The sequence below is a fragment of the Stegastes partitus genome, unplaced genomic scaffold (assembly GCF_000690725.1).
Source record: "Stegastes partitus isolate 25-593 unplaced genomic scaffold, Stegastes_partitus-1.0.2 Scaffold351, whole genome shotgun sequence".
Taxonomy (NCBI): domain Eukaryota; kingdom Metazoa; phylum Chordata; class Actinopteri; family Pomacentridae; genus Stegastes; species Stegastes partitus.
In genome coordinates this window covers 249,901-392,087 of record NW_007578082.1, presented here as the reverse complement: position 1 = coordinate 392,087, position 142,187 = coordinate 249,901, and the positions used below count along the sequence as shown (strand labels likewise).

The 142,187-nt window shown below is 42.1% G+C and overlaps 2 protein-coding genes across 3 annotated transcripts; one reads left to right on the top strand and one right to left on the bottom strand.

The window, feature by feature from the left end:
• Positions 1-15,923: 15,923 nt before the first annotated feature.
• Positions 15,924-17,414, top strand: insm1b (insulinoma-associated 1b). The gene has a single exon (XM_008284195.1). It carries the CDS (start codon positions 15,924-15,926, stop codon positions 17,412-17,414), a length of 1,491 nt encoding a protein of 496 aa, XP_008282417.1.
• A 3,083-nt stretch (positions 17,415-20,497) lies between these two features.
• Positions 20,498-122,527, bottom strand: ralgapa2 (Ral GTPase activating protein catalytic subunit alpha 2). Of its 2 annotated transcripts, XM_008284193.1 has the most exons (41): positions 122,313-122,527; positions 102,550-102,660; positions 102,080-102,129; positions 93,524-93,581; positions 91,993-92,036; positions 91,666-91,846; positions 91,380-91,495; positions 90,374-90,512; positions 88,049-88,257; positions 87,114-87,359; positions 86,669-86,851; positions 86,107-86,241; positions 85,788-85,936; positions 85,545-85,656; positions 84,935-85,172; positions 84,020-84,199; positions 81,248-81,394; positions 80,687-80,809; positions 77,623-77,708; positions 77,435-77,525; positions 77,121-77,294; positions 76,169-76,354; positions 75,203-75,396; positions 74,801-74,899; positions 73,011-73,166; positions 69,051-69,179; positions 67,518-67,646; positions 66,324-66,382; positions 66,040-66,148; positions 62,676-62,786; positions 62,370-62,438; positions 61,956-62,093; positions 59,442-59,619; positions 56,790-57,624; positions 56,068-56,139; positions 55,147-55,270; positions 54,878-55,033; positions 52,034-52,192; positions 49,110-49,237; positions 29,855-29,976; positions 20,498-23,276 (listed from the first exon to the last, which is right to left on the bottom strand). In XM_008284193.1, the coding sequence occupies exons 1-41, from the start codon at positions 122,416-122,418 to the stop codon at positions 23,125-23,127; spliced, it is 6,183 nt and encodes a 2,060-aa protein (XP_008282415.1). In that variant the 5' UTR covers positions 122,419-122,527; the 3' UTR covers positions 20,498-23,124. The 2 variants fall into 2 exon arrangements, with proteins under 2 accessions (XP_008282415.1, XP_008282416.1); XM_008284194.1 differs by lacking the exon at positions 81,248-81,394.
• Positions 122,528-142,187: the final 19,660 nt, after the last annotated feature.

Genomic DNA, 142,187 nt, shown 5'->3' with positions numbered 1-142,187 from the left:
AAAAATTAGCCAATATTAGTGCCAATGCCCACAATAGAGCACTTCTTTATATCTCTAATTGCTTCCAAATGACAGCAGTCTAGTGCATATTTTTCTTACAGTTGATTAGATTGATATAATCTATGTAGATTTCACCTCTTCCCAGCTTCGAGGCGGGCCCCAGCCCTACACCGTCTCCACCTGGCTCCAGATAGAAGGTCTCCTCGTCTCTGACACGGGGGTCTACTCCTGCATCTCCCACAACACTCTGGGAAAAACGTCTGCTTCAGCACAGCTCACGGTATCAAGACGAGGTGAATATCAACACCGAGGCCAAAGGGTGAATTTTGCTTTTTTGGGCTCAGTTGAATGAAAAACCAGTCATTTCAAAAGACACCACACGTATTTGTGCTCGAGTATTTTTCTCCCTCTGCTCTGCAGGGGTGAAGGTGACGAGAGGCCATTTGGAGGAGAAAGAGGAACACTTTGATCGTTTAGAGGAAGGCAGTGGAGATGCACAGCTGGCGTCTGGAGATTACCTGCCGTTCAGTTAAATCTGTTTATAGAAGCAGTCGACGAGGAGGCCTCAGGAAAAAAAACTAACACATTGGATTAGTTAATAGTATTCGAATGAAAAGGCATGATGATTTTCAGCTTAGTTTCTGACATGAATAAGCAATTTAGCATTACCTTTGCTTATATTTTTTACTGTCAGAGCATAAGAATAAATCACTTCTAAATAACAAAGTAGAGTTGATGTTGTTTGTTTAAATTTACATGATTAGAATTAACCGACACACTTAAATTTAAATCTGTAAAAAAAAAAAAAAAGTGTCAGAAAAAAAATGTGGCATCAGTTTTCATCACAAGTGAAAAGTAAATTTGTGACATGTCAGAGAGAAGTCACCCCTACACTCTATCATTTCCTCCTGCTTTCACCACTCCACCCACAAAAACACAGAGCGCAGTGCATTTGTTCACTGAGGGGGAAAAAAAAAAAAGAAAAAGAGAGAGTGATGGATGGGGCGAGAGAGGGTGTGACCATCCGCGAGGTCTCCGTCTGATTCTCTTCATCTCTCTCCACCTGAGTGCCAGTTAATCCTCCCCTCATCCCCCGACTCCCAGCTGGATTCGCCGGCTCCTTCTGAATGGCAAGCTGCATTAACGCCGAGGAACTTTCCCCCGCTGTCTGTTAGTAAAAGCTGATTGGAGATTACAGGCCGGCTGCAGAAAGGGAAAAAAAAAAACACACTGGCCTCCATCTCATCTCAAATCACTTTCCACCTCTTTATCTCTCCTTCTTCTCTTCATTTCTTTATCTTCTTAATCCCAGCTCTCCTCCTTTTCAATGTCATCAACTTTTGCTTGCTACTACATTTTTGCTTCTATTCATTGCCTTTTTTTTTCTTTTTGACAGCTGAATGACAAGAAAGATGAGTAAGAGCGAGAGAAAGGAAAAAAAAAAAAAAAAGCTTCCCCTCCTGAGTGGAGCCAGAATGATGTCATGGGGGCATTTGTCCTCCTGGTGTGGAGGCTTCCCTTCCTCTGCTAATTACCTTGTACAAACTCGAATCTGATATGGCGGATATGAGGCCCAAATACAATTATTGTGGGCTAACAAAGAGATATTGAGATTCAGGGAATGAGGGAGAGACCGCAAGCGAGATAGAAGGAAAAGGCACGTGCACGGCCAGGCACGCACACACACACACACACACACAGCAGCCACGTGCACACTTGCATACCCACCCACACACACAAACACAACCACTTGTCCTTCCCCTCCATTCCCTCAGATAGGCTAATGTTATTACTGGGGTAATTATCCTCATTAGTGCCAGCAGCTGTAGAGAACCCATTGCTTGCTGTTCAAACTCCACCCCGAACCTTTCTGTCTTCACATCCCTCTTTGTATTCCCCAGATCTCATTTAGAAGACTTTGTCTCCATCCTTTGCATGCTAGTTATAAAAATAGAGCCCATCAAATATCTAATAAACCAGAGTTGCCCCCTTCCTCCCTAACCTGTTAGAGCCCATTTGGCGTAGATGAGGGTGTGTGTGATGTGCACTGTTCTGCAGCAGATGGATGCTGCAGAGGGCCGAACAGGGAGCAAAGTCAGGAAAACAGCGACAATAAGGAGATAATTCATAATCTGATATCATAAAGCAAATATACAAAGTTAGTATTGTGATGAAAATTTCAACAATTTAGGTTTTCCTGTCTGATATTTGTCAGATTTTCTAACTTTAACAACAGAACACAAGATGGCACTGTTTAGTCAAACAACCTCTTCATTGAGTTTGTAGTTTGACATGTTCTAACATGGCTCTCATCTGTCTCATGTTTTCCTGGTTTTACATCCTTCCAAACAAGGCATTCTTCCAAAAAAAAAAAAAAAAAAGAAGCTATAATCGTCTGTCCTTCATGGATACAGTGACATGATCCCATTGGGTTGGCTGTAAAAAATACTAAATTGTAGTGTTGCATAACTAAAGATTTTGCCTGTTAATCAACTTGAGCTTTATGTGAACGCTCCCTGAAAATGATTCCCTGCTTGCTTTTTAACTTTGCACCCTGTCTGCATCTTTACACGGAAATTATGAGATCAACAGCTGAAACAGGCAGCTTTATGCACAGCATCCCCCCCCCCTCCCTCGCTCTGTGAGATTGCCTTTTGTTTTATTGCCAGGGGCTGGTGCGGACAGTAGGTAACCTGTATACAGCTAAGCCCCGCATCAGGCGCTAAATGTCATGCATAGCCTGTTTTTATTGGCTGATATGGCCTGTTGTGCCCTTCTCCTTTCCCTGGAAGCCATTGTTAAAGAGCTGGTTGTTAATGCTGCTGACCAGATGGGCTCCTTCCCCCCGCAGGTCTGACTGAGGGTGTTTACCATGCACTGGGCTGTGGATAACAGGTGAGACTACTGCTGGCTTGTCAACCAATCAGAGCGCAGCAGATGTCTGGCCTCTGCCTGTAAACCTTTATTTGGCATTTGGGGCCTTATGGGAGTGGGTTTAATAATGACACTGAATCAAAGTGAATTCTGGTTTATATGTTTTTTCTGTTTTTACACAATGCTATTATGTGAAATGTTCATGCAGGCTATCAGTCGTCACACACATCCCCTCCACCCCCACGGCCGAGTACACGAGTCCCGTGTACTCAATGTTTTCGCAGCGAGTAACTTGGATCAAATCAAGCCTTAAATATCTTCCTGATACTTCAGATGACAATCCACCCAGCCAATTAATTTTCATTTCATGAAGTTCAGACATCATTTCCAGAAATGTTCCCTCATCCCCTGTGTGACAAAATGTTTCCAGCATTAGCTGGGCAAACAGTGAACATTCCTTTCCCCGTCCAATTCAGGCCATCTTGAATTACTGCAATTTGGTATCATGGCAACAGCAAAGGTAAGGCCGGGCCAGGGATTGTTGAGGAACAGTCTTTTAAAGCTTTGAATCAATCTGCCTTAATGGATGACCTGTGTCTAGTATGCATGTATGGATTAGTTTGGCTGGAGCACCTGTCCCTGTTCTGTCAACAGCAGATCAGGTTACTGACTACACATTCACCTGGCTGACACAACTTCCTGTGATTGGCAAAGCACGGGCCTTTGTTCGCTGCGGCAGCGTGTGGAATAATGAAAGTTGCTATACACATTTGAGGCAGCAAACAGGCGATTTTAAAATACTTTTAGATACAATGCAAATTATCTGTGCAAAAAAACCCTTTTAGATCACAAAGAAGGTCCTGGGTTTGAACCTGCTGGCTGGTCGGGGCCTTTGTGTGAGCTCCATCCCCCCCACCCACGACCTTCTAAAAGGATAAGCGAGTATAGCTAATGGATGGCTGGATAGATCACATAAAGTAAACAGCAGATAACCCCCATTATATAAAAATGCAGCACAACACAGTGTATTTCCTAACAAGGCTGGCCTCAGGTTGATTATGGGGTTAAGCTGCCAGAGCGGCCCAGTGAAGCGAGGCTGTGGCTGGGCTTAACATCCTCCCAAGGACAGCTTGCATCTAACACCAGGCCGGAACTGCGAGACGAAGCTCAGTCAAGAATGGGATGAGCACTCTCTCTGAACTTTGCTCCGGAGTATTGAGATTTAAAAACAAAATCGAAACAGCCACTTCTCTCTGATTTCCAGTCAGATATTGTGCATTATGCATATCTGTCTGGGGTCTGCTGGTATTTGGAAGAGAACTGGGAAATTAGAGCGTCTGACATGTTGTCAAGCATATCCTCTTCACACTAGACAAATTTTAGTCTCCTAATCAGGACGGATATGTCCTCTGAGCTTCTGAGAGCAGAATACTGGGAATATCTTCACTCAGAATTAAAAACCTGAAGAAGCTGATCATTCTGAAGTATCTAGTCAGCTCCGTTAAGTGATGTTCAAACAGACATCGTGTGGCTTGTACACCCTGGAGGTAAACCTTTAATGCAAAGCTAGAATTGGAATGCTAATAACTTTCATCTTCCAGTCAGGAATCCAGAAACAGAAATACCCTCTTATTTCACCCAGCTGGCATAAAGCCCCCTCATATGTGGCCTTATACTTTGCGGTGCGGCCTCCCTGCTGCTCTACATTCACTGTCACCTCCGCTGATGACGGATCCCCCTGATGATGAAACAATTAGCTAGCAACCGTTACGCCAACCACAAAGCCGGACGGGTGATAGATGGGCTAAGTGATAGACTCAGGCGGTCGGTCGGAGGGCTTTGTCCTGGATCTCTGACACTTTCTATCTTGTGATCCACGCAACCCCCACGTTGCCTCCATCCAGCCCCCAGATCCACCCCGGTTACCCCCACCAGCTGCCTCTGACCCCTCATCATAGCGCTGCCTCTGCTTGCCATGTGCTGGGAGTCAAAGGGTTCCCACCTATCGCTCATCAGAATGGAACCCCACCATCTCCTGCCCCGTGCACTAAATCACAATCAATCGCTTGGCAGACAGAGATGGATTGGGACATCCACGACCCTGTACCTTTCAGGGAGGCCCCCGCCCTCCAAAGGGCCGCTGTCACTAACAAATAATAGAGGTGATTCGAGGAGGAGTGCGCAGGTCAAGTCTGCCGCCCCTGGAAGGAAGTTATCACAAAGCGACGGAGGGAAATTCTTTTCTCTTTAGGAACAACCGTCACAATGTCTAACAGCACGTCTGACAGACGGCAGAGAAATGTCTGCTTTGATGCTAAAAAATGACTCGATTTAAAATATAGCTACGAGTAATTCAGGGCACATTTGGAGTGATAAACAGTGGAACCAAGGGGGTCTTATGGTTTGTGCCACTTCTTAAAACTTTGCAAGGGTCCATCCTTCAAATCAAACGAGCTTCAGACAGGTGCAAAATTAGATTTGTGCAGAAAACAGAACCTTTTGTGCTTTTTGTCTACAGAGCTGTGCCTCGGCGGAGAGCGCTCGTTTTCATTTATCTGTTACAGTTTAACTATCACTATTTTTTTTGTTAGTATGAGCATTTCAGTGTAAGATATGAGCAGGGATCAAATTTTTCCCCCAGGTGTCAGTTAAACATCTGTCAGTTAGCCTGTTAGATAAACTTATGACGCTAACCACGAGCTAAAAATGCTCTCTGAAGCGTCACCAAGCAGCGATTAAAGTGTCGTCAGGTAGAAATTACTCAACAAGTACGCCTTCTTCTAATTTATATAAAAGATTATTTATCTCAAAAGAGCAGCCTAACTTTATTACTGCCTAACAATGCTTAAAACATGCACTAATTAAGTTATAATTAATAATTTTAACCTTCCAAAGAGCAAAATAAGCTGTTAAAAGTCACACTGTGCTGTTTGGGGGCGCCATACCAAGATACAGGATCTGGAAATGTTCAGCATAGAATCGCTTGTTGTAAAGCTGGCAGAGAAAAATCCTCTCTCCGCTATTTGAGCTGCGATACATACACACTGGCCTTTTTCACATTTGATTAATTCATTTATGTACTGCCATTAAGCTGCCCGTCTGCCTTCCCTTTCTCCTCTCTCAAAATAATAGTCTTGACATTCTGCCGCACATCATCATGTGCATTTGAAGAGTTGCGGTCTAGTGCTTCCTGATTTACTTCACAACAGACTGAGTGATTGCATCATTCACATGGGCATTGACAACAAATATCATTCAGACATGTAAAAGTCTCCACAATGCCATAACACGATGATTGGGGGTGAAAGATCTTATTCTGTATTCACTGCCAAGGGCTCAAGGAGGATCATTCACATGTAGATGTGTCCTTCTGGAAGTGCCTCAGCTATACAATTTCCATTTAGATAAGGTGTACACACAAATAAAGAAAGGACATTGGGTTCTTCATTTGATTAACTAATCATAGTCTTTGTAATTCCACTCGGAGACCTTGAAGGGCAGTGCCGGGCTGTGCACCCTGATTAGCCAATGCATGATTGCTGCTGCAACGGCACAAATCAGTTCAAGTAACTCGGCTCCATACACTACACAGTGGCGGTGATTAAAAAGGCGATTAAGACATAGAGAGTTTCTGTCTGTTTAATCCCTTTTCCCATTGTCTAAATAGATAGCCACAGCGTAGTCCCTGATCAACAATAACCGAACACCACAAGAACTGGAGTGGGAGGTGATTAGGGTCTTTAAAGCTCCCTGGAGTGCACATGCAGGTTGTTTGTGATTAGCTTGAACTTAAAGGTACATTCTGTTCTTATTGCCTCTATCTGAACCAGGGAATTCATTATCTGATTCTTAAGCTGAGAGAAAAAAGACACACACACACCCACAGCCCCAAGACAAATGTGATATCTCTAAATGACAATGGAATAATCCTCATTTGTGGCACAAGCGAGGAAGCTCCTGATGTTGACAAACCAAACAAAACACTCCTCAACCTCACGACTCAAGCCTCGGAGTGCTTTAACCCTCTTCCCACTTCTCTGCTAGCCCTCTTCACGCAGCGCAGTGGTGTCTGTGTATCATCTGAAGGCTGTATAGAAACTCTACAGCCCCTCTCCATGACTGATCTCTTTTGATAGAGCTCATTATGCAAACTGCTCCCAACTCCCGCCGCATAATTAGTGCTTAATTAATTTGAGTGAAATCTTTCATCTGTCTGTGTCCGGCCAGCTCCTTCCTTCCATTTACAACATGATATTAATTTCAGAGGGGGGAATGGTAGCCCAGCTGATGAAAAGGCTGATATAATTAATCAAGTACTGTATCTTTTTCCTTCATTTTTTGCAGGAATAATAATAAGTGTGATGAGCAGAGTCTGATTAACCCTATTATGCTCCCTAATTAGGGTGATCATTTAATAATCAAGGAAGCAGCACAATTATAAGAGAATGCAAATTATGCCATCTAATGAAGAGTGTGCCAATTCTGGGAATTCTTTGTTTGGAAAATGTGGCATTCCCAAATCAAATGTCAAGAAAAGGTCCTTCTCTTGACGCACATATGTTAAGGATGTACTTACACGGCTGAGCCCCGCGTGTTTCCGATGCTTCACATGTCTCAGACTCTTGCAAACCTCTGTGAAGGACAGGCACAACAACAGGAGAAGAAAATGAATAACGTATACTATGAAATAGCTCGTATTGCTGTATATGTGACGAACTAAAAGGTGAAGGCTGGAATCTAGACCTTAAAGCTTTGCCGTTTTGTGAGGCAAGCTTGCTAACTGTTGTGTAAATGTGTAAAAACTGGAAGCAGAGGAAACAGCTCTTTGTAACAAAATACAAAAATGACAACAAGTTTGGGTTTTACGAGGGTTTACTTGTCGTCCTTGACCAGGTAGAGTAACTCCCACGTGTCCCGCTGCTCCAGTAAAATTACAAAGTGAAGTTTTTACACCGCTACTGTTGATTTCCCTTGTTTCCAGTATTTGTGCTAAGCTAAGACAAAAGAGCAGCAACATGAAACATGAAAGTGGTTTATAGGCTGTAACGCTTGAACAGGAAACTATTCTTTCAGTTTTCAAAACAAAACAAAGGATTTGTAATGCTGTAAAAATTAAAGTCCCTCTCCAGGAATTGATCAAGAAGTCACGTCTGTGTATCAGAGTAACACATTTAATTCAATTCAATTCAGTTTTATTTTTTATAGCACATATTTACAACAACAAGTCATCTCATAGCGCTTAACAAAGGCAGAGACAGAAACACCCAACAATCCAAAACATTTGGATTCCCTATAAGCTTCAGCAGTCCGCAACAGTGGGAAGGAACCGAAAACCCCCACAGGGGAAAAAAAACCTCAGACAGAACCAGGCTCAGGGAGGGACGGCCATCTGCCTCGACCGGTTGGGTGGATGTAGGATGAATTATAAAAATAAAATATAATTTAGACCTTTTGAAAAATAACCCCTTCCTGTCTCAAAATGACTGAGATGTAACTTGCTTCTTCTAGAATGTGAGGATCTATGAAGTCTCCTCCTCTTTTTCCACTCATCCCAACTCGCTGCAGCTGAGCACACCAGCTCACCTACAACTCGAACACTGTAAAACTGCTACAAAATACACGACGGGCAAATCCAGTTGTGTGGAATTCGACGCACTAACCAATTTTGAGAAGGACTAATGACACAGAAAGTCTCACCCTGCAAGCTGACAGGATTTGTTCGTTATGTTTATTACAAATGAAACCCCAAAAGTCTGAATCCGTGTTTTTAAGACTGTCGTCAGATCACTGCAGCTTCAGGGTGGAAATGCTCAGCCATGGTGTTGACTGTTTATTTTGCTCCTTATAGTTCTTCCTGCATATAAAAAGCATCATATGGGCATGTTAACAGTGTAGGCCAGTTAACAATGACCAGCATCACGTCAAAATAAACCTATTCCAAAAGGTACTTTATTACTGGTCTGAGAGCAGAAGCGAAACAGTTCTTTAGTTTGGCTTTCATCACTCCAGGCCGCTGTGTTTTACAGAGCCGGCAGCTGCAACTGTAAACTCAAGGGCAGAAGTTCAGTACCATGGACAACAACCAGTCTTGTCTGCAGCCATCACACCAGGTGCACAAACACATTTAGGGTAATTGTTTAAAACGTAACTTGGTGAATAATTCAGGAAAAAGACAGTTATGTATTTAACAGAGACTTTCACATGGCTCTAATGCATCTTCAGATGAATGGATAATAGTCAATAGATAAAGGATATGGCCCATTAGGTCTGCCACAGTCCATCTTTCATGCTCCCAGATGATACAGCTGCTGTCTACACTTTCATCAAGATAATGGCGACCTCATATATGGAGTCTATGAGCAATGGCCTTGATTTCATTTCTCTTACATGGAGTCATTATCAATATAATTACAATCTTTAGGGAGGCGGTGAGCAACATAGGACGGACCGTTTTCACATGTGCGTGAGGAAATGCGTTGACTGTTGAGCCAAATGCCTGTCAGTAAGATCCTTTATCTGCTGGCTGCTCTTGCTACAGTGTGCGCAGCCTCCCGCACTTCTTTGTATCTATGAGCTGTGTGTGTGTGTGTGTGTGTGTGGGTCTACATGAATGTACCTCAATTTGCTCCTCTTTACCCCCATAGTGCAGCTGTGCCTCAGAGAACTCTTGTGAAGTAATTGAATGAGCTGGGGCAGGGGGGAAACCTGTGGCAGTGAATGTGGTGCCCGCTGGACTTATTATCTGTAATACGGCAGCCGCTCTGCCTGCGCTTTCTCATCCACTCATGAATACAGAAATGAATGTGATGGACGTCAGAGGTGAACGCAGAGGGGAGAAACGGGCCAGAGCCTGCTTTAATCAGCTCCCAGATAGAACAATCACTTTATCCACCTCCACAGCTCAGAGGTGAATTAGTGTTTAACATTCCAGGGCATGCTTTCTGACAGGGGACTCCACCCCAACAACCAATGGACTGCAGAGATTATTGAGAGACACTCTGATGTTTTTGATGAGTAAATTAGAGCTAAACAGGCCCCTGGGACTTCAGCAACTGATATGCAGGAAGATCTATTTTTAATAAGAGGCTCTTTAGAAGAAAAGAAAATCTTGTGTTGTCCCTTTGAAGCCTTTGTTCATACGTCTGGGCACACACGACATCAGATACAGCCACTAAATGCATCTATGGTTTCCCCTTTCATACTTTATTTGCCTTGGATTTGATCGTATTCCCACTCTAGTAATGCAATGCATTATGGAATATATCTCACCAACAGACCATTTAACTAGCCAGCTCCACAGAACCTTTTCAGAAATGTCATTAAAGCCACCCCCAAAAAAATATCTGTCCTCGTCCTCATCGAGTCATCAGCATCATTGTCAAAAGTACAGATGGCATTGGGGACAGTTCCAGTCAAGTCCACCAGGTCCATTAGTCTTATGCTCAGAGCTATACCACTTTACAGGGCTTTTCACAGTAACCTGGTCTCATGGGCATCCTTCTAAAGTACACTTTAAAGTCTAGACAGTGACCTCTGTGCTGCTCTCATGGCCAAACAGGCAATTTCCCCATTGATCTTCCGGGTGCTACAGTCTGACTTCTTTTCCAGAAGCTCTTTACAGGTGCAGTTTGACTGCCGCTTCACAGTAACATATTGAATTCCCAGAGATTGCCTTTAGACTGTGGTGAAAAGTAAGTAAATTTATTCAAGTTTGTAGGTAAGTGCAATTCTAAGGTACTTGTGCTTCACTTGAGTAGTTTAATTGAATGCTACCGTCTTTGACTTGACCATATTTCAAAGGGAAATATAGTATATATATATATTTTTACTCCACTTGATTTATGTGACAGCTGTAGTTACGTTGCAGGACTTTAAAAACCAACCAGGATGTAATGATTTATATGAACAGTATCAGCCTCTGCATCTGTCAACCACGACATTGTAATGCTGCTTGCATCTTAATACATGAATAATAATAATGATCCAATGGTATAAACACATAAAAACAGAAAACTGAAATAGCCCATTTAGGTGTGTAATGAATACAATAAGTACAATTAGCTGATAATACTCACATACTTCCACTTGATCAGGTTTTGAATGTAAGATTTTGGGGTATTTTAAATTGTTGTATTGCTTCTTTTACTTAAGTAACAGACCTGAATACTTCTTCTAAAACTGTTTACAGGTGGTTTTCCAGGGAATAAAGGATGTGTGACCCAAACCGTGGCTCCAGGTTAACTGTGGCACGACAAGGGTCTTGCCCCAGAAAACATTAGACTAAGCATCTCAAGTATCATCTGAACCAAATCGGTTTGCATTCACCATAAATATAAACTGGTTTCAGGCCGCTGCTTTAGCTCACCTGGTTGAGCTGACGACCCATGTACAGGGGCTACAGTCTCCGATGCAGCGGCCATGGGTTCAAATCCCACTCATGGCCTTTTGCTGCAACCGCTACCACCATTCTCCTCCCCGACTTTCCTGTCTCTCTTTCAACTGTCCTATCTAATAAAGACAAGAAGGCCAAAAAAATAACTGGCTCACTTATAGCACAGGGATGTACAGGTAGTTTCAAAAGCGATTATTCCTTTCTTTCCATAAATATCTTATCCCGTATAAGAAAGAGTTGCATTTACTGTTTTCTTATCCAAACTGCAAAATAAAGCACCAAAAAAGCTTCATAAAACCTCCACTGAAACTGGATCCTAGTAAGCATGATTTTTATTTTATTTATTTATTTATTTATTTGCCTTAACTGGAAACAATCCATATCCTAAAAGTGTGTTTCAACAAGTAGCAACAGCACTTTATTTTGTGGGAAAAGATAAATGCTCTCAGTTCCCAGCAGAGCAATTAATTGTTGTATATTACAAAGCAGAAACCCCCATAAAATAGCACACCGTATGCACACATTCATTTAGCATCAGAACAAACTGATAGATCACTAAACAACATATCAATTGAAAATATTCAAACAGTAAATGACTGAATAGGACAGAAGACATTTTGGTCACGATGGTGCAGTTTTCAGTTGTTTTCCTTTTGTAGAAACAGTTGAAATGTGTTTTGGAACAAGCCCATTTAGAACTATATTTAAAAACCAATCACTTCATTAAACTCCAGCTCTTTTGTTCTACTGTGTCTTTGTTCTCTTGTTGGTTCCTGCCTGCTCTCAGTTTTGGGGACAAAGGCTGAAGCCGGGGCTGTGCTGTTCTACAGCCAGTCTGATTAAATCTGGAGCCCTCGCTGGCTCTCTCCATGGTGCTGAAAGAGCCCTCTATCAGATTACAACCAGCCAGAATAGGACCTCAGCTAATCCATTACAATAATTGATTGACAGTGCATTGAAGGTGGTCCTGTCGTGAGCACCAATTACAGTCATGTCCTATTGCACTTTCAAATTGGCTGAGGTTGGCACGGCACAAGGAGGCAATCACTCATCTGGGAAGTACAGGAGGTTTCTGTACGACTACGGTGAGAATAACTGTAATCTAATCTTTGTGAAATAACCAAACTGCTCCACAGCTCCCCTGGTAACCACTGTTTAACAGAAACAACACGGTGATGGCTGCAAAGAGATCAGAGCAGAACGCTTTGGTTACTGGAGGTAAACTTCCCCCGCGTCCTCAGGATTAAACCTTCATCCTGTAGGTGGTGCAATGAAGTAACAACTGAGCTCTGACACGCTCAGAGATGGATTTTACTCTAAAAATAATGTTTGGCCTCAACGAAAACAATCAACACAACAGTTCCTGTTTATTGTGTTATAAAATATTCTAATGAAATTACTTTGAATGAACAAACTACATTGAAAGAGAGGAAATAGAGTTTCCTCTGCAATCACAGGTATCTGTCTTTACTAGTGTGAACTGTCTGTGATTGTTACGGCATGTTAAGATACAAGAAAGGACTTAACATGAGCTCAAGGTGAACAAAAAATATTTAAAAATTACGGTGAGTTTGATTTAGTTTTGAATCAACTAATGCAGAAATTTTAGTTTAAATTACACAGAGTATTAAGCTGATGCAATTACCACCAATATGATGTCAACACAACCCGTTAAAAGAATGTTTGCAACTTTAAAAGTTGATATAATAAGTCAATTCGATTTATTTATCTTGTAACAAACTAGGGGACGGAAATACATTAAAAAAAGAGAGTTTTGTGTGAGTAACTTAAATGAATTCCTTCAACTGTTAACACATAATTTAATTATAAATGCTCCTGGTTTAAATTAGATGGACTTCAATCATTTGATTCCTCTCAAACAAACAGTGTGCGTTGCTGCAACTTAATGTTAATGAAAGTCAACTTGAAGTTTCCAGTTTTTCCACATTGAAATGTGATTTTGTCTTTAGACTTGACGTTCTTGTCTTGTCTTTACTCCTACTTCAACAAAACAGTAGTTGAGTAGCAGCAGAAACTGTTGAGATCAGACACACAAAGCTAAAGAAGCAGTAAACGTCAATTGTTTTACACCTTTGCTTAAATTACAACACCAGTTTAAAGGTACGAGGTGTAATTTGAAGTTGCTAGAATTCACCAAAGTAAACCACCATGGTCACAGCACTTTACCTCAGCTTCATCTCTTTTACAGTGCAGGAGCCTTAAATAGCCTTTCCGAGTGTAATCTTCAGCTCAGACTTGTGGTTCTACAGTTTAGTCATAAACTACAACAGCTCAGGCTTCAGTTTTAAGTGCACTGCTTGTAGAAAGCTGCACACATTTAGCTCTATTGTAAAGAAATGTGGTTTCACATCACTGAAAAAACATGTGAAAGCTCTTCTTATTGATGTATTTTCCACTTTTACATGGAACAACATTGGCACCAGAACCTAAACGCACGAGGGAAATGAGAGCAGCGTTTCCATCCTATAGCCTGAGCAGGGCTGGAGGAGGATGTGGAGCAGCCTGCATTAAAGCTGCTGCAGCTGTATGCTAATTAGGCGCCTATGCTTCCCGTCCGCGCGGGGCAGCACGCGCCACTGAGCAAACACGCGCATGCGTCAGTGTGGCCAAGGCCCACGCGCCCCACAGAAATGATCTCGGGGGAAAGAGGAACTCGTTAAAATGCCATCAAAGCTTGTCGTCCCAACAAACCACGACTAATAGCTGCGCAGCCTCAAAGAACAACAAGGAGCCGAGCAGAGGAGCCAAACTCGGCGCAGCCACAACTAGTGAGTTTGGAGTTTAGAGGAAATGTACAAATCACACCTGGAGACCCCAAAAACCAAAAAACCAGGTGACTCCAAAGTTCACAGAAAATGTCATTATTATGAACTTGATTTTTTTTAAACTTTCCATTTAGTTTAAACTTTATCTTAAGAATAACTTTTTTGTTTGTTTGTTTATTTGATTAGACGTTTTTAAAGTTGAACCAAATTTTTCCATTTAACCTTCACCAACATAACGGTGTGTTTGGAGGCAGGTGAGAAGGCACCGGGACACAGAGGCCCATTGAAAGGAAGGCACAGGCCTGCGGCTCAGCTCCGATTGTGTAATTATTTGACTTGGTCATACTGCAGCTTTATGCAAATGAGGGGAACAATGTACGACGATGGAGATTAATTCCTCCCTGGTCTGCCGACTGAAAGGGGAAAGAATGCACTCTCTGCCAAGTGGCGCACCGCCGCATACATTTTGTCATTATAAGGAGATGGAAAAAAAAAAAAAAAAAAAGCAGACAAATATACAATATGTGAGATATGCGCAGAAAACATAGCTGGTAAAGAAAATGGGTCACAGCTGCTGAAAAAGTTGTGTTTGGAACAAAGGAGGCTTGGACTGTTTCACTGAAAGTGATGTTTTAAGAAATTAAAATCTTGTTTAATTAACAAGTTTATTACAACGCAACAGGATAAGTTTCTAATCTAAGAATCCTAAAAAACTGCGCATATTTGTCCAAACACTTCCAGGCTGCAACATTTGAGCTCTGAATATTTGTGCAGCATTTTCCAACACAAGCCTCGGCTGCGGCCTTCTTTGTCTGGAGTCCTGATTCCGCCCAGCACGCGTCTAGCTGTGGGCCAGATTGGCCGTGAGTCCCGTTTCACAGTTAAGAGGTCAATTTGCCTTTCAAACGAAAAAAAAAAAAAAAGACAGGATATCCAAGCACGGGCAGACGTGGCTATTGTGCACAAAGACCAGAGGGCCTTCTTATTACTTATGTATGCAGCGAGATGTCTGATTTATATGTCGAGTTAAACTACCGAGACAGACACGTGCCCTAAAATAAAGAAACACTCCCTCTGTAGTGTTTATTTAAGACATAATAAAATAAAGTTCTATAAAAAAAGCTGTTTGTTTTAGGCCTGCGTAAAGTGCGTAAAGGTCGTGCGTAAAAGTGGCTGGAACGTGGAGAGAAAAAATAAACAACTGTGAAGCGTTTGGAGGTTAAAAACAACCAATCTGGGGAGAATGTGCACTGCAGACGTGGTTACAGCAAATGCGCCTCTTTGACCAACATCACAGCAGAAATGGAAGGAAGCAGAACTCCGGGTTTGGATTTAACCAAACTCGTCTTAATTCTAAACTGTGATGATTGTGACAGTGACGGACATTTCCTTTTGGCAGCTCCGTGGCCCCCAGAGGAGAGCCACAAAGCAGTGGCACGTGTGCATTTGTGTAGGGGCCCATCAGACCGTAAAAAGAGGAGGGTCCCGGCGTGTGCCTCTGCCGGGGAGGGGCTGAGCGCACACATTAATGTAATAAACCGCCAGTACATCTGCTAAGCTATCTGCACATCCTCCAACGAAATCCACCAAACCCAGGCTCTGAGCCCTCCCACAATAAAATCCACTGGGATCTTGGTTTCATCCTATTGGTCGGGGATGCTGCAACAGGGGGGGCGAGAACAATAGCATCATTCCGGCATAAAAAGAGTGGAGCTATGCCTTGGAGACGAAAACATTTCAGCAACAGAAGGATCGATATACTGGGGAGATAAAGTCCCATAAGCTTCTAGTGTTGCCATATTTTTAACCAACCTGGATACTCCAGACTTCAACCACCTCCCCGAAGTGCCTTTCCGCTGTTACTCGCCAAGATGCCCAAAGGATTCCTGGTAAAAAGAAACAAGAAATCTGCACATGTTTCCTACAGGACTCGGTCAGACGATGATGACCTCCAGGAGCCACCCACCCCAGCTGCCTTGCCGAGTCAGACGGACCCCTCCCCGCCGATGTCCGTGGCGTCCAGTCCGGACCGCGCCTCAGCATCGCCAGATTTCACCGCAGCTGACGCGCCGGTGCCAAGACTGGAGAAGCCGGCACAGTTCGGTAACCCAGAAGCGGTGTGCCAAGCCCTCTACAGCCCCACCCGGCCCATCAGCAAGGAGCACGACAGGGGATATTTCGAGCGAAGTTTCAATCTGGGCTCGCCTATTTCTGCCGAGTCATTCCCAACACCCGCCTCCCTCTCCGGCCTGGACCATCTCCTGTACGCTCCGGTCGACCTGAAAATCGGCACCAGCAACAGCAGCCGCAGCGGCACCACCAGCAGCCTCCCGGGACCAAGCAACCGGGTCGGCACCAAAAGACCGGCAGCTGATGGAGCAGAGCGTAAATCGAAACCCGCCTCCAAGAAACCCAAAGCCATTAGAAAACTCAACTTTGAAGACGAGGTGACGACTTCTCCGGTGCTCGGTCTCAAAATCAAAGAGGGGCCGGTGGAGATGAAGCCGAGGACGCAGTCCTCCGGAGGAAACAAGCCTTTGGGGGAGTTTGTGTGTCAGCTGTGCAAGGAGGCGTACGCGGATCCCTTCTCCCTGGCTCAGCACAAGTGCTCCCGCATAGTCAGGGTCGAGTACCGGTGTCCTGAGTGCGACAAGATGTTCAGCTGCCCGGCAAACCTCGCCTCTCACCGCCGCTGGCACAAACCGCGGACCACCGGCGCACCGGCGATGCCACCCGCACAGGGCATCAAACCCGAAATGGCCAAAATGCCACCGCTGGGTGTCAAGTCAGTCTCCGACGAAGCCAAAGACATGAGTGACAGAGACACCCCGAGCCCAGGTCTGTCCGAGTCGGGCTCTGAAGACGGCTCATACGACTGCCAGTTCTGCGGGAAGAGGTTTAAGCGACAGGCATACCTAAGAAAACACATCATGGGACACCAGGCCCTGCAAAAGAAAGTGCTGGAGGAGCACGGGTTTCAAACCGGCGACCGCGCGGCAGAGCAGCCTCCGGTGTCAACCTCCTCCTCCTCCTCCTCCTCCTCCTCTTCCTCCTCCTCAGCATCATCATCATCATCCTCATCATCATCCTCCTCATCCTCAGAGGAAGCGTCAAACCAAAGCCCCCTCAACCTGAGCCCGGTGGACTGCCTGCTGTGCCCGGTGTGCGGGGAGAGTTTCACCAGCAGGGCCGGCCAGGAGAGACACCTGCGCCTCATGCACTCCTCCCAGATCTACCCGTGCAAATACTGCCCCGCCACTCTGTACAGCTCGCCGGGGCTCACCAGGCACATAAACAAGTGCCACCCCTCGGAGAACAGGCAGGTGATCCTGCTCCAAATGCCGGTGCGCCCCGCCTGCTGAAGACAACACAGAACTTGTGCCTTTGATGGGTTGAAATTTAGAAAAGGAAAAAAAAAGAAAAAAGAAGTGGCTTTGGGGTTAAAAGAAAAAACAACAACAACAAAAACAAAAAAAAACAAAACAAAGAGTTTGTGATGCTCACTGCCATAACTTTAGGCCAATGAAGGGCAGGGCGGTTTGATGTTTCAGTGGTGTCTTTTCCATGCCAATCAGTGATTGTTGAATGCTTCTCTCTATATTTGAACTACATATAGGCCTATTTTGAGATTTTCTTTCTCAAATTAGTTTATCAAGTAAAAGAAAAAGAATACAAAGCGTTAGTTTGACTGTTAAAGGGTATTTTTCTAGGACAGCACATGCTCAACGATAGCTTCTAGACCTAAGAAATGTCTTAAAATTCTCAGAAATCCTTTTTTTTCTCCTCTCCCCTCCCCATCAAAGCCTTTTTTTCAATTCACCGACCGTGATTGCTGTATCACTGTAGCTTTACGCTAGTTTGTGAACGACAGAACTTCATTGTCTTGATGGGGATTTTAAAAAAGAAGGAAAGGAAAAAAGAGTGACTGAAGAATTCCCTGTTTAGTAGAACCACAAATGCCTTTAGTATACAGATAGTCTGAAATAGCCTACATACACATCCAAATCCCGCTGTATAACTGCCTTAATTAAAAAAAGAAGAAAAAAGTCAACATAGATTGTTTTAATTTTGAATGCTGGCACATATTTTATTATTATTATTATTATTATTATCATCATCATTATTATTATTATTGAAGATTGTTGCAATATTTTTCATCATATGTTTATTTATTTATTTATTGGAATTATTTTAATGTAACTTATTGTTGTGTTTGTCGTGATTTTCTCTCCTGTGAATCGGTCTGGCAGTTTACATGTCGTATAGCCAAAATGTTTTTTTTGTTTTTTTTTTCCTCTTTATTTTGTTGTTTGTTTTTATTTTTTTTGGGTCAAATTTATGAGTTGTGATTTATGTGTCGTGGGTCGGGTTTTAATCTTCAATCTCCACAGCTCTTGTAAAAAGGAAAAAAAAACGAAAAAAAAACAACAAAACGTAAAGCTCTTACCTTAGATGCAATCTTTTTTAAGGACAAGTTATTTTTCTTAAATGTTGGCTTTTATAGCGCTTTGATTGTATGTGTATATCGTTGTTGTCTATCGAAATAAAAAAAAAATATTTTCAAAAGGACACGTGGTCTGAGAGAGTTTTTAAGTTTTCCACAGAAACTGCGGCATCAATGAAGTTCATTTCTTAACGAAAGAAAAAGCTTCTTATTTCTTTAGGGACTCTTGTATTAGTGATATTTATGAGTATAATGGCCTTATTGATTATCATTAAAAGAACAGAATACGCGTGTCCGTGCGTAATTTCATTATTGCAAATGCGTTACTGTAAAGTTTCCTCTTTGAAGAAGTCTGGCTGATGAATTATTTCTTCAATGAACTAAAGAAACTGTATGAAATACTTTGATGTGTTGCAGAAAGGCCTCTAATTTGACAGCTTATTTTCAATAAATAATTATCCATTACGCACAAGAAAACCTCAAACTATTTAAAAAAAAAAGAAGAATCTTTACAAATATAATCCCTGCACATCACTTTATTTATTGGAAAACTATTAGCAATATATGGATTTAGGATTTTGCTCTGACTCAAATAAAGATTTTGTTTGCATCTATTCTCAGATTGAGCCAAAACAGAAGAAAAAGCGCAGTTTGAATCTGAGCTTTTTTTCTCTTTTTTTTTTCTTCGTCAATTAATTAAAATCTGCTTCTCCCAGTGAAGCCTCCTGAGGTCACCGAGCAACTTAGAAATACTTTAATTTCACACCTTAAAAGTTTTACCAACGCCAACATTCAGCTCCAAACATGATGCCAGTCTGATGAAGTCGTCCTCACCAGCACCAGGAAACCTCCTAACCCCCACCTGGCCAAACCTTTGCCTCCGATGCCCCGTTTATCAGACTCATCCTCCATAAATCATTGCCGCAGTGGCTCAATAGACGCCTTTTCGCTGCCATAGAGAAGCACTTAGGGCCTAATCATAAATTCCCTCCTTAATACCATGTCAGGACATGACAGGGGGACAAAGAGGTGGTGGATCAGAGCTCACCTCTGCAGCTGTAAAACATCTGTCTGCTTTGGAAAACTCACACAGCTCGATTTTAGTTGGTTTTCAGGTGATTTAGGACGCATCGGGGCACAGCTGGCTTCATATCTGACCTGCAGGAGCCATAAAGCATTAAGTTAGTTGTAATTCAGCGTCAGCACAGAGCTGACCTCCATCACTGGGGGAGAAACTTAACTGGAAGTCTTAATAAACCTCATGCTACAAAAAAATAATAAAATAAAATAAATAAATCTCACCTTTACACTAACTTTGGTCTCTTTTCTTGCTTCTTCTGCTTATTAATACTGCGCAGCTCTGCAAAGAGAACAACTTTTTTTTATTTTTTTTAATGAGTGTCACTCCCCCTTGAGGCAAACAGTGACAATATCAAGACAGAGAGATACTTGAAGAGTGAAAATTGACTACAGCCAGCAGTGTAACACATGAAATAATACAATTTGGCAGTAATCACAATGTCAGCCTGTTCTGTGGTAACTTATCTCAGAGTCAACGACTGAGGCAAACACTGCAGAGCCACAGTGAAAATGAGGCAACATTAGGTTTTCTTTCTTACACACACACAGTTTTAAGACTCCAATTACGGTCAAGTGCCTTTGTGGCGTCTTTATGTGGCCGAGGAGAGCCGGGGCACCCGTAGGTGCTACAACCATTGCACCTGTACCTCCTGGTGAGGCTCCATTATGCCGGCCTCCTGTAAGCAGGGCTGAGCAGCAGGGGAGACAGATGGGAGGAGGGTCAGGTTACCCCTACTGCTGCTGCTGCTGCTGTTAGCGTGGCCGGGCCGGGGTCAGACAGCCCATGGTAACAGCACACACACACACACACACAGACACAGACACACACACACACACACACACACACACACACTGATAAAACTCACTGCTTCAAATCTCTCACACATCAGATAGCTGAGAGAGAAAACAACGAACCAGGTGTAGAATTTCAAATTGATTTAATGAAATGTTTCAATTTTCACATTTCTAATAAAGATAGCAGGACTTCGGTCATTAAAAACAGTTTTGATATGTTGACAAGTAATGATGAAATTTTCAAGCTTTTTTTTTTTTTCCTCTTTCTCTTATACAAAGATTATATTACAGGCATTAATATATTTAGAGTCGGAGGGCAACGGCGCCCTCAAATTTGACACAATGTACAAGGATTTCTAAAACCAGAAGAAAGAAATAACAGACTAAGACTAGCTCGTTTTCTTCACGCGTATAAGACATACAAGTCTTGGTCCGAACTAACGCCTCCTAAGCCACCAAAAAAAAGGGAGCACAAACCCCTTGGACAGACATTTTCTATAACCTACAATCTTTAAGATCGACATCCTGGGTGGTTCCTTCAAGTGGCTTTGGGGGGGGGGGAAATAAAAACCATAGATGTGATCCAGGCCTATAAATCTATACATTCTTCAAAAAAACAAACAAAAAAAAAAGCACAGAAACAGATCTGTCAATCCTCCTGCTGTTTGGACTCCCCATATTCTGCTCGGGGAATGAACAAACAAAAAAGGAGGTGAGATGTGAGAAAGAATGACAGAGGAGCATGGGGGAAAGTAAGGCATAGTAGTGCAACAGATGGGGATAGTGTTGCAGCTTGGGTGGAGCCCTCAGAGGGTGTGAGTCTATAGTGTGTGTGTGGAGGGGTGGGTGGTGGTAGGGAGGGAGGGAGGACGACACCTGGCTACCATGACAACCCGAGCGGGCAGGTTGCAGGAGTGAGGGCCTGGCTGTTGCTAGGAGGGCTGTAGAGAGTTCAGCTCTGGCATGCCACCTAAAACCCAGCCTCCCCTCCTGCAGCCTCAGGAGGCGGCAACGGTGGGAGAGGGGGATCATGGGAAAAGAGGAGGAGGAGTTGGTGCCACTCGATTCCATTCACAGATAAAGACGGGGCACCGCCAATAAGTGAAGACTAAACAGAGAACCCCGTAATTCCAAATCCATCTGTTGTTGTTTTTTTTGTGGGAAGCACGAGACACTGACCTTTAGAGGCGCAAAGGGGAGGAAGAAACGCTTTGTTTAAGACGGCTAACGAGGAGATGAGATGCAGGGCAGCCGCGGTTTGTCTCGCACGGCGGAGGTAAATGTGATTATGGGGTGCGGAGGTGATGCGGGACATCATCTAAGAGGACAGACAGGCACTAGGAGAAGCTCCCCCACAAACTCACACACATGCACACAAACACACACGCAAACACACACACACCAGTGCATGGAGTTAAGATTCACCTGAGGCTCTGGCGGCATTTTTCCTCTAAACAGCACATGAACACATAAGTACAACACAACAGCAAAAAATAATAATTCATCAAATAGTCCTCTCTATATACATCTAGCAAACAGACATCAACAAATAAAATTTAAAGCGATTTACATCTGAGAACCAAGAGACACATTCAATGCTAACTGATGAGAGCGAGTGCAAAAAAACAAACAAAAAAAAAAACAATGGTCGGTTGGGAACGTTGGAATGTCGATGTCTTCGCTTCGCAGGACAGGGAAACTGATAGCAGAGGAAAGAGACAGGAGGAACTTATTCAATTACCGGACATGAGCCTATGTTAACGACATCAGAAAACAATTACAAACGCAGTCTTTTCTCATTCCAGCAGAGTTGCATAAATCAAATCATGACACAATCCATTGGAATTCATTTAAAAAGGAAAATGAGAGCGGTGAAGAAAAAAAAAAAGGAAACAAATTTAGTTTCAGCTTAAGTTAGAAAGACGTCATTGATTGTCCACTCTGGGTTCAAAACAATTAAAAAGCCTCCGACTGCTACATGGACTCTGGAGTCTGTGCAGCGAGTATGGATCCTCGAGGACAGGCATTCCCTATGTATCAAGAGTTTTCTCTCCTTTCCACTGTGGGAAAATCAGTCCAAACTGGTGCTACTGTCCAGGATCTTCAGCATCATTCTGTCGCTAACTCAAGTGCTATCTTTGACACAGAAAGGCCGTGGTCGACGCAAAAAGAAGAGGTACAAAAGGCAGACACATTTATAAACGGGAACCAATCTCTTGTGCAGTTTGAGCATGATGTCTTTTACAGCTGCGTCATTCAGTGCTTAGTTATAATGCAGGTGGAGATAGATGAGATGCAGAAACAGGGTAAAGCAGCCTCCCATACCCTTACTATAGTAAGAACTCCAAGTGTTTTTTCTAGCGCGTCCACAGTGCACTAGAAAAAGGAGAATAAAAATGACATTTACATCACAGGTTGCTTTTAAGACTTCTCGGTCCAGTCTTCCTATGCTGCTCGTTCTTACGCTGAAACCACCAGGATGAACATAAATAGCTTAGTCTCAAGTCCATCTCGATTAAACACCACAAGAAACTGAAATGTATCGAACAAAAATCAACGATTGCCACATAAATTAAAAATTGCAATATGCTCCAGTTACATGTTTTTTTATGACGAGAAATAAAACACAGAAGGAAAACAAAAACACGCCAACAAAAAAAAAACAACTCTTGCAGTCACGGCTGAGTGTGTGAGGTTCTTCGAGAAGAGATTAAAGGCTGCACTCTGGGAAAAGGGGGACGGGTTTGAAGAGCTCAGTTGGAGGATTTGCTTATAGCGCTGGCTGATCGGCGGAGTTTTCCGGAAACTCTGTTCTTTGTGGCACGGGGCATCGTGGGAGACACCTGGTCGGCCGAGTCCGTCGTCGTGTTCCCGGCTTCGGTGCTCGTGCTGCCGGTGAAGGACCCTGATAGAGAGAAAGAGAGATGGAGGCAGAGAGAGACGGGAAAGAAAAAAACATGATGGAGAGAAACGGAGATGGTTAGACGTGGCAGCCAAGGGGCTCATTGGGCTTTGTTTGATTGTTGTATATCCCGGCATGCTTTGTCATGCATGTGGCTGCTCCCAAAACCAAGATTATCCAGTTCATAGGATTTTCACCAACATTCACAAAAGTTACAATGCAAACTGTAAAAAAACAACCAAAAACCAAGTGTTAGGATTTGAATTAATTCTACTCCTGAATCCATTAGAATCAAGACGGTGCATACATGCCTTGTTCACATGCTGTAGAGGAGCAAAGCTTGTTAAAAGAGAAGCCACCTTCATTCCCAATTCCAGATGCTTATATGATATAAAAAGAAAAAAAAACGAGAGGCAACCTTTGTGGCTAAAAAAAAAAAAAAAAAAAAAGTATTCAGTTCACAGTGTGACAGCAGAATGCTTTGAATGAAAATAAAATTACACATTATGCTCTTGTTGTGAACATGTGGAGCCTTCCCATTGTCAAACATTGTCCTTTTCCACAAAAACTTCACATCAATGATTACGGGATGGCAAACAGCAATAAGCTGGGAGGTGGGCATGAAACGCTGGCGAGGACAATCAAGTATTGTGAACGTCGACTTCCTCGCTGTGCCCCCTGACCAAACCCCAGCTACGGGGCCCTCCTCCCCTCCCTCCTTCCTCCTCCCCCCTCGGCCCCCATGCCTCGAGTTTAAACAACTTTTCTGCTTTGTTGAGATGGCATCTGGTTGCCTATTTTCTTTCCTATCCTTTTATTTCCTGCCATTTTTTCGGAGGCATCTCAAGTTGCAGCGGCTAAAAGGAATGGCAGATGGCTGGAGTAACAGACACTCAGCAGCACAGTGGACACCGGCAGCATCCAGGGCCGCGGCTCACTGGGAGAGGAGGCTGGGCTGCGGATGAAACGCTGGGTGTGTGTATTGTGAGCGGGCTGGAGGGGAGGTGAGGGGGGTCTGAACGTGGATTCTCGAATCTGCATATGAATATGAAAAAAAAAAAAAAAAAAAGAAAAAGGGACGGGCTGGGCTAAAAATGTGGGCGGCCTTATGGATGGAACAAATTCTGCATTCCCGTATTCTTCTACTCATTCCTACAGTAAACACTTTGTGTTACAAATTAAACATCCACTCTAATGTTAGCCCAGAGGGAGGCAACCACCTATTAAAGGTAATATACACAAAAAAAAAAACAGTGCGGTAAAGTTCACCTCCCACACAACCTACTTCCCTTTTCGTTTAGCAGCCATTAAAGCACGCTGCTCCACGCAGTCATCGCTCCCACTGAGGCACTTAATGACTGCGGTTGCATCTGTTTCGAAATAATGTTCTTCACTGTATGGTCTTATGTAAGAATTAATTTTCCTAGTAAGTTACTAAGTGAAAAAATAACCCAGATCCAGAAGAGGCTAATGTGTCATTATTATCATCATTACAAGCCGGCAACTTCCGCTCCTCGCTCGGCCGAGACTGCCTTACGGTGAAGGTTCATTTCAGATGGAAAAAGAAGAACGGAGAGACGGAGGGAGAAAGAAAACAAAGAGAGTCTTTAAATGGCCCTGCTATCCCATTGGTCCCCACTGCAGCAGTTCAAACAAGGCTTTAGATGACAAAGACGTCTTCCAGTGCGGCAGGTGTTAGTCTCAGAGTCTGCCCCAGGCAAACAGGCACACTCCAACAGGAGGAAATGAGGAGAAGGGAGGGGTAGGAGGGATTGAAGGGGAGAAAAAAAAAAAAAAAAAGGAAAGAAAGAAAGGAGAAAAGTGTTTGCTGGGGGAAGAGATAAAGGCGCGCCACATGCAGAAGCGAGGGCCAGAAGTGTAGCCGTATTGTTCATGCTGCTACTTAGTCAGGTGCTAATTGTCCCCACCATGCATCACTCTCAATTACCAGCCTGGCCTAAACAGTAGGACACCCCCCCAAATAAACAGCCTGGTTTCTCTGTCCCTTTCCCTTTGTCACAGCGCTCAGTAAATAAAGCTTGGTTAGTACTCAATGAAAAAAGGAGGGATTGTAAGGAGGAGGAGGGGGGGGACGACACAGCCAGGATGAGTGATCGAGCGAAGGGTAGGTAGGCTGCTGGACCCAAAAAAACAAGCTTCCGGTCTGACTCGGGGCTTACCTTCGCCACATACAGTATTTGGACCTTTAAGATATTTTTAATCTAAAAGGGAAAAACAGAGTAGAGCATCATGTGAGAGAGCAGTGGACACACACCATACGACAGCAGAACACAACACAACGCTGCTGAGGAACCTGGCGTCTCGCGGGTGGAGGCGGACGCTCAGACAGCGCGTGCGGCGTCGCGGTTAGTCGTCACTGGAGAGGTTTGAAAAAGTCAGAGAAGGTTAACTGATTTGGGTGATGAGTTAATCAACAAGTGTTGTTTCTCTGAGGACGCCTTCGACGACCACAATGTCTGATGGTGCCTGACAAATTTCGCCATTCACAGATTTCAAAAGCGAGAGCATTTTTTTTTTTGAAATCCGAAGCACGGATGGCGGGCAGTTCACATGGAAACAACGGGCTGAGAAACATTTACCACCAATGTTAGGAGCAGAGAGGGTTAGGGTGAGAGAGTAAAAGATGCTGGGGCACCTTGGGGGGTCACGTTGAGCTTTTATGTAGTTTTATCCAGAGAGGAGAATTGTTTTTCTTTTCATGTGCAGTTGCTTATTTTAAAAAGTACAGCAAATGATCACAAAATGACAAAAAAAAAAAAAAAGGTGTTACACAGCACTGAGGATGGAAGTCTTGGGTCCGTACGACAGATGGACTAGCTCATGCAGGAAGCCTTGATGCTGGACGGAGGTTGCAGGGTTGAAAGTGAGGCTACATTCACGGAGGACGAGGGCTACGGAGGGGTTAGCCGAGAGGGTAAAGAGATGGATGATTCACAAGAGAGGGCTTGAAAGCCTCACAGCACACTGGTAAAACACTGCAGGAGCGCTTTATTTAGCAATTAGCATGCAGGACCTCTACTTAAATTCAAGACCTGCTCTGCATTTCTGCATTTACAAAAGGGCTAAATCAAGCGCAACCTCTAGTTATTTCATGATAGCAGGGGCTCACAGGAAGCTAGATGAATGGATGGATGTTAGCGGGATGTGGTTGGGGGGGGGTGGGGGGCGTCATGCCTAGTGTGGAGGAAGCAGGCAGAGTCTTACAGTCCAGTTTGGCCCAGGGGTACTCCATGTCCCAAACCATCCCCGGCCAACGCCTGCACGCTGTCATGGAGCATGGATGACATGTTAGTGGCAGCAATGGGAGCCAGAGCAGGATGGACGGATAGGCAGATGGATGGACAAACTCGCTTATAAACACACACACACTCACACACACACACAGACACTCCTGCACAAACAAAAGACACGGGAGAGCTGTAGCACATCGGAGAAGGGTGAGAATGAGCAGCAGTGTCAGCCAGCCATCACAGCCACATCGAAGCTATATGTCTGATGAGATAGGAGAGGATCAGCCACGATGGAAGACAGCAACACAAGAGATGCTTCATATACAGCGTATGAGGTCTGAAGCATCACACATACCATGCTAATGGTTTTTGAAAAGAAGTGAAGTAGCTCTACTGTTTGGCAAAGAGAATTGAGAAAAATACACAGCAGTAACTGCAGGAACTGAGAGTATTGCCAGAGTTAAAATATCAAATAGTCTGGAACAATTTTGATGATGGAACAATAACTTCTAAAGAAAAATGCAGAACTATCACTGGTTCCAGCTTCTCACATGAAAACACTTGTTGGTTTTCTTTGACAGTAACAATAAAAAACAAGAACAAAAAAAAACAAGCTGAACCAATCAACTTGGAATTTTAAAAATGTGTATTTTAAATTAAAAAAAAAAAAGTTTTACTTTTTGCAGATCTCATATTTTGTCTATCTTGTTGAAGCCCCAGTAGTCACAGAGGACTCCTAAACTTTTTTCATTTAGGAAAGAAAAAACAATATGACTGATTTGCATACACACTGAATGAATCAAATATAAAGATTATAACATTTTTCCTCTAACGTGTACCAAACAAGCATGTTTCCTTTGCATCTTGTGCACATGCTCTGTAGGCCAGGCCATCTCTGTAGCACCACAATACTTTTATTTTGGTATTTTTGTGATGCATTATAATCAAACAACTGCAGCTTGTGCAATGTGGACAGCGTTTGATGAACTGTTCCGTCCCTAATATATAGCACATTTTGTGTGTATCTGCCCTTGCACAGCTATGTTGCTGCATTTTAAAGTGAAATTATCAACTCATACAATAAACAAATATTCTAGATCATGTAGCATCAGCTTTTAATTACACTGACAAAATCTATCCTTGTTTGGATGCTTTAGGTGTCCAACAGAACTGACACACATTTCCATGGGTTTGAACAATGCTTTTAAAAGTTTTAAAATTCCTCTCTAGTCATAGATTTAACCCCCAAAAAACTCATCAGTGTATCACAATTATGTATTTAATTTTATTTCCATAACTATAATTTCTTCCTATCATAAAATGGTTTAGATGTATTTTGACACCATTGCTTCCTCTAGAGTTTGGAGATTTTTTAAGTCCTTCCATCTATCTTCAATCACCCTTTCTCGGTCACGATCCATAACTCAAGCACAACTGGACCGTGGCTCTGCTCAAACACTGCAAAACTACTCTAAACTACACAATGGCAAGTTGTGATGGTGAAGTACTTTGGCAATATGGTTTCGAACCAAAAACCGATTCTGGGGGAGAAAAACGACACAGGAAGCCCCACCCTGCAAGTGGACAGGATTGATTCTCAGGTTTGTTACGTATAAAAAATGCTCGAGTCAGATTCTATTTTTTTGAGACTGTTGTGGTTTTAAGGCGGAAAAGTTCAGCCACGACATCGACTGCTTTATTAGTTCATGTTGTTTCTTCAAGCATCTAAAAATATGGGATGTTAACAAGGTAAAAAAATAGATTTTCTCTGAAGAAGGCTTTAAAAACATGGATTGACCAGTGCGTCAAAATCCGCTTTCTGTTGAAGATAATTTGTAAAATTACTCAACAGCACTATTCCAACGCTGTGCAGAACAGCGTTAGAGCATCCTACACGAGGCACATGTGTTCTGGACAACACATGAATGGACAGACACACACATAGCCTCACCGTATTCTATGAATCTGTTAACATACAGAGATTCTGGAGAAATACAAATTGTCCTTTTACAATGAATGAGCGACCGTATAGACTTCATTATGTGACAGCCTCTTGCATTAGCCGCCGCACGCATCCCATGCTGTTCTATTTTCAGTCCTGGCTAACCTCTCTAACATTTCTCTAACCAGCCACAACAAAGGAATCTATGGCTGAAATAGTCCACAGCATCAGCTAACAGACATAAAGGACCAAGCTTTGGGCAGCTACAAGATTTTCCTCTCCCCCTCCCCTGTATCTTCGCTGTGTGCTGTTTTTGTGCTGAGGATGAGAGGAGGTGACTACAGGTCAGTCTGGGGAGATTTTACACCTCTGCAGGAGAGATGGCCCAACAGTATGGTAATGCGGCTGACCTCCTCTTGCCTGCCTGAATATCACACCTGCTGTCTGAGTATCTGAAGTCCGACACACACATAAGACAGGTAGGCGCTCAAAAAACAAAAAAACAACAAAAAGAAAAGAAAAAAATTGCAGACAGTTAATTTTCACATGCTCACATAACACGACAGAAATATTGCATACCCTCTAAACCAGCTTGGAAACATATAAGCCCTGACAGATTTGAAAATGACAAGACATCTATGGTGTGGTATTGTGGAGCGCCGTTCTTGTCAAAACAGAACGTGTGTCGGGATCCAATAGAGTGGAAAAGTGCAATCCTGTATTGATTTCAGTGCTGTTGCAGATCGATCAGAGCTGGTACAAGTAGGAAGAACAAGATAAGACACGTTTTCCATTCTATTCATCACGCACTGATAAGAGTGCTGTGCTGACATCCGCGAGCTGTTTGTCGGTCGGATCTCTTAAGTGTTGGTGAATGAGCTCATGAAGACACACACATGCATGCAGGCACGCGCACACACACACACACACACACTCTGCAACTGCCATTTAAAAAGGCTGCTTATATTCATAGGAAAGTAATTGCATGGAAAGATGCAGTTAGAAAAAAAAAAAAAGAAGAGATGAACAAAGTAGTGAGAGTGGGGCTTGGGGAAGTGGAGAAGGCAGAGTGTTTGAAGTCGGTCGGACAGCGTGAAGAGCCAGGGCCCCGTCGTTTGATATTCATCAGTGAGCGTGGGCGTGGAAGAAGAGCGGAGAGAATGAGGGGGTGAAGGAGGAGGCGAAAGAGGGGGGGAAACAGGTGTGCTGTGAAGGAGGAGAAAAGACTGATATTTAAAGAGAGGTAAGAAAAGACATGATGAAGAAAAGGGGAAGAGGGCATGAGAGGAAAAAATGCCCAAAAAGTAATGAAGCAGCAGTGAAATGGAGAGACAGAAAGAGAGATGGAGTGGAAAGAGGATGGAGGTGCAGTGTGGTTCATTTCTCACCTGTCCCGCTTATCGGATAGCCAGGAGAGGGGGAGAAGACCTGTGAGGCAAAGTCTTCAAAGGTCATGACCTCTCTGTGGTTCTGAACAATGGCCTCCAAGTAGAGTGCTCGCTCCTCGTAGCTGGTTAGGTGTTGTTAAAGGAGAAAACATAATGGCATATGGGAGAAGAAAACAACAAGCCAACGGGTGAAGCCTTCACCTGTGATCTAACTGATTATTTCTAATAAAATAATTACATTTCAGGAAGAAAAACATCAATTTATGTATGGCACAGTTCAACAGTTAGGAACAAACAATCGCAACAGTTACATTTTTTCAGTGCTGCACTGCCCACGCTGTGAGGGTGAGCTTTGAGAGTGAGAGCTGGCTTTACCGGACAGGACAGCTCCACCATCAGCAACCCAGCCAGAAGCAAAGATGGAACAATCAGCCATGCCACACAGCACCAAATGAGAACGCAGTCTCCAAAATAATCATAAAAAAAAAAAAAAAAGAAAGAAAGACAGAATACATCACTACTGGCGTGATGCTCAAAACCTCTCCTCTCCTGCCTCTCGTCCCTCTCTTCTCTCTAATAGAACCCCTGCTGCAGGCAGCATGTCTAGGACCACCCTCCCCGATGTGCTGCCTGCCACTTCTCCGTGCCATCAGGGGGAAAATTGGAGCCATTTGAAATTCAGAGTGACAAGCAGTGACTGGGGCCTGGGCAGCCAGCATGCAGGATGGATGGCTGGATTTGAAATGGGAAAGCTCCAATAAATAAATAAATAAAAAAAAGCCTGCAAAATGGCTGCTGGGTGAGGGTGGAAAACATTCTGATGGCCATTATCATATCATTATCATAGATATATCGTGCTAAGTCTGTTGTGGAATGGAGGCAAGTGCTGGATAAAATATGGTGTAGGGAACTATTGGAGTAAAAAGGTCTATCTGATGGCATAATGATAGTAAGCACTCTGAGATTTAGCAGTGTGTGTGTGTGTGTGTGTGTCTGTGTGTGTGTGTGTGTGTGTGTGTGTGTGCGCCCATGTTTGAGAATGAGTCTGATTATTCTCAGCTGTCTGTTGTGGCCATGTTTCCTTCACAGGCGACACCTGACAAATTGCTTGACAAATACATGCACTCTCGCTCTAAAACACACACAGCTCTGGTTACTGAACGCTGATGCCCACCTCCCCCTCATCTCATTCTGATTGCCAGGGTGGAGTGACACTAGGCTGTTGCTGCCGCCAAGGCTGTACCAGGCTGAGCTGAGATAGGATGGACTGGGCCGAGAGGCTCTGGTCTGGGTTAGATAGATAGGACGAGACAGTGACTGGGCAGGGGGCCTGCCGTGGGCACATGCCGCCACAGCAGGGGCCAAGGCAGCCATGACCAATGGCTTTGAGGGAAACCGTGGCAAAGCGGGGATGACGGGCACCTGAGCCGGGACACACCAGAGGGTACGACGGCCAAGCTGCTCAGAGTGTCAGACAGAAATGCACGGAATAAGACAAAGGATAAAGTGAAAGACAGTAAAAACAAACAAACAAAAAAGATTAAAAATTATTAGTAGTATTTTTCTGACACGTACGAGATAAATGCTACTGAGAAAATAACAGAAATACTCAACTTGTTCTATATAAAAAGTTAAAGGTAAAGTCAGCGATTCCAATCTAATACAGTTAAATTCAGTGAATATCTCCTTACAGTCCACTAGCTGTGCAATCTGTGTGTGCAGGAAAAAAAATCAGGTGTTCATATGAAGCTCTGGCTCTGTAAATGGGAAAAAAACAAAGTGACTCAGACTGATCCACGCAGCACGATTCCAGCATGTCTCATGTCCGTTTGAGCTCATGCACGTTTGTTCCTTTGCACGGGGGAAAGTACGAGGAGGGGTTAGATGAGGTCAAGGGGACAGTTTGGGAAAGAGATGGTAAATCTGGCTAAACATGCTGCTAACAATCTAAATATCAACAATCTTTCTCCAGAATCAAAGACTTCATCTACTCCACTGAACATTCAAACATTAAAAGTCTACCGTGATCTGTTTTGGTTGTTTTCATTTCTGCAAAATGAGAGTCTTAGATAAACAGAAAGATTTGGACACAAAGAAATCTATTGAAATAAAAGCTCACATTTCCCAACTCATGTAGGAAAAGTGAAGAAAGAGGGAAAAATAAAATAGTTAAAGAAAAACAAGTGGGATGTAGGACATGTCAACTAACACACTGCATCTAACTGACCATTCTCCACAAGGCCAGCACCTCCATTTAAGAGAAGGAGAGCAGCATGACTTTAAGCACGTAAGCGCTGTTCCCCCATGAACTCAATATCTGTCTTCCAGTCATAGCCAGACATGCAACGTCACTGTTTTCTGTCACTTGCTGGAAACAGTGTTGGACAAAGAGTGGGCATCCCGCGCTCTGCTGCCATGGTAACTTGGGTCACAGCTCTGTGTGGTGGGTCATATCCAGGTTTTTGTGGATGACAGATAGAGAGAAAGGATGTTTGTAAAAAGAACAAAATGTGCCCAGAGAGGTGATAAGTAGAGGACAAAATATAGGGGAAGGAAGGACTTGATGAAAAGAAATGAGACAACTTAGAAAGAAGCCGATAAATGAAAAACAAGGAAGGATGGGGAGAGAGAACCTCGGCACAGCGTGGGTCAACAGAGCCATATGGCTGTCCATTATCAGAGATGCAGATGACTGCAGGCCTGTTATTGAGATTCCTAAAGCAAATATTGACTCCAGCTGGAGCAGACGCTCTCCCCGACTCTGACACACGCCTCTCCTCCACTACTTCCTTCCGCTGCCCTCTATCCAAGTTAGACAAATGGATTATAGTGGGTGAGAAAAAAAACTTCAAAGAATAAAATGAAGAGAGATAGTGTAGAATTATCAAGAGACGAGAGAAAATATGACAGGCAGCGGCGGTGAAAGACAGGTGGTGAGGGAGGGAGACTAATAAAAGGCATTTTGGAGATGAGTGAAAGCGAGAGCCATAATCAGCTCACTTAAGTAAATGTACGATGCTATCTGTGGGTAAAAAAAAAAAAAATTGCTGCACAGAAATCAGACCTGATGCACAGTGAGGGGTGATCTTGCTTTCTCTCTGGCACTCTCTCATTTTTATGCTTGTCTCTAATTACTAAGCCATGGGCACAGCTTGTTCCCCTGCATATGCACAGATGCTGCTACCTCCATGGAGTAACTTAATCAAGGGACACGTCCAGAACAGTGACGCAAAGACTATGTCCATGTCATGGACACCAAACCCGCTGACACTGACCTACTTCTGGGGAAAAACATAAGCTGAAGCTACAGCTGATGACTGCCTGGAAAATACTTCATGTCTGCGAGGCTGGAAAGGTGGATGATAACATATAAAACACTACACTTTCGGAAAATGTTACCTGCTATGAAAGCTTTCCTGATGAACTGTATTACTGTATCACAGAAGGCTCAACTATATTTTGTGCCATAAAAAAATCTCATAAAGCCGGGGATGGAATATAAAAAGGAAAATTCAGACAGGTCTACATTTCCACAGATGGACTGCAACTCAAGTCACCCTTGACATAACTGTCATTTACAGCTGAACTGGGCGGACAAGCAAGACACGCAAGTGTGTGGGAGGAGAGCATGTTGCACCACTTTGGGAATTTCCAAGGAACCCCTACGTTCCAAGCGGCTGCATTCTTATTAGGGAGAAGAGAGGGAAACCAATGTAGTGTCTATGGAGCGTGGCAACCACTGGGATAGTAACGAGAAAAAAAACCCTCCCAGGTCTGAGTTAATGTAAAACAACTTTAGTTAGGAGACTGATATGTGGAGGCAGGGAGGTTGTCGTTATGGAGTTATGAGGGTGGGGTGGGAGTGGTAGCTATAAAGAGAAAAGCACAAATCCAATCCAATAATGTGTCTGAGAGGAACAGTCCTTTTTCACCCTGTCCCCGACTTGCCCTCTCTTTCTTTTGTCATTACTGGTGACGACGACAGTGACTTATGGCTGGCGTGTAGCAAGTAAGTGCAGGTGTGTCACCCAACGACGCAGACAGAGTCCCACGATAGCTACCTGTGCAGACATGTGTGCATGCATACACGGGTCAACATACGTGTACATGCATATGCATCTGTGGGTGTGTGCACATATGTATACATATGCATGTGTGCTGTCCAGATGGCAGGGAGGTAGCTCTGGGGGAATGGTGGGGGTCAAGCATCTTTGTGGATCAAAGCCAAGGTCAGGGCAGCTGCAGTGGCCCATGTTCAAGGTGAATGGAGGCCTCAGATGGCTCTTCATTAGCAGGCTGCTCCATCCCCGCTGGACCCCATCGGTCCAACCGCCACCAACCCTCATCATCATCTCCCTCCCTTTTCTCTCTCCATCCACAGGGACCTGTCCTGAAAATGCCAGTCCACTGGGATCCATTTTGAGCTGTGCGTAACCCCACCCAGCACACGCGGACACATACACATGCTCGTACATCGGCGTTTGCGCAAAACACACACCCCGACACCCTCCATCCACACTCGTGTTTCCCTAAAAGAGCCTAAGCTGACCTCTGAACCGGTGGCTCTCTGGAGAGCAGCATCCTGACCATCCAGCCTGAGTCTTTGTGTTCTCAGCCTCCCTGCTGACAAAAGTCCTCCCACCACCACTGGCCTCTGACACACACTCAACATCCTTCAAACACACAGAGCCTTTAAACACACACAGCCAACAGGGATGATTATGCGTCATGGCTTCAGAAAGCGCTGCTTTACTCACGGTTGCTCTGGATGTGAACATGTTAGATGCAGTGTTTCTTCATGACAAACACATTGCATTTATCCTTCAGGATAAATAACCACAAATGCTTTTTTCTTTCTGTTGAAACTCTGCATTTTAGAATTAGCTTCAACCTTACATTGATAGCAAATTCCAAACCCAGCAATGAGACAATAAGAGTCACGGTCAGGAGACGCCCTGGGAACCCACTACTGGAGTTTGCCAACGTCAGTTCTGTGATTCTGAGAGCAAATGAAAAAAAACCAAAAAACTGTTTAGTGTGAATGCTAAGTGAACACCAGTGTTATATCTGGTGAAGACAAGATAAAGCTAAACGCCTCAGGAAATACCATCCCAACAGTGAACTGCAGTGGTTGCAGCATCACGCTATACAGATTGGAGCAGCAGGGACTGGTTGACACAAGAATGGTTTCAGACCTCGTGTCCTTGAGTAGCCCTGCCAAAATCAGAGATGGGAACTCAGTTTTGAGCTTTATTCATATGAAAAATCAAAGACCATACTGATATTCATATGAAAGACCAAGAAAGATGGTGTAAAGAGGTAATAAGATTTGTGCAGCGATTGCACAAATGAACAACATGAATAAGCCAGACAGCGATAGAGACTCCCACACACAGCTAATCTGTTGATAAGGCAGGGTAGGGGGTGAAGGTCCAGATTAGGCAAAGGAGCATTAGAAGGGGTCTTAAGACGCCCCATACTGACATTTCACTTCTTAAGCTCCATTTCTATCCACTTCTCAGTCACAGAAGTCAGATGATGTGTGTAGGGAGGGTGGCCTCCTCCTCCTCTTTTGTCAAAGATGCCTTTATCATGTTGAGTTTCAGATAGTGTACCGCCTAAAGCTGAGATGTCTTTGCTTAATTAGTTTTTCACAGTAAAACTATAATTAGGGCCTCGCAGTTGTATGTCTCCTGTCAGACGCAGTTGACATCCATGTCTGCCTAAATGCAGTATATATAGTGAGGACTTTAAAGGAATTTAATCAAAGCATATTTTTTGGGAAAAATGGAAGTTATCACTATATTAACATGTATGACTGCAGCTAATTACTTCTAGTGAAAAACATGCAGCCTTCACTTGTAGATTATAGATGCTGCTGCAAAGAAACGTCAAATTCTAAAACACAAATAACTCACACTTATCTTCAGCTCAGCAGCACTGAATCACCACAGGTTCAAGGTGGGCACTCAAGCCTACCAAATGTGAAATATGGTCACAATCTCCCATCCAGTCCTGAGTTCAGACATCGAATAATGGCCAGAAAAGCGTTTTTGCAGAACGTTATGCTGTCACAGTGAAGTTGATCTTTGATGTTTTGGGTGTAAAATGTCATCACTTCATCATTTTATCCTATTAAGACATAATGTGCTTATTAATTCTTGACCTTTGACCAAATTCTAATCAGTTCATTGTTGAGTCCCAAGTGAATGTTTGTGCCAAATATGAAGCAATTCCCCTCAAGGCGTTAATGAGTTATTGCATTCACGAGAACGGGGCAGATGGATTAACGTACAGATGAACAGAAAACGTAGTGCCTTCAGCCACGGTGGTCACTGGCCCAGAGGCATAAGAAGATAGACAGATTCAGAAAGGATGCCACAAGGAGTATAGGTTCAAGATTAACTGTGAATCCACTACATTGCTTTCAAATAGCAGGCAACAGAAAGTGCGAGTTCATAATTCCTTTTTTGAAAATTATCCTTCTCAGGCTACGACTTTAAGAAACACTGTCTGTGAAGGAATGTTAGTCTAAGAAGGACTTTATATAAGCTAAAAAAAATAATGCTTCACCCAACCAAGACACAATCAGTATACACTGTGTGTTGATTGTCGCACAGAGAAGGCACACAACTGACCATCTCATCCCATCATTCTGGGATGTCTCCCTAAAAAACATTTTTAAAATAACTTTAAACAAAAAATTAAACACCCCTTTAAAAACTAAAAAAATGTTTGCCATGCACGGGGACAAAACCACTCCTATGGTCCTCGGGCCTCCACGGCAGCAGCCAAGGTTAATCCTGTTTGTAGAAGCGCTGGTGGAAAAAGGGGCTCTTGTAGTGAAGAGGGACAGTTTAGAGATGAGGTGGAGAGTGCCTCTAGGTGCTTGACCCCCTCCTCTCTTAGCCCCACATCTGCCCATTAACCTGGGCCAATCAGCTTGACCTTGGTGAGGAGAGGAGCGCAGGAGTAGTTCACAGTGCCATTGACTCCCAGCAGTCACATAATTGGTCTGTTAAGAGGAAAGGATTGGGGGGGCTGCTTGGTTGTGCCGGGGTGCCAGTGCAAACAGGATAAAAAAGAAGATGTGGTCATTAGGCTTTTTGTTGAAAGGCATAGTATCCTGACTCTGCATATCAAATGGGGACTCTTAGCAGTATTGCTTCATATCACACAGATACTGACCAACTCTAAGGATAAATTAGGAGGGTTAGTCTCTTGTTTAGGTGGAGAGTTAAGAGGAAAAAGTGTCAGAACTCTAAAAAAAAAAAAAAAAAACTATTGGTGGCAAAAAGAGAAACAGTTTCAAAGACTTGCATACAAACAATTGCTGCTTGTCTTTAGATTGGGGATGTAAATGAAGTAATGAGTGCAGATTGGATCTCCAGGAGGTATTGGTATGGAGAAACAAATCAGACTGCATGTGGATGAACTGTTACTAAATGCAGAAAAGGAGATAAGGGGCAGGAAGTGGCAATAAACTGCACAGGAATAGTGACTGGTATACACAAGGAAAAGGACTGTTTGAGCCACAAAAACAAGGGATATGACTATGGAGGAAGAAGGTGGAGATGGGAAGGAGGGAGGGGGGGAGATGGAAAAGAGGAAGGAAAGAAAGAGAGATAAAGCCGAGCAGGTGTTGATTGGAGAGAGGCCGGGCGGTGAGTGCCAGCGGTACCTGTTGTCACAGTGAGGGTTGAGGTGTGAAGCTCGTCTCAGCAGAGGCCCTCAGAGGTGTGAGGTGATTATGGGAAAACGGGGAGGAAGACATTTAGATGGAGAGACAGAGGAGGGAAGACAGATAGGGACAGAGAGAGTGAATGTGGCAATAAAGCTGGCTGCAGGAATAATGGCAGAGTGGGAAGGAACAACAGATTGAGATAGATAAAGTGAGAGCGTGTATGTATAGTGTGTATGTGTGCCCCACTCCTGTTTTATATAGCAGCTACTCAAACTTTGGTGTCTCATTAAACAGCTTTTTTTTTTTTTTTTGTAGATGTCTGTAGCACCAGAACAGAAAACATCTGAATGTGTCACAGATGCATTACGTTGAATGGAGGTGTTTGTGTGTCCATTTTCTGGGTGAGCATAGACTCTCACAACATCACATGCTCCAGAGGAATAGCAGGTTTCAGAGAGTTTTAACAAGTAGCCTAATTAGTGAGTCCAGGATACAGTAGCTCAGGAGTCGGGTCAAACAGTAAGCCCAGGTTAATGACACCTCCTGAGGGGCAAGTTTCCCACAGCAAGAGCTTTCTAAGCTCCAACCTCCACACCTCTCCACCGTCCATCTGGCATTCAGACAGCGGGATGGGGAGTTATGGCCGTGACATCACTCCTAACCTGTGACATCATCACTGCCCATCAGTGATTTCACACAGGTTTGCCACAGCTGCAGACAAAATCTGATGTCTGCTAGCTGGCATGACCGGGTTATTTACGAGACGACTGGAGGAAGTAGTCACCCATTTTCTCAAGTCTCTGGCAGCCCACCATTCCTCTGGGGGACACTAAAAATCGATTTTTTCTTCACAACAAATCATAAGTGCAGCACCTACACCAAGGTCAATGCTGACCCCTCAACTATGTTAGAACCACATGATTGTTGGAGGTTCACAGAATATAAATGGTGAAGCAACAAGTCATCCTCACACACACCAGAGACTCAAGATACCTGATGACATCATAATTTTTTGAAGCATGGTTTGCTCAACACAACATGACTGCCATCAAAGCCTACTGGGCTTGTGTATTCAGATGAGCTGAGTCTGTAACCAATCTCCTTTTCAAAGGACTCTGGCCTCCATTGATGAGTCCTAACACAGCAGCCTTAGATGTGAAACACAAAAGATCGACATGATTAATCAAACACAGACCCATTATAGCCAGACAGTCACACAGGCCTCCACTGTGTATTAACAGAAAGTCATAATAAGATGAGCTACAAAAGGCTGATAGGGATGAAGATTAACAGATACAGTTCGGTGAAGGGCTGGGTGAGAGTTCTCTCTGAAGGTCTCCTTTGTCAGTGATGATGACCAGAGTGACATGAATGTCTGCGCCCTCTGGAAACATTATTAGGTCAGGACAAAGGTGGGCATCTTATGAGTTATCTGGGGTGAATGTGTGTCATATTTTTCCTTCAGTTCCTGAAATTTGAATTGTTTAGAGTCGAGACAGGGAGCAATAGCATCTATCTGATCTCAATTTGAACTTTTATTAAAAAGTCAAAGATGAAACCGGGAAGGGCATGCTGAACCTGGACTGTGATTGAAATCTGACAACTTATGAGGCATTTCATCTTCTCTTACTTCCAGCTTTTATGATGAAATTTAAAGCGTGATAATTATTATCAGGCTACGAACTCACACTCAGGTTTTTGCCCACCTGTACCCACCCCGAAGCGTGGCAGCAATCAAACTACCTTGATGTTCTATAATCTATTTGACACATGTACAAAAACAGCCTGACACTTAAATTGCAGGAGTAGTGTGCCAACTGTGGGTCATGCCAAATGACTCTGATTTTAACCCTACGATAACACTGCTCAGACAAGCACTGATGAAATATTAAAACAAAATGAACAGAGGCTTCTGCAATTTTAATGATGCTTGTGGCATGTGCAACAGAATAACCGTGATGCATTAACGCCAAGAATCTCTGCCTACTTCACCACCAAGACATGCTACATATAAAGTCTTTTGTTTCCCCATTGCCCCCTCTATGAAAGGTTCATTGGACCAATTAGGCCGCCTGGCCTTATGCAAAATGCCAGGCATTTAGCGGGAATGATAATGATTAGCACTAGGTTACATATGATCACATCTGTGGCGAATTCACAAGACACAGAGGGTTAGTTACTTGGGGGCAAGAGTGGTTTCATTTGCCCCCGTATTTGCATTTTAGACATTTTTCAATCCACGCCATTGTTATTACAATGAAATATGAACTCATCTAAAATGTACATACCAAATCGTCAGGCCAATTTGTTCATGTTAATTTGTCAAAATGGTGTTAAGAATGATGAGCGAAAATGTTGCTGAAGGGTCAAGGATGTAATGCAAATATTCTTGCAAGATGAATATGTTTTGTGAAGTTTTTTTCTTGCAGTGACTTTTTGTCAGTTTGTCTCTTAAAGATCTCACCGTCTAAGTTTATAGTGATGTACACCTGTAGTTAATGCCCTGAGTTGGTTAAGAGGCTGGGACATGTCCACAAATGGGGCCCAGGCTTGTACCCGTTATAATTGTAATGGATGCGGAGGATAGTAAAGAAAGATGTAAATATGTATACACACATAAGCATGCACACACAGACAAACCCACACACACAAAACCTTGGGTAAAAAAGAAAATAGACTTCTGTGTTGGCAACAGCTTTTTCCTAATCCTCGCCCCTGGGCTATATTGTGCAGTCAAGCAGGCTATTACATGGCAACAATTAGGGGGGCTGGAGCCCAACACCTGGTCGTCTCCTATTCTGGCCCTTCAGTGGCAGCTGACTGTACAGTCTCACAGCCAGGTGGCCCTCCTTCAATGACATTAGCTAGTCACTCCAGGGTTAATCAGGAGCCTGCCATCATCCAGTGGGCATGCATAGAGCCCCATTCAGATTGGACGCTTTTATAGGGAAAAGGGACGATGGAGACAATGTTGATATAAAAACTTGTTCAACTGAAGATCTCTGACAGAGACCCCACATAATCAAAATGAACTTGGGGGAGGGGTTAGGGCCCCTTGGATTCATGGCCTAAGTTCGGTGCACTGCCTTGATTGGCTAAAGCGTAGCTCGCAGCACGTCAACTGTGCATCCTGCAGATTATAATGGACCTTTTCATGGGTGGACAAAAACAGATGGAGGAGCGGGAAGTGCTATACATCCACACAGACGGGTGATGATGTGGGGGGAGGGAAACTGGATTTTGTCAAAGTCGGCAGATACAAAAACAAGTGGGTGTAGCTTGAGCGGCCCCGGCTATATCTGCCTGCACAAAGCCCCATTCCAAAGCCCCCTGGCTTGGAGATCTGAGGGTAAATAACACTCATTAGAATAACAAAAGCTATAGATTTGTACCCAAATCAGCTAGAGACTCATCAATAGTAATTAGAAGCTATACATAACTAATGAAGATGTGTACGCTACATTAAACAAAGGTACCGAGAGCTATTGTGTATCAAAACATAGAGCGTTGGATAAGTGGATGTCTGCGGTACAAACCTTTTCTTACATTTCAACCACAACAACAGGAATACACAGGTGGAATGACAAAAACAACATGACAATCATGCATTGTATGAATCTGAATGTTAAAGTTACAGTGTATGACAATAAAGTGTAAGTTTTGATGCTAAGGCGGTAAGACGGTGCCGTGCGTGCTTCTGCAACCAACAATACTTTGTCTTTGCTTGACATTAGGCTCAATATTATTACAGCCTGTTGCAGTGGAGAGGCACAGGAAGATTTGAACAGTATTTCTCACTGCTTCGCTTTCAGCCACAGCCACCACTTGACAATGAAACACAGACTATCAGTATTAACACATCAAAGGCTGCTCTCTGTAAGAAGAGGCAGACAATGCACAGCGATGCACACTTAAATGTTTTGTTTTTGTTTTTGCTTTGTTTGTCTCATCTGTCTGTCAATGCAGAAAATTCCATTTAGTGCAAAAATGCAAATGCTGCGAGGCACAAGGACATCCTCTGAAAGAGAACAATGGCCACAGGCCAGCAGAGGAGCAGACACTGCCTTTGAACCATTTAAAGAGGCATTAATGTGCAACTTATAAATAATCAACTAATTCCTTCTTAAAACAGCCAATTAAGTCTGCAACATTAAAAGCAATGCAGCCTTATGGATAAAAAAAAGAGCAATCACAGTCTCTGAACAAAAAAGAAGAATTGAAAATTTAATGGCCATTTGGGGACAAAGAAGCCCAATAATGTCACAAGGTGTCTTCACAAGAGTCTCCAAAAACCAGGGCCACATCAGAGACCAAGAGATTCCAGCGGAGAACGACGAGTGACATTTCACTGACATTTCCCAGCAGCATTCAATGTGAGGCTGTCTCAAGACGGCGTCAGAAATATCTATGGATATGCTTGAATGTGACACAGGCGTTAAGGGATGCGGGTTCTTTCAGGGGACGGCCTCAGCTCTGGGGCCGGTGATGAGGAGCCTGGACCCTGGGAGATTGAATGGTAATCACTGAAGCACAGATAATGGATGATTGAAGGCTCTTTCTACGCCGCTGTTGGATTTCAATATCAGAGAGGCCCTAGAATTGGGATTCTTATCAGGGGCGGTGTGTCAAACAAAGGAGAGCTGAGCGTGAAATATGGGGTCCAACTCAGGCACACGACCATGGCGATTAGCACAAGGATAAAAAAGGCCGCACAAACAAAAGAGGGCAGCTTTAGCTGGACAAAAGGCTGTCCACTGCCTTGTAGCAAGAGACACGGAAGGAAGAAGGGACACGAAGAAAAGGAGAGACTACTTGGTGGTAAAAGGAGGACAGGACAAGAGTTTTGCTGAGATGGCTGGAAGATGAATAGTGACAGAGCCAACTGTTAAAGAGTGTTCCAGATTCCCTGCTTCTGAAGAGGAATAATGGACCAGCAGGGATGAAATGCAATATACCCCGCCTCAAAGCCATTCATACACATCCAAACAAACACACATCGTCATTCACATACACACAAACACACACACACAGTGGCACGAGGCTTCACATCTCTGCCAAGTCCATCACAAAAAAACAAAACAAAAAACAACAAAATTATTCCCATTTATCCCCAGATTCCAAGCACTGCCGCTTGCCAGGAAAGCTCATTAACCCTCCCTTCAAGAACCCTGAGACAAAAGAGGGGAAAACAAAACATAACTAATCAATGAGAACGCACCCATTGGAGAGGGGGGGCAAGAACACGCATCCATTTGGATAACCTGAGAGGGCTAACAGCTTTTTGCTTTAGTGTTGCACTGGCTGGCTGTGGGGTGGAAAAAGAAAGTTCATTAATTAAACAGGGCTAGGGGTAACAGATGGAATGGCTAGCTGGATGCTAATCACTTAAAGCAGACAGACAGGTTTTTACGCCCGAGCTAGAAGCAGCAGCACCACACATCAATCACAATGAACACGTCTTCTCAACGGCAGTGCAGTCAGCACGAGGTTCAAGCACTGACACCGGGGTCAGGGTGTCTTGGCTGTGGGTCCAAGAGTTACTGCAGCCATTTCATTTTTTTTTTTGTTGATACTGAGTAAAGATATTTGTAGATTTTTTGGAGAGCAGTGATGATATCCAGCTAAACACAGTCACTGCCATTCCCTTACATATTAGTGGCCTATTTGAAAGGTCATAATAACAATAACTGTGATGCTATCCTCTTGGCGTGTTTAATCAGTGGAAATTTGCTCCATTAGGCCTAAAAAATTAAACAAACAGAATACTTTTCTCTAGAAGCAGCAGTATGGCAGTTAAAACATTTATTTTAAAAACAAACAAAGCCACATTATTTCAAAATTCTAACAAAAAAAACATTTTTGTGTGATAATAGAAAAAAAAAAGAAAAGCCGCCTGGGAAATTAGAAATTCCAAACACTGGTGATTTGTTTCCACTTAAATACTGTCTGACCTTTAGAAAGCAAGCTCAGAAAACTTTGAACCCAATTTGATTTTTACTGAAAATCATCCATACTCTACTTCTAAATTCAAAAATACCCAAACACACACACACACACACACACATACAATGATATTCCCTATAACTGATAGGCCGGGCAGTTGCCAAAAATACATTAAATCCTTTACACAACCGTAATAGTCTTGTTTATGCATCTCTACCCGATAAACCAATGCCTAGTTGGGACAGGGGAGGTGATCTCACACAAAATTGGCTTTCACTTTGCAGCTCACAAACAGACAGATGTCAGACATGAATGCATAACAGACGGAGAGAGAATAGGCGGGGCATGAGGGTGGGGGTTCAAGTTTAAAAATACACAGAGCATGAAATTCTTTGGGTTACACTAGGCTATGTAGTTTTTTACTATCCACAGCCCAAAACTCTACGGTTTCTCACTATTTCATATGCAGTATAGAAATAGGGCTATTTTAGGAATTGAATAGCTCCATGACATTATGTAATGCATAGTTAATAATAAACATTTAAATGTGAATCAAAATGTGAAAAAGTATGAATGGTACAAGCTGGACTAAAATAATAATAATAATAATGAAAAAACAGAACACAATCCTTCCTTGTCAGGGAGGTTGCAGCAATACAAATACCGGACATGAATGATAAAGCACATCGGCGCACGCGTAGCACGGCGGGTTTAGAATACCAGAGGCACAACAAATAAACACAGCTCAGTATATATACAAACAAAAACTGAAATATACCAACAGGCACAACAGTTTGACACCAGCAGTGTGTGTACGCTACCCCAGGCGGGGCTCTGGGTCCCTGCTGTTGGCCGTCTGGTTCCATGCCTGCTCTACCTGTGTTTAAAAGGGGCGGCCCCCATGAAGCTCAGACCCCAGAGTGCAGGCTGGGCTGGGCTGGGCCCCCAGGGCTTTCAGGGTGTGGGTGCCATGCAGTGTACGCCTTTTGTTACAGGCTGGGTGGCAAGAGGAGGAGGAACTAATATGGGGGGGGTGTGGTGGAGGGGGGAAAAAAAATGAGTAATGCTATGAGTCATTCTGCATTAGCAGCAGGAGAGGGAGACAGGGAGAGGGGGGGAGTAGATGAGAGGGGGCGAAGGGAGAGAATACTTTTGCATGTTGTATGAAGCTAGACGCCATATGCCATCCGAGCTGGGTTGCCTCCTGAGTCAGGGCTCTTGGTTTGACAGGCCTGTGCTTGCCCCCTCCACACCCCCAAAGCTACCCCCCCTCTTGCCTAACTAACACCCTCCTCCCTCTAGGCCTTCCTCGGCTCCAGCAATGGGCTTGGCAATTGCTTTGCTTGTGCATGGACTGCGCTCTGTTCATTTGTGTGTGTGTATTGGAGGGGGGGTACTCAGTGATCTGAACACATCGGACATTGTCGTGAGTCCCGGCAGGAACAGCTGGTCAGCTGGAGAGAGGGGTGGGAGGGGGCAGGGACAAGGAGGGGGGAAAGAGATGGGAGGCAGTGCGCTACACTGATAATGGGATTAGGTTAAAACATTCAGTGGGGGAGAGACCCCTCCTCTCTCTGTAGCCCCCCAAATACTGCGTAAACTCTCAACTACCCGATCAAAGCCAATGCCAGCCTCTGCCCAAACTACTCCTGCCAACTCCAAGCAGGGACACTTCAACTCAGAACTGGCCCCTAACCCACCCCCCAACTACCTACTCACCCAACAACTGCCAACTGCCTCCAACTAAATGGTCTGCATGCAGTAATAGAATACATTTCTAGAAATTTTATAAATCACGCAACAAGTCAAGGTGGCTGACTCCTTCTACTAATTTCACCGTACATTGCAAATTACTTTAAGTCAGTCAGCCCTGCTACCAATGAACAGGAAGTTGGCTAGTTACGCTCACATCAGCTCAGACCATTACATGAACCCAGCATATAATGACTAGCTTGGCGTCTCACTGTGCCCAGCCAAGCACTGTGTTCCATAGTGATATAGACTGCTGAGTATTATCTATGAGACTGCCGACAGTTATGGCACAACAGCTGGCAAATTAGACCTATCAACGATGCTAAATAATTCATGTGAGACAACACTAACATGGCAGATCCTATTCATGACACCCTATCATGCATACAGGCGCACTTTCATCTCCGCTAGGTGAAGAATCTTACAGTATACAAAAGAAGACGCTGCTGTCAGACAAAGACATGGTGAGAGTGGGACAATGACTTGCTCAGAAGGGGTGTGAGAATATGTCATTGTCAATGCAGTGACTGTAATAATTATGATGGTGTCTGGAGATGCAGCAACAGCACACAAAGAGGCGCATACAGGATATCATATCCATTATGTTTTCAGTATACATCCTTTGAAATTATGTACATCTCGCTTTGGCCACTGGGAGCTGGGGGACTGCAGATATGCTCACATGAGCCTGTGAGGGAACATGACAGACTTCAGCAGCTTTCTGGGTTCCACTGAAAGGATCAAGCCTCCCTCTCTTCTTTCTGCTACTGCACACAGACACAAACACACACACACACATACACACACACACACACGCCACCTAAAAGCCTGGCTCGCATGACTGGCGATGGGCAGAAACAGATTATGGTTATTGATCGCTGCCTGGAGATGGATCTGTGCGTGTGTGTATGTGTGTGTGTGTGTTTACTTGTGTGTCAGAGCAGAGGATGGGGACTAAGGGCAGTGTGCAAAAGCTATTGATTCTGTCCAGTAGGGAGGCTATGTCTCTGAATCAAGGTCAGTTTCGCATTGTCTCACCTATTAGTAACTTGCCATCTCTCCAACACACACACGCACGCAGACAGTTTTTACCTTTAACAATACCCCCATCACAAAGAGTGATGGATGGCACATCAAACTCAAGTGCTTGTTGAAGAGAGAAATGAATCCCACCTTTTGGATGAAGACATTATTCTATAGTGACAGTATGAAGGATCTTCATCTTACGGCAAATGGCACCAGACAGAAGAGCCACCCAGGTACAGGGTGGGTTCAGGTGACACAAACAAACTTGCCATCTCTTTCAAGCCAACGTCAAACGCTTTGTGTGTAGAGTGATACGCGCCACAAACAGAGGCACAAAATTGTATTCACTTATGCAACTATGTTGCTCGTAAATCAATAAAAACAATCGCGGTTTAATAAAAACCTAAGTTGCTTTAGATTGAACGTTTTGTGGTCATAAGTATTCACTATGCAGCTGTGAAGGGCAGACAAGTTGCAGACAATACACTTAGAACACAAAGCCAGACCAGCTGCATTTTCTATCAGGCATATAAATAATAAATGATACATTATGAGTTGTCTGCGAGAGGCTTGTGATATGATGCCTATGTGGCCAGGGTTGTGTCCTGACAGAGAAAATAGAGACAAATTCTAACTGACATTGAAAGCTGTACACAAGACAAGAAGGCAGATGCAACTGCGCAGATTTTACAAATCAAAGACAGAGGAAGAGGAGAGAGGGAGAGTCACAGGATGTGATGGGAGGAAGATAGCAAGGGGTGGTATCCATCTGAAAAACACTTTTGCAGCCTATCTGTGTGTATTTTCTGAAAATGTTGCTGGTGGTCATTTTTCAATATCAAATCCTATTAGCTTGAGAGATCCTGCGAGCGTTGCAGCAGACTGCTGGAGTCCTCTCGAGCCTTGTGACGGAGCGAGAGAGGGGGCTGCAGAGCCATACTGGCCTTTTATCTGGACACACAGGGGTCATATAGCTTCTCTTTGAAGAAATATTCAACTAATTACCTTGGAGAGTGGCCTCACAGGCAGAGAGCAGGCTGTGGATTGTTAAGGCATTGTGAAGGGGTAAACTAAGGATGAGGATTTTCATCTCGGCACAAAAAAACACACCTGAAAAAAAAAGAGGCTGGGTGATTGTTCCAACCTGTGAAAGATAAAGCGCTGCATATCCTGAGAAGATGGAAGAATCGAAATGGCTGAAGAGGGAAAAGTGCAAAAGGCTGAAGTAATACAACAGCAAATTCAATGATCAAAGCATCTAAAAGAGGAACTCCACCTGGCACTCAACATATTGTTTTGTCTGTGGTTCATGCCACCGCTGGACATTGTGTCACTCAGGACAGTCAGCGAGATCAATTCCCTTGAAATATAAAAACCTGAGTTAACACTTTCATGTAACTCTAAACGCTTATTGCTAAGTTTATACATTGCCTCTGTCCTCGCAAGCTCTCTAGCTCGACAGACAAACAGCAGACAGACATGCAGATATTCATTTTGGCAGTGAGCTTTGCCTGGCACATTCATTCATCTTCTCTCTTGGAGTGCGTGAGGCCTGGCAACCTATCAGTGCCAGAACTCCAGAGGCAGCGCTTATCTCCTCTCATAGATCATGCCTTTGTGCTGACTGCTCCTCTGCTAAGGAATGCCAGGTGAGGCTTTTGTGGCCCAGCATAGGCCTGTTACTCCCCCCCTCGACTCCCCCACTCCCTGAGGCTCACAGAGGCAGGCAGGCCTGTGGCTGGCCCCCCTCTGGCACTGAGAGTCACACTGGGCTAATTCACTTGGCGTCGGGTAACAGACATCTGTCACTCAGGATGCCCCCAGGGACACACAGACAAGGCCTGATATTGGGGTGGGGGGCCAGGCGATGTGATGCACTGCGAAAACGCATACAGACACATACTTACACACACCCCATGCGGTGTGTGTTGCAGAGTAATTAAAGACCCGAAGCCTTTGTTGTAAATGACTATGATACATGGATAATACTTTAAAGACAACAAGTTTTTGAAATATGCCAGTGTCTTAAAAACAATAGATTCTGGTCTTCCACCCAAATGAAACCTCCTTGGGGGAGGTTTCTATAGCAACCGCCAGAGGGGCAGCGTGGTTCTGGTGAGGCGGTGCTGTACATGCTGTCCGAGGAGGAGCGGGGCGTTAGGGAGATCAGGTTTCCCCCTCCAGGGGCCATCCCAACTCTGCCCCCCATCTCACCCCCCAACTCTGTGCTGCTGGCATTCACATGCTAATTCATCTCCATTGGTAATTACACTCTCTTTAAACCAACTGACAACTACAGCTGGAGTCAGGCTCTTAACGGCACACTGTTGGATGGATGGGTGGAGGGATGAGAGCAAGTGCGTGTGTGTGCTTGTGTCTGTATGCACTTGTATGCATTTGTTGATAGTGCTTTTATTTTGGCTCTCCTTGTCCTCCATAAAACAGCAGTGATAGATGATGACACATTATCTGCGCTCCTACCCAAAACAGCCCCACAACCTCCCATGTTGCTCCAGGCTGTGAAACAGCCCGGGCCTAATAGTTGTATGTAAATCAGGTAGCCCATAAAGATCAGTGTCAGCACTCAGCTGTGCACACTGGCTAACGTGACAAGCACGCCACATGTCTCAATGAATTTACCCGAACGGGGTGCTGAAAATTTAAGCTCAGTGATGTTTTACACCTAATGGAATAATCACAAAAATACTGCTAAATGTATGCTCATAACCTTAATGGTCTCAGCTGTTTGAGTGGTTGATCTTTTTTAATTGTTGCATTCCTCTGATGAGCTTTCCCTGTATAGAACAGTGAAGAGTAAATGAAGCAGAAGGCTCGAGGGCTAAAGGATACAAGCTCTGGTAGAGAGTCAGCCGGGACTTGACAGCTCTGCTGGCGTTGATACAGGTGGCCCGTACTAAGCTTGGCAGCAGTGTCCCTGTGACGATGGCGCCATTAAACAGAGGCCCAAAGAAAGGAACCTGAGGAAGTTAATAGGAAAAAAAGAAATAATTAGAAAATCTGGCAATAAAACACACTGATGCAAGATTAATCTGACCAGGATGCCATCATTATAGATATAAGTGCCTAAAAATAAGAGAGTGTTCATTTAAATCTTTTTTGTTATTATTTTTTTTGTGAACGGTTCCTCCATCTGTTTAGGGCAAGGGTTCAAGTTAAAATTGGATTTCACCTAACTTTGCATGACAACCACACATATCTAATGTGAATCAATGTTAGGTAAATGAAATTAAAATGACAATCAATACTAAACAATGCCCTCATATTGAGCTACTGAACAAATACAAAGGGGCAATATGAATTTTAGCAACAGCCTGAGTGTGTGTGGGTACACGCGTCTGTTCATGCATATTGGACGGGGGCCCTTAATCACTGAAGCTCAATAGTCATTGACCTGGAAGTTGACGTGAATGTCAAAGTCGCTCCAAAAGGTCCTGCTGTCTTCAACTTGGCAGTTCACTGAGTATAATGACCAGTCAAATTAAACAATAATACATTTTAAAAAGAAATGATACATACCAATTAACTTGATCACATGCTAGAGAACTGTGGTGATGTTAACCAAACGGACATGAAAAAGGTTAGTAGATGATTTTACAGGTTCTTTGAGGTGGAGGTAGTTTTGGAAATTACTAAAAAATACTAGCTTGCCTAGAGTGGGAGGCACTACAGTAGCAGCACTTAACACCTGCTTTATCCATGGCCTGTATAATTTTATCTTACTAACCATCTTCAACCACTGTGGTTTACAATTTAATACTTGTGTTTGTGAATTATCAGGCAAGCTGTTACACTTCTTTGAGAAAAATACTGAAATTAAAGAATAAACACACTGCCATGTTTTTTATTAGCATTAGTTTAAACATATTACTTTGATTGTGCTAATTCTCATCCAAACAGAGACGACAAAAATAGTACCATGATCATATAAACGTGCAGAAACGATTGTATGTAAAGTTGTTAATAACTGATAAATACATGAAGAGAAAATACACAAACAGAATCAACGCCTATCAAACAAATGCAGCCTACCACAGAAATGCATCATTCTAAATTGTCAGTCGGTCCAGAATCATCAGAACACAATATTATTGGAGGTGGGTGAACAAATTATTGCTATAAAAAGGTAAGAAGTGTCCTCAGAAAGGTGATAGGTCCTCTGAGTTTGTTGATATATCAGCCTAATAAATTTAAGCTATCATTTCTTTGTGCGTTATATTCTCTATTTCTCAGTCATTCCTTGAAAAAAATTGGAAAGACAAAGGTAAAGACAACCAGTGCCTTAACAGTGAGCAACACAGAACAAACTATGTTATGGAATTATTTTAATAATGTTCATGTGGACAGCACTGTGGATACATCTGAACATCTAAAGCCAGTCCTCTTGGACAAAGAAATTTCACTGTCCTCAGGGAGGCCACACATGGAGTGCAGTACTATGGAGTAACCAAGATGAAAGCTAGCCAACAAAGGACAGTAACCATCTCTGAGAGCACATACCCACAGTGTGGGTAATAATGCACTGCTGGAGCAGGGGAAACTGAGAGCCTTCAGACAGACACTGCGACATGGAAAAAAAAACAAAAACTAGGAAATTCATAGCAAAGTCTGAATAGGAAGCAAGGAAAAAGAAATGCATTAACTCCTAAGCTGAGACTAGACAAGGTGTATGCATGCATATGTCACTACAGATATTTTGATTTGCCACTGTGGGGAAATCATAGGTGGAGTTAAAGATGGCTCACTTTCATTAAAGCCCCCTTCTAACATTGTTAAACAATGTCCAACAGTGCTGCTTCATCAGTTTGCTGAAGTGACGGCATTCAGACACACAGGTCACATTTATGGTAACGCTCCTTGTGGCTTTATTCAGACATAGTCACTAGAGCCACAGCTCAATGACTGATGTGAGGAAAAACACACAGTGTCACTTATCTCTGCGTCAGTGACAATTTATAATCTCTAATTATAAGTAAATAATGACGTTACCACTGTACATAAATGTGAGGCAGCTCTCTCTCTTTGGGGACGCTCATATGGATCCTGCAGTTGTTTGATGAAGCAGCTATTTAATAAACTCAGAGGAACGATTTCTAGCAACAGCTGGAAGAAACAAACTAAACTAAGCTCCTGTTGGCATTTTGTCAAAACCCAAACTGCATTCAGTGTTGGTGAGTCTCGTTAATACGGCCTCTTCAAGTTGGTCTTGTTTGTAGTGAAGTTGTATTCTTTATGGACATTTCAGCTGGTGATTGAAGTGAAATTGTAGAGCAAAGTGAATGAGAAAGGTGTGATTTCAGCACGCAATCTGTTATCTGCACTCTCTGCGATGTTTTTGGACCAATATTGGTGCTGAAAAGTGGAAAAAGCCCAAATCGCTTCACACAACTTGAAGTCTGTCTCTTGTGTGTGCCTTTTCACTTAATGTGACAGCATGCAGCTCAGACTTGTGATGTGCTGAAAGTGATACAGAAATGTTACCAGATCCGACCTGGTAAGATTGCCGTTGCAACTGTTCTTGAAAAGCAGGGGCTCGTTCAGACATAAAACCAAGACGCCCGGATGGTTTTACATTAATAGAAAGGAGTGCATGTCTGAAAGTAACCCATGACAGTAAGTCGGCATGCATGAAAGCAGGACCTTCCCGTATTGGAGTGCAGCCATCATTAATTCAACTCTAATTTCTCTGCTGGCACAAGTCAAAAGGTCTCCTGTGAAAAAGGTTTATAGTCTTAACACTAGCTGCAGTGGTTTACCTGTGGTTTCTTCATGATCTGGATGAAGTACATGTGGTTCTTCATTGGGTAGATGATTATTAACACGTCTCCAAAGTCGGTTGGGATGATGCCACGTCGGTAGTCTCTGGTGTGCTCGGACCACACTATGTGCACCTCGTCATTTCCCAGGTGACGCAGCTGATGAGCAAAAGAAAATCAGTTTAATCAAGGACCTGGCATGCAATTTTCCTTGTTTTGCCGATTTTGACTGGAACACAAATTTAGGTGGGTTAAGGCATATCACTGAGTTTATACAGTCAGCGCTTTAGGCCCACTTGGCCTCCAGAATACTGCGGAGTGAACTGATGTATGTAGAAGGAGACTGACTGCCGAGTCGAGCCGGTAGAGGTTCCGTAAAGAGTGAAGGAGCTTTCATCACAGCATGCAGCAGGTGCAAGAGCAAGGTGACTGTTTACAGCTAAATCACTAAGTTTGTATGAAAACAATGGAGTGTGTGCTCTTGTTTTGAGTCTTTTTATAGTTTTTCATTACAAATTCAAATAGAAAACACAAAATGGACAAAATTGAACATTTTAAAACCAAATAATTCAAATCCAATTAACCTTCCCCATCAGAGATTAAATTGCTTCCCATTTCCACTCTATTCACAAACACAAATGAAACTGGGCAGGACAAGAAGATACACTTAAATGACAGGAAATTGACTGATGCTAGTTTTAAAAAAATGGTAAACAGCTTTTCCCTTTCCAAAGCAAAAAAAAAAAAGACGAACACATCTACATCATATTCTCTGACAAGTGTAGATCACTTATGAGCTGGTAGTCCAGTGATGTTGAATCAAGCAGTCCTTCCATTTTCTGGGGTATCATGGACACTGAAAAGTGAGCCTCTACTCGGTAGAAAACATCTGCCAATGTACTGTTGGCCTAATGAGCCATTAAGAAACATGCCCTCGCCACCAAAAATGCAATTAGCACATTCTATTATAAGCCCCTAATTATGGTAATACGGTAATCTTAAACAAATCCACGGCATGCTGATTACTGGAGCTCACCAGTTCAGTCTGTCTGTCCAAGGATCAGCAGGTACCAACCAGGTCAGTCACTGGGACAATTTCAGAGAAAATGTTGAATATGCATTTGTGGTAGACAATCAACACTGGGATGTTAATTTGGGTTAAGATATTAGCATTTGGATGAGCTGAATGACAAGTTTAATGAGGATGCTTATGCTCTAGTCAATCATCTTCTGCACCGATCTATTTACCCCCTTGTTAATCACATCCAAATGTTTGAGACTTCTTTAATAAAATGTGATTCAAGTCAAAGGCTCTTGTCCAATTAGCCCTCTTTGACCTCCCACCCAGCCAATGGGCGTCACACACATAGAAGCACCACACCAGAGCACCCCAGAACACAAGAGGCTTCTTATAAAAACAACCTGCAGCAGCCCAGTTAAGCCGTACAGCCTGGGGGTGAATGTGATAGCGAAGGCACCCGTCTATCTGCCTCTTTTTCACACACACATACACATGCACATAGTCTACATGGCCTGACCCCAACCCTGCAGGTCGCTTCTATAACCGCATTACTGAAGCCAGCTGCTACTGCTGCAGCCTGCACTGCCCTAAAACCCACAATTGGATTGAGGAATTCATGGTTTTCCCTCTTTTCTTTTTGGTTTAGCTGTTTCTTCCCCCCCCCTCCATCATCTTCAAACAGGCAATCTGCTCAGCAAGAGCTACCCCATCCGTTTCTCCCCCACAGTATGCCTCTATGGTTACAGGCAGTAAAGTGGGTGACTGCTGGACTAAAAGTGTTATTTTTAAATTGACAGAGAAACATCCTACTTGGACACAGACAAAGCCTGTTTCTCATTCCAATCCTTCATACCATTTTCTCCTCTCTTTTTCCCCCCATTTTTTTTTTCCTGAAGCATTTGCACATGTAGCCAGCTTGCCAATTTCTGTTGGACCTGTGGCTAGTTTGGAGATCTGTGCAAGGTGCGCATGAGCAATTACAGAAGTTCCTGGTGAAATGAATGAAAGTGGAGTGGCTGCACACTCCCCTCTGAGCAGGGCCACCCCTCCAGCGCCTCACTCTGGCCGAGCTAAGTGAAAATCTTTCCTCAGTCTAACTAATTTTTGTGGCCACTAAGCACAGGTTCAGGATGGGTTTGGAATGAGTAGGGGATTATTTGTGAAATGGAGAAGGGGGGTGGGGGGGAGTCTGTTGAGGGCTGAAGTGTGGTTGGATATGAGGAGAGCCTGATGAATTTCCCTTCTCAGCAGGGTACTATATGAGAAGATTGGCAGCACGGGCAGGGGCCTTGCGGCTCATTTCTTCGTGCTAACTGCTACTGCTGCACTACTGCTCAGAATCCCACTGCAGAACCCAATCGATCGCTCCTGTGGCGGCAGCAGGAATTGGATAAAAGGATCCTGCCGGCATCCGGCCGGCGCCTGCCCTAGCAGGGAGAGCTAATGGCTGAATCCAGGCCCTGGTCACAGCACACAGGGAGGGGGGCAGGGGCTAGCAGAATCATAGTCATTACCACAGCGGCACATGCCCTCTCTTCACTCACGCGCCTGCGATTCTCTACTCCTCAGGCCTTCCTGGCCAGGGTCACTAATCAATGCCCGCACTCTGGAGTCACACCTCCTGATCACAGCTTAACACAGAGCTGAAGGCTACAACAACATACTGCTCTGGGCAGTCATGGCTGTGTAGCCATTTCACTGCATCAAATGGACAAAGCATTATTTTTATTTTTTATTATAATAATCAGTATTTCATATGTCACGGCCAAAATGTATCGCAAACCAAGGTTAAAACACATCAAAAACACAAGCGAACTTTTTACCTTTTTGGTGAGGCAGTCATCGGAATTAGATGGCATACGCGTGGAGACGTGGAAGATGGCTTCCACGGTGGAGGTAGCATAGTAAGGAGCTGTTAGACCTGTGCTGCCATTCCTCTGGAGGCCCCCCATGAAGCCACAGTGTGTGGCGAGGTCCACCTGAAGGATACACGTACAATTTAGTGTGTTCTGAGTGTGCCTATGCATCTGTGTGTGCATATTTAGGCTGCAACTATGGATGTGTGTTGTTTTAAAGGTGTTGTTGTTTGCACCTCCCATCCCAGTCCAGATACAAAGTCTTCAAAGGCCTGGCTGCCGGCGCTGTTAGACAAGATGGAGCACTTATCTTCCTGGCCTTCTCCAATGTAGAACACAGCAATCTTGTGTGTCTCTCGACTACAGAACAAAACAGAGCAGCCACCATTAAAAGAACAACACGGCGGCAAATTTTACAAATATAGTAGAACTTGAAAAGCTTCAGCCACTTCAGATGAAAATGCTTTAATATGTGAATGCAATGACTCAAACAGTTACACCTTGCTAATCAAGGTAAACTGTGCCTCTAAGTGCAATTGAGTTGTTGCATAAAATCAGAATAGCAGAATGAGATAAAAACATGGTTCCCAGCAAAATTTGTCCACTATCTCTCCGGCTTTAACATGATTTTAAAAAGAATGGAAGCAAAGTCCTCCTCTCTACTTTCCCTGTTGCCATGGCAGTACATTGTGCCGGGGTAGATTTAGGGCACTCTGCATGCTTGCGCACAGGTTGTTATTGCTCAACCAAGTCTGGCCATCTGGGAGAATAAGGTTCAATCCTGAGGGCATTCTTTAATAAGCTCCTGTCATTAGCAATGTGTGGAGTACTTATTGATTGGGCTAAGAGAGAGACAGTTAGAGAAGGACAACCAGAGTGATAGTGGGAGACTTCCAGGGCTGTGATCACCAGGGGTTGGCACAGATTAGGAAAATCATGGGGGAGGAGGGAGCAATATGAAGCTATTCTGGAAACTGCATGACTTATAGCCAGAATAAATTTCACTGGTTTAGAAACAAGTTTGTCTGTGGGCTGCAGTGGCACTTTAAGGATTAGCAAAAGGGCACTAAATGACAGACAACTGTGCTCACAAATATCACAGACAAACCTCGTTTCTACAGGACCAACATGATATAAAATATCAGAGTCACATTTACCACTGCCTTGAATCCAAGTTCTTCAGTTCCCTTAAGAGTTTAGAGTTTTTCTTCAGCAAATGGAAGCTTTTCCTGTTTGACAAAAACAATTGTGATTAGGCATAATTGCATCAATTGTGTAAATGAACTTCAGCTCAAGAATGTGTCGCACTGTCAGCAATAAACAGCCGCTTGTAAAATAATTTACCTCAAGGAAACTGTTGGAAAAGATAAGTTTTCTACCCAAGTTTTGTACTGCAGTTTTGTTTGTCAAAGGCAAAAATCCACAGGTGCAAAACACAATCTCCTACTTGCTGTGTGTGTCTTGCACCATCGCCATTAAGAGGTGTAAGCTTTTAATTTACGGGGTAGCACTGCAAAGATGTGACTGCAAGGTAGACGTTAGTGAAAACAGTTGGGCACTTTTATCCTGCGGAGAGGAGATTAAGACGCTGTAGGCTGCAATGTGCTCTTAACTTCACTCTTTGACTCTTTGAATAATGAGCCAACAAGTGACTTTAAAGACTATGAAGGTAACTTAGTATCAGACTGGAGAGATTATCCGTAACACAATCTTGTGTTTCATTTTTTCCTTTTGTTTGTAGATGAATAACTACACTGAATGACAAAACAGCATCAGATCCCTGATTTACATCACACAATCCCTCTTTCCTCTGTCTCTTTCTTTCTCTCTTACAGTCTAAACCAGATTAACGATTGCAGCCAATTTCAGTTGGTAATACCTGCGATCCCAAGAGTTCATGCCAAGATCATTGAGCAGCAGCCGGCAGAAGTAAAAAGGAGCTTTTGGTTCCTGGTGGGAGGGTTCCCTCTGGCAGGCAGCCCGAAAGCTGACATCAGCATCCCACCTCCTCACTTGCTCCTCCTCCTGCTGGGTCTGACGGAGAATGGCTTCCAGGATGGCGCTCTCTTGCTCCAAGTTCATGCCATGGGGTGATGGGGCTGGCTGGTTGAGCTTGAGACGTGGCTGGGGCAGGCATTCTGGGCTACTGTGGCCAAGGTCCTCCAAAAGAGTATCCAGAACATCGATCTCATCCTCCTCACAACAGTTAGAGAGGGAGTCTGAGACTGAGCAGTGATCTTTGTGTGGTCCCTTTATCGGAGAAGCGGGCTGGTTTCTGCTGTGAGGGACTGTAGTGGTCATAGAAGAAGGATGGTCGACTGCACTAAAAACTCCCAAATCGACAGAGTCTTCTTGTGTGGTGCAGTAAAGGATTGCACCATCCCACGAGTACTTGCCCGAGATGTCCCGGACAATGACACGCACTTGGGAGGAGGGTTGGGGGGGCTGTCCAACAGTGGGTGTCTCAGCGGGGATCTGTAGGTAGGACACCAGTGTGCTGTCGTTGAAGACAAACAGCTGCAGGTTGGGGCTTTTAAAGACCTCCGAGGACAGCTCGGACGACTCCACGTACGGGTTGTCGTGATTCTCGCTCACTAGGCTGTGGAGAAGAGCAGGGCCCCCGCTCAGAGGATGATGACCTAGATGGTTCACCAGGTGTGTCATGACCATCCGTGCTGTCAGAGGTATCAGCTCCATGTTTCGGCGACGCTTTTCTGGTGGGAGAATAAGGGCAGGAGGATGAAAATACTGAGACCGTCTCTGAAGGAAAATACATGTGAGTGTAAAACGTGATCAAGAGCAAATATTACTGATGGGTTTAGAATACTGCTGCACATGGGGCTATCTTTTATAATGTATTGAACAAAGACTTTGCTAACCATACTTAAAAAGCCCCACATTTGTGTGTAGACATGCTATCATCTCTATTAGCTCTTTTTACACAAAGCCAAATCTCATTTATGATTACTAATAGGGGTACTTTATTCATTTCTCACAATAGCTTGGCCAGCACACCTCTAAGTAGGTAGCATCTAATCATAAGAGACAACTTTGAAAAGCCCATTGAGTCTTCTTACAATGGATAAGCGTTGAGACTGGCCAAGTACTAATGAGAACCACCATCTTTACAGGCTGCTGAATAGATCTCTACTTTGTGGATTGCATTTATGTAAATGCACATGTTTTTACTCGCAAGTGAAAGAAGTGGCATGCTTTATTCTGCAGTGATGTGGGAAAAACAAGAAGATGTACTCTTGCATTGTGACAGTGCTATCAATACCATCATCCCCCATCAAAGTGGAGAAAGCTCTTTAGAAAGCAGGCCAAGCTGCATTAGAGATGCACTGGCCCTTTGATGTGACTTGATCAATATGAGGTGAGGGCATGAATATAACTAGGCCGGCACTCTTTGGTTTGCCCTTTTGATAGTGTTTTGTTATTTCTACCAAGACACTGTGCAGCTGTGCACCAAAAAGCACAAGTGTGATGAAATTTTCCTGACAAAAGCTACTGTTCAAATTTCTTACATTGTTTCAGTAGATACTGCACTGCGTATTTGGGCTTTGGGGACTTTTTTAGAAGTTGAGGACGCGAGGGAGAGAGAGAGAGAGAGACGAATATATTGCCTAATGGAATCACAAGGTCACAAAAAAAGAAGAAAAAAAACCCCAGCATTTTTATCTAAACCCCATAATGGGTCTTCTCTTTAGGGCTGAGCACTAATGCGAACATTCCATTCCCTGTGATGGTTGATTTCCTTTTTATACTTTTAATAAGATATTGACATTTAATGGAGAGGCTCCAAATGGATGGGCTACTTAGAGATAGCTTTTACCTGTAACCTTTTTGGATGATTTATTTTATTTTTTTTTGGTGGGGAAGCTCCATACTGTAAGAAGTATACTATGGAGCTGAAAGTAGTGTGTCGAAGCATGGAGAGGGATTGTCATCCTCAGCTGGCATGAACAACTAACTGCAAGTTTTTTCACTCTCACCCAAGTATCTGTACATGTGTACACTCGGGATTAACAGATCGGTTTGTCTGATTATTTGGCTCAATATTCAACATTTGTCAAATTATGGATACGAATATTTCTGAACATGTTTTCAATAAAATATGTTAGGCTCAAATTGTATTACTTTCATGTGGCCACCTCTCTCTATTTGTAGTCGCCACTCTGTGTTCTCAAGCAATGTCTGACCCATAGCACCATCTGATTGGTTACATGTCACACGCAACAGTCAATCTATATCTATTTGGAAAAGATCTCATTCATTAAACAAATACAAAACATACACAAAGAAAAGCAGTTAAAGAAAGTTTTGTGTTGGAGTTTGTGTTATTCCTCATATTAACACCAAGATTTTCATTTTTACCACATTTATCAGTTCCAAAAGATCAGTTACCCATCACTACTGCCTCTATATTACACACCCAGTAAACCTAACATCTGTAGTCCAGGTAGTCAAAAAGGACATTCAGCTGTCCCCAAACACACCATAGAGAGATGCTACTCCCATGTGACCTTACCCTCAGCTACAGTGAGTAAGTTGCCAAACTCTGTGGTGGTGGTCTGGGAGGGTGGTGGCTCGAAGCTCTTAACCTGACCCAACATGAGGTCGTAGTCACTGGACAAATCTGACAGACTCAGGAGATAGTGGCTCTGCTGGGTGTGCAGGGTGGAACCGGACACACAGCAGTGCAGCACCTGAGGAACAGAACAGGAGAGGGGAAAAAAAAGAACTTAGTAATTATGTCCACACAAAGAATGCCTGGCTAGTTTTCTACAAGGTGACAGTGTGAGGCACTATGACTCTAATGTGTATAAACATGATCTTGTTTGATATGGGGTTGTCTTGCAAGACAATGTACAGTGATGCTCGTGTTGTCCTGTTATCGATGGCCGTGATCCAGGAGCCTGTGAAAGGGGAATATATGGTCTATTTACATCATAAGGCTATGGTGGGAGGGAGAGAGGGAGGGAGGGAGAGAGGGAAAGAAAAGAGGGTCTTTATTGCCACTAATCCATTTCTCCTGTGATGTGTGAGTGTATCGATCTACATAACAGATGGCAGAGCATCCGTTGGCAGTGCTAGATAAGGCGCACTGGGGCAGTTGATTACAGCCATTGGACAGGTTTACACTGTTTGATTTAATTAAGACTTTATCCTTGTGCTCAGCTCCCACCACAAACATGCACGCTTAGCCACATATACATGCATGCGCGTACACACACTCGCACCTGTATTGCATATAATACGAGCGGAGGTAACGATACCATTTGAGGGACTGAAACATATGCCTAATGTATGTAGATGAGGGTGCCTCTTATTCAGAGTGGAGCAACTTGGGTAAAGCCATGCAAAGGCTAATCCCATTCAGTACACACATACGCTCACACTTGGCTGAGAGACGCTCAGAGAGGCAGGCTGGCTCTGCCATGTGAAACAGTATTGTGTGGGGCAATGTAGACAGTATGTGGATGATTCTACTGAGCAGACCTCTGGGTGCATGGGGGAGGGATTGGAGGCTTGATGCTGAAAAGACCTGAACCAAACAGCTGCTACACCAAAGCCCCAAAGAGGTTCCTCTGTGGAGAGAGGTAGGAAGGGAGGGGGGAAAACCCACGGCTGTGCTTGACAACTAAGTGACTGCACTTCACATAGCAACAGTTCCTGGAAGGTAACACACAGTGAAATAAGCATACTGTAGTTCGAAAAAGCACATACTGTATGGAGATGTGAGTACACTATGTACACACATAAATCAAATAATAAAAAGGCAGAGACATGTGCACCTAAGCAGATTGTACCTATCTGTGCTATCTCTCTCTCTCTCTCTCCCTCACACACATAAACATGCATGCATGCACACATATACACACAAGGGTGGTGCAGCTGGCTGCTGCAGCAGGCAGAGAGAGCAGATGGAGAAGCTTGAGCAGAACCCCAGTGAACCAATAAGGTCTAGTGCAATGTCACTTTTTGCAACAATGTGCATGCTGTTAATCACCAAAACCAACTTTTATCACTTTTCTCTGCATCTCGGGATGCAAGGCAGCTTTTTCATTAGTTTTTTTTTAGTTTGATGACGTGGAAAAAATAATGATTTCAAGCTTTTTTTTAAACTTAAAATTGTATTTAAATGAAGGTGACGCATAAAAAACACGTCAGTAATGCTTGCCAGTGACGAAATAAAAGCGAGATGTATTCTATTCAAGAAATTATTCTGTGGTTGGTACGCAGAATAATTAGCAGCCGACGTGTCTGTGGAAATGTATAGATTTTGGTCTTGATATTACATTAATATTGTCACACCTTGTGATGCCTTGAATGAAACCGAGAGGGGCTGTCTCTTTTGTGTGCCGATAGACAACCAATCATGCCTAATTGTCTTTGCTTTCATAGCAGCTGCAGTCTCTCTCATATTAAGACATATTCCATTCAAATCTCCAGGACAAGCGTTTATAGCCTGAGCTTATCAACTGGACAAAGGGTCCTGTTTGAATAATTGGACCATTTCTTATCAGGGGTGACATCCTTACAAAGATCTGCCGTTGACCGCATCTGCCCAGACAGGAGGGAATGAATAATACCTCATTCATTTGTGCCTGAAGCTTGGCCCTCATCCTCAGGGTCACACCATAAAATAAAGAGTGAGAGGGACGAAAACAGACGTAGATTGGATACTGAATATTTTGCATGTTTTAAACAAATGCTGCTAAATGCAAAGAACGCTGTGAGGGTCTCCTACGTATGATGACCACCAATCACACGTGTCAGCTATGGAGGGTGCTTCTAAGCTGTTGTACCACTATAATGTGGAGGGTGCTTCGATGCTGTTGTACCACTATAATGTTAAATGAGGCGTAGTCATAAGGTCACGGTGGAGGTGAGTCTAATTAAAGTTGCAAGCCCATGTGGTACAGTGGGGGGTGGAAGTGTCAAAGCTGAAGTTGTTGTGTCTGCAGGCAACGGTTTCAAAGGACAATAAAAATAAATCAGCAAAAACTTTCCCCATCTCCCCGTCACTGAGGACACCCACCCTGTAAATGTAGTCCAGCAGTGGGGCCTTGTGGGCTGTGTGGTCATCCAGTGAGGGCATGGTGATGGGTTCCAGCAGCAGGCTCAGAGGTACGGCCATGCACCAGTCCAACAGGCAGAGCAGCAGCGACACCATCAACTGAGATTAGAAGAAAGAAGTTCCCTATTCAGTTCAGTCGACCAACATCAAAACAAAATGTGTATTATTAGTATAGAAAAAAAAAAGACTAGGAGCAGGTAAAACATGAGAGCTGAGCAAAGATAGATGATTCAGACAGAGCGAGGTAGACAAGAAAAGAGAAGACAACAAATTACTTCAGTAGAAACATTCCTGTGCAAATGCACCATTCCAACATGATAGATCAAGGGCCTTTAGATCTCAGCCATTTCATGTCTCCTCCTTTCCAACATGTACCTTTTTGTCTGCTTCCACTGTTGAGTGCTCTGCGCTTGGCAACAAAAAGGCTATTGTGGCCACAAAGATCTGTGTAGGGACAAAACAAGGATAAAGATAATTGGATGACACACTCCTATTCATCAGCTGAGTCAGGGTTGTATAAACGTAAAACCACCATGTGGAGTATGCATATGCATGAGGTAATAATTTGTGTAAGACTTGCACTTAAAAGGTAAAATGACTTAATGGGAATTTCTCGTCTTATCTGTAATACGATAACACAGGTACAATGTTGCTGCGTGTGTGCACGTGTGCGTATGTCACCTCGATAATTTTCTTCGGGAGAGCGGACTCCAACCTCTGGAGATGTTCCCAGTGAGAGATGAGCAGCTGAAACACGTCACAGGCCACTTGAGCCACTGCTTTGTTCCCGAACTGGAAAAACAAGGGAACGTTGTAAGAACTGAATAACAATTAACTTGATCCTGATGAGCAAAGTAAGACACACATAGAAACAATTCATATATTACTCTGCAATGTGGTAAAAAAAAGTCGGAGCGCACATAGAAAACCTGCAATATTTTTATACATGGGGCATGTATTGGATATAATCAGAAAGCTTGAGGGAAACATTTAAAAACACAAGACGCTTGACTATGTAAAATAAAATAAAAATTAATCCTTCTAGAGAGGAAGGAAGTGGCACGATATTTTGCCGCATCAATACTGTCTTCAGTCTCTATTTAAGATGCTGCACTAAATGCAGCAAATTCAAACAACTTTGTAGCACTGACCATGTTGTCTCCTTTGCACAAGACATCAGATCATCTTGTTCCCTTGAGTTCAAGTGTTCATTCGACCCTTGATTTGATTGACTCATCAGAGGTTTATTTGAGTAAATCAACCCCAAACCTTCGCGTAAATAAAGTTTCTAGCAGAACTTTGTTTGGCATCAGAACTAGTGTCAGAAGTCAGATTGTGATTCTGAGCAAAGAGGGCCTTTCTCAGTGTCAAATCACAGCTCGAGCTAGCAGAGGGCTTGTAAGGGGGCAATGTATAGTGCTCTGAAACGCTTTGAGAAAAGTGGATTGGTAGCATCCAAAGCGGGACGAGGCAGAGCAAAAGTGAGCATGCCATCAGAAGATCAGTACAACAAGCTTTGCCCACTGAGAGATAGAAAAGCAGCTTCATCACAGATACAGAATTTGCCACATAAAGAATGCATGACTCAAATCAGCAAAAGTCCTGTCAAAAGACGGCTGTCTAGCAGTGGTCTCGGAGGATGAGCAGTGGTCTCGAAACCACTTCTCAGGAGGGGGAAGCAAAGACAAACGCTTGGGGTGGGGTGAGGACATGTATCCATGTAATGTTTTCTCTCTGACAGAAAAGTGCTGGCAGAGCACTGGGGAGCGCTTCATCCCAGCCCTTCATCAAAAAAAAAAAAGTGTTGGAAGGAAGCGCATTGGTTTTGTTTCTATGACAACATATCACCACTCTAACTGCCATTGTATGGTAGACTAGCATCGCCTCTCATTGTGATAATTCCTGTCTGACATATCACACAGTTCGGGATAGACAGACGCGCAGAAAAAGCTTCTCCTCCATTTTCTTACCAGGGTGACGAGTCCCACCCATATGATTGGTTGCCTTAAAAGGAGCGAAAGTGAGGACACCGGCGCCTTTCGGAGAAGTTCACAGATTTTCTACTGGAAGTGCTCAGAGTGGCTGCACAAAAAAGGCGGAGCACTCTTAAAAAAAAAAAAAAAAAAAAAAGACGCTTGGTGCAGCGATTTTGCTTAGAGAAAAAAAACACTATATTGCCTTTTAGCCTTATGATATGTCTCCACAGGACGCTTCAATTCAACGCTTCCAATTCATCATCTGTGTAAACACCTGTGCGATGCATTTTGGTGGGGTCACAGCGTGTTTTGAGAGATGGGAGGTCAACGTCACAAAAAGCTCTTTGGAACATTGGCACATTATGCTGGGACATGATGGGTTATCAGGTTTTGCAGAAACATGTGGAGACCGGGCTTGAGGACTCAGCATGCAAACTTGAACTCTCTTCGGTAGTGGCGTCCGACTTTTGAAACCTACTGTATAGTCTTGAGGCGGTTTTGCTTTCTTTCTTGTTTCATCAATATGAGTTTAATTGAGAGTTCCTCCTCCTAGTTTCAAAATAAAGGCAAACTTGGGACTAAAAATCTGCTCAGCTTATTATCGTGCCACTATATTCATGCTTTAGAGACATAAACAGCATATATGTGTACATACACAGCAGAATAACTTTGAATATTAAAGCTGCTAAAATGACTCAACGGTGAGTTCATTAGTTAGGATACAATTGGAACTATTTGTAGACAACTAAGCGGTGCCCAATGATGACTCCCCAGTGTAACTTAAACAAGCAACTATAAAAAATAGTGATCTTAATGTTGCCTGTACAGTCAGAAGAAAGGTTCTTTACACATTTCGAAACTGGACACATCTTCACATATGCATAAATTACATATGTACAAAGTATTACCTATGTGCATTTGCAAATTTCTACACTTCAAAGTTCCACCAAGAGTAACACCTTGGAAGGGTCACTTGTTCTCCACCTGCTATTGATGCATCCGCGCTACTTAAATACCTAAATTCTAAAACAGCAGAGGAACATTGCCGCTTGAAGACGGTGACAAAAGTTTAGGAACACTCTGACTGTGACAAAATTCGGGGTAATTTTCCTTAAATTTAGTTTTTCACTTACTGTGCAGATAATCAGCATAATTTCATTTCACTTCAAACCATGGCTCATTTTCTCCAGACTCATTGGAGGCAAGAATTGAGCTATTGACAATTTTCTTTCAAATGTGGATTTCTTCAGTGATTTGAAATTCTTTGTGGAGAAATAGAATTTCCCATTTCTTCCAGCTGAATGCCTCTCAACATGTAACAAGGGCAGACAATGTGGGGAGTGCAGAAATGGCCAAACACAAAAAGGGGCCCTGAGAGTTCAGCACCTGCTTTTAGAAAAGAGACTCTCAGTGCCACTCTTCCCCCTAGATCCCCCACCCAGCCTATACCCTCTATTTTGGGGCTGGCTGAGTCTGTGTGTCAAGTTGTACGGGGAAGTGATTACTGCTCCATTAGAGAAGGGGGGAGGAGGAGGAGAGAGAGGGGGGTTGCTCGAGCAGGAAGCTGGGAGATGTAGCTGCTTAAATTGGCCCACATCTACTGAGAGCGAGCAGCCTGGAAATTACGCCACCGCCCCAAACCCTTTTCCCTGGAAAAAAAAAAAAAAAAAAAAAAATACACACACATAGCCTCTACTGGTTCTCTGCATCTCTTCACTCAGAGAGAAAAGAGGGCTCTTCCAAAATACACCCATGAGTCACATCACTGGACATGTTTTATTCTCACACTTTTTCGACCCTCACTATGTTGAAATTGTTCTGCAGTCCTTTTATGTAATCAACTATCATTTTTGTTAGAGCTAAACACTATAGGGCTTGTATGGTAAAACAAACAACAAAAAAGAGCTTCCTGCATCTATTCGTTTTAAGACACGGTGGCTAGTAATCTACTTTCTATTTAAAAAGAAATTAACACAACCCATGGTAAACGTCTTATTGTGTTACTACATACTACACACATGATGTGTCCACAATGCAATAAAGCTTCACTGAATCAGAGGGTCACGAACCTTTAGTGTTACTCCCAGAACATTGATGGCATCTTTAACTTGGTGGTGGATGTTCTTTTGCATTAGCTCCTCACACACCCACAGACCCAGACTGCACACAGCGATGCACCTGAGTGACAGAGTACAAACATACATCAGCTTAAGGATAATGGCTAGTAAATGCTGAGTCATCATTAGCTATTTAGTTTCCCTTAGGCATACATACATGCATGTAGAGACCGAGCCATACCAAGCTGACAAATGTAACATAAGAGCAAATGTATCACCACTATTGCTAATCCTACCTTGCCCCTTCACAGTGTTCCTTCGTTGCCGTCTCCAGCAGGATGTTGACCAGATAATTCTAAATAGAAAAGACAACACAACAGGTTTGCTACTAGTTCTCAAATTACAATCAAGTCCATTCTTAATGTTCCTAAAAATGTGATGCCATCCACTGTAACATGCAACTGTATAGTCAAATTAAATGATCCTTCAAGCTACAGTGTGAGACTTTTACATGAAACTGACCCACTGTGACATTCTGGTACTTGCCAGTTAAGTTTACACAATGCTGGTTAAGCCTATCAGCACCAGGTACATTTAGCTATTTTTCACAGTATACTGGACGCAATGGTAGAAATGCCTTTGTTGTCACACAGCAACGAATGGTTTGCCAGAGCTGAAGAGGGGAATACCGTAGCAGCCAAAACAGTTTAGGATTCAGCAGCTTGGAGTATGACGCAAAAACATCTAAAAGAAAACGTCTCAGAAGTTTCTGATAAAAAGATAAATAAATTCAGTGTTTATATAAAAGATTACAGTGTTAAAAAAAGAAAGCGTTCGAAGGTGAGGGTTGCGTCATGTGCATGCGCTGGCAGCGTTTTTGTAATTATTGTCACTGCCAGAGAGGGAGAGAAAAGTTCCACACTGCTGGCTGAACCGGCTGTCAGTTAACTGGACGACATCTGAACATTTATGTCTGAATGAGCACCCTGCTCACTTTTCAGGAAAAAGTTGTAACGGCCATCTTAGTAGGTCGATCGGTACTTTTAGTAACATGTATGCATCACTTTCAACACAAGTCTGAACTGTATGTAGATGCGTAAACAGATAGGCATGCAACAAGATTACTAAGACTTACTGACGTGGGACATTCCTACATATAGACTTAGCCTGACTTTATTAATCCCAGAGGGAAATTCAGGATATATGGACAACACGATCTCATGCTTTATGCGTCACTTGATGGAGTGTGAAACCTCATGTGTATGGAAAGTATTATGTGTGGAATGAAGCTATGAGCAGTAACAACAGTCACACATGTCTGATGCTGTCACTTTAACAGTAATGTTATACATCCTATGTGGGTTCATGTTTAAGATATGATTAACTATATCCATACAGCTGATGAGCAATTCATATGCAATGATACAGGAAGCAGGTTTCGCTTTTAAAAGTCATCACTGTACTCCAAACCACACATCTTGACTATTTACCTTGATATCCTCTTTGTCTACATTGATTTCATCAGAGCCACGCGTATGCTGCAGTACAGGAATCTGAAGGTAAAGGTTGGGGAAACACACAAGGGAGCCCAGGATTGTCTGAGCCTCCATCCTTGGAGCCTGGCAGAGATGAAAAAAAACAAAACAACACCACAAAAAACAAGCTGTCATGAGTCTTAAACCAATATGAAAACAACCCACTCCCAGGAAACAGGAAGGTCACTGTCCAAGGGAAAAGGATTGAAGGGATCTAGCAGAATTAATTTGATCTTTATTCATGATTCTGCTCATGTTGAACAGAGAGACGTGACACATGGTAGGCGTTGGACAACAAAATGGATGATTAAATGCGCGGTGGATGCAGCTCCAATGCAGATGGAACATGTTGCACCTGATGAGCAGCTGTGAAACTAAAAAGAGGTAATAAATCCATGCTGGAAGATATGAAGATTTTTGGCAAGCAAAAGAGGAGGAAACCACACACGTGCAAATGTCCCTCTAAGGTGTTCTTGAAATATCATGTTGTTAAGAGACGGTTCGCATTAACTCAGCCACGCTCAGGTCTAAATCTGCGCTCAGTGGAAACAAGTCAACACTGACTGCTTATTGTATTGGTCTGTCAACATAATCTCGATTAATTGCTCCACATCAGGTCACAGTCCACTGCGAGCCTGTGTGTTCACATGAAGCTATGTTATCAGATAATTACAAAAGATTGTGTGTAGGACCATCACCTGTGTGTACTCATTCTGAGAAAAAGACCACAGTACCTGGTTGGTTTCCAAAATTAATTAAACATGACAAAGTCCCACTAACACACTTCATGCTCATTTGCTTATGTGTCTTTATTGAAGCTGTCTCGATAATCACAGCAGTTAGTTAGATTTGTAATTAACTGATCTTTGCTCCTCTAACAGAGCTTTAACTAAAGATTTGTACCTTCTGTTTATATCCACAATGTGCATTTTTCTGTCGATAGCGCAAAATGTTTATTTAGTTCCCAAAGATGGAGGAACAACAATGATGAACAATAACATTTCAATACAAGGAAATAATTTGTGGGTTTAATTCCAGCCATAGTTGCTCTCTCCTACATGTATGTACCATGACTCAGCACTTAAAGACTGTATTCTTGATGTTCTTGTGAGCCAAACAAATAAAAGAAGCTTCAAACATTTGTACTATTTGGTCCCTCAGACTTTCCTTTTGTTACTCCTCAATTTCATAAAACAACTTGAATTGTTAAAAGTCAAGAAAATGCTACAGCGTAGTTTGTTATTAATGGAACAGGTCTATAGATCATTACATATGAGGGGGGCCTTGGACTTCTGGACTTGGAATTTTATTGAAATCTTTGTGACCATGAATTCCTTTTATCCTTCTTGTACACCCAGAATTACTCGACATTTCTGAAAACTTTTAAATATATACGGAATATTTATTTCACAGCTTCTTTTCTGAGTGATACATCTGTGTATGATTCGCACAATAAATCTGAATGTTAGGTGTTTGTTTTTTTTTTACCTCTAAGGAGTCAGAGGTGAGGACGCAGGCAGCAGCAGTGATGAAATCTCCAACTAGCATAGTGAAGCCCGGCAGGCCAAGGAAGAAGAATCGAGGCGAGCAGGAGCGGATGATGGTGTTCAAAACATCCTGATAACAAGAATAGACACACATAAATATTAATAGGAGGCAAACAATCCTTTCTGCATTGATGTCTGTTATTAGACACAGGCAATTGACTTGATACATAAACACACTGAATTATAACTCAGCTGAATTTCTTTGCAAATCTCCAGTACGTTTACAGTTACAGCTGGGGTTTTTCTTGCATTTGGTATGAGCATAGGTTCTTGTTAATGTGGGTGGAATGAAGTAGTAAGAAATATTTTGCAAATGGGCTACCATGTGAGAGACGTGGCAGGGAGAAAGCTTTTCACTTCGCCAGGTAGAGTAAGCATTTTAAGTGTTAAGGGGAGTAAAGCACTCAACAGTACATGCCACTAAAGGACATAAAAGAGAGAGTGGGGAAAGAAAGACAGAAGAGAAAGAGCGGGAGAAGCAGCAGATGGATTGTTCACAGTGGATACGAGGGAGGACAAAAGACCTCAACTTTCATGAGTCACATGTATGTACACAGACAAGCAAACCTGTAATTAAAGACAGAGACAAGGTATTGTTTTTCTGAGGTACGAGCGGCTCAGTGGCAGATGGGTGCTCTTTCAGTACTGACATATGCTCTACCGCAGAGGGTTCTCCACAAACTGCTTAAGTATGTACAGTGTAATACCACGCTAGACAAAAGCAGAAAAGATGTTAACAGGTTGTCCGTGCTATATTTAGACTTGAAGCAAGGAGTTTTTTTTTTTTTTTAAATTCCCTCTCCAATGACAGAGAAAATACTCTTATTTATGAAAAACCATGTTGGTATGAGAATGCAGCATCTCAGCGGTGAGGCAGAAAGATTGTTCATTCTCTTATCTGACACATGCATGTGCATATCTGTGTACAAAGGCAAGGTCCAAGCTAGAAACACCTGCCGTCTTTGGCCATAAACTTGTGTAAATCAGACAGTTCAAACATCAGCCTGTTTCTAGCCCAACCAAAGGGCGACTTCACAAAAAAAACACATGCACACAATTTCTCTCTCTCTCTCGCTCTCTCTCTCTCAATCGCACACACAAAGGCACGCACACACACTGTACCACTTATCTATCTGTGACATTAATCACCCAAAGCTTTGGTAAACAGGGAATGCAGGTGAACAAAAGAAGAATAGAATAAACACACAGAGGCAATAAGTAGGAAGTCAAACCAACACCAGCGCTGCATGTGGAAAATTGGTGGGAAGAGCTTTAGGATTGAGGGCCCATTTTACCCTCATTTTGTTGGTAATTGACCTCTGAAGCATAATGTGCAGTGCAGTCAGAGGTAATTAGCAGGCAACAAACTGTTTCTTGATTGCCTGAAATGAGCATTTTAGAGGAAGCCACAAATGTAGAATGCAAAGTGCTTTCAATTGTATGTGGAAGTACAGAGAACCTGATTTGAGGTGTGTGTATAGAAATCAGAATTGAGAAATGTGGAATGGGAATAACCGCATGTGGTGCTGTGTTGGCAGTAGGAATGGCCCCTGCATCAACAAAAGGTGCATTAACGTAACTCTGAATAGAACCACCTCGGGCCTTTTTATGTGGCCTCATCTCCAGGAAAGCACACGCTTTCCACCTGCTGGCCCCTGGGGTGACGGGGTTCACTCTGGCATTTCATCACTCTGCACAGTATCACACATTTTTCGGTCTCATTTGCTAAACATGGTCATATCCAGTTTAGTGTGGGACGGATTACCTGTTGCAGTTCACACCCTGTTTCACTTCACAAGCTGTTAGGAAGCGACACAAGCCACCTGCATGACTACGAGGCGACATGTTTAATTAAAAGCCACATCTGTGATCGTGCAATCAACCTTGACATTTTAATCTGACAGTATATAAATTACACAAGACCTCTCGTTTTTGTTGTGACAAAAGGAGCTAAGTTAAGGAGTAGCTAATTTTGCGTAGGTGGAAAGACTGATTATCGACTTGCCCCTATGGTGCTACGTGTCAGTGCTGTCAAGTCTAATGGGTGTTTTTAAGTAAATGACTGATGTTTTCGCTCACCTACAGAATGCAAAGTGAATAAATACATAAAAGCTTTGTGTGCACTTCACTATATTTCACAAAATACGCTGTTGACTATTGCAGTCCAGATTGTGGACCTATTAGACAGATTACTGCTTTTGTGCTACGGTCATGCCTTTGTGAGACCAGTGACCAGAGAATGACAGACAATCAGGACAATAGCCCTGACCTTGGCACTCTGTCAGTTGGAAGGAGAATCCCTCCAAGGGAACTGTCATTTCCTTCTAAGCTTGGTTGATTTTAGTGGTGAGGATTTACACTGGGATTCCCCTTGTAGTCTATAAACCATGGCTGTTTAAGGCATGTTTTGTTACTGGACAGACAGGTAGGCTAAAGGAAGCACTCAACATAGAAATGAGACTATTTAAACATACAAACATGTAAAAACTACTGTACGTAAAATACTAAACCAAACACTAACAATATGTTTAACTTAAATATAGCACATGTACAATCGTATCAGGTGACTTCCTCACTAGTCTGCACCAACAGTAACTTCAATCATGTAAACTAAGTGAAACATCCACGTATACAAAAGATGCTTAAATATATATATACATGCATGATTTGAAAATATTTGACAAAGTGTTTTTTTCCCTTTTTTTTTTTTTTTTTTATGTTAATTGGAGGGTGGGGGTGACGGCACAGATGAAGGTGGAGGGGGAGAATAAGAGCCACTTTCTTATGTTAAGCAGGCGTGCGGCTGTCCTCTATTGTGTGGCGTGAGGACTCTTTTCTCCGGCCAATTTGAGCATGCTTCAGTGGCCAGCCTGGCTCTGGCCCCCCAACGCATTATACAGAGCCACAACAAAAGCTTGAGAATGCTGCCTGGTCCCTCAGTGTGCCCCCCTCATTGCTCTACTCTACCACTACGTTCCCTAGGCTCCCCTCCCACTCCTTCACACACACTCGCGTACACACAGGCAGGCAGGCAGGCAGGCAGGCAGGCAGGCAGGCAGGCAGGCCAGTCTACTCTGGGCCCCCGGCCGACGTGTCAGTCTAACGGAGCGCGACAGACGTCAATCCTTAATTAATCACGTATACACGGCAGGGGCTCAAAACATTATTTAACGACATGGAAAACATTCTAATAAGCTTGTCGCACTGCCAAGCCGCTATAGAAACCCAGCCAGGAGGGCACGTATTTTTTTATATATATGTACAAATATATAAATTATAATACAATTTTTATTTTCTTCCCCCTAAACACAAGCATACGTACATACATTCACTTGCATCCCTTATCCACACACACACTTTTTTTTTTTTTTTTTTAATCCTTGTCCTTTGTTTTGGAGACCTCCATTCATCTCCACTCAGCTTTGTATAGAGCAATATGGAGCAATGCCAGATTTAAATATGAGGAAGGGTGTGGCTAAAAAAAAAAAAAGCAGAGGATGCCAAAACACAGTAGCATTCTTCACCACCACTGGTTGGCGGAATGTTTTTTAAATATTGAGCCACAGTCATGTACCTTTTGGACCTGTCTTCACTCCTGCCAGTAACTGTCATCAAGTTAATCCCAAATACATTAATTGGTACACTTTATTAAGTGCACACACTAAGGGCAAACGGTTCACCTGAAGTATAGCAAAAACCACGAGTTGAATAGGAAACATGATGAAGTAATACCGTAATCAGACATTAAAAAGTACATCGCAAATTGGCAACTACAAATGATTCTTTTCCAGTTTTTTTTTTAAACAGGGTCACTGCATATCAGCTGGACTGAGGCGCCATCTACTGGTTAAAAAACAAACTAACTGCCAGCCGTACTTTAGAAGCCACCTGCTGGTCGTACCTGATCATCGCTGGTGAAGCCCTTGTGCATGATGTGGTAGAGGTGCACCAAGAAATCGCTGTTAGGGAGCACATCCTGGTGTCTGGTCATCATCTCACAGATCAGCTTGTAGGCCTGCAGCTTGCCAGCCTTGTACTCTGCCGGCAACATGGTGGCCTGTGGAGGACAGACAGAACATCTGGGCGTTACTGTGAGGCATCGAAGACTCTGACATGTCGTTGAATGCTGCAGAAGTGGTTTAAGAAGTTGATGAATTTTGTTCTTTTTCTTTCGTTTTGCATAAACTTTCCACCACTGGATTGATTTGATGTGATAACTCTCATTGTTCCCCACCAGAGAGACAAACTGCACATTTTCAATTGCCAATATGAAGTTCTTGTTTTTATAAATCTGCCCAAACAGTACAAATAGACACTGCTAAGGTGTTAACCATTCAGTCTGGTTTAATGCTTGATATTAGTGGCTAAAAGAAATGTAATCTGATTGCTTCCTGAGCATTACAGGATTCTTCCCCCCAAAAAACCCACCCTGTATTTCATTATATTTCATTGCATATATATTTATTTATTTGGATACATATTTACTTATGTTCTTTATAGATATATATTTCAATATATATCCAAAACTTCTTTATATTTTATATACTCAACTATAATTACCCATAACTACACTAATTGTTATTATATTATATAGCATATTACTTTTATTAGTAGTATTATTACCATTATTATTTACATTGCTATTATTACTACTACTATTATTATTATCACTATTATTACGCCGTGCTGCTGTCCTATCTAGCAGTTTGTTTCCTTTGTTTCCTTGTTTACTGCTTTCTTTTCTTAACTGATGTGTGCTACTGTCGTTGTCGGTGTTGTGCTGCTTCTAGAACAACATTTTCCCTGAGGTACCCTTCCAAAGGGATCAATAAAGTTCTATCTAATCTAATTTAATCTCTAAAACAGTTGAATGAGGTATATTAATGATGTTGGAGCAAATTAAATACCATTGAATGAAAATGCTGTGATTTTTACTTTTAGCAGTTGTACACCTACTAAACTACAATGCAGTTTAATTCACAGTCTTAACCCTCTCACAAAAGCTACACCATCATCAGACCCATAGACAACAAACAGTAAAAACAAATAGAATTGTTGTATTTTTAACGATCTATTTTTGAACATTTGTGTGTGACTTGCCGCTCTGATAAAATCTAAACTTAAAATCATGATATTTCATTCAAGTCGCTTTATCCAAAGTCTCATTTAAAAATGTGAAAAACTAAACTAATTCCATACTTCCTGGCACAACTGAGGACAGATTAGTGAATCAGCTGTGACCAACAGTCATGTGACAAAAATTATTTTTGGGTGACTTAGGCTTGACTGCCGGCTGTGTTTACACAGAACAGAAAGGAGAAAGAGCTGGAAACACATTCCAAATGAAATCAGTTAAGTATCTATAGTATGAAGAGTCACCATTTATTTCCCAGTACTGGTAGCAGGTTTTTTAACAACTACAAGAACAAATCAACTTTCTTTTTTTTTGTTTCATTTTATGGCATTGTAACTCTGTCACACTGCACAAAGGGCATTTGTTCTTTCTAGCTTTAGCCACATTTGTGCTGTTTTCATAGAGGTACATAACTTTATATTGCAGTGAAAAATGAGCCTGCAGTGAGTAAAAATGTGGCAGGAGTAGAAAACAGGCAGAAACTACTTCGGGCCTCAGTGGTTTGATTATTGTAAGTGTTCTGAATGTTGTCTGCTGTGCTTATGTGTTGTTCATACCCTGAAGAGCCAGGACGCAAGCATTCGAAGAGGAGGGATGAAAGCAGGCTGGGGAGGAGAGGACTGGTTGTCCACACTGATCCCTAGGTTGTCCCGGATCTGTAAGCACACACTGAACTTCAGTAAATGAACACAACCATCGCATTCAATCTTTATAAGAATCTCTGTGTGAGAAAGGAAAGGATAAAGCCTCGGCTAAAATGTCATCCCCATCAACCTAATTAGATCCTTACAACATCTGCCTTTCATGCAATGATCACTTGAAAGCCATCATCATTTAACAGTAAGTTAAGTGATGTCACTGTGTACTTAAAGATAATGCCAACTACGTTTATTTTAAGGAGTAAAAATATATATGCTTTCTACCTTATACACATGGGGGTGTTTGTCTCTTAACTGTACCTTGGCCAGCTTGTGCCAGAGCTCATAGAGGTAGGAGAAGACCTTGGCATGGATTCTGGGGCAGCGGATGCTGTTGACATCTCCCAGGATACCCAAAATTCTCCTCCACAGGACAAAAGCAGAATCAGCATGCCAACCAGTCAGAGTCCCACCGGCAATGATGCTGACATCATCAGCCAGACACTCACTACTGTCTGCACGGCCAGAGAGAGAGAGAGAGAGAGAGAGAGCGTTTTGGGTGGTTTAGGTCACAGAATAAATTATTTGGCAACAGCTATACTTGTACTTTGTCGTACCCAATACAAAGTGAACCAGATTTCATTTTATTGAGAAGATTGGATTCAGTCAACAAATGCAGAGGAACGATGATTAAAGCACTTTAAGATTTAGTATTTGCTAAAATATACTAAAAGATCCTCATAGCCATCTTCGTCATTGTTTAAGCAGCTGTTGACCAAATCCGTATTTTTTCTGTGCATTTTCCCAAATGTATTTGTCCTACTTAAGTGATTAAAGCACAGAAACACGTTTGGGAAACTGGCACAAATCACATGCATCATCCAAATGAAGTGTGGAAGGACAGTGCCACCTAGTGGGCTGCAGAAGACTAATGAGAACTGGAGGGAGTAAAGGCCTGGAAATGACAGAAATGGATCGTGTAGCAGATTTGATGTTACATTAAAATGAAGTTTTTCTCCACTCTTTGAGTAAAACTTGTTGCCCCATTAATATAAGACTCACAAAATTATGTGTGGTTCCAAAGAACCAAAAAAGTAGTTTAATATATTATGTAGTCAAGTAATTAAACAGGATTTGTTATGTGTGTGAGAGAAAAAAACACAAAAAATGGAATAGTGTGATGCAAGAAACAGAAGTCATGGTAAGGCTGAAATATAGAGCAGCGAGAGTGGATGGTAAATGAAGACTCTATGGTCTATATGATGAGTAGCAGCTAGGGAGCAGTACCCAAGTGGTGTGGCATGTGTAAGACAGACTGATGCATGGTGTCGTCCAGGGGGCAGTCCCGCGGGCACTCTGTGTGCACCAGCAGGGCTGGTGAAGCGGGGGGGTTCTGGGGGTAGTGGTAGTGGTTTTGGTGGTGGTGGTGGTGGTAGGAGGGTGCAGAGTGGGGAGGGAAGGCACACTCGGGACCTAAAAACGACAAGGGGAAAGGGATAAAACTGGGTTTGAGGACGGGAGCACAGGGACACTATGATCACAATGTAGGAAACACAGACAGAAGTTCACATAGAAGGGTGGGAAGGGTAGAGGGGGAACTACAACTTGTCCATCAATAATGATGGAGTGAGTAGACTAAAAGGCAAATGGTTTAAAGCTGAAGCGATGTTTAGATTTTTTTTGTCCATGAGAATACAGATAAGTGCAAATAAAAACCATAAATGAAACCACAGGTCACTTTTCCTTTCACAAAATTCCAAAAGAACGCAAGCTGTGAGCAGATTTAAAAGATTAAATGGCTTAGTCAAAAAAGTACAGTGGCAGATATTGGGTTGCTTTACCCAGCTATGACTAATCCATCCATCCATCCATCCATCCATCCATCCATCCATCCATCCATCCATCCATCCATCCATCCATCCATCCATCCATCCAAACCTGAATTAGATGCGACACACCCCAGATAAACCTGCAAAGTCGCTGCCCTCTTCAAAACTATTTCATCTCTGTGCCGAATGGTTACAGAGGAGTTCCTCTTATAATCTGTTCTATTGCTTGCATGCATCAAACCAGCTTTACATCACAGACAGACGTTTGACCAGAGTCGATAATGCACCCTGAAAGGTATCTGTATTATTTGTTAGCAGAAACATACATTAAAGTAGATCAGCATCAGGAATAATTACAGGCCCAAATTCTTTTTCAGGTGAATAGGGTGAGTTCTTGTCAGCTCCTGTACCTGCGAGAGCCTCATTGTGGCTGAGCAGCAGACTCCCCTGGCTCTGGGGATCAGCTGTCACGTCCATGTGGGCCGACTGTGTGGACTGCGTGTCAGCCTCCTCATCAAATGCCTGCCAGGTTACTTCAGCTTCATTGAGGTAGCCGTTGGACGTCTCACTACTCACACTCTCACCTTGGCACGGCGGGTAAATTTGGATGATAGGATGTAAAAAAAAAAAAAAAAAAAAAAGAAACAAGTTTAATATAGAGAAGTATGTATATTAAAATAAGAACCATCATTTTAAAGAAATAACCAGTGGGGTAATCTCTAACTTTTCTCTCTGAGCTTGGGCCTTGTGTAGTTTGCGTGTCCCTCAGCATTGCACTCTGTCTCAGGTGGACTGCTGCTCCGTCGGATGAGGATCTAGGAGACACAAACATTAAAAGAGGAGAAACTTGTATGGGGGATTCTTGCTTCATTACTTTGACGTAACATTATAATACAGGATCAATCTTCTCACCACTGGTGGCTCATTGCTCTCTCTCCTGCCCTCAGACATCCTGCTGTCAGAACCACAGGAAGTAGGGGAGTACTCTCTCTTCTGGGCTGAAAAGCAAAATGAGATATTGTAGAGAGCCCTTGGGTTTAATTCCATTGGCTGAAATGCATTAAAATCAGTATGAGGATATACTCTAGACACTAGAATTGTTTCCAATTACTTCAGTACAACCCAGGGGATGCAAAGGCAAAAAATAAAGGTTCCCTTCAGTCATGCATTAGGACATTCAAAGTGATTCTTTTTAAAATGATGAATTATGTCTAATATGGGTTTTTCGCCTGTTTAAAAATCTTATAAGCACATCAGAGTTTTTTTGCCTCCAATTGAGACATTCAGGATCTTTTAATATGTACATACAGTTCATTTGAAAGGTTTCTTCTACATTAGTGTAACGTTTTCCCTCAGTACTGCGGGGCTGGAATTGACTTGCCAGCTATTTGTGAGGTCACAAAATGTGCTTGTACGTCTCAAAATGAGTTTAAGGTAGCTCAGAAAAATGTTCCTCCTTCAATAGATACATTATAAACAGTACTTCAGTGTCAACCTCTGCAAACACATCACAGTGACTAGAAAAAAACAGAAAACCTTGTGAAGTAAAATAAAAGCAAAACATCTCAGGGTGGAGGAGGACAATAAAGGGCCGTGAGGATTTTTGATTTACTTTATTACAACAGACGATGTGCATCTTTGATAGTAAATGTTGAATGTATTTTCTTCCTCATAAAACATTTACAAAAGCTGATTTTTTAAGTATTTACATCCTGCATTGTTTAGATCTATGGGTGCTTTTCATTTGGCTAACACGGCTTCTCACTTCTTTCACTCATGTTGCTTGTGTCTTTGCTTTTCCCAGCGAGGAGCGGGAGCCGCAGAAAGAGATGAAAAGTAAACATGAAGGAATTGTATTTATTCAACAACATATACCCACATATGCTGCATTTTCAGAGGGCGGTATATTCAAGATGTATAGCATCTTAACTGTTAAAAGTGTAGACTTCAGGTAGTGACACCTGAGGTCTGATGACAAGAGGGAGCAAAAAACAAGCTTGAAATGTTTTGAATTATATCTACAGCCTATACAGTCGGTGAAAGACCTCAGTTACAGTGACACCTGAGGTCTGATGACAAGAGGAAGCAATAAACAAGCTTTAAATGTTCTGAATTCTATCTACAGCCTATACAGCAGGTAAAAGACCTCAGTTACAAAAGGTATGGCTTCCTTTTCAGCTTTAGAATACTTTTACAGAACTAATAATAGCGAGAATTTTGTAGCAGAGCATTTAGGAACACAAAAAGAGAAAAATATGGAAAGCATTTCAGCTTTAACTTAAGAAAATGAAAAGTACGATTCACATGCTGCACAGCTGCCATTGGTGCCAGCATCAATATCTCCACAGGAAGTAAGTCTAATGTGGAGTATTACAATCATGCAAGACCATTAATTACAGTAAAACTGATTCCACAACAGCCCACTCACTCCTTTGACCTTCCCATCAAATTAGCTGACCATTAGCCGACCAATCAATCAACAGATTCTGATTGTTGGGGTGTTACCATCCGGTAAAACACAGCACACGTCACACATCTCTGCTTCCCCTCATTCCTCATCATGACACATATTGTCGGAAAGTCTTTATGTTTTATAGTAATTAATTCTGATACCTGCTCAGTCGGTGGTGATGTCACTTCCTGTCCTCGCGCATCCTCTGCACTGACCGCACTTTAATACATGATTACCCACCGTGTGCGTGCACAAGTGAAAATAAGTGCTACATGCGTTTTATAATGTAAATATTGCTGTGATAACCTGTTCAGGCGTTGTTTAGATATACTGCCATCCTATTCTGTGTTTAATGCCAGTTTGAGTGCTTCTAAGTATATGTTCGTTGTTAATTAAGTACACATGACTGTGTAATAAGCCCTCGTTAGCGTGTGAAACTGTATTCTGCCTATAAGATATATTTCTGGCTGTAAAGCATTCAGTCATCCTCAGTGATGGAACAAATTGCAAATCACAGTCAGAGGATGAAAGCGCAAACACGGGAGGAAGTATAGATCAGCAGAATGAAAAGAACCCAATGTTTATGTGAGAGCAGTCTTCTTCCTTAGTTTCCTGTGCTGGTGCATTGCAGCATATTTTGGTGTGTTACTGTCACCTGTTGATCAGTGGAGTAGTGTGACATCGTTGGTAAAACTGTGCATTGCAGATAAACAAAGGTGAACTAACCAGGGACTCACTCACAGAAAGACAGCTCCATAGTGCCACTAGAGGTCTGAAAGTTCACCTTTAACCCTATTCAGGACTTTCATGTTGCCATATGTAGAAGGTCTTTTGGACTCCGAGAAAGAATATGTGCAAAATATTTGTTGGTATTCATTACAGACTTTTATACTATGTTAAGTAAATTTATGGACAAGTTGATGTAGTTTTGGTTCCAAATGCATGACAGATGTCCCTCTTTTTATATTTAAAAAAAAATCATCAAAAATAAAAAAACAATACCTGTCACCTAAATCAAATGCCCTGGAGTCCAAAAGACCCCGAAAGTCCTGAATAGGGTTATTCACTGACCGCCTTAAAGCTGTTGCTGCTATTGTACCTTGTGCAATGTTGTACATAGGTTTTGTTTTATTGTATTTTATTTATCTTTTTTTATTATTATGATCACGCAACAAACTGAGACCTGTGAAACTGTTCAATCACGTCACGTGGTTGGAATGACAATAAAATTGAGTCTGAGCCTGAAGTGTTGATATGATGAATGTTTATACATCAAAGGAGTTCCAATGATACGACTCCACCACCCCCAACTACAACCTTAACGTCTACAATATTTGTCAGTATCAACAGCAATGGAACATAACAAACTTAAAGTGATTTATCAACATGTTTCATATCAGACAGTATGTGAGTTTAAGTTTTGACACTTGACTTGAGTGATTCAAGTCTCGTGAGGGTGTGAATCCAGCCAAGACAGAGCTAAAAATGATCGGAAACTGAGATTAATTTTGCATTTGCACATACCTGGTAAAGTGTCAGACAGCTGCTGGGTGATGTCCGAGGTGCTGCTGCTACGTGGCAGGGGGCTCTCCCTGCCTCCCAGCTCCTCTTCCCCCCCACATTCTGACAGCTGGCACTCCTCCACATCTGACAATCAGGAGGAAAAAGGCATCGTTAGGCAGTGCCACGAGACCAATCACATGCGATGGAAATCTTAAAATGGGAACAACACTGGGATATGTGATTTGTTATTTTTAGGGATTTTTAGAAACAGCACAGGTGAGGATTTGACATTTATGAGGACGTGTAGAGAAAGTAGGACATGCAGTCATGCAGTGGGGATGTATATTCTTGACACACGCTTGTTACTGACTGCAGAATACAGTACAGCGGCAATACAGCAAAGATGTTTTTTGTTAAGTATGTTCAGCCTAAAAGACAGTTTAATGTTTATGGTAAAGCTACAATAAGACTGTCACAACAAACAGAAAAGAGCTGTATATGAGAGGTTGTGACCGATGAATAGGAAAAGCAGGTCAGAGTTCAACAAACACAAACAGATGCAGCTCTCAGAATACACTTTACCTGAGAGTCTGTGAGAGCAAGTAGAATTACCAGAAGAGATACCAGGCAAGAAAGAGCTCACAGTATGGAGCAGCATAGGAACACTTTTAGTAGTGGGCAAAGCCTCGTATAGATGAACACAGTTGCTGATGGACTGGCTTCGCTTAGCTTCCATCAGGGAAAGATAGAGCAGAGGAAAAAAGGTAGAGACAGCGGAGACAGAAAAGAAGCAAAGGGAAGAAGACAGTATTCAGTGAGCGCAAAGTACGAAATGCTACAAAGGAGCTTTCATTAATGAATACATGTTCAATCAGAAAAACCTCATTAAACAAAGCACAGCAGAACGAATTTGACCGTAATGTGGCCAAATTCAGAGTAGAATTTGGAAATAAGAGAAAAATAGCAGCAGAAAAAACTAATGTGGCTCTGAGAGAGAATTGCAAAAAGATCTATCCCAAAAGAAAAAAATGAAACTGAAATTTGTAAATTCAGAACAGGAAGACCACTTTGTTGTTTCATGTACTGATGCTGTTTGTGTAGCATCACAATATTGTGTTTAGATGATAGCGTGACCAATACTGGAAAAAGATGTCAACATTTGAGTTTAAAGATTAACAGTAATAATGATGATCTTTAGTTATCAATCATTTAAAACAACATTACAACATGCATTACATAGTTAAAACAACATTATAACAAATTAGCACTGAAATTAGATCAAATTAAGCAAATAAAAATATTGTAAACGCAAACATATGGACACCAGAGACATACACAATAAGAAAACAGGTGAAAAGGCCAACATTAATAAGATAAATAAATAATGACTTGGTTAAAAGCAGAGCAGCTGCATTTTATATGAACTCAATGCATTAAATAGTTTGTCTTACTCCTGATGATGAATCTTATAAAAGCATGTGTGACCTTCTCAAGGTCGGCATGTAAAGAAAGACCCAACCGAGGACGACGTACTGTGGATAATATGTTATAACTAACATAACATTTTGAGTTTTCATTCAATATCCCCTCAAATTGATTTGGCAAGAATTTATATTCATGTATTGAGCTACACATTTTATAAGTAAAAAAATGAACTCCAAGTACAATGTCTACGGTATGTCTGTAGTCTTGTTTCTTATCACCTGACAAACACCAGAACAGATACATCAGCAATAAAGTAACATTTGCTATCCAATCCAATTCACTGGTCAGCCTCTAGTTTAGACTTAGATGTGGGTTCATATGACAGAAGACACTAAAACTGATCAAATTTTAAATCAAAGACAACTTTTGTTATGATGAATATGTAAGTATCCAATTTAACTAGATGCTGAATTTAAATGGTTGACTACAAAAAAAGAAAGAAAATGAACTACCTGTGTACAGGCCAGATCTATTACATTTGATCTTATTTCTATGTTATCTTATATTACAATCTTGACATAAATTTGTATAATTATAAGCATCCCCACAATGGCAGAATGAGAGCTGGTTGAACTGGGCCTCTGTAGCTGTAGAAGCTTAATGAGTACCGTAATGAAATATTGAGCCTTTTTCTCTATTATCAAGACATGATCTCAGAACAATATTAGTTTGTATTTGCATGCATAAGTGTAACCAAGTTTTGACAGTTGTCAATGCTGAGGCATTGCCATTGTGTCTGGATAGCACTTCAGGCTTAATCTCAAAGAGAGCAATGAAAGAGGACAGTTCTATTCTCTGCTTTCAGCACACTTTAATTATGCCTTTCAGTGTGAGAGATACATCGTCTCTGCTACAGCCCGCCACTGCTTCCCATTTATGCATATTAATGAGCATTAATTACACTCTTAATGAAACTATCAAAAACTGCCGTGCAATTGATGTGTGGGCCTTCTCTTGAGGAGTGGGGAGGAGGGCTGTTGGGCCTTTGAAGATCAATGTGGGAGAAATCCAATTAGGCCAAAGAAAAGGAAGGGAATTTGAAGCGGTAGTGTTTAATGCCCATCTCTGCGTGCATGCAGCTACAAATAAACAGACTAACAGAATAGGTGCGTAAACAGGCATGAGGCACATAATAGATGTGTCAACACACGCACGCACATGTGTACATGTACGCACACACACCATCTAAAGACTTCATCCTTCAGGCAAAAATACATCTGCTCCTTGCTCAACAAGCTCGTCATTTCAGAACATTGGTGGTAATTGGGGAGGCGGAAGGCCAGGAAACAAAAAGGGATTGTCTCTGTCTTTTATCCCCCACATTAAGATTCTGTCTAGACAAAATTAAGACAAGCAAGACAGGCACTGCAGCTACTTACAACTCTACTGCCTCCCAACTCAACTTATAATTAGCCTGCCACTTTCCCATCAGATAAGGGGCGTCGCAGCGTCCAAAGCTGGCCTTTGACATGCTGTCGGTGGGGGATTGTGCTGTATGCCTGCAATCGAGCTGACATGGAAACATGTTGACACTGGCCAGTGACATGTGAGGGGAACAATGGGGGCCATCTGCTGGCTCTTTTGTCTTTGGTGTTGGGTCTTTCAAAGGCACCTGGGCTTGTGTACACATGGACCTGTCTGAAGACCTTCACACACAATAAATATGTCTGATAAACCCTGTAGCCTGAAGTTGTGCTCCAAAATTTTTCCAGTACTGCACTGCTGTCCCACACAAGGCTTGAAGATAATACTGCATAAGTATAGAATATTACATACAAGAAGTGTTTTATAAAAGTCACACCGTTCCATTTTAATTATTGATGGTACAGTAACATACAGGCATTTCAATAATACATCACAGGTACTTACCAGATGCCTTCTGCCGAACGTTGTTACGAGCCTTTTCAACACCGGGTGCTCCTGAAGTAGTGGCTGAGCGAATCCTCATGGGCTCCTGGACTCCTGGCCCGCCTTGTTCTCCTTGGTTCCTCCAACTCAGTGAGAATGAGCGTGCGACGGCTGCAGCCTTCTGGGAGTCCTGGATCACTCCTGATATGTAAAGAACACTCAGTACTGAAACACCAGCAGACATTTTTACATTAATAAGCAGCTATAGCACCACTAACTCTACTGTCAAGAAAATAAGACAGATAATGGTACTTTTTGACTTTATTAAACCTTATTAAAACAGTAGTCGTGGCTTTCGACATTAGTGATGGGTTCATTAAACTTCGATGTAGTGTGTAAATTCCCTGAACCAGCATTAGCAAGCTCAAGTGTACACTTAGAGTTCCAGTGAACAGAATTTTACATTTTTTTGTGGTAGAATCAGAAAAATATCAGCGTGGCAGAAAGCTGTGACACTGATGAATGTGAGTTGGGCAGTTAGTACGTCACAGATCAATGTGTACAAACTAAAGCCTGATCAATCTAAGTTAGGTTCAATGTAGTTGGTGGTAATCTGACACTTCACAAATTGCATTTTGACAAACTCTGGTTCTTTGGTGAGAAGCTATGTAACAATAAAAAGCCAATAAAAAGTATCCATCTCTGCTTTTTCACATTTTACTGTTGCAGAACACTGAGTCACTGATCAACAGAAATTACTTTCTAATGTCCAAGTGATAGAAGCGAACACAACTATCCATGATGAAGTAAAAGAAGAAAAAGGGTACAGATGGAAAGAAAGCAGAATTATCTTTCTGAAAATAATTTCAAACCCTTTACTCAATCAAATTATAGCCATTCCATTCCCCATCTTTTTTTCCCATTCCCCCCCCTTACCACGTCCTCTCTGCTTCTTCTCCTTCTGTTCACTGAGCTTGTCCAGAGGCAGGTTGGCCATGTCCAGGCCATAAACAGAGCGTGCCAGCACAGCCGTCAGCGAGTCCATGATGCTGGCCCACTCTGTCACCAGCTCCTCCCAGCAGGTAAGAGAGGACAGCACTGCCAGCAGCTCGTCCCATAGCTCCCGGGAGATAAATACGCACAGGTTGGCTCGCACCCATGCCACAATGATGGTCTGAATGCAAGAGGAGAAAAGGGAAAAAATGAGCATTGACAGACAGGATTGTAGCAAGAAATTCCAGCCCCTGATAAGATGTGGCAACATGAATTTCACCCCCACACATCTAATTTGGTGTATTGTCTCCTTGCCTTTTTCACAACAGATTACTCCGAGTGAGATGCTCACAATAAATATACAGCTGGTTCCTGAGCAGCAAATTTTCTTAGTTGCTCTTAAAGGAAACTCTGTAGAACTGCAGGTCCATACATTCAATATTCTAAAATGTCAGTGTTCTCCAGGTAAAAAGTACTAAGAGTAGGGATGATCACATATCCACGATATGACTTGTGCATCAGTTAATGTAGAAAAAAGCACATGGAGGCATACCCTAAATAGTAGAGATGCTAAACTGTCAGCAAAGTTGTCTTTTCTTTGGTTTTCCTGTGGCCTCTTCATCACTGCCTCTGTGATTCTCAGTAGTACCTGCAGCATCTGCTCCCTGCAAAACATAAAGTAAAAAAACAAAAAACAGTGTGAACCCCAAACAAAAAGATTAGATTTGATTATCATGAAGGAACAACTGAAAAGCCCCATAAAAGTCTGTCAAAATCACAACAAGAAAACACTGACCACGTCTGTGTGTTCATGGTGTGCTCCATGATCATGTGCCGGTATATGCTGAGAACACCCTTGCACACTTCAACCTGATTATCCAGGAGTTTAGGTACATCCTGGCATGGCTCCAACAGGAACACATTGGATGAGTTTGTCAGGAACACCTACACACAAAGGCCGCATGACGACACATTAAGGGTGGGCACACAAAGTCACAAACAAAGTAATTAAACAGTAATAATAAACAAAGCGCATACATTTAGGAATATCTGATTTTAATCCCTACATGGTATGATCTCTGGATAGATACACACGTCTGAACATAGACACGGACCTGTAGTGTGGGCTGGATGCCAGCCTTGACGTCCCTGTTCTGCTCCTCAGTGAGAAAGCCCCGACTGATGGCACTGCTGAACGAGTAGGTCCTCCCCCAGCTGGACGACCGTCTGTGACCATGACTCTCCAACGTCTAGTAGAGGGCAAGGCAGGCCAGTCAGTTGTTCAGTAGACATGAGCAAGATGCTAAGAAACATTCTGTATCCATGCTAGAAAAAAATCCCTCATATTTGTTCACAAAAACATGGTATTCTGACATATGAGATAAATTGTGAGAAATAAGTGAAAACGTATAACGAGCTGTGACAAAACCACAACTAAACAACTTAATCTTAACTCTACTTCTCTATACCAGAAATGTGCCATTGTATAATTGTATAATTTTTCCATAGGTGCTCACAAAACATGCATTTGAAGACAAGTGCATAGAAGGATAGTCTTTACTACACTATCAATTCTTTTTTGATCTATTTATAATATAATAAACAACACATAATTTGTATATATATGATAGGAAAATGAAAATTCATAAGCCGCCTGTATCTGTCTATAGTATTTACTTGTGCATGTATGCTGTTTGTCTCTGTGCTGAGTATCTGCCCAGAGTTGTCATCCGCTTCATCTTCCTGGGCCGTTTTGTCGGGCTCTGTCATGAAGCTGGGTTTGTCCTGCAGGATCCATTTTCTGTATACTTTGATCACCTTCCTGGTTGCTGAAGCCTCACAAGATGGCAACAGGAAAGCCTTGGGAGGAAAAGTATGGACATTTATGATAAAACTAATTTGGGGTTTTTAATAGTTTTACAGGCAAGCTTGTTAAGAGGAAGGATATTCAACTCATGTCAATAAAACAGCCACCAGAGGGCGACACAGTACACGGTATTGCAGTGTAGCCATCCAGTCTGTACTGAGAGTCATGTTCCAATATGAAAAATAAGCACTACCTGCTATATAATTAACTTTTGCAGCATCAAAGACATAATACTGCTTGGTGACCTCACTGTACCTGGTGGAAGACCTCGTTGACAAAGTTGACGTTGTCCCTGGTGGACATCAGAATGGAATGCACCATGTCATAGACATGACGGTGCTCCTCCTCAATGCTACACAAACTGGAGTCGCTGGGCCGTCGATCTGACAGCGTGCTGCTGTTGGAGTGGCTCTTCTCAGGCTCCCCCACTGGCCCGTTTGTATCCCCATCTGAAGCTTTATCCTTCTCCTTCTCCTGGCTGCTACTGCCTGCAGTGACAGTCTGGCCATCACAGGGAGACAGAATCAGTGGGGAATGAGAATCCCTTCGTATGCCACAGGGAGGCTTCCTCTCAGTTAAATAACTGGTCAATAGAGTCTCCTTTGCTAAAAATTCTTTATCTGGTTAGTTTTATTGGCATTTTAATGGGGGGTGAGCTAATTTATTAGTTAGATTTGCAAAATGAATTTCTGTGTAGTCATGAGGATTTTCATTGTGTTTTTGTCTTGTGCTATGATTTGAGTAACTTCATTTACTGCCAAATGCCTCCAAAAAAACCTTAAACAAATAAAGTACAGCACTACATCAATCAGCTGCCAGTTTATTAGATACCAGCTGAAAATAATGCAGTCCAATACAACAGTGTAGCACAAACTCCTCAGAGCCTTCGTGACGATCTTGTGTTGATTCAACTGCATGATCACGTAAAGATGTTGTTGATGTTTGTGGTGCTGCTGAACTACACAGCATTTCTTAGAGAGGGGTTTTCTATGACTTGGCATAACCTAACTGATTTCAATAGAGTGGAAATACCAAGACACATGCATGAATAAAATATGTGAATATTTTTTCAGAAACATCCATTCAAAGTGGCATTACACAGGTATAAGTGACCAGGGATGTTGTTATAAAAATGCCTCCATTTCAACTGATAGAATGAGAAATCAATACAAGGGCTGTGTCATGTTCACCTGGATGAGTTTGGGAATGACCTCGGTGCCGTTCTTGGCGCTCTGCGCCGCAGCAGAACTACTGACATACTTCTTCTCCAGGAAGAAGGTGACAAGCCAGGTGATGAAGGCCACACGGGGTGCCAGGTACTGGTCCCTAGTGCAGAAGGTGCTCTCATTGTTCCGCGTCACTGGCACATACAAGGGTTTTGGTCGGTGGTGGGGGAGGTCTGATCGAGTAGGACAGGGATGAAGAGCCGAGGACGGTGACAAAACATTGGAAAGAAACAAAAGGAAGAGAACAGAAGAGAAACACAAAGACAGATTGATGTTAAACATCAACTACACATGCAGGGTTTGATGGGAGTTTGATCTGCTGAATCATAAATTGCTAATTTAATCATAAACTCTGATGTTATTGTACCCCAATTCATACAGTCTACTTGGTTCACTTTCTCCTTTAGACACTGTTGGAATTTCATGTCACAGCAACACACAAGTGAATAAATTATCAAGTGCTTCAGAAAAACCCTATAATTATAATTATAGGATGAGCAAAGTCAGACAAGGCTTAATTAAGGGTTTTAAAACTTAAAGAAGTACTTTGGTAATAGTAGTAAAATTTAAAGCTCTCTGACATTAGTTCCATTATTTGATTTTCAATGAATTCGTCATTTAATCTCTGAGGGACCTTGTGCGCTGCTGTTTAAAGAAGTAACGTATGAGAGCCTGCAGAAGTAAATAATACTGCAGTATGTTGAACAAAGCCATGCAAAATTCTACCTTCAGTACATAGGGGTGGGCTGACATAATGTGCTTTTTCATTTTAATCCTCATAACTTAATACGTAAAGGTTTTAGCACATCACATTTTTAGGTCTAAAAAATACATTCAAGCTTGTTTATAAACTGCAGCCCAGTCAATTTAATGTCCACTCTAGGTGATACAATCTACAGCAAAAATCTTGTTTAGGTTCACCAAGATTTTGTCTACAACCAGCTATGAGTAGAATTTATCATGGCATATATCATAGATTTAATAGCAAAACAATTTTATCACAGAAGGAAACAAGACTGCAAGATGAGCCTCGTATTTAAATGTAGGTTAAAATCTGAACTTTCATATGCTATAAGTTGTTTTGACCAACTGCCTATCCCAACTGGTGACCCCTGAAAATTATATAGTAATATAGTCATAGTAATATGCACATTTAAAAGTTTATAATTTTTAGAAAACAGGAAACACATCCAAAATATGAATGCTTGTGTTGCTATCTCCTGTACATATAAAGTAATGGGGACTCAATAATGCTGGATAAAGTAACACAGATTAAAAAGCAGTACATTTTGATACACTCCTATTTACCTAAAGGGCCTGTAAGTCGAAAAGCATTCATTTTATAAAAATAAAGTTTAGCAGTTCTTTAATAAAGACATTGAAGTTATTGTACATAAACTGCTGATTCTGAGGGGATCAGGTGGAAACCTTTTTTTCATATTGGGTTGACTTTATGTGTAATAATCCAAAATTATTTTGAAAAAAAGCTAAAATAAAATAAATTATAAATAAGGGAAATCATAAATATTCTGGCTAACTGATGACAGAGGCTAAGACCTGAGTATGAGTGGTTGGTAAACTAGGCTAGAACCAGGTCAGCCCTGACAACCATCACAAAGTGGAATTCAAACTCTGAATGCAAGAGTTTGTTCTTCTTTCATCGACATCAAATAAAGCAAACCGCTTCAAAGGGGTTCATGTCACTTATTTCTTAGTGTGTGAAATCATTTTAAACCGTTTCATCTGTTGCTTCATTTACTTTTTTATGTTTGAAGTGAAATTTAAACAACAAACAAACATGGTAATAAGAGCTTGATTTCAACAGAGATACAGGTCTGCTGTGAGTCCTAATATTCCAACAAATCCATACAGTAACCCGACATTATATGTCAGCAGTTCAAAGTGACTGCACATAAAATTTTACAACATACACAGATGTTTTCATGTACTTTTAAATGCCTAAAAATATCTTTGTAAGATTTCCATGACTGTTAATGTGTTCAAACCCATCACTGAAAGTCACTGCAATAGATTTCCTGATTGCCAGGTAGTCTATATTAAAAAAAAAAAGGGAACAAATAGTCAAACTGTTGTATTGAATGGCTCAATCTGATTTGCGTGACAAAATTCTGAATGTTGTACAGTCCTAGAGATTACAAACTGAGCTTTTATAATTAAAAAAGAGTTTATGTCCAGTGTGTGTATCATTGCAATAAGACAGCATTCCCTTTGAAAAGGCTTCAACACAAAGGCAAACATATACACACTGTATTCTGTACACCAACTTACCTAATAAAGGCTTGTAAAGGTTTGTTAGCTTGGTGAAGGAGGGGAATAGATGTGGAAGGTAGTACTTCTTGAACAGGCTGAAGAGAAACCTGAAGCCTGTGTCCTGGTTCTCTTTATTCTTCCATTCTAAACTGGATGCCTGGCAGACAGACAGCACAAAGGCAGACAAGGTCAGGCTACAGGGAGAGGAGATGGTTCCAGCATCACTCACACAGTGACAGTGTATTGTTTGCAACACAATAGTGTGAAGGTTCCTCTAAGATAAGAAACAGTTTACAGTGGTAAAATGGTTTAGCCTAGGTACACATAAGATTAACAACTTAACAGATTTAACAAATGATACTGAATTTAGTTGCTGTCTTATTGTTGTACAACTTGTCATTCACCAACGAGCTGAGCATCAAAACCAAATACGCTGTGTAACCGGAGCACAGTTTAGGTTTTAAGTGCCTACTTAGATTTGCAATGTTCACCAGTTCCAACATAGCTAGTTAAGAATAAAAACAAAGATCCAACATACTCTAAAATACATTGCTAATGGCATGTTCTCATGGCAGCTTATAAAGTACAATAAAGTCTGTTATGCAGGTTTATGAAAATGTTAGCATGTGACAGAAAACCTCAATATATAGAATATTTATTCAAAGTTATTTTTTTGGCCTTTTTTGTATAGGACAGTCGAGAGAGACAGGAAAGTAGGGGAGAAGAATGGGGGAGAGGACTTGCAGCAAAGGGCCATGAGCGGGATTCGAACCCATGGCCGCTGCATTGGGGAACTATCGCCAGCTCAACCAGGTGAGCTATGGCGGTGGCCCTACAGAATCATTTCGATTGAGTTCTACTGTTTCTAATTGTGACCAACAGAGATGTATCTACAATCTCAGTTGACTCTCTGCCAGACAAAATATCCTGTCCTACTGTGACAATCCAACAAGGGAATCAGTCCAAATTTGAGATTAAGTTACAATAACCTGTGCTGTCTTTTACCTGCAAAGCTAGTTATTACCTGGATGACCATGTACTTGAGCAGTGTTTCGAGGATGTAACAGGTGGGGTCATCTGCAGTTTTCTCTCCCACTACAGCTGGAACCAGTGGGGTAATCTCCTCAGGCACCACCTTGGCTGCTCGGATTGACAGACACAGTAGATCAAAGTTACCCCGATATGACATCAGCTTTTTAGACTACCGCTCCTATTATATAAGGCTGTGCACATACCACAAAAGCTATGTCCTTACAAATGTGCATATACCACAGAAGCATGCATAGTCATACGCGTCTGCCTTGTCTCACCATCGGGGGGGTTGGAGAAGGGGTTGTAAATGATGGTGTCAAGGGTGCAGGGTCCTCTGGAGGAGGGCACAGCAGGGAATCCTGGCACCAGACAGGCAAAGATAAGGAACTGCTCCTCGGCACAGTTGTCCCTAAGGGCCTGCAGCCACAGCAGGAAGAGACGGATCCCCTCACAGCGGATCTAGACAGCAGGAGAATGGGTCTTATTAATGTGTACAGAAAAGAAGTGAATTTTACTCTTTGAATTTGTATGCAAACATGTAAAATACTTATTTAAGGCTCTATATTAACATTCATAACAGTGTCACAGTGCATCACAGCGCTCACCTTGAAGGAATTTCCAGTGTGTAGAAGCTTTTTCAGGATAGAACCTAGAGAAAGGGGGGAAAAAAAGTGAAATTGTCAAGAACTTTTACAATCCAAATATTCGACAGAAAGACACAGCAAACAGCACAAAGCTGTCATCTCCACTGAGACAAATTGACCTTGATGGGTGGTCCTGACTAACTAGTGGGTAGAGTGGCAAGGCTTCACATTTCCCTGATGAAAATTAACATCAGTTGGTAGCGACATGCATTCATGAAGGCAATCTGGTTCCACTGTAATCAAATGAGACATTACTCTGATTGCTAAATACCTTGGGCGGAAGAGGTCTGTGTGTGTGTGTGAGTTAGGACAAGCTCTTGACAGGCTGCAGGCAGCGCTGTTCTTGTGAGGACACTGCGGGCTGGAAGACATTTTAACTGGTCCTAATAGCAATTTTAAGTTTTGCATTCGGGTTAAAAACAGGGTTACGTTAGGTTAAAAGGCAAGCTACTCCACAGATGTGTTTAAGTCTTAATCAAAAAGGCCCTTAACTGAGTGAAGTATAGCAAAGCTGGCGTGTTTGCATGTGAGCCTGTGAGTTTATGATCGCGTTTGTGTGGCGCTCTCATCGGGATGATGGACACATAAAGTGTAAAGGAATCCTTTAACAGGTTATGGGCTCGAGATAGAAGGATGATAAAAGGTGTCAGGGATTTTCTTTAGTATCTTAATGGTCTGTGTGAAATGTCGGCGACCTTGCAATCCTCAACTAAAAGGACAAAACAAACAAGTTATTTATGTTATTCCTGACCTGCTTCATCCTTGACAAGGAATTTGTCACAAAGCACTGAATTTCTATCAGTAATGGTAGTGGATGTAAAATGTGATAAAAAACTATGTGAAAGAAAAAGTTATCTTGACTGAAGTACATAAATAACAGCGCTGCATCTTGACCAGTGACACCTAAACCGACGAGTGGAAAAGAAAATTCTATGTGAGTGCAGGAAAGGCTAAGAGGCAGCTCGAAACCTCAGATGATTTGTTGTCCAGTGACAGACAAAATGGTGAATTTGTCTGGGGCATCCACCCAGAGATGAGTCTTGATATTTGAAATTACCAGCCTGAGGGAGAGGCAAATCTGCAGGAGTGATCTAGACCTAGACTGTTTAGCTGCCAGAGGCTGAGAAACAACAGCCATAATTGGGGTTATCGCTTCTTGCAAGGGTTTTTCTTTCTTTTCTTTTTTTTTTGTGCAGGACTGAAATCATGCAAGCATAATTCAATTACTTATTTGCATTTCAAATGAAGTGCTCATTTGCATTTCCCATTTACATCCCCTTCTAAGACTAATTATTTTCTCTTCATTATGGAAGGCTTAGGCATGGTTGTGGTGACATTTTTTGTCCTAAAGTGTATCTCAGAGGTTACAGAAGCTCAACGAAGAGAGACAAATACTCAGTGTATAACTTCCCATCAGGTGTTACAAAGAGACAATGGCTAGCAGCGGTTGTGCAAAGCATTTCACATAATGGAACATGCTACAAGTACATACCTATACTGTGAAACTGCCATCGGTTGTAGATTTTCTCCGGCAGATGCTGTAGAATTTTCTGTTAAAAAAGAAAAACATACAAAGTTATAGTTAGGTTTGTTAAAGTATCAGGTGGTAGCTTCCAGGAATGAGTAAGGGTTGCACAAGGCTAAATATTTTTCTTTAGATGATCCTAGAATAAAATAAAGGGGAGGAAACAACAGCTGACTTTGCCTTGGTAAGTGGCCCCGCTTGACCAAAGCAGTATATATTTAAAGGAATGCACCTCGTTGCCCTTTCCCTCCACTTCACCCAGCATGTCTGCAGAATCCTGTGACACAGGACGGCACTCATCACCTCACCAACAACCGCTTTACAACTCAATTAGTGCGCTCTAACCTTTCAGCAGCCTATCATTATTCTCGAATGCAGCGACAGGTTAACTGGGTCCCTCCGGAGAGATGAAAAAAAAAAGGCAGGATGACAGCAGATGTGTGCGCCTGTGCACGCACGGCTCGTTAATAGTCAGTTCACTTTGAGCAACTGATGCCCCAATGGCTCACTTCTCATCAAATCCTAATCACTGACCCAGTAAGATTTCATGATTGCAATGTAGAGGTCAAGCCTGTCCTTTACTGCTTTACGTATGCAGCTCTGACCCACTCCACCAGCCAACCAACTCTGGTCGGCATGATAAAAAGCTCATCTGCCCTGGAGGGTGAGAAACACAGGCGAGAGAAGGATCCAGAGCATGACAGAACTACTAAGATTAAGTCCTCTCCAGCCACAGATGCAAAGCGCTGCAGCTGCATCTGTGAAGGAAAAAGACAAAAAGAAAGACGACGGAGGTTGAAAGAAAGACTTCATTTTACTTTTAGAATATCGAGATTTTTTTTTCTATTTGACATAACAATGTAGCTTATGTAGACTAAATTATTCAAATAGATGAAACCTGACATTTAAATTATTACAAGTGTGAGGTGGATATTAAAAAAGAAATTGTAAAAATGGTAGACCTAATAATTTTTTGTATTCCTTTTTGTTTGTTTTTTATTATTTTCGACAACCTAATGATTATGCTATACAGTAAAGTGTTCATATGATCAATAAAACTGCTCTGAAAGGTGACATGATATCATTATATTACCCTCTGCTTTGTCACATTATGCTGAGAGCTGTGGTGGCCCAGAAGTCATCTCATCATTTGAGTGTCTCGGTTTGTCAACAACTTCCTTCTTCCCTTATCATCCTCCATCTTTAACTTTCCCTTCTTGTCCTCTGAGACTAAATCCCTGTCATTATCAGTGACAGCGGCGATATTGAAAGGCATACATCACTTTAAGGGGGCGCTGGATGACTATCTGTGCTGTTCAACTTCTCTTTGATCCGCAGACGTGATGGTATTCGTGTACAAGCGTGTGGCTGCACCTTGGTATTGATCCCACATGGGATTATTACGTCTCCGCACAGGCTCTGCACTGGCTTCCTTCACTCGGTCTCCTTGGGCCAGCAGAGACATTATGCTAGGCAGTAACACAGCAGGGTAGCCTGCTTAAGCCGTTCTGTGTGTGTGCGCGGTTACGTGCGCGTGCAGACACAATGCCATCGTCATTCTCTCTCCTCACAGAGCACCAGGAAGGGAGAGTGGGAATGAGATGGAGAAGCTAGCTCAGAAAAAAACTCCCTGTGGAGCTGGAATGGCAGCCGCAACAATGAGGAATTTACTGGCAGATATGAGGCGAATGCAAAATCTGCCGGACTGGAGGTTGGTGGAGTTACTCTAATCTGTAGCCATACTCCAGCATAAAGATAGGGGCATTATTGTGGTACAACTGCAGTCTTAACACATTTACATGATCCGCACTTAGGTTTCCAGCGGCAGAGTCTGAACATGACACAGAATACACTGCTCCCAGAGGTGGTCTACAAGGGCTTTTTGATGGCGGCGATAGACATGCAGTACTCTCAGAAGAAAGTCATTTACATATTGCTTAGGATTTTTTCACAACTTGGAGATGATGATGCCATCTAAGGAAGATGAAATCTCCCAAGTCACAAAAGCACTGGAGACACAACTCACTAAGATAACGCCGAAGCACAAACCCACACAGACGTGTATATGCAAGTAATCAGAAAACGACGAGTGTGTCGATCCCATTACGAAGCAAATCAAAGCTTAGACTGTAAAACACAGGAAATATTGTAACAAATACAATAAAAAAGTGGTAAATACAATGCTTGTATGAGATCCAGATTCTACAATTCTTAGTTAGTCTACAGTACAGCGTGAGAAAATGTTTAAATTACACATATTCAGATGCCTAAAACACATAAAGGCCCAACAGTGTGGACCAAGCAAGAATGCTTCTTTACATGCTGACTAAATTTCTTTACTTGCCCTCATTGGTTTTGGACATAGACCTTAGTAAATTAATGCTAGTAGCACATAGCCCTGGGAACATAAAGTAAATATACCTTAAGCCCAGAGACACTGACTCCTACGTTGCAGTTATTCACCAAAATACCCTCAAGCACCAACAGCAGTACTGTGTTGTGTTTTGTGAACGTGTTCATTCTCCTCTGTGGCCAGTGGATGGCAGCAGCAGAGTGCGATCAGACTCCTCTTGGCCTCTCAGTGCCAGTTAGCTCAGCCTTCAGCTTCAGGTTCCTCTTTGGTGTGTGTGAAAGCCAAGTTGCAGCATGCTTCCTCATGTTGATATTCTTTTCACGGGCAGGCATAAGGAAATTTACATGAAGGAAGAGAGCTAATGTTAATGCAAATTCTTTTTAAAGTCGTAACTTTTAAATAAATGAATCCATCAAAACTTGACAGAACAAAGCTCTTGCTTAAGTAAAAAAAAAAAAAAAAGGTTTTCTATCAGTGACATGTACAAAAAAACTCATGAACTCAAGGTGTTACGATTATTCTGCTCAACCAGCTCCATGTACAGGCCCAAGCTCCACTTAGTACATTTGCATTTAAGCATTAACCAATATTTCCCTGCTGGTAAAGTGTGATCAGGGACGCATAAAGAGGAAAATAAATGGCTCTGGGTAAATTTCTCAGACAGGTTAGCCAATGCTCCGAGGAACGTTTTAGTTACTCTAAAGAGCAGGAACAGGATAGTCGATAGCTGCCTCATTATACAAGGTTACACTGTGTGAGTAATTATAGAATGACAAATGGCAGACAGTGCTTAAAGGTTGCTTTGTGGCGTGGCATCTAAGTGGTAATAAGTCACAATCAATTGTACGTTTCCCATGAGCTATGGCAGGTTAAGAACAACAAGTCCCAGTCGAACTTGCATGATCTTCCTTTTAAAAGTCTCCCCCCTTTCCTCTGCTCACTGGCCCTGTTTTGCTTTTCTGTCAGATAACTGTGCTGCTATATCGGCCAGTACTGGGACAACTGTCAGATCTCAACCCTGGTTAAAGGTTAAAGGTGAATCAGGCAGAAGCTCCTGACATGCAGCAGTTTTTAAAGCGACTCTTAAAAACATAACCCTCCAGGTGCTGCACTACCCTCAGTCAGTTATCCATTAATAAAGTATATAAAAAAACAATCAAAAGGGCAGATTCAAAATGGCAGATTTACCCATATAAGGAAGCTCAGTAAGTCAAGTCTCAAATACACATTAGGGGGTTTACAGAGACGATGACAAGGGGATATTCAGAATGCTGAGTCAGGTCCGGCTGACAGACGATAGGTCATGGTGAGGTCACATCCTGCAAAGAAAAGGGACATGCACAGACCTTCCTCTGAGTTTTGTTGGTCCCAGGGCTGTCCCTTAACCTGTCCCACAACCTCACTGGCACCGGGATCGAACTGCTTTCAGACAGAGAGAGGTCATCTACGGTCATATGGGAGCATAAACAAACTGGGATCCCTGAAGGCCTGAGAGGCTCATTCTGAGCTTGTGCAAGCAAAAACAGTCAACTAAAAAAAATTGACTCACACTTGTTGTGTAATTAGTGTTTGTCTACAACAGATTTTCACTACCTTTCTTGTTATGCTCTAGACGTACTCGCAGCGCAGCGAGAGCAGACATAAGAGGAGATTAGAGAGAATGTATCTCGACTACAACATAATATAGAAGTGGCTGTCAAAAGGAGACAGAAATTACTCCAACTGAAAAGGATACTGCATCAAACACCTACAATCAACACCAAGTAACGACGATCTAAAATTCTTTGTAAACATGTGAACACTTGCAAAATAATTAAAAAAAAAAAAAAAATCCCATGGAAAACAACTCTCTCTATGATCGTGCCTATAAAAACAGACATACTCCCATTGGACTTTCTGTAAATAAATCAGAAAGCATTAAATTAGACAAGCTCTCTTAGACTCCTTTGCTATTAATCATCAGGAAGGTTTATGTCATTATGAAAACACATCTATAAATATGCCAACAATTAGGAAATCAATGTATCAGAGTATTCCACTCCATTACAGTCAAATATTAAGTTGGTTCAGCAACTGTAATCCCTGAACCTCTGACTATACTCCTTCGTGGACATGCACACTGACAGCTGTGGAGACTCATGAACATGCATGTTGCTATTTCATGCTACTTTTGTAGACCGCAGGAATCTGCTTGGAAGACTTGATTATATACATTAACAGGAAATCAGATCTATGGATTCCACTATCTATGTGCTTGGTTCTTTTGATGAATTAGCCATTTTAATGACATTGCTTGAGTGTAAATGTTCCACTGAAAAACCTGTGAAACCGTTGCTCTAGCCATGGCTTAACTCTGCCCCAGACGATTACGATTAATATCCAGAAATACAAACGAGCGCAAGAGCGATTGTTCCCCCTTTCTAGCCGAATGATAATGAGTTGAAGCCAGACCATTCGGACATCAATACTGGGTTCTTGCAGGCCTGGTGAGACAATTAAATTCACGCAGACCCTCATGTACGAGAAAAGCGTAACACTGGCCTGAGTCGTTGTGGATTGGTCTTTAGCCGCACTGCATATTTGGATTTCGCACTTTTCCCACATTTCCGCAAAAAGTGTACACACTCAAACTGCATGAGGGACAGGAGACAACTGCAGTTCTGAAGTTCTGAGTTGGGTTGAAATTTGAACTCAGGACGTTCGGCAAATCTTTATTTCTAAGCTTGGGCTTTAGCTTAAGGGTCATTGTGTTGCTTGCTGTGAAATAAATCTTCTTCCAAGGTCTTCTAAGATCTCTTGGAGATTACAGCCATTTTTTTCTGAAGGATTTTTGCAGAGCCTTTAGAAGGAAAGCACCTCTGCAGCGTGATGCGAACACCATCCTGCTGATTCATGATAGGAAAGGAGTGTTTCTGTTCATGTGTCATGTTAGGATTACACTAAATGTAGCACTTAGTATAATTGCTATTAAGCTGTAATTTCCAAAATGTAGTCTCATCTGATCACAGAAACTTCATTTAGTTCGGTTCTTTGAGTCAGCTACAGGATCCTAGGGGTCATAGGCATCATTGTGGCCCTTCTCTCTACTGGCCTTTTCACTCTAATACTTTCTATGACCAGCATGAGTAGTTTAAGCAACACATACAACTTTGTCAGGTGTCTCAGATTCTTCCTAGTGCCCTTGTTGCCTCTGTGCTTGAATGTTCCTGCGTGAGGTAGCTATTGCCAGGGTACTGACAAACAAGCAGTTGCATGAAGAAGTGTGTTTAACTTACAATCACATCTTGATTACACGCCCTCTAAACTGAATTTGTTATGTGCAGATGCAGATGATGATTTAGGTGTGTCGTAGTGAAAGCTTAAGCAATGCAGTGATTCGGATTAATGAGAGAGAACTTTTAATTTAACCCTCTCAAGTGTGGAATAACTGGAAAAGCAGGCAGTTGATTTTTTTTGGTTTGTTACCTGAAGCTTCAGGCTGCAAGAAACCAAATACAAATGTAGATAGTTTTTTGTGTGAAACCTAATGTTATACATCCAAAATTACACATTACGTTTTTACTATATTTAATATGTGGCATTTTCGAAAGCAGACAAAAACTAAACATTCTTTCTCTTATCTTACAGTACTGAAAATCTACATAAAATGAAACCACTGGCCAAGAATCCAGAGGGTTTTAAAAACAAAATAGAGCTTTGTGTGATAATACTAGTTAATTGATAATGAGTAAATACTGATGCAACAAAAATGGCACCAAATACATTTTTGGTAGGTTTTATGTGTCAAACCTTAGCCTACAGTACAGATATCTAAAAACAAAAGGTGCTGCACGAGATAAGAGGGGACTCTTCTATCCTGTATCTCCAGCAGCGCTGTTGCATTCTCACAAAGATCAGGTCTCTCATCTGTCACTTCTTGTGCAGCATCAACAGCTGCCATGGTAGGATGCCTCTGTGCAGCAGACACAAAGAAATCCTGGAAGGGGATGGCAATGGCTGCTGGTGGGGTGGGGGTGGAGTGTATCAGCAGAGTTTAGGGAGAGGGACAAAAGATTACCCCCTCCAGATATCCATTACTCAAACAGGCTCAGCATGGGAGATCATACTCCCCCCCCACAGCAACCCACGAAAAAGGGGTCACATACCTCATCATGACAGCGAAGTAATCCCTACGTAGCTAGCTCAAAGCAAACACACACGGAGACATGTACTGTATACGTCAGACAGATTTGAATGCAAAGAGGGATTCAGGTGAAGAAGAGTGCAAGGGACCATGTTTCTCATTTCCCCGGAGAGATGAGGACATAAATGTGGCTTTTCAGGAAAATTCCTACAAAGAATAACAGGGGCAGCGATGTTGAGCTGTGTTGTTCTCCTTAACCTGTCATACAGCATTAAAGTGTGTCGCAACGCACTGCAAAATGGCTTTTGTCCCAGCCATTATCCATTTATAGGCTATTCCACACACAGCTCTGAGGCTTGCCGGACAAAGGCTGCTCAGGCTTATGCTTTGGTTGGTTGATTCCTGTGACTAAAACTAATGATACATATTTACAGAACGCATTATCCTGCATTCAGAAACTAGATTTGTGATACGTGTGCTTAAATTTAAATTCAACCTAAGCAACAGCATGCATAACTGTTCTGGCTTATTAGGCTGCACAATACATTTGCCCTAAAATATTGTTATTGGTTTATCTTTTAATGCCCCTGTATTACATAATACAACCTCTGGGAAAACATGGTGAATACGAGTAGTGCATGTTTGTGAGAACAAACGCATCCATTGATATCACACTGATGACCACGTATGATCCAACATACCTAATCTAATATTGCGTAAAGAGAAAGTCTGCGCAGTGTCCCAGAGCCCAGGATCAAAGCCACCCTGTATCTGTCCTGTACACACCACTTAAAGCGAGCTTATCTTCTCAGTGCACGGGTAAAAGCACACGTTGTCACAGGCAGGGGCTAAAAGGGGACAAATGAGGGTTAAGCTGCCTTCAATATTAGTTCTTTCTGAAAAGATGACTCCATAAATATGTAGAAGGCATGAATCCAGGCTTTATTTACAGGTCAGATGACTGGATGTGTGCGGACAGGCAGGGCGGCTTTCTTACACAAGAGTTGAGAAAACGAGATGGAAATCTAGCGAGTTTGTTTTCTTTCCTTTAAAACAGATGAGCTACACTAAACTTGATGGCATTTTTTCATTTTGACTAGAAGCTAACTTAACATTCAAACAGCAGGAGAGGGCCACAGACACAGGCTTCATTAATAAAGCCAATATTGTACAAAAGATTGCTAGCCTGGATGAACATCAGCAGACGAATAATGCACATAATGCGTGCTCTGAAATCCATTACTAAGTGCATGATGCATCACACAGACAGGGCCAAAAATGTAATGTGATAACAGGAAAATAATTGGAGTGCAGGTTGCATTAGATATGCCTGACTAGCAAATTAGGAATCCATAGCTGAAGACAGACAGCAGTATCTGGTTTGATGCTAACAAACTGATGAACAGGCCAGGGGAGGCTGAGTACAAAGTTATAGTATCTCTAGTGTTCATTCTTTGCTGGAGTGACTTACTGAGTACTGGACATTATTCAAGGAAGACTCTCACACTGCTCCCAGGTGACCAGAAAAAGTAGGACAATTCATACTGTACAAAAAAGGGACAACCAGACTGGCCCACATTTTGATCTGCTGCCATCCTTCTAGCCCTGCCCTGAGCAAATGTAACCGGAGAGCCGACTGTTTGTATTGGAAACTCAAGCTGCCTTTGCAGTCAGGTGGGAAAACACGGTAGGAGACATTAACCTGCTCATGTGCAGCATAAAAGCGCTCAGAAAAACAGAGGGAGTGGCCACGGAGCCAACAGCACGTCGCGTACACAGACAGTCTCCAATTTGCATACACACCTGGGTGTCGAAAACAAGAAACGAGAGCTGCTCTAAGACTAGGAAATTATTAAGCTAAGACTTCTTTTTTTCATCTGTACAATCTCACACTGATTTCCAGGCTATTTAAGGCAAATCCAGGAAGCAGCCAGGCAACCATGGAAACTAGGATCCCACCCCGGAGTTCAGCAGTAAACAAGCTAAGGCTACAGCAGCTATCAGTGGAAATCAGATACATCATCACAGAAAATGACAGATGACTTACTTCAAAAATAAAGAGGATAGAGTCCAGCTCCTCCCTCTGAGATTTGTTCCCTGAAACACAAAGAAAGTACTTTTAGTACTACAGTCGGGTTTTAAACACATAACCTGCAGCTACACTGCATTAGGCTCGTGAATAATTTAACAATAATATGGGCCGTTTGGTGAACACTTATTCAAAGAAAGTTGTGTTACCAAGAGAGCATACTCCCGGTGGGAATGACTCCCCTACCCCCCCAGTGCTGCAGGCGGGCTCAATGCACATAGTTATATTGGACATTTATAGACACGTATTCTCTAAGGGCTCATGCTCAGTGTACTGAAAATGGGGGGTTGAGCCAAAATAACCTTTGCCATAATGTGTGCCACAGAGATCAGGGAGAGGGTTAATCATTGAACCACCACTTAGACTAGCGGTCAACTAGTGAGTGTGGAGTTTACAACAACAACAACAAAAAAACAGCTTGCACTCACCTTTTTGTTTTAAGTTGCTTTCCAGTGTAATGAAATTTTCATAGAAGATAAAATAAATCTGAGAACAGTTGCTCTCAAAGAATGCCTTCAGTTCACTCTTGTCAATGATATCTGTGAAAAGAAGAAAAACAGTCAATGAATGGAAAACCGCGATGCTGTGGGGTCACACGGTTTGTGATCGAAGAGTCATAAAGATGTGTTATGGTTAATGAAAGTCAACTCATCTACAGCAAAACTGAATGATTCTATTTGTTTAAAAACGATGAGCTGAAAAAAGCTCTTTCTCAGAATTTCCTGTGCATCATGAATACATGGTAGCTCTGTGTGTATCCAAGTGTCAAGGCTTGTGAGTGTAGAGACTGTTTCTAACCATCTGATCTTTGTCTTTTGAGACACCTGAATGCTCTCAGTTAGTGAGCATCTCTCTTTAATTGTCACCATCAGTTATGACTTGCTGTCGCTTTAATTCATAAATGGCTGTTTAACATCACTGCCATTGCACAGCTGACTTCCTATTTGTTCCCCATTTTGCAGACTGCATCTGTTTTACATCAAGTCAAATTACTTCACTTCCTGACGCAGCGTAACTTCACCCACGGCTCACCTGTAACCATTAGCAGGCCGATAGCGAGGGTTTTTTTATGTGTTGAGAAACAACTTTGGCTTCCAACGGATCATTTCACAATCCCTTTAAAAGTGCAGACATTTCTAAACGTATCCCTTCCCTGTGCAGGATGTGATGCAGAATAAATGATTCCTGTTTGCAGTGGCATAAATTATGACTTTCTGTGGCAAGGCACACATCTTTGAACAGGAACTCAGCTAAATCTGCTACTCAACTTAGGTTCAACTTGTGTATTGAGGATAATCCTCCCTCTGCTATAGGGATATACACAGCTCTCTCTTGACTACAAGGGTGTGTTTTAACAAATGCCAAAGCGATACAGAAATGCAGTCAGTAGGTATATGCAAATGCTCCAGCCTGCAGATACAGTGGCCCCAAGAAACATTTGGACACCTAAGGGACGCTTAAAAATGCATGACTGTCACTGCATTAGGTTACACAATAACAACGCAAATGGCATTTATTTTAAATAAAGTTCAGTACAATCACAATGCTTATACTGATCAAAATAAAGAATGAAGAATATTTATCGCTAAAGAGCAAAGCTACCAGTCTGCCAACCTTCAGCTTGCAGAACTGGTTGACAATGTGTGGAATTATGGAATCAACCAGCAAAACGTGTGATGAAAGTTTCTTTCATGTTCAGCCAGCAACAAGTTCAGTTCATCTACAATACAGCAGCAATGAGCAGACATTTTTTTCTCCAGGGCATCTCATAGTTACTTTGTAAGATTTAGGTCAGAGTGCCATTCTGAGACTAATTGTCTCCTGGGCAATATATACTGTCAACAGGCAGCTGGGATCTAAAGGATCCGTTTAAGCTGCTTCAAAACATCCTAACTGATTTGCATGTTCGTCCTTTCTCAAGAAACAATTTATCTATTTCACCAGAAATTATTTGTCTAGAGCTGTGCTAAATGTGTTTTTCTATGGGTTAAACACCAGTTATTACACAAATAAACTAATGCTGAAAAAATCCCACTTGTCCATGTAAAGGACCACCACAATCTGCTGCACTTATACAACTTGAGATGGGTCTAAATAATCAAATATAGGCCAGGAGGAGTCCTGGCAAAATAACAGCAATTAAGGTTCACCTTCTGTTGCAATTCTCCCTTTACCACATGGCAAACTGGAAGAGTCCCAGAAACTGTCCAGCTCCTGTGGAGTGCTGGAATGATGATGTATTATGTGACAAAGGCTGAGATTAAAGCAGAGATAATGAAGATGCATGATGGCAAAAATCAAGTCAAAGACACAACTGTTTTTAGTTTTCAGCCTTGAAGGTCAGTGGGTGCCCTCTACCCACACTGGAGGACCTTCATGGCTCTTTCTGCCTCAGGAGATCCAACATCATCCTGAAGGACTCTTACCGCCCGCGACATTTCCTGTTCGAGCTACTGCCGTCGGGCAGACAGTACAGGGCCATCAGAACCAGGACTAATAGACTGAAAAAGCTCCCTTCCAACTGCTGTCAGAGCCATAAATGCCTCTTTGTTGTAATAAGTGCAATATATTGGTAATAAGCAACTGTCACTTCCTCTGTCCAGCATCCACTCTGTGCAATATACACTGTGCTTGTTTTTATGATTTAATTTCACCTTTTTACAGACAACCAAGCACACTCACATTCACTCCTACGGACAATTTAGAATCACCAATTAACCTCAACATATTTTTGGACTTGTGGGAGGAAGCCGGAGAACCCGGAGAGAACCCACGCTGCACGGGGAGAACATGGAGACTCCACACAGAAGGATCGCGGTGCTCCCACCGGGACACGAACCGGCGACCTTCTTGCTGCGAGGCAACGGTGCTAACCAACTGCGCCACCTTGCAGCCCATATATATATATATATATGTGTGTACATGTATATATTTCTGTTATATCATGTTGTATATAGTTGTTTACAAAGTTTTTATATTTTTTTGCACTGAAGGGCCTGCACCTTACTTTTCGTTGTACTCGTTGCAATGACAATAAAGCGAATCTGAATCTTGATATAAGCACAACACAAGAATCCTCGGTGATGCAGTGGCTGTTTGAGAGATAAAAGGTCTGTAATATAACTGATGTGCCATAAATGCAATGCAGTTTGACAAACTCACAGGTAGGTCTGGACAATTCATCAAATACATTTATTAATATATGCTATGACTTTCTAACTGGCCTTGTTTTACATATATGTCAAGATGTGCAATAAATCATTTGTTTCATTTCAGCTTAACCCTAGTGTGTAAGAAAAGCCGGCTATCTGGAAAAAGTGCAAAAAATAACATCAGAACTAAAAGAATAAAACATCTTTGTGTGAACTCATCACACGTGACTTCTGGTTCTGGCAGGAAAGTCAACCAAGTCCAAGCTTAAAATTGTAATATTTCATCAAGATAATTTTATTCTAGATGTCTCATTTAAAAACTTGCCAAACCAGAAAAAAAAATCTACACTACTCGGCATAACCGAAAAGTCACGAATGACTCACCTATGACCAACAGTCACATGACAAAAATTCAAGCACTGTTTGGCTGTTTTGGGCTGAACTGCTGGCTATGTTTACACAGAGCAGATAGGAGACAAGTATGGAAAGAAAGAGCAATGTAAGCAGTAAAATCTCTATAACAGGTATAGCCATTGTTTTTTTTTGTTTTTTTGCCAGTACTGCCAACACCCACACTTAAGGTACATTTATGGCATTTTGTCTTTTCTATACCACACAAAATAGATTTTGAGTTCGTTCTACTTCTAGTCACAGCTATTCTATTTCTATGGAGGTGTAGGACTCCACACTGCAGTAAATAATAAGAAAAGACAATGCAACTTGCCTGTAACTTCTAGAGCAAATCAAAGCATTTTAAACTAACAAACAATCCAGCTGCTGTCAGTTAACATTGGCTCACAAGTTTATGTTGAAACACACAGATGCAGCTGGCCCGCTCCCTCTTGGCTTGCAAGCAATAAGCAATTTACACCCATGTGACTCAGCTGTGATCCACCCGATGCTGGAGCAACAAAAGTAGCCACAGGTAGAGATGAGGAAGAATTGGTATGGAAAAAAGAAGCTGTATAAGCTCTGTGAACACATTGTGGCTTCAGTGAACATGACACAGAAGAGAGTGTAGCACAAACAGCACTCTATTTCCTGGTGTTTGCTAATGCTGTTCCATATGCTAAAGCTATATAATTTGGTGAGCACTTCTCTTTTGTCTTGCTACTCTCCTCTCACCCCTATCCAAGTAACCCAAGTGCTTGCTCAATGGGGGAACAGTTGGTTTAAGTATTCCCAGATGACATATGTTGTAATTTGGTGCCTTATGAATAAAACAGAACTGAAAAACTAAAAAATCTTCATATCAAAAAGGTCTGATCAGTGAAAATAATGTACCCATACATGAGAAAGGCAGAGAAAGAAAAGAAAGGAATTCTACTATAATTGCTTTTTTTTTTTTTACTGACTCTAATTTGAATATTGTTGGGTTGAAGGGGTGGGTCAATTTCATACATCATGCTGCATGTCACGCAGCTATCAGAGCCTGCCATCCAGTCCTCTCCAGCCTTCAAACTCACTGCTCCCCATCTGCTCCAGCACCCCTAACCAGTCACTGGAGCATGACGGATGGTGAAGAGGCCTTAAGGGGAGGAGGGAGAAAAAAATGTTTTTAAAGGAGATCACAGGACTTCTGACAAGTACTCAGGTGGACACTACCCATCCTAGAGAAGGCTGACAGAACACGAGCCAGCCTTCCAGTAGTGCAGTCCAGACATGGCTGTGACATGATTCAGAGTGTACAGTATCACTACCGGCAACAGACCTACTGTCGAAGCTACATAAAAGCATAGTGCTGACTGATAAGTTGTTTTTCATTGTCCTCACAATGTGGACGTGCACAGTAAGCTCATCGCATAAGACTGTCTGAAATGTCATGAATAAGAAATACAGTTTTATTTATACGTGCCGTGCACTCCTATTAAGCATGCAAACGTTTGACTTATCAGATGAGACCGTATTAGATCAGCCATGCAGTCACACCATTTGGGCAATCAAATGAAGCTCCTCCTAGCCGTCAGATCACCCTCACATTAATTAGTGTCAATTTGGCGGTGGCCGCAAGGTTAGCTTGTATGGTGGCGGGGAGGAGGAGGAGGAGGAGAGAGGTGTGAGCAAAATGTCAAGATGTGTTATTATCAAATTTACAACAAATATCTTCAATGGGAGCAGGGGGTACTACGCTTTAATCTCTTCTTATTATAATGTCTTATTTGAATTATTGTTCTGTTTAACTGGTTGGGTATTTATGTGCAGTTTGTTCAATAAAAGCTGTATTCTGAATCATTGTTTTCATCTCTTTATTCAGTGGGAATGGGCTGTTCGGTGTTTGATGTCTATGTCAGCAGTGTGCCGACTGAAACAGAAGGACACAGGAATTGTACAGCTTATACACTTCAGTATGTACTGTTGAAACCCAGAAGTTTACATACGCTGTGTAAAAAGACATAAAACCCTTTTTTTCCCTCTCTGTCTGACATTAATTCAGACTAAACTGTTCCTGTTTTAGGTCAGTTAGGATTACCAAAATTATTTCTATTTGCTAAATGTCAGAATAATGAGAGAGAGATTTTTTTTGTTACTTTTTCTTCAAAGTCAGAAATTTACATCCACTAAGATTACTATGCCTTCAAACTATTTGGGAAAGCCCAGATGATGATGTCATGGTGTGGAAGCTTCTGATAGGTTAACTGACAACACGCCTGTGGATGTATTTTAAGGCACACCTTAAACACACTGCTTCCTTGTGTGACAACATGGAAAATCTGAAGAAACCAGCCAAGATATCAGGAAGAGAACTGTGGACCTCCACAAGTCTGGTTCATCCTTGGGTACAATTTCCAGATGCCTGAAGATGCCTGAGGCTGGAAATTTCCTCTACAATTTGAAGATGCCTGCGCAAACAACTATACGCAAATGACCTTGACACATACGCAAAAGACCTTGTGAAGATGCTGCTGAAGCTGGTCAGAGAGAGTCATTATCCACAGTGAAACCAGTCCTGTACTGACATGGGCTGAAAGGATACTCAGAGAGGAAGAAGACATTACTCCAAAAGCTACATAAAAGAGCCAGATTACAGTTTGCAAATGCACACAGAGACAAAGACCTTCATTTTTAGAAACATGCCCTGTGGTGTGGTGAAACTAAAACTGAACTGTTTGGCCTTAATGACCATCGTTACATTTGGAGGGAAAAGGGGGAAACTTGCAAGCCTGAGAACACCATCACAACTGTGAAGTACGGGGGTGGCAGTATCATGTTGTGGGGGTGTGTTGCTGCAGGAGGGAATGGTGCACTTCACAAAATAGATGACATCATGGGGAAAGAACATTATGTGGAAATATTGAAGCAACATCTCAAGACATCCGCCAGGAAGTTCAAGCTTGGGCACTAATGTGTCTTCCAAATGGACAATGACCCTAAACATACCACCAGATTAGTTACAAAGAGGTTTCAGGACAACAAAGTCAATGATTTGGAGTGGTCATCACAAAGCCTTGATTTCAATCCCGTAGAACATTTGTGGGCAGAGCTGAAAAGGTGTGTGGAGCAAGGAGACCAACAGATCTGACTCAGTTCCACCGGTTCTGTCAGGAGGAATGGGCCAGAATTCTATCAAAGTATTGTGAGAAGCTTGTGGAAGGAAACCCAAAACTTTTGACCCAAGTCATACAGTTTAAAGGCAATGCTACCAAGTACTAAGGAAATGAATTTAAATTTCTGACTTTGAAGAAAGTAATAAAAAATTATCTAAAACATTCTCTCTCTCATTATTCTGGCGTTTAGCAAATAGAAATAATGTTGGTAATCCTAACTGACCTAAAACAGGAAAACTTTAGTCTGAATTAATATTGGATAGTGAGAAGAAAAAGGTTTCATGTCTTTTTAAACAGCGTATGTAAACTTCTGGTTTCAACTGTATTTGTCTTAAGTCATTACAACACTGAACATCGTTGATGCACATGGCAGATTTTCCTCTGTCTAATAGCAAACCTATTAAAAGCCAGTAATGAGAATCTAAGATCTGATGATATTGTCGGTTACTAATGGGATACTCTACCAGTAATGACCTAGAGAACGAGAAGAAGTTCATCTCTGTTCCACAGCGTGCTCTTTGCAAAGGAGATGTTTGGCTAAAAGGATGAAGATTACAATGGTTGTCAGCATTGTGAGCCATCCAGAGAGATCCTTCACTCAATGGCCTTTGCTGACTTCTCGGGTTGCAGCATACAGACAGAAAGAGACAGAACCTGTTCTCCAGGCCCTGGGAATGCTGGGGATGACAATATATCCTCTGAGCTCGACAAGATAACCGTTTCTTTCAATTGACAGAACTCCTTCTGCAAGAATCCCATGTCAAAGGATGGCAGACACGGATGAACAGCAGCTGTATAAAGCCAGGATCACAGGGGGCTGTTATGGTGGGAGGAACCCTTGTGCCTTGCAGGTGAATGAGATGACAGTCTGGATTTCTTGCAGTGAGATTCCCTCTGTTTAAGGAAGCAAACTTAATTCAGTAATTCCCACAAACATCAGACGGGGGGACAAAATGTGACCTCATGACTGTGACAATGAAATGATTGTTGGCTCCAGACAGGCTGATTAGAGTATTTTTGAGTTGATCAGCTGATCTCCTAGGATTTTTATGCACAACATTCTCTAGCGGTTACTCAGAAAAGTGAGAAAAGCTAAAAGTGAGCATCAGTTAAGACTGGTTTGAGCTGGGCAATGGTAACTTAGAAAAGGATGCACAATGTGTCAAACCTTAAAGAAAACGGTCTACACAACAGCAAAAGATCACCTCTGGTTTCACTCCTGTCAGCCAAAAATAGAAATCTGCGGCTGCTTGGGGCATAGGCTCACCAAAACTGGACAGCTCATGACTGGAAAATCATAGCTTGGTCCAATGAATCCCAATTTCTGCTGTGGCACACAATTTAGTATCATCCACAGATCCCACCTGCCTTGTGCCAACAATCTAGGCCTTTGTGTGGAGTCCATGTCACGAAGAATCAAGGCTGTTTGGAGATCAAGGGGAAGTCCTTACTAGTATTTATACGGTGGTCCATACAGCTTTAACAATTAATTAACTAATTGATTAGTCTTCTGTTATCAAATTATTCACCAACTATTCTGATGATTGATTAATCAGTTCTAAGTAATTGTTTAAGAGCAAAAAAAAAAATCACCATCTTATATTTGTACATCTTTTTTCTTTTCTCCTCTGTGACAGTAAACTGCATATAATTGGCTGTGGACAAAACAAGACCCTAGAGGACACCATCCTGGGGTTTCAGAGACACTGATCGACATTTTTTTTCTCCAATTTCTGAAATTTTATAGCCCAAACAACTAATCAACCAATCACGAAAATTATCAGCATATTAATCACCAATGAAAATAATTGCTAGCTGCAGCCTTAGTTCCGAATGAAGAGCTCAATGAGTGTAAATCCGCAGCTAGTGCCCATCAGCAGTGGAAACTGAATATTCTGTACTACTGGTAACTGACTAAAAATTGTCTGAACAATTTTGTAGATACTCGTGACAGTGATAAGTTAATGAGTCAGAGACCTGCAATCTTCTATAGTGGAATTAATAAACACATGCCAAACAGAGCACCCATGTCAGGTTCGGGTTAGATGACTCTTTTCTCCATTGTGATACGTTTCCTGTGAACTGTCAGGAAAAGGGCAGATGTTCCACCCCCATGTCACACGACCAGCTGGAAAATAATAACGTGCAGAATGCAAAGCTGAGAGCCACAATTTTATATTTTGGACGGCAGACAAACACAGCATCTTCTCAAAATGTTTTAGGAAAGCAGATATTATCAGCTCACTGTCATCCCAGAAAACCAGGAAAAAAAGAATATTGCTTATGCTGTTATTTTTCAACCTCTGGCTGCATAAACACTGTGGTGCCATTTCAGGTCAAGCCAGTAAGTTCTCTCTGTTTTTCACTGTGACTTCTGGAGCAAAGAGTGAAAGGGAGGACTGAGCTGCCCTTATATAACTCTGTGCCATGAGTTTGGTGCATAAGAACTTGACATAGGGGTAACCATGGAAAAATAGGACGCTATCCAACATAATTTTAAGCTCGATTTGAATAATTAATGTGTCTTTCTGTGGCATACTATCCTAATGAACTGATGTTAAACTGTGTTGGACCAGCAAGCACTAAGAGAGAGCGCACACACAGCAATGTGCACACTGGGCTTGTTAGGCAAACAGGTGAAGGTCGTCCAGCCAGCTGAAGCCTATGGTACATTTAAACACGCCTCTCTGCCCCTGTTCAAACTCAATCAGCACACAACGCATACATTAAGAACTCATATTCAATATTTAACTATCTGGCAACTTCCAATATATGCTGTTTGTACCACTTGAAGCTAACTCATTAATATGCTGTGTCATACACGGAAAGTAGTCTAATCAAGCCTTTGATCAGACTCACACTCATTTGCATTAGCTTTGGGCTAGCTTACACTGCAGGTGCACTATACTCTTGCCAGAAAGGAGAGAGAGAAAAGGCTAATATGTTTCTTTGGCTGTATGCTCAGATTAGACACAGAGGGCTCTTTAAGGGCCCCGGCAGAGGGATGCCTGGAGGGTGCCAACACATAGAGGAAGAGATATGGGGTTTCAGCTAATGTGGAAGCTGAACGATGCACCACGGATGGCGTTTCCTCGTCTAAACAGCTACTAAAAACAAAGGAGGGCCAAGACAAATGTCAAGAGACAGCAAAAGACTGATTATTTTAAAGATTAAAGAAGTCTTTTTAGTCATCTCTTGATGTGAATGAGGGACACATCACAAGTCACAAAGACGGCGTATGCAGTACTTCAACAAAATGACTAATACCACACAGGTAGTGTTTCAACTAAAACAATTTTTTTAAAAAACTAATAAAAGCAACAAACTGATTCCATTTAAAATGTATATTATACACTTCAGAATGCTATATTTTATTTTATGTCTGTTTTCATGATTTGATTAAAAACCAGTGGTCACAGTATATTAAAGAACAGGGAGGCGCAATGTATTGGTGACTGATATATCATTGGCCAATAAGTAAGAAGATTAAATTGTTGTTCGTCTTCCAAAAATAGAAACGGAGCCAATAATTACTTTAGATAATGTGTGAACCAGTTCTTTTACTGGTGATTTTTGCCTCCTCTCCTGCAATGTGCCACTGCCTATTTTCATGAGGACAAACGGAGCAGACAGCATGACTAATGAAGTGAACTCAGGGTTACAGTATATGTGAGTTTATGATGACAATGCTTACTATAAATGTGTGCAACAAAATCTTCCAGTAAGGGACATGGCACAAGCAATTTATCAAATATCAGCTGAACAAGCAAGAGCGTAGTAAACTTAAAATGCTATCTTTAACCACCTTTTCCCTAGTAAACTAAATGTCCCATTTTTACTCACAAATTCAGCATGCTGTTCACAACCATATATAGCTTGTTACCCTCGGAGAGAATGGTTATGACGGAGCTAAAAATTAACACGATGGGAGAAGAACAGAGGAGAGAATAATGACAAATTGCTGCTAGTCAGTTTAATGTTAAAGAACTGCAGCTTTATCTAAACAGTTAAGTTCAGTAGCAAAAGTACGTCAGGTTATTCTAATGTTTTTGTAACCCGCATGTTCTTCTTTTAAGTTAATGCATTACTTTAAAGACCATGAAGACTCTAAATAAATACAAATATCTATAATCATCTTCACATTTTTGTATTCCTCAGACCAATATTATCACCTATTGTCTATATATTGGCCACAACAAACAGCCAGTTACCAGTTCTTAGCATTGAAATTTCAAATCAATGCTTCCCTTTAAATTTTTTCTTAAAGTTATGTGAAGAAAAACAGATCAGCAGCCTTGTGACCCATAGAAGGTTGATATTTGACCACTTACCAAACGAGGTTAATCATAAACCTGTTGAAACCAGCTGAGCAGGGCAAGTCTGTCACATGAGGCAGCAGACAGCAGTAAGTATGAGCCTCATTTGAGGCCTTGATAAGACACGGCTGCCTCTAATATTGCTGAATGCTCTTCAAGCAGTGCCAGTCTGGAGATGTCAATCATAATTCATCACTCACTGGGACAAATTGATGTTCCTTATCAGGGGGTCAATTAGCGGCAATTGACTTAGTTTTCTCTATCAGTATTGACAAGAGGCAGATCTTCTATTGGTCTGGTTTCTTTTAGAAAGCCTTAAATTTGCAGCATAGCGCCAAGTAAACCTGCAGCAGGCCAGCCGCTTTTGAGCTGCCACAGTTAATCAGGAGAAAACATTAATAACTGGCGGGGAGATGCCATACATCATCCTCTCTGAGCAACGTATTCAGAGAAAATGATTAACATAATGCCAGGCTAAAGCAAAAGAGCAAAGCATACTGCTCTCTTACAGCATAGAAGGCCATATATGCCTGTCTGTAATAACTAAAATATCTGTACAATAAAATATCAGGCTTGTTCTGCCTCTATACATGTAACATGATGCTCTGGATGAATGCAACAGTGGAGGTTCTATGCAAAGCTGCATTAAAACAAACACAAGAATGTAATCATTGTTAAAAGGGTCTTTACTGCAATCATATCACTTTTGGTGCATGTAATTTGATTATGATGCCACAGTGCCAGACACTGCATGAATCCCTCTTGACTCGTAGTCAGTGTCTAGCTGTGTAACAGATTGGGGCGTATGGGTCTGCACAGAGCACAGTGTGAAACAGTCATGGAAGAACTGGCAAAGTCTGACCTTATCCCAGCCTGAGCCCACATATTAGAGAGTGGCTTATCTGAGCAGCTTAACACTGAAGAGCTGCTAAACTGGCAACTTTCACACTTCCTTCTCAAGCAGCCCTATCATCATTGCCTCTATCAAGACAGGGATGACATTTATTTAATAACATACAAATATTGTTTATTAAATACTGATGCAAAACAAGCAAAGTAATAGTAGTAATACTTTCTTCAGACTGAGGTATGAAATGCCACAATTCCCTACAGAACAAGGTCACATGGATACTACAGGTGTGTTATGCCAAGACACACTACCTACTAAATATTGCTCATTTCTTCTGCAACACAAATTTCATCACCAGGGAAATCATCCATCCATCCATCCATCCATCCATCCATCCATCTATCCATTATCTACACACCGCCCAATCCTCACTAGGGTCGCATGGGGGCTGGAGTCTATCCCAGTTGACTCAGGGGACACCCTGGACAGGTCACCAGCCCATCACAGGGCCACACCCAGAGACAGACAACCAAGCACACTCGCTTGGTTGTCTGACAATCCAGAATCACCAACCAACCTCAACATGTTTTTGGACTGTGTGGGAGGAAAACTCGCATGCAAACTCCACGCAGAAAGATCCCGGGTGTCCTCAGCGGGATGCAAACCGGCGACCTTCTTGCTGCGTGGCAACGGTGCTAACCTTGCAGCCCCCGGGGAAATCAAAGAAAGGATATTCTCTTTTGATAGTCTCACTTAGCCAGCCCGTGCTGTAGTACATCATGGTGTGGCTGCACCACACTGTCATTATGCAAAAGGAGGCAAAAAAGGCACTTTGGTTTGTTTGTATTTCTTTCAGCAAATTACAGTTGTCCTGGGCAGAGCGGTGTTCACTGAAAACAATGACAAGTGGAATGGTTTTGGTGGAGCAAATCCTCAGCAAAATGTTCAAACTTTCAGTGTGGTAGGTTTCTAACTCAGAGGTTGTTGTTGTTTCCCACATTGAAGGGGAATTTGAAAACAGTAAGATGCAGATAGCGGCGAGAGACAAGACGTCTGACGTGAGCGTCCCGAGACAGGTTTATACCCACAGCCTACATCCGGTGAGTCAGACTAGCGCTGGTACTTTGGGGGGCTGATTATGCACAACAGTAAGCATAACTGGTCCATAAAACAGTTAGTTAACAATTTTCCAGTTATTTCAGAACAACTGATTAACTGAGTAAATAAAATGTCAAATAACAAAAGTACTTAAAAAGGAATTATTCTCAAGTCTTATCATTTTGCTGCCAGTGATTTTCCTCATGCACTCCATAAAACCTCTTTAGGGAGGTGCCACAAATTCCATGAAAAAAAAAAATCTGTCTTTTAACATAAATGGTTACCAGCTGAAAATGTGCTACTTCACACCTCCAAGTAGCAATCTACAATACTATAAGCCAAAGTTAAGTGTTTATTTTGCTTGGGCTTTAAATCCACTGAAGATTAGTGGGAGCTTGGGCATTCACAAAGGAAACAAAAAATGTAAATCCACTTTGAGATCCAGTCTAGATAACATGTGCTGCTCTGGTAAACATGTCTCGGTGCAGGTTGGCTATTATAGCAGCAGGACAGGTAAACAGGGGAACTGGACAAACAGGTTTTTCATGTGCGATGTAAAATCACAGAGACATCAGCCACCGCAGAACACGAGGCAGCAGAATATTATTATGTCTAGCTCCCATGCAGGCTAGAAGAAAAAGGGCCATTCATGCAACACCATGTGATTTATATAATTTCTGAAATTTGGATTTTAAGGAAGCTGTAAAACACATGACAGTAATGCCACAGAGTGAGAACTAAAACAAGGCGAAGAACACTGCCAAGGTTTCAGGATAGAAGTGTAATACACCATCAACTACATGGTTATATTTAGAAGTCATGTGTTAAGTTAAAACACAACAAAACAAGCAGTCAGTTAGCTCTGAAACTGTTATAGAAGTGAAACATTAAAATACAATCCAAGAGTGTATTTAGTACCTAAGAGCAAACATTTTTTTTTAAAGGTTGACTTTTTATATGTCAAATACAATTATGAATGACAACAAGACAATTAAATAGATAAATACATTATGCAGCCTTGAAACATTTGTTTGAAAGGCCCAGAACGTAGCAGGGTCTGATCTTTGATGGTATATGGGGGCTGATAGTAAATGTTTCAGTTGGCCGTCTGGTGCTCTAAAAACACATACCTAAGAGTTTCATAATCCACAAGGCACGTCTGCAAAATCTGTAACTGACCAGTCATGCTCCTAATTTGACAAACTGCCATTACCGTGCAGTATTAACACACTGCAGCATCCAAGTAATACGAGCAAAAGCCTTCCAGACACTATGAGGTGTGGTGATCTAGCACCACTAATGTGCAATCCATGCTTCTCTGCTTTATGTGAGCATCATTTGCAATTCTAATGATCTACAGATCGTGGCAAAGGACTTCTTTATACTGCTAAACGCTTATCTTGACACTGCCACCAGTTCCGAAGTGACACAGGACAGAGCAGGCAGGAGGGTAGAGAGAAGTTGTTCTGTATGGTTCTGTATAGACGAGCAAAGTTCTGAACTTGTTCTTGACACATGCACACGTCGTCATTATCTGACTAGTTCAGTTAATAGCGGTTTAAAAAAATTAATAACCTGAATAAATTGCCAAAAGTGGATACATGTAAAACTTCTAAACTCTGTTCATTTTAACTCTAACAGGAAAAAAGCATTGAAAAGTCAATAATTTCCACAAAAAGGTCTTTCACAACCGTTTCTCAAAACACCAGCCCTCTGCTCAGTGTTTACTGATAACTCCATCTCAGGAGAGGCGTCTGACTCTTCCAGCTCACCTTTGTCCCACTAGCATCTGCATTAATTATCTCACCAAAGATTCTAATACAAACGAATGTTGTAGTTATTGTGCCCAACAATTGTTGTTAGCATTCAACAACAACAAACGCTAAGCATCAGGCATTTTAAAACAGCTTAAAGGCCTTATGTAAAAGCTGTTGTTTTGGATGATGACAAAGCAAACACTGTTTCCTCTCTTGGTTTTTTTTTCAATGAAGAGGTCATCATATTGTACTATCCAATCTCTCTTTCACGGCTGGGTAGCACAGAGGACAGATCTTCAGCTCCCCGGTGCTTTCTCTGCATTTAGGGTAATGTGATTTTTGCTTTGTGTAGGGTTCTTTACAACAAGGCAGTCAGACACAGTTGAATTATATCAGGGAATATAAATTACAACACTGCAGTCAATTTGAATTTCATTTTTTTAAGGCTTCTCAGAATCAGAAAGGATTTACTGCCAAGTAGGTTTTCACTTACAAGGAATCTGACTTAGTGTTTTAGTGCGTACCAGTAAACAGTAACACAGATTAGAAAGTGGTGCCAGTTGTATGCATTAAGTGTTGTATCTTCTAAGTAGGTATTTAAAATTCAAGCAAAAAAATTGCACAGCTTTAATTTACCTCATAATGAAAATGTTTAGCACAGCTGATTGTGTAGCTTATTCCTAATTTTTTACTTTCAAACTCCCGTCTACAGCAGCTCTGCAGATCTCATAAAAAGGGCAAGATGTCAAATGGCAGGACAACAACGACAGAAGCTGTTACTATGAGAGGCAACAACGGACAAAGACCTGTTGAGGGCCGTCTTCTGTCATCTTTAATCAGGGTTGTCGTATAGTTTAACCAATGGTTTAGTTTAAATGTGGACAGCTTGTTTCTTTTTTGTACCTGTGACATTTAAAGTGTACTTTGCTAGTAAGTAGGGCTGATCAATTTAATGAAAATATGTAATCCTGAAGTTTCTGATAAATATTTGATTTCTGATATAATTTTTTCAAGTCAAGTTTCAGTTTAACATCCAAAGTGTAATAGCGGGCAGACACATTAAAAATGTACATGTTATGACTTACTTACGTTGGCCCTACCTGGTTATTGCCATTGCTTTGTGACATATACTTAGAATTCTATGATACTGTAATATGCTCTTAATTTGTATGTAAACCTGATTCAAATTATTTTTCATCTGAATGTCTACAACCTCTTAAATTGCTGCCTGTTTTGCCTCGGATGTTCTTGTAGGAGATCCTTAATGTCAATGAGCCTTTATTCTGGTTAAATAAAGGGTAAATCAAAAAAAGAACATGTGATGGAGCATTACCACATGAGATACCATCAAAAGCATGACTGTCACACGAATTAGTAAAACCTTACACACACTGCGTAGCATGTATCCTAAAAGTTTCTGCAATTTGCATTGTTTCAAACTGCGATTTTGATTTGAAATGGTTTTATTATTGGACCTCAAAAAGCTTAAACTACTACCATCTAACTTTAGACAATTTCCGTATATGATAGCATGTCTAGAAATAACACAAAAAGCCTCAAGACCTTGATGTTAACGTTAATAAAAACTCTCAGTGTTTGTTTACTATGATAGCTACATTAAGCTGCACTATACTTTCAAAGTGTTGACACCGTGCCTACTTAGTGTCAGAAAAAAAGATGCTAAGAGGCTGAAGTTGTTCACAAGTCTAACCTGAGTGTTCTACAAAAGGGGGAGAATCAGAAGTCGAGTGATCTCAGCCTTTACTTCAGCCACACAGAGAACCTCCTTGAGAGCCCTTCCAGTGTTGTGCTCATTGTTTCCCCCGGTGCTTCAGCTTGTGATTTCCTCTTCTAACAGCAGCACTTTCAGTTGACCCTGACCCATACAACACTTACAGCCGCGCACATTGAAAAAGGTAAGGTGTAATGACGCTACATTTCATTTCTACTGAAAGATGACTACAGAGCTTCCTTTAAAAAAAAAAAAAAAAAAAAAAGCATTACCTTTGGCTGCAAAGTCAGACACCTACACTTGGAAGCACACCTGACTGTTATCACTAGCAACACTCACACACGTTCACTGTTGTTCCCATGCAGTTCACCAGCAGGTTCAAGCTGAGCATGTTTGCACCAGCTGAGAGAGCAAATAAACAACAGCTACTTAGTATACAGCTTTTTCTATTCAGCTGATAAGATGATGTAGGTTTGTTCTTCAACCAGAGGGTAGAAAAGCCATAAGTGTGACACTCTGCTAGCTCCAACAGCTGTGACTGAACTACAACAACTCCGACCCACCAGCTGTGGGAGAAAAAAAGAAATACTGCCTACAGATTTCAGTGGGTTCCTCTCCAGACAAATACTCCTGTGTACATGCAAATCAATGAAGGATTTCCCACAATCAGCACCACCAGCAGCACTTTGACCATCATCTTCAGGGTTATTTTTTTTTTTGTAAGAATTGGGGCAGCGGCATGCAACAGCGAATACAAAATGAGTCGGGATAAGAATGACTTTGCGCACCAAAGAGTCGGAGGAACAGCCGTTTACCACCAGCGAGAGAGGCACGGAGTGATCAGGTGGTTTTCTGGGTTCCTGTAATTAACAACCTCAGCCAAATCCAGCCAGGCATGACCAGCAAATTAACATGCAGCAGCTTTCACACTCTATCCCACAGATCTGCTCAGTGAGCAGAAAACCAATACAGGGCCACTCTGAAAATAGCCCAGACCACAGATTGTCCTCTCAACTACAATACCACCGATGCTACAACTGGATTCGACAAGCTTGGTAAACAAATTTCTCGTCAAGGTATTACAAAGGCATAGACACAATAATAACATTTTATATAGCCTAAGTGTTGGACGGGGGGGTTAAAAAGCTACCAGTAACTCTTATTTTTGTACAGATATTATGGAGATATCTGAAATCTGAGACATTTAATTTCTAAAATCTTAACATTATCTGTTTGAGATGTGGTGAATAACTATTGCGACTGATGCTCGTTTTAGAAAATTAAACATATGGGTTAAACAGTTTAACATCAAATGAGCACCCAGGCTACTACAGTCATGATTAATGACTGAAAATATAGTGGGACTGTTGACATTTTACGATCATCACATAAGCGAATGGACGCTTTCATTGAGGGTAAGTCTGTCTCTTTGCTAATATTATTGTTGTTAAGCTGTACTTACTCTGCAAAAACAAACCACTGCAAGCAATAAAATGAGGCCTGTTTTATTTCCCTTAAGTCCCTGTCTTGTCCTCCATAGCACCCCATCTCTCATCATCGCTTCCTGCCCACACAGGAACCAGCAGCACCAGGAGGAAATCCTTCCTCAGCTGAAAGCACGGTGAAATCCTGGAGGTTGAGGAGGGGACATCAACATGCAGGCCCAACTATCAGCTGCTGGACAAACAGACCAGCCTTATCTTTAGCTGCACAGGAGGGAAAGGAAAACACAGAGGACACGCAGAGCTCTGTATTGACCTCCACCTTGGTCGTACTACTCTTGACATTGAAGTTATGCCGCGATAGCAGAAAAGTCTAACCACATTAACTTCCCACAGTTTTGCTCGAGCTTCTAAACACCATTAAACCGATTCGGGGCTTTCGCATTTGTGCTACTGTAGAAGAGATCAATAAAACAGAGAACACGCCACTATGAAAAGGTTACAAGCGCGCATGCATCAGTCGACAAATGGTTCAAACCCTCTCAGATGCGACTCATCCTGGAGCGATCCTTCCATTTCACTGGCTTCCACTAGACATGTCACGGTTTAACTAAAGTGCATTACTATGTACTGTTACAGTGAAAAAGAGTAATAATGTGAAGACTTTTTGAAAGTTTTTTAAAATAGCAAAATAACTGTAAGCAATGTTATTTGAAATATATAATAAATATTTGTAATAGTTTGTTATTATTTCCACAATATTCATTTCATTTATACTGCACACTCACACCAGGAGGCAGTTTTGTCTCTTTAAAGATTTCATATTCTGCTAAACTAAAAAAAACAACAACAAGAAAAAAACCCACCATTTATTAATCCTGTACTCTGGTTATTCTGGAGTTCTAACCATTCATAACCAAACATTTGGCGAGTTGATCAGACAACATATCAAACTGCACTAGCCTAGTTATTCATCCCTACACGTTACAGAGCAACACCTATGTGCAAATGACCTACTTTGGCTGAAATTCTGGAGAGAAATCACACAATTTGCTGCACGTATAATCCTATAATGAATCCAATGCAGCTGTTCCATATCTCACAATTCCCTATCGACAACTTTGTTCCTCACCACACTTTGCCAAAGTACTCACTGACCCCGATTTGTCAGTGATGCGCTGAGAATAACAGAAGTGTTAGACACAGTACAGTGTACTATGGTTCCCAGTACTACAGCAGTCATGGTGGCTGTGACAGAATGAGTCTACTCTGGAGGGATGCAATGAAAATGTTACATCTGCATGCCTAAAATACAACTGAAGTTATGCTATTGATCCTCAAATACCCCTCCATATTGCTTAAATTATTTAGTTTGTCTGTAATGTGCTTCAGCAACACTGGTCCGACTACTGAACTTGCATGCCGTCTGCCTTGGACTTAAAAGTTCTGCAATGCAGATTGAGTATTCAGCCTCACAGAGAGGCAAAGAAATCCACTGTATAGACTCCTTAGATCATTATTACAACTGATTGATGAATAATGATTGCAGGCATTTTGGATTCTGATGTGCAACACAAGTCAGACTACTACTTTTGATTTTCATAGTGCAGGGAGACCAGGTTGGAACAACACCTACACAACAGTTTTATGACTGTCATAAACACTGCACTTCCTTGTCCTGTGAGAGAAACAAAGGACTCCACCAGTACAGTACATTTACATTTTATTTCTATCATTTTCATATCAAATATCTCTGGGGGGTAGGGTGACTTGAGTGCAGCTTAACCAGGCAACCTGCTAGAAGAAAGCCCTGGTCTCCCTAAAGTGGAGAAACGGTGACTTATTTTGAGCTAAACAGTTGCAATTACGCATTTACAACAACCACCATGCCACATGACTAAATGACACAAAGACTGCGGTGGGCATCTGCTTCCAAACGACTGATGCCCTGACAAGGCAGCATCAGTTAGCATTATTGGCTGGCTAGTTAGCCGCAAGGAAGCTAGCTTACATTAGCTAGCATCCATGCCTCATAACAGTGCGGCTTGTCTGATATTGGTATGCTTTAAAAATTAATTAAAACAAGTGGGCAGCAGCAAACACTGTAAATATCAAAGGGTGTTTTTTGGCGCTGCGGGAGTGCGTGTTACCTGTCAGCTAGCTCGGACTATTAACCGCAGCCTGCCAGCTAACCTGACGCCTTGTTTGACGTTAGCCGTCGGCTGGTGCCAGCTAGCTTAGCGCGGCTAGCTAAAGCATCGGCGATGCAGCATCCAGAGCCCGGTGACATTTCACTCACCTAACAGTGACCGGAGGTGCTTGAGCCGGGTCAGCACATCCTTCTTTGGGTCCAGAACTTTCTGTGTAGATTTCTTGACGTCTCCATGCCCCCTTCGAGTGAACATTCCGCTGTAAAATGCAACCGTGGAAGCCGAAATCACCTGTGTTTCACCATACACCAAGGCTCCAGTGTGACTGTCACTTTCCTCACCGCCGCTCTATGCTTGCTCGGTAAACATTGGGCCGACGGCCGCTGGTGTGTCCTGTTTTCTGTGGGTGTGTAAACACGGAAGCGCAAGACTGACAGAGAGGAGTGGTTACAGCACATGAATACGCCTTCTTGTTTATAACCGTTCCACCTTGCACTTCCACTGCGTTTCTTTTCATCCCCCGTTCATGACAAAACAACCTACTTTATTTCTATTTCCCACATTAGAGCCACGCTGTCGTATTGTGTAGTGAGAGGTTTAGGTTCCAGATCTTTTCAGAAACTGAGAAAACTTGCTTGAATGCATTGTCCTGTGTAAGAGCAGTAAAGTTTGAATAAGCTGTAGTTAGGATGTGGGACTATTAGAGTTCTTTGACAGCAATTTGATAAAAAAGGAGTTTGTAGTGTTGTCATGGCTCCTAAGCGCCCCCTGGTGTCTGAAGCTAACACTACAGCAGAGATTTTGATCCTGCTTCTCTTCACACTATTCACTGGCATCACCTGTATATATGAATGGAGAAAAAGAGAAAGAAAACTAGTACAAGGCCACTCTTTAAAACAGCCCAGATACATACATACATTATCCTCAACTACAATGCCACTAATACGCTGACTGAATTCAATAGGCTTGCTTAGCATACTTCTGACCCTGGCATTACAAAGCTATAGAAAATTACACACAATACCAACAATTCACATAGTCTAACTGACAGCGACCCTGAGATCTCGGACGAGGGGTTAACAAGCGTACAATAACTCCTACTCATGCAACTGCTGTACTGCAATTACAGGACTGTTTGAAGCTTAAGACATTTCATTTCTTATATTCTGATCTGTTTACAATAAGGTAGATAACTACAGCAAACCTAATAATGAATACAAACATGCAAGGTTAAACAGTTAAACATCACAATTTCATTTCTTCCATTTTCATTATTTTTTTCCAAAGCGACGTACATCTGAGAGCGGATACAACACAAGCGAGGATCCGGTCAGGAGAAAACAATCTGGATAAGTGCCATAGAACAAGAAACAAGCGACGCAGCCACTTTAACACCACCACGGTCATGTTTAATGAATGGAAAAACAGTTGACATTTTACAATCGTACGAGAGAAACAGACCCATCTCTCATCATCGCTTCCTGCTTACACAGGACTTACAAAGGATGATTTCTTTAATGGAAAAAGCAAAAGTGTTTTAGGTTAGATGGTTTATTATGTGGGGACCTCTGCATATCCACCTTGTCATGTTCAGATTGCATGTTTTCTCCAACCAACAATCAAAAGTAGAAGAAGAGAAGCCAATATTCACGTTTAAGGATTTGGAGCGAGTCATTTCTTTTTTCTTAAAAAGTGACTTTAACAATTATTCATTTATCAGGGAAGCTGGCAATTAATTTTCTATTATTAATCTAATTATTTTTTACAATTTGAGTGATTCGTGACAAGGTGTATGCAGAGCAGCTTGCACTCAGTGTGAGGGTTCATTTTAGCAAGCAGTAAAGTTACCCAAAACTGAGTGGAAATAATGATACATGGATGAATGCAAACATCACTTTACTATATGACAGTTTCCATCATTATATAGTATAGATACTGTTAACACTCTGTAGTGTAGCATTGCATATAGTCTTCATGAAATGAGTAAATTACTATAAAATGAATACACCCTTATAGAATAATCAACTGGGATACATTTAGATGGCGTTTCGATGCTACAAACCATTTGCCTGATGACGGTCTAGCACTGAAAAAAAGAAAGATAGGTGTGGTTTTGCAAATTAGACAGCGTACAAGAGTCTGATCTTCTCGTTTCTCTCCTACTGACCTGTCCTGTGAAATAGAAGTGCAAAGACTTCCTTTGTTTGGATACATGTTTTATTGTGAGCTCTGTATGTTTTACTACTGATAGTGTAACATGGACACAAGTGAAAAGGAGCCGGACAGTGTTGTAATTCATATATTACTACAATATCACGAACGATAAAACATATTCAACTTTTCTTTTTAATTTTTATCATTATAAAAAAAAGTCAAGAACATTTGATTTGTATATGTGATTGCATGATAAACTGATAACTTTAACAACTGCAGCATCCTGTTTGGGAGTTTCAGTTGTCAGTTGCTGGTGTTCTACTACATGTCGCCTCAAACACAGGTTTACTAGGACACTTACATGTAATGGAGTCATCAATAATGTTATTGATTACATCTGTGTTCCCCTGCTGGCAGTAAAGACCCCTCTAGGGTCTTTTGAGTAGCACTCAACCGATACTATTGCTTGTTACCTGGGCTGCAAGTTTAAGGATACCAAACATACTGACATAGTTTTTGGTTTGAAAATCAAACAGGAGTTCTGATTTCTACTATTGTATGTGATTATAGCAGTTAAATGCAGGTGTACAATTTACAATATAGCCTTGTAGTACGTCTGTTTTCATGCCGACATTATCTCTAACTGTAATTAACTCCTGGTCGCAAGTCAAAGCCTGTATAAAAATAGTGCATGCCTTTCTGCTAATTCTCATAGCTGAATGCACCAATTCTTACAAGACAGTTATGAATGAACTTAACTTTCAGATGAAAGAGACCTGCATTTTTTTGATATTCACACCCTGCTATGGTGACACTTAAGAGAATAAAGGTATAACAGCTTTACTGCTCATTCCAGCTGCTGCCTCTTGACACTTTACGCCGGAGGTTCTGATGAATGAATATAAGAATACGGGGGAGTTTTTTAAAAAGGAACTCTCGTGCTTTAAGTAAACTTAGGGTTATGCTAAATTGAACAGAGTTCAGTGTGCTCATGGCATTAATGGGTGTTCAAAATAATTTGTTCTACTTGGTTGTGCAGAGAGTAAATTCCATCTTGGAAATGAAAAAAAAAAAAAGTGTTTATGTTCTGAGATGAATCTTAAGTTTTGAAGAAATTGGATGCATCCATTAATCAACCCCACTAAACTGACATTCTGTGCAATCTCACACTTTCGCTTGTCTGAACCTATCTGTCTTATTTTGGAGGCAATTAATTTTGAGGCTAAGCTGGGAAAATGATTTTATTTACACATCTTAGACACATCTCACTGAAAACAGACTGTGGGTTTAATGTGGAGTTCAAGTTCATGAGGGAGAAATCTTTTTCTGAGTTGGTGTTAGATGAAGTCAACAAACAGATGTATAGCCTATTGAGTGCGCCCTTGTGCTGCCATTACATCTCACATGAAGCAACACCTTTCTAGACTTGGTGTTATAGGAGGAAAGTCTACTACTATAGAGGAACAGAAAAACTTCTTCTCACAAAAACTACAAGTGAGACCCAGCTGAGCTCTTCAAGTTGATCAAATTTGCCAGAAGATGGCGCCTAAACCTTTGCTGTGGTGAGCCGAAGAAAACAAACACCAAGCTAAACACATTACAGAGCATGTTAAGCTGTCATGAATAGCATGTATAGATGCATGACCCTTGAATGGCCTGCACGTATAGCTGTATCAGTGCAGACAAATGTGATGGAATTTATTCATATGGTTACAGAAACAGAAGCTGTAACCAAAGAAAAGGGAGTCTCATAAAGGAGTACGTTTTGTTGGAGTAACAAAATTCTGAAAGTACAATAAAGGCATTCACAAGAATGCCAGTGTTTTGGAGTCAACTGTGAAGCTATTCTGTCAATAAAGAAAACAAGCCTGCGTTCTATTTCATCTACCACCCCCACATACTGAGCACTGACAATGTTGTGAGAGCGTTTGTCTCTCTTTTTCAAGGTTCTCCACAATAGATGTCTTGAATGATAGGAGGGAACAGAGGGTAGTGAGAGCGGAGGCCAAAGAGGAAGAGTAAAAAGAGGAGTAAAATCAGCCTTTGCCCTGCAGTTTGGTATGACACTCATTATCTGAAGTGGGCCATTCTGAGAAAGGAGGAGGTTGCCTGTCACAACAGATGTTGATTACACAAAACAGGGTAGTTTGGAAGGATGAGTGAATAAAACACAAGCTTACACACGCGTGCGCACACACACGCACGCGCGCACACACACGTAGTGGGTTATTGTTGGTGCTTTGTCATCAGTCTTAATTGATTGTAATCACCATTCCTTCTTGGCAAACCTCCCCTGTTCCTGAAGTGCAGGTTATTGCTCATTATCTAAGATGGCATGGACCTCCGATAATCTATCAACAATAACAATGGGACTGGATGTTTTCTTCCCTCTCTAATTCTGCACCTGGAAGTAGTTCGTATCCAGCTCATTTCTGAAATGATATACCGTAGGCTAAGGCAGCTCGACTTTATAGCCTGCTGTAGAGCCCTACGCTGCCTTCTTTAAAGCTAGCTCAGTGCAGAATTAAAGCAGGTACGGCGCCAACTGTGACATTATTTTTGAATGAGAGCGTTTATCTTGAAATAAGATTTTCACAGTATTAAAAAAAAAAAAAAAAAAAAAAGCAATTTATTATTTTTCATTCAGGCCTGGTGCTGCCAACTGACAGGACCTGGCAGTGCAGTGAAAGCCTCATCGCGACCAAATGGTGGCACTGTAAGCTCACAAATGTAAGAGTGCCCTTCTCATGGCCAGACTGTCGGACTGATTCCAATCCAAGGTTTGAAAAGCACTTGTCTGCTCTAAATTGTTCTTATAAAGAGCTTGGAAATACTTGACTTTTCTCCTTATGTGGTTATGGATTTCCTTTTTGTACAATTAAGTGCCATTAAAAGCTAATGTATCCTGTTAAACCATATTAAGGTGTGAGGGTGGACAGTGGCACAGTTACCCATCCGCATATTTTGAATAGGAGCCCACTTTTGGAGCATTTTTTGAAATCTATATCGGACCATTCAGAAACTTCAGGATGAAAAGGATCAAAAGGGAAATGTCCACAGGGCTGCTGATTTTCAGACTGTGAGACCACCCACAGCTGCTTGACATAGATGAGCCACGGAGCAATGAAATGATGAAACAAAACCATTCTGGGTTTGACTCAACCGAAGAATAATTGTGTCTAAAAATGGCACTATCTGTATTTTCTATAGTACACCATTTAAAAACAAATAGACAAATAGAAATGATTTGGAAATTTATGCTAATGAATTATAAAAATATATTTAACAAGTATATCTTAGGTCCTCTGTTAGACATTTTACAGTCAAACCTACATACTATTTGTTAACAGCATTTTTTTCTTTTTTAGAAATAAGGCACAAACAAGAGCCTCTAATTTGAAATTACATCTCCCACCAGGGGTCGTCACAGTGCCCTCAGCTACCAAGGTTATCTCGCGATTCACAAGTTCAAAGCACAGCGTTCCTAAATGTGCCGCCTATGTCTTTAATCTGTAAAAAAAAATTAAACATTTTTCATAAAAGACAAAATGAGAAACAGTCTTACTGTTTTGCAACAGTGCAAATATGGATATAAGTATCTGAATATGGATATAAGCAATTTCCGAGTCTAGTGTTTGTAATGCACACTGTAGTTTGGAGCACATCTCCATAGAGGTTAATGAGGGGGCACTCTGAAGTAATTAAAACAAGAGCATTATAAGGCAGCAGTTTCACATAAGGTACTCATAGCAACATACCCCATACTTAATTAAAACTCTTTGCTGACAGCATTTTGTATCTTCTCAGGTAATCTGCTGTGAAATTAATAAGGAGGGAGAATTAAATGACTAATGTTGGCAAAGAAAGGCTATTTTTTTTTTTCCTGCAGTATGCATGACAGGGGTCTCTATCAGGAATGCGTGATCCTTATTGCGCTGAAAAATACTTCTTCAGATTCTCCCCGTAATCTGATTCCAATTTCACTTATGGTGTGACATCGTCGCGACAAGCCAGGGGGAGGTTTAATTGAAATGTCCATGCTTTTAATTGGATTCTGTTAAGATGTGAAATTACCTCCTGAATTACAGTCTTGTACCTTTAAATGCTGATACAGAATGGTTTCCAGCGGTGATCAGTTAAGGAGCTGAAATAATGCCTCCATTCAGCGGTGCATCACTGTGCCGAGGCAAAAGAACATTCTTGAATATTAAAGACAAACTGTTCAATCTGGGGCCTTGCATTTCAAAGAGAGGCATTTATCTAGTGAAATGAATTGTTGTTTTTAACAGGGTAGTGCTTGAGAGACAATGCAATACTTAAGCATCTGCAGTAGCAGCCATGGGATTTAAGGTACCGCCTAATAGTTCTGCTAAGCTTTCTTTATCAAACTCTAACATTTCACAGACAGGGTATACTCTACTCTTTATCATGATACAGCATTTACACCCACAAATGCCCACTACCAATAATATAGTGGCTGCCAGATATCCATTGCGACGCAAGTGAACCTGGCTTTCATGATATCATAGTTGGGCTGAAGGTGTTAGCATCAGACTCTGACATGTTCAGGTAATGTGTGGGTGGTAGACGGCAAAGCTTCCTTCACCTCCTTGAGGGTTGCGCTCCTCCAACCTCCCACACTGAGATTTGTGAATTTTCCCATTCTACGGCCGGTGTCACCCTGCTGTGGCTGTGCAAAACATCTCTGCTCTCCCACTGCTGCCTCCTCCACCTACATCCATGACCCCTTCTGATAAGCTTGGAGTTCATCCCTTTCACTGATTAGTTTGCTGGCAGATTGAATGCCCATGTCTATAGCCCCGCGTCACCCGGGCTGGCTCTACCTGTGTGTGGTTGGATCAGCAGGTGGCTGGCACACTGTCCACTGTGATACTGAAACCATTATTTATACATAGCAGTTCACTGTGTGCTCAGCAAAGCCATGTTTCCCACCTCAGTGAGGATGTATGGAGGACAGGCAGCCTCCTTGCTTATTTCATAATATTAGAAGAAATAGATTGTGGCTCTTTTTATATGCTAGAGATGTAGTGTATTGGAATAACGTTGGGAAGAAAAAAAATGGTCAGTGTGATTCTAGGATATTTTCTATGACTGAGGTGCCTGGAAATGTGGGGTCATTAGTAAGTTCTCTGCTGAAATCCCTTCTCTTTAGTATACTGTGTGCGTATGTGTGTGTGTGGTATGCGTGAATTCACATGTGTTTGTTTGTTTACAGTGCCACCGCTGGCCCAAGTTGGAGCCACAGGAGTGTGAAATAACAAGCACAAGAGGGATTTCACGCCTTTGCAGAGCTGAAAAGATATGTTTTTGTCAGACAACTCCGTCCATTTCCATCCCCGACAAACTTTGTTTACTTCCAACTACTCGCAGCCTACCTATTTCCTAAAACCCCATACAATTAAACCGCATCATTATATATGGGTTCCCACGGGTATGGTGTGTCCAGGTTTGCTTATGCTTTCCCCTCCTGACCTGTTTTATCGCCGTTATCAATGGCACACGGTGCATCATTAGAAAAAGACAAACAGCCCTGTTTCTTTTCGGGGGGACAGACACGCTGACAGAAAATCAATGCTCGGTTTCCCATGAGCACCTAATTAGCTGGACACTTGTGCACTGTTGAAACACGGGCCGCGTCTCTTTGTCTGCCGAGTCGATCAGGTGAAATGCATGAGAGACACCTTCAGAGCTGATAAAGTGTCAGAGAGGTGAGGAGTAAACACATAAGTGACACTTATGGTCTAGCACGTCTCACACCCACTATATGCTTTGGCAGACTTGATTTGAACTTTATCGTCCATGTCACAGAAGCATTTCATGCTGAGGGCAATATCTGCTTATCAAGAAAGCGTTCTTATCTCACAAATTCCTCCAATGATATTTGTAATGCGTGCGCTATATGAGATATTGTAATGCCGGGAAATGGTAAAGAATCTATTTTAAGGCCATATTTTATTCACCTGCTCTAACACGAATCCAGGAAACAAGTGCTGGAGGTGGATTTTTTAACTTGAGTGCCATGCAGAAGGCAGTATTCTAAAACGCCTCGGACTCAATTGGTCTCTCAGTGGAAATTCTAAACATTCAATAAAAAAGGGAAGAGGTGGGGGAAAAAAAAAATCTTAAATGTCCAATCTTATTCTATAACCCGTTAGAGTGACACTTGCGAATTTCCACTATGGACATGGTGGCAGTACAAACGCAGATAGACGAAGGGGAATAAAAGGGCCTTCTCATGACAAACTTTCTGGAAATGTCAGCCTTTCATGCTGTTGAGAAGACCTATTTCATATCTATTACAGCAGGCATTCTGTGTCCGATATTTCAGATTTCGGTCCTCCCCGTACTGCAAATCCTCTGCCAATCTTCCACCCTTAAGAATCTCTGCCAGCCCCGATGCATTATTCCCCCCACCGCCTCTCTCCCCCTTTTGATGTGACAGAACAAACCGCGACCTATTAGGATTAAGGCTTTGAAAAGATCTTTGAAGCCGCTCAAGGTTCCTTTAAACTGGGGAATGACAATATGAGCTGTGTGGCAGCAGATGCTGAATGGAGTGATTGCTAGTCCTTAGCGAGGTCTGCTGTCACATAACACACACACACACACACACACACAGAGGCATACAAACACTCACACATCCGTGCAGGCGCATACGCACAAACAACTTGCAGCATCCACCCTTTACCCAAAAGCACCGCAGTTGTCTTTTACAGTACATGTTTTGTGCTCACAAATGCAGATTTGGTTCATCACTTTTCTTTTTATGCAGTGATTTGCTGTGAACTGTCAGGGCCAAGTCTGGCTCAGAGCCACTGCTGTATCTGAACTGCTGCCCAGGATGAAAACAAACAAACGTGACAATGCTTTGCGTTTTCTCCCTTTAATGATCAGTTTTTGTTTATGACACAGTCATGTCGAAGGCATCACTGGAAGTATGATGCTGATATGTGAAGGACGGGGGTCAGCGCAGAAGGATGTGGGCTGCTGGAAATCAACATGAAAGAGACACGTCGTAACCCACTTGTGTGTGCTAATGATGTCAGTATGAGTGCGCGCGGATGAGAGTTTTGTGTCTCCTTAAAGCATAATGGCATGCTGTGGGAGAGCTGTTTATCTGGCTGAAAATTAAAGGAGTTCAAGGTGTCTCCGTTTTTACTGCAAAGATTCTCAATAGCACAGAAGAATTTTCAGTTTTATCTCTCTCTCTCTTTTTTTTTTCATGATGCCTCACCACTGACAGTTCATCTGATGGTGTTGGAATGATGGAATGCTGCAATGATGTAAAGGAGAGCAAATTAAGTAAAAATGACACTCTGAATGCAACCTATACACTTTACTTCAGTCACACAGACATGGCAGAGTGCAAATACCATTGCTATGCATCTCCCTCAATCAAAAAAGAATTTAGCTTTCTTTTATCTAATCACGTCTCTGAATATCCCTTATCGTACACGCCTCGCCCCCTGAGGTAGCCAAGGACAGATGCGATATCAAATATTCAAACTGGGTGATTCCTGGAGAGATTTATCATGGCAAATTTCACAGGCGATCCTATTTAGATATTCACCGTCTGTTTTGCGTGGTGTCTGGGGTTAAACATGCCCCGGTGTGAGATGTCACTGAGAGACAGTCACTACAGATAGCCGGTCTGTGGAGAAATGAAGCCATGGGGCACACAGGGTAAAGTCTTCTTAGTACACAGGCAGAGAGACAAGTTCTCAGGGAGCTGCCACCATAGAGCACATATTGATCTGCCATTGCATCTTATCTTTGTGACTCTAGATTAAAATGCTCAACATTGGCTCTCCCCCTCTCTCTCTGCCAGGCTGAAGGCCTTTCAGTGTCCCTGAGTGGAGGAGCTCTAATCTCCCCATGAAGTAGTGGGAGCCTATCACTGGCAGAAAAACACACAGTTCTTACAGCAGAAAAGGGTGAGCTCAGAAATTAACCGTCTCAAAACGCTCCCCGCCTAAAGAGTAACTTGAATGATAATCAGGTTTGATCTGCGTTCTGCATCTTTTGATGCTGGCAGTTGTGTTTTTTTTTCTTTTCTTTACAGAATGTTTTGCTCGGTGAGATTGTCTGACTTTTTTTTTTTTTTTTTTTTTTACCCCTCCTTTTTCACTCTTTCTTTAGCTGGAGGCAGTGTTATCATAATCCAAACAATTGGCTGTTGTAACTGTATGTATTCCTCTTGTGGGAAATGGCTGGGAATCAGATCCTCTTGGGTCTTGTTTAATGTCCTGTCCAAATGAGCAGGGAAGAGTTGAAGCTCTGACAAAAACTGGCAGGAATAAAGGGGAAAAAGCCTGGGCAGACAGACGGATGAGCCCCAGGCTCCAGGGCTTTTGACTTTGGCCAAACAAACGTTTGTTTTTCAAAGTGTTTTTATAGTAGGATGGATTAAGGAGGATGTGGACCAAAGCCCCCCACCACCCCTGCCCATCCGTGGTCTTGTCAAATGGTGCATTGAGAAGAGGGTCGCACCTGTTAGGGCAGCCCAGAGGAGCAGGACCAGGATGATATTGAGCAGGGCTTTGTGGGTATCAAAGTCAAAACAAAGCTGTCAGCCAGGGCTCATTCATCTTTGATGTTCATTGATGAGGAAACTGGTGGGCCTCAACAGGGCATTGTTTCCTCTAAGTGGTGCCTATTGATAGCCAGAAAGCCACGTTTGTTTTTAGTCTCTGACGGGTGGAGCTCATTTTAAAAGGCTTAATGGTGCATTTAACCAGTCCAGAACACTGTGCTTTGGAGCCTTCCTTGCACCATTGGCTCGGGGCTGTCTTCCTGCTTCCTAAATGGCCCATAAACAATAATAAAATGCTAATCATGTGTGAATGGCCAACACCGGTGGGCATGCATGTATCGTCAATTCCTGGGCTCTTCTAAATGCCTGCTGCGACAAATCAAGATCCAGAAACGAGGGCATTTGACTGCCACCGTGTCTGCTTCCTGGCCCATTTTCCACCTCTCCACTCTCTGTCATAAAAACCTGGATAGCCTTCATAAAGTGCATTTCTCATGCTATTGTTCAGCTAATCATATCCTCTCCAACAATTTCAGGATGTGACAAGATAAGATACGGAATATTAATGCCATATCGCCTCATCTCAAATTATGAAAATGTGTGGATGGAGGGGGAGGAGGGGAGGGCATCTAGAGAGGAAACAGAAATCAATTTGTAGCGCTTCCATTTTGTATATTGCCTTGAAAAGAAAACAGTAATTTTCCATGTTATCTACCTCAGATCCTATTAGAATCAGGTTAATTTAGTGGCAACGATTTCAAAACGTTATCGTGCTGTCCTATCAGCTAATGTCTTTGAGTGCTCTCTGTTTGTAAGGTGTAACTGTTCAAATTTAATATCATGTCAGATACCGCATCTGACTGATGCATGATCTTGGATATCGCTTGCAGAATGGTGAATGCAGGAAGACCACATTAATTAAATTCTCAGCTGTGTTAAGCTTACTATATGGTTCTCCTCTTCAATTAAGTGAATGTAGCTGCACTCAAGAAGACAACCCTTTATTTTCGCCGCGGCACAAAACGACAAGTTGTTTACCATCCAACCCTCAGCTCATCTGTGGAAAGTAACTAAGTACTTTTACTCAGGTAGTGTATTTAGGCACAGTTTTTAATGCTCTTTACTTGTTTCCTTTTTACTTCCACTACGTTTCTAACGCAACACATTTATCTGGCTTTAGCTTTACTTACTCTTACGGTGAAGATTTTTCACAATGGATAATATAACAAGCTTTTAAAACACAACCAGATCTAAAATCTTCAACCAGTGCTTTTCGACCTTTTCTGCCTTCTGACACCTCACAAAAATTGGTGCGTAGTCAGGGTCACATTCAGATGTCTTTGAGTTATTAACAGCTCCTCCAAGCATTGACTTTTTTTTTTCTTACTAAACTCTCCACATAGTTTCAATTCAACAAATGTACAAATGATCCAATGTGTCGCAATAATCGAAGATGAGAGAAAAAGTCAGAAAACTGAAGACAGTTGTGTGTATCAGAACTTTGTCTTCTCTTCTTTCCTCTCCAGTTACTCATGTCACGACCCTGCTGACTTGCCTGTCGTCGTGTATAAAAGTGGATCTAAAGTGGTTCAACTTGGCTCCACCTGCAGCAGCTACAACACTACCATGCTGCTGATACACTGATGCTTGATTATTAATCATATATTGATGTATGTTTTTGATATATGATACAATATAGGTCTGCAAGGTGACGCAGTGGTTAGCATCGTTGCCTCGCAGCAAGAAGGTCGCCGGTTCGCGTCCCGGTGAGGACACCCGGGATCTTTCTATGTGGACTTTGCATGTTCTCCCCGTGCAGCGTGGGTTCTCTCCAGGTTCTCCAGCTTCCTCCTACAAGGTCCAAAGACATGTTGAGGTTAATTGGTGATTCTAAATTGTCCGTAGGTGTGAATGTGAGTGTGCTTGGTTGTCTGTTTCTAAGTGTAGCCCTGTGATAGACTGGTGACCTGTCCAGGGTGTCTCCTGGCTTCACCCTGAGTCAGCTGGGATAGACTCCAGCCCCCCATGACCCTAGTGAGGATTAAGCGGTGTATAGATGATGTATGGATGATAAAATATCAGTCAGAGGGGCTAAATCAGAACTTTTTTCTTTGATACTTCAATTTTGCTGCTAATTTTTAAAGCAGTACTTTTACTAGTAATGGAGTCTTTCTACACTGCTGTATTACTTTTACGTCAGTAGCTGATCTGAATACTTCTTCTATCACTGCCCTTACGCACCTTTCTTTTACCTTTCTTATTCCCATTCCTTTATCTCTCTGTAAGGACACTACATTTAATCAAACCCATTTCTACCTTGCCCATAGTGTACACTCTAGAATTGATGTAGTTCTTCTAGTAACTAGCATGAATACTCCACATGATTTTGTTATTAAAAAGGTTTGCAAGTTTCAAACATTCCACCTTTCCTAAAGAACGCTGTAGCTGCATGCTCATAATTCACCACTATAGATCCTTAATTCATGAATATGAATGTGTCTCCCTCAAGAGCTGGCCTCTATTGTTGTTAAAAATCAAGGACTCTTGCCTTGTTTCAGTGCAGAGGTGTATCAAGGATGCACAGCCACATCTTACCTTAAATAAGGGTCTCTGTTTACACCTTCAAAGCACTGGAAGAAGAAGCTCTCACAGAGTTTCTTTCCCTCCTGATTGTTTGCAAGCTTGATTCGCTTGGATTCTTAAATGATAGGCTCATATAGAGTCCCAGACTTTGTTTACCGTGGCCGTGTATTGGTTGGCTGCCTCCTTAAGCGCGAGGAGATATGCAAGAGCAATCAAATATTTCTATGACTTGTATAAATGACGGTGGATGGGAGAGGAAGTTTGAATTTTTCACTCCTCATTTGTGGTTCAATTGCCAGAGTGTGTATTGCCTGTTTTTCCGGAAAGAAAATAGATGGCTTTGTCACTCAGTATGCATAAACTGTTGGTCTGTTTGTTGTACGCTGTCAACGGAAATGATAGCAATTCTATTTGTCTTATGAGAAAGACATTGTTACAAAGTCTGAATAGTAGTTTTCATGAAAGGGATTGTTTGTCCATTCTGAAGTTATTTTCCTCAGACATTATATGACATATCTACACGAACCCTTTCAAATGCTGAAACCCCTGTCACAATGTGATATGTTAAGAGGAGAACGGAAAAGTAACTTGACATTTTTTGTGTACATATACACCCCCACTATTATTGACTGAACACAGCGCGACACATTGTCCTCTTATTTGTGCACAGAGTGTGCAGAATTCGGCGGTGGCATCAAGCAAAAAAAAAAACTTGATTCAAATGCTGGTAATTATGAGCTACTCATCCAACACTAATAGTATACCACAGAGATTACAATTTGTCTCTTTATCTGAAATGACAGACTGTCATACACACTTCCCGTCCGCATCTACCTTGCAGTCTCATATCATTCAGCACTTGAACCAAACATATATTTCTATCAAGGCGCGGGGAGAATAGCATCCTCCGTTTGGCGCAGAGGAGGTGTGTCCCCTTCTATCTCCACGAGAGGGGGAGAGAGAAAGAAGGGGGGAGAGAGAGAGAGGGTACCTCTCTTTTGTTCACTCCCCTCTCTAACTGGTAGTGTTTGACTTCCCCCAGCCAGGAGTGGGTAATTCTGGAGCCCTGTGTGAGGTTGTTAGATCACTGAGGCCCAAGACAGCACCATTCTTTGCAGACCCTTGACAGCAAATATGTGGTAATGATATTGTCTCCTGCTGGGTAATAACACACAATTCAGACTGCCACATACTGCAGTCGCCGGGGAAAAAATGGAGGGGAGAGAAAAAAAGAATTACACTGAAGTACTGGAGGAAAATGACAGGAGAAATGTCTTCAACCTGAAGTGCTATATTGAAAAAATTCACTCCTGCAGGACACTGCGGTGGGAACAACTGTTTTATTCGGCACCTCAGAGTGATGTGGCACAGGATGCGACGGCCACTGATATCTGTGATGGGAACGAGGTAGTTTCCTTATGCAAACGCCCATTCCTGAGCAGGTTTCTTCTTTGTCGAAATAGTACTTTTTAGGGCCGCACAATATATCGTTTCAACACTGCCATGTGCGAAGTGCGCAAAATAAGTCAAACACAACAACTTTTTTTTGCAGGTTGATACAAATAAAACCCACACATTTGTCGTGAGTAATTTATAAGAGAAATCTGTCCGATGAATCTCAATTTACTCTAAATTAAGGGTTCTTGGAATATTTTTTATTTTATTTTTTTTACTTTATTCTCAAGGCGCTGGGTTTGTTGACATGCCACTTCAATGTGTGCATAGCAAAATGAACAATGACTGATGGTAAGGTGTCTGGAAAGGATGAAAATTAGGTACTCTGTTGGCAGAGTCCTACATGAGGTGCCAGAAATGATAAAAGTATGTCCAAGCAGACCATGTATTCATTTATTTACATGTATTTATATTTACACAATCATAGAAGCTAAAATATATTAATGGTAGTTATTTGGGGGAGTTAAAACCATACTAATAAACTGTACTGATATATGTATATAAGAAGAGCCCATATGGGTCAGCTAGATCTTGCTGAACTAAATGGTCAGTTTGTCTCAAAAGAAGCTCAGTGTGCAAATGCGCTTGGTAGGAATCATTCTGCATTCAGCTACAATGTTCAAATGACAAGATGTGCCAAAAACAAAGACAGCACAGCTAATGACAGAAGGTGAGAATCAGGTAATACTCATACTTCGAGGAGGCCTATGAAGCATGTAGAGCAGGGTAAAAAAAAAAAAAGAAAAGTTTACGCTTCCTGTGGTAACTTTAGTTGACCTCAAGACCAGCTCAATAAATCTGAGTGAGGAACACCATCTCCCACTATTTTTTGTATTACAGTAATTCAGCGAGCATCGTCGTTCGATTAAAAATGCACCACAGAGGCAATCCAACTGATTTGTTTGACCATTTAAATCAGCGGCTCAAAGCTCTGTGTAACGAGTGCAAAGCCAGATCTGAATGCCATCCAAAGCAAAAAAAAACTATTTCAGATGCCTTTGCCAGTGTGACACCATATGAGAAAGGTTCCACAGAGCTTTTTTTCCAGCTTTTATATAATTATTTTTTTCTTTTCTATGCACACACACTCCACTACAATATCACTCTAATCATGATGAATTCTTTCCAAATATCTACATGTTTTTTTTTCATATCACAACATTGCAAAAAAAAAAAAAATCCAAAAAAAAAAAAAAAAAAAGCAAGGTCAGTTTCTTACACAATCGTGCAGCCCTAGCGCTTTTTAATGATTCTCTTGGGCATTTTAAGTAGTCTAGGACCTGAATGTTAAATACTGTGGTTAGCAAGCTCTGGCAGCGTAACAAAAAACGGTGGCTTCAAATGACTAAAGCCCAATAACACACTGCATAGTTAGTGTTAAGTATAAACACCATTTTCCTGCCATGGAGACCTTCCATTGTTAACCAGACCACACTGGCAGCTTCAACCTTGACCTTTGTGTTGCTCCACTTGGTACTCGGCTTGTAACTGTCAACACCATCCATCACCGGCCAATCTGGGCCTGGGATGGGGGGCCGGTCCCCCTGCTGTACTGTGAAATTGTGGCATGTGATCCTTAATGTGCGTGAAGTAGACAAGGCCTTGACACAATGCATCAAGCTTCAGGGGGGCTCCTCTGGGCTAGTCTATTAGCCTCCCGCTGTGCCCCTGGCTGCCTGGACTTATTCCTAGGGATAAGTTGGAATAATAGTGTTATGTCTGCATGCCTCCAAGACACCGGGCCTGCTCATGCTCACGGCCGGCTGTCAATCAGAAGCCTGACTAGAGAGATGGGTTGTCAAACAGCTAGCAATACTAATTGCCACTAAAATAGTGTTCCCTTTTTTATATATTAAAAAAAAAATGTAATTGACAGATATTGAGGATATTTTTGGCGCCCTCAGCTCTGAAGGAACCCACTCCTCACTTTGTTTAAATTCTCTTCTCCGGTCCCCATTGCTAGCGTCCATGATCTTAGATACAGACCTCGCCTCAGTGTACAGAAAGAGAGAGAGAGCGAGAGAGACGCCCTCTCCTTATTCATACATTTGACTAGCAGAGCAGCACTGTGCAATGGGCTAAAATAAATGAGAGCACCATGTAAAAAGGTAGCCTTGATACAACGCGACTGGGTGAAAAAGGGAGGCACATTGAAACGGAAGAATTCATCTTTTCTATCAGCCCCTGCGCTCAACTCGTGAGCGGCGGGGCTGATGGGTTCAGTCTCAGCCGCTCAGATTTGCATAACACAGACAGATGAACTCAAGTGATTGAATTGGGCTAGGTGGAGTGAAAAAAAAAATGAAAAAAAAAAAGGAAAGAAAATGAATTTCCAAGTGAATTAGGAAATGATGGAAACGGCAAAGGGTATATTATTTATTTTTCACACTGAAATAATTACAGAATTAACCTTTCCTTCCCATGTGACAGCCCTCTAAACCCTCTTTATCACAATGAATTTGATGTATTGGACTCCGCCGCCAGGAAAAAAAAAAACAAAACTTGACTCTTTCGACGAATAAAAAAGAGTGTTGCCTATTATCTCCTCACACCTGTGTCGATGTCACCATTGGCCCCGAGCCGGTCTGTCGATCTGCATTGCACGGCCGAGCTCCGCCCCGATGTCCTGTTTTGTTTTCCACCAGTGATGTAACACTAATGTCCGCGCACCTTCCCCGTGACTTGCGGTGACCACTGCAGAGTCACAACACTGCAGGAGGGGAAAAAGCAATTTCATGGTTCACTCTGTGGCTAATGTGCTGCTGTAATCTTTAGAGAGGCCTGTCTTTTTTTGTTTAAGTTTCACAGAATAAAGGGTTGGGCTATCGTGAGCTCAGGCCAATTAATCACTGGGCTAAAAGGTGGCAGGAAGCCATCCACTGGGAACGGGCCACGCTCAAAGTGTGTGTCCATGTGTGTGTGAGCAAATAAGTTCTTCCTAAAGGCGGGAGTCGCTCTTTCATTTTGTTGGTGTATGTGCTGACATCAGCTGGTGTGGATAAGTGAAAGGTTGGGGTGGGGGGCTACTTTACAGTGTGTACCCTCTGTGTGTATGTGTGTGTGTGTGTGTGTGTTTGCGTGCTGTGCTCACACAGTCAGGTAAGCCTCTCTAATTGCTGCTAGGTGCATTAACACTCAGCCACCTCTCTCTCTCTCCCCGTGTCTTTGTTTTTCCTCTCAGTGCCAGTCTGCGGACCAGAAGACAATCAGACCAGAAGGGTCATTTTCTGCAAGAGCTCACCTCCCTCCTCCAAGCCTCGCCGCTGACAGGCTCACGCTCGGCAGGAGCCCTAAATTAACACTTGACGTCTGCGAGGCTCAGACCTGATGAGGCCGCCGAATGACAAAATGTCAGAAAACAAACACTCCATCATTTTTGCTTCATTTCCTCCACCGCTGGAGGAACACACTCACCTGGAGGGCTGGAGAGGGCTGCGGTGACATTCACCCCCCCATATCTGTTGCTGTGGATCAGCCCTGATGCCTACGGGCCAAGGTTGAGAGGTTGAGACCAAATCTGAACGGAGGGATGCTGAGCGGGAACTGGTAATTAGGTAATTGTCGTCGAGAAGCAACTGGAGGGAGAGCTGGATTGTTTGACACCTGTTGGGTTTGGATCAACTCGAGCTAAACTCATTTCCGCTTTATTTCAGCGCATCAAGAAAGACGCGGGTTTACGGTCTATAAATAGGGAGTGATGAAAAAAAAATCGACATGTTTTTTGAAATATTTCGCAAAAAAAAAAATTAATTTCTTCACTCCCTCTCGTTGGGGTTGCATTCATCTCCGTTCTGCCATTACTAAATAAATGATGTGTTTTCCTGAGCACATCAACAACAACCCTTGTAATTATTCCTCACTGGGGATCTGCACAACACTAGGACTCAACGCTGTAGAGTAGTATGATACTATTTGAAGCCTACTTCAAACACAGTGCCCCTAGCGAGTTCCGATAGTGCCCGTTTCTATTTTATTATTTGCTTTATCTCTTTGTTGCGTGAGAGTTTATTTGTTTACATGAGAGGGATTGGAGGTTTGGTGATCTGAGCAAATTGCAGCAGAAAGTACTTCAGATAGGAATGACTGTAATTAGCATGCTCTTAAATGTGGAACGCTCTCCTAATGTTTTTGTTTACGTGGGGCAGCTGATCTGTGACTCGGTGCGGGGGCGGCCCACAGGCAGGTTAAAATCACTTGTCATGCCAGAGATCATCATTATGAGCTTACAATTGGTCAGTGTTGAGGAACAATCAATGCAGCGCCAGGTAGACACTCAACAACCAAGCCTATGCTGCGAGATTTTTGTGTGTAATTTTGCATTTATAGTTGTGTTTTCCAGAGTGGATAATTTGAAAATACGAGTGTGTTTACGTATGTGGTCATGCTCACATGTTTTGGCTCATATTTTTCTTTCTTTTCTTTTTTTTTTTTTCTTTTTGTGCTACGCTTACCGAACTGTCTTTTGCTAATCTCTGCATCTACACTGAAGCATATGTTCCATGACACTCATTAAGAGTCAATTAAGAATTTGCTGGTGTGCCCAGTTATTCAGTCAGTGATTATATTTCACTGAAGGATAATATCCAGGTAAATTAAGATTTCGATTTAATTCAGCCCTGGTTGTCGCTGCATCTCCATTTCACATCATGGAACAATTGAGATCTTATCAAGGATTAAAGTGGGGGATATTACACCTAATTTAAAATATGCACATCTACGACTGCACGCACAGCTTAAGCATCCGCCATGATATTGTGGAGAAAAAAAAAAAAGAGCGAAACAATTAAGTGCCTTGCCCACAAAACTCAAAAGGCTGTGAGATACAATTCATCAAATTGGCAGAAGAATTCAGGGCGGAAATGCTGCCTTAAAGAGTTCTTGAGAAAGATGAAGAGAGGCAGCTAAAGAGAAGGACACACGAAAGGAGCAAAGAGGAGACGGGAAGTTGGGAAACATTGAAAAGGGGGTGCCATGGTAGTCAGGTGACAGTGTGACAAAGTTGTGCTTGTTTAAAATGGAAATCTTCCCAGACTTCCTCCCTCTTGCCCTCGCTCCCTCCCTCCACACCCCCCCAGAGAGCCCATTGCGAACACTAAGCTCCGGCATCTGAAGTGGCAACACTTGAGATGGTGAAAGTGACAACATCTTAACATAAGCTGAGGGGCTAAAGTGAAAGTCAGTGCGAACCCCCAACCAACCTCTCCTTCCACCCACATCTTTACACTCCCGCTCTGTCATCCCTCTTAACCCCCCCACCCCCACGCCTGGGCCACACAGC

Coding starts and splice junctions, on each gene's coding strand:
- insm1b (XM_008284195.1), top strand. CDS start 15,924: ATGCCCAAAGGATTCCTGGTAAAAAGAAACAAGAAATCTGCACATGTT.
- ralgapa2 (XM_008284193.1), bottom strand. CDS start 122,418: ATGTTCACTCGAAGGGGGCATGGAGACGTCAAGAAATCTACACAGAAA. Junction 73,167..74,800: donor TTGCGTCCTGGCTCTTCAGG/GTATGAACAACA, acceptor TGTCCTCCACAG/GCCACCATGTTGCCGGCAGA. Junction 67,647..69,050: donor TCACCTCTGACTCCTTAGAG/GTAAAAAAAAAA, acceptor CATCTCTGCCAG/GCTCCAAGGATGGAGGCTCA.